Raw genomic sequence first — 121,896 nt, 5'->3', positions numbered from 1 at the left:
AGGATGTAATTCTTGCTTTCGAAGGAAAACTTGCTTGTGTTCAGTCATGTGATGTTTTCGGAGGTAAACTGAAATAAACAGTTTTTTTTTTTTTTTTTTAAACATATCTTCTCCAAATGTATTAACACATTCCTGAAACTTGGCTTTTCGTCTCTTTGCACTCAGACAGGATCCTGGATTCATCCACCCAGGTCTCATTCTGGAAACTGCGACTGTCACTCAACTGAATGTCTTGTAAAATTAATTGTGCGCAGTAATCTGTAAAAATGTACCATAAATGTTATTTCTGAGACGTCAAACCCTGTCCAGCCCCTGTCTTGACACATACCTGATACTACTCTACATCCGTCTGTGTTAAGAGCTTAGGCGTATCATTGGGAGACAGGAGGTTTCCATAATCCACCCTCCCTGAGAGGAACATCCATTCTTCATGACTGTCAGCTCCTCGTCCCCCGAGAGCCAATGCTTTGCTGCCGTGGAACTCCTGGACACATTTTTTGCTCGTCACCTGACCCTTCCTCCACAAACAAACACTGACACGGAGGAATTTTGTAAACATATCTGGAAGTGAACACCGAATTTGTCCTCCCTCCAAACTTCCAGTAGCTCGGCAGACTCATTAATCATGGGGTAGCTTCCCAGAGGTGACTGTCAGTCTTGGGGTAGGAATACTGATTCCTCATTGCTAAGTGAAAAAGCAAGCGGAGTGCAGACGGAAAGGATAAATCACCGGGGAAGTGAAGACAGGTAGCATTCAGCAGCTGGCCGACTGGCCCTTATCATGACCCAGACTGGCTGATTTTATTGCTTTTCATTGCTGTCGGTGGGCCCAAGAGGGATTCTCACAAACAACCTGTCAATCTGGCCTGAGATGATCATCCTCTGCTGGTTGTTTAAGTGATTACAACATGGATTTTAAACATCATGCCCCCGTAAGATGAATTGGCTTCCCTGGGGCACTTAACAGGAGTTTAAAGAGTCGTCAGACGGACACGGTGTACTATCACAATCAACAACGTTACATGGGACACAACATGCACCAAGATGCTCGTACATGTCAACACGGAAGTGTTAAAAATTATCTTTAATTGTTAAAAACCAGGGAGGCTGTGTAGTTTAATGGTTCGCACTGTCATCTCACAACCAAATGAAACTCGGTTTGATTCCGGGCTCTGGCCCGTCTGTGGTATTATGTGGTGCTGTGCAACCTACTCTCTCCAGCTCCTGCAAGTCTGAACTGAATGGAGCCAACGTGGGTCTGATCCATCCATCTCACAGATTTATCTTATAATTCTGATGGTTTCCAGGATAATTTAAAAATGATAACAATGGCCCCACTGTGTCAGATATGATCATGTTTTTCATGATGAACACAGACGATTAGCTCAGGTAAACTGACTGGACATTCTGTTGACATGGTTTGGAGGCACGCCTTTCAGAAAAAGGTAAATCAAACAAAGTTATGCTAAATTAATGTCGTGTGACAAAACACTGACAAGTTTGTTCTTTTTCCAGGAAGACGGTTTCTTCATGCTCTGGATCAGGTGTGACAAGCTCATTTGTATTCCAGGTGCCACATACAGTTTGATTCAAGGAAAATAAGGGCTTAAATTTTTTTTGATGAACAATATAAATGTTGAGGCCAAGCCAATGCTTTAAGCCCCCGTTTTGTGACACAAGGGACAGTCCAAGTCCTTAATTCCAAATGAAACACATTTCTACTATCAGTTTGTATCATGCTCATCTTTCCTTCCCTCCACACATGTGCCTACATTCAGTGGTCAATTCAGGGTACGTTTACACTATGGTCACGGCAGCCCCGATTGCCTGAAACGTAGAGCACCGTGGGATTTTGGGGAATTCTGAGGAAGGCGTGGCACGTTTTTCACGTTCTGTCAGGGCTTTCTACGGATGAAACGTGTAAGCACGTTTATGCCCCCAAAGGGCCACGACAAGTGAAGGCAATCATTGTATCCTGAGACTTTTGCTGGGTGCAGACATACCTCTTGATTTTATTTCGGTGTCATGGCTTTTAGAAGGTGTTCTGTCGTTAATTGCTCAGACTCGGATGAAACTCCCCTCCGGGCCCGGCTTCCTCCCAGACCGTGCGTGCCGCGGCAGACCGCAACGCGTCGGGTCCACACGCCGGGTCCACACGCCGGGATAAGCCGCGATGAAACGGGATGAAACGGCTACCATACACCGTAACTACGCCGTGAGAAGCGTGACGCAGCGCGGCGCGACGTGATAAAACGCGAAGCAACCGTTAAAAAAACGTGACAGAACGCGCAGTAAACGTCACTTCCTGTAAGCCTCCCGTCCCACTACGGACCGCCTCCAAGTTCCATTACGGCCAATTACGTGCTGCTACGTTTGGCGACGTAGGCTGTGACGGCCTACTAAGTTTCTCATCAAAATCTGGCACGGCAATCACGTCAAATCGTTTGCCTATCCCGTCCCCCTGCGTTGTCTCGAGTCCATCCCGTTTTGTCCACGGTGGCCTGAAACGGGGCTGCCGTGGCTGCCGGGAACATTGTGTAAACGTACCCTAGATCCTGGTGTGGCTTAACGCATTAAATTGGCCTCTACAATTAAAGTCAGAAACTCATTTCTCCTTCCAAGTGGAACGACGGCACAACAAAGAAAAGTCCCCCCATTTATAGTCCACCTGCCAATTACTTTCTGACACCATTACACTGTGTACACTTTGCTCTTACAATTAATATTTGTTTATTTTAAAAGGCACCTCTTTATACAAAATGCCTAAAAATGGCTACAAATGATCTGTCTATAGACATTTCTTCCCTCTAAAAACAAAATAAACAGCAATACTTATTTTGTTTCTGCCGCCGTCATCATGTATTTTTGTAATCTTTTTTGGTAAACGTACCCTCACAGCGGTTTTGACGCTCAGTCATTCGGAAAGGAAGAAGCCGACGCTGCTCCATCACTGATCTCACTGTTGTGTCACGTCCTCTGCTTTTAACTGTGACGCTCCACAAGGCAAATACCAAATTTAGACCTACTGTACCTTCACATAAAAATTTATTAGGTCATTGGCCCTCATGCCGTGCGTTCAAACTCCTACTTGAGGACTTTACAGTCTCCAGATTCACCTCGGGTGAAACAGAGTCAGTACCAAAGCTGGATCACCAACATCAACACAAAACGATTTTCAAGTTCCTTAAAAAAAGGTTTCTTTATGTACTTTATGTATGTTTCTTTATGTACAAACCATAACATGTACTCATACTGAGTACGTTATGGTTTGTAGGTATGTAAATTTGATTCTTTGTAAGAGACTGAGTAGAATAAATGAGTAATTTGAGATTTTCGTGCAGTGTTATTTTTTATGTAAGCCAATTAGTGGTTCTGTTCATTAGAATATGGTTTGGTACAAATGCGCATATGAATTCAAATGCAGTATTTTTGATTATCCTACATGAACGTCATGTGATGCAGCAGAAATAAACTCTTGTCGGAGCGAGACACTAATTATCGTCATCCATTCTTTCGCTCCATTGTGCTTCCTGGCCTATGCGATCGTTTGTGACCAGGTTCCAGGTTCTTCTCGGTCTGGTGCCGGGAAACAGACGCTTAAAGGAAAGATGAGTTCAAAAAGTCATCAAGATCAATGTTAAAGAAAAAATAACAAGCGCAGCCATTAGTGAAAACCAAGTGATGTAGCAGCAGTCCTCTGGCAGATAGTCATCACAAGAACACAAACTTTAATGCCGAGCGCTTCCTCTCACTACAGTGAAGCTTCCTGAAGAACCTCACACTCCTGATGAGCCGGCAGAAGAAGCTGGGGCCACAGCAACGTCGCCCGCAGGTATGCAAGAGAGCGAGCAAGAGGAGGCCAAAGCCAGTTCGTACAACACCAGCAACTTTAGTCACCAGAGACATTTGGACCAGCAGAGTTCTCCTGACATAACTCCGAGTCGTGCTACATGCTAAAGAGTACGTACTTTACATCTTACAACTGTCGGAGGTGATGTAGCGTCGACAGAGGCTGTGCTTAGGTGGTTTGCAACAATACGTAGCCTTCGAACATCGCTTGTGGACGGAGTATAGATGATGCTTTATGGCATTTAATAAGTACTCGTATCGCTATGCAGTATCCCAAGTCGCTACAGGTTAGTACTCGTCCTTTAGAGAAACTGGCGTCAGTGCATCCCGAGTCAGAACACATCTGTTAGTATGGGACAGTATGGAGACACTCTGTGAGGGGAAACCTTTAACTTATATTTGTCTCCTACACAGAAGACGTCTCTGGTCTAGATGTCAGCATACTCTAGAGATGCTGTGGAAATCACTTCCTACCATTTCAACAAGGGAATACCTTGAAAGAATTGCTTTCATACTTCTTGATCAGGGGCCACATGATTTCATCTTGAGTGGGCCGAATTGTTAAAATAGTGCCATCATAACCTTTAAATTCTAACAGTGAATTTTTTGTTGTTGTTGCAGATTATAGGTGATGAAATTATGATTTTCACAAAACTTACCAATTAGTAAGGAAAATTACAACAATCTCAAACTAAAGCCAATTGTAATGAGACCTGGTACAAAACACAGTGAAATAGCTTTGTGGCCCAACGAAAAGCTTGAAAAGAGAAGCTGTTGCTTTTTGTTCACCACCAGAAAGGATCACTGCTGTCAGCTTTGTTAAGGTTTATTTCATTTCTTATGGATGCTGCAGCCTCTTCATGGTTTGACAGCTCGACCTGTCATCCCTCTTGAACCGTGAAGCTGTCAAGGAAAACCTTCGTCGGCACAAACTCTTCCCCAGCTGTTGGGAGTTTGCACATCTGTTGAAGGATCCAGATGTTTTGTGATGCACCTGGCAAGCCTCTTTGCTCTCCACACTTCCATGGCCCGGTACCACGTCCAGGACGGAGCAACACCCTCCTTCGTCCAGATGGGATTTAATTCATGGGGCTTTCCTGCAGGAGGTCTGGAAATGTCACTGACAATGGTCAAAACCTTTATAATCTGCTCAAAACTGAACGTACTGGGAAACATTGTCAATATGTCATTACATTACGCCTCATAATCACATTATAATCAACTAAACTAGGAGGTTGGATAATTATATCTTAGGCATATTTCGTTTACTTCGACATTGTTTTGTACATCGTTCTCACATTATCAGATCCCAGGCTGGAACGATTTTAATTCTGATCCTGAAGGCTGCAAGTACTACTCCCCCCCCCCCCCCCCCCCCCCCATACATCCCCGATTCCACGAAAGGCCCCCAGAGACGACGACTTTCTTGAATGACAGCTATCATCTGTCAAGAGTCTTGACCTTTTCAAAAGACCTATTAGACTTTCCTAAAATAGACCAGATTCCCAGGTCGCCCGTGTTCTGCTTACTCATAGAAATGTGTAAATGAAGACTTTTACCATCAGGGGAGAAATCCTGTTGACACAAATACTCACTTGTGGTTCTTGTATAAGTAACGGTTATGTAAATGTCAGAACAGCTCGTCCATCCAGAAAATTAAGAAAACACACAGAAACTATAGTAACCCTATGATGGTCCAGTTCACAGAGGTCTGTGCCCTTTATGCCCAAAAGAGCCTTTTTTTATGATTTCCCACCAAATCAAATTTACCTGGAGCCACAAAACATCTTTAACCGTTAAAATGAGGCGAACATAGACATTTCTTTGAAGTCTTGCTCCACACAGAATACATAGAATGTTGAATATCAAATAATACAGGATAAAATCAAATCAAAGTAATTACCAACATTAATATTAAAAAGGCTTTACTATGACTTATACAGGAACATCTCCAAAAATTAGTATGATGAATATGATGAAAAGGTTCAATATTTTTTGTCACTCATTTCAGAAAGTGAAACTGTTATTTTATATAGATTCATTACACATAGATTGAAATATTTCAAGCTTTTATTTTTTGTAATTTTGATGGTTTTGGCTTACAGATAATGAAAACCTAAAATTCTGTGTCTCAGAAAATCTTAATATCACATAAAACCATTCAAATAAGGATGTTTTAAGCACAAATGTCAGGCTTCTGAAAAGTATGTTCATGTCCATGTACTAAATACTTGGTTGGGTTTCTTTTTCCAACGATTACTGCAGCCGTGTTGTGCGTGCGAGGTAGCGGTGTTTGAGGAAGGTTCCGTTTTCCAAAGTTTAAATTTAGACATAGTCAAGCTTTTCTTCACAAAGTTCAGTTTTCCCTTATTTCTATGGCGACGGAGTCGGTGTGTTTTCAAAAACTTGGGTTTTGTCTCGTTTCCACAGAGTCTTTTAAAAAAATATTCCACCTTGGGAGCAGTTTTCCAAACAGTGGCTGCGAGCGCCACAAAATCTTTTAATTTTCATTTGAAAACGTTGTGGCGTAAACGGGGTCTGAATTTTAATGACGTCCGCAAGCGTTGTCAACAGAGAGACAATTTGTGCAGAAATGCAACAATTTCTTTATAATTTGATTTAGTATTGTACTCATTGGTTCAAAGAGATCAAGAAAAATATTTACAAAACAATCAAACAAATTGCAATGAAGACAAATAAATGTTTTTGCATGATCAGATAAATCTGCTTCCTGCCATAAATATTGTTAGTAACGGTCTGAATCGCTTCATTTATTGTCATTACAGATGAACTTTGCAACTAATTATGAAAGTTATGACCCTGTTCTCTCAGTTTTCTGGTAAAATGCATGTGTATCTAAAAGTAAATGTACTTTTGAGTACAGGCCATTAATGCCCCAGGATGATTCTTCCAACTAAAAAATACCATGAAAGCTCCAGTGTGGATGAACCATGCAGAGAATCTATGACCAAGTCAAACTGTGGACAGTCCAAATAGAGGAAAGTTTAAACTGCAGTGGCTGCATGGTCTTAAATGAAGAGAGACCCTGTTTGCTCAACACTGCCCCCTACAGTGAGGCACAGGCACTGTCTCATTTCTTTCTTTGTTATTGTGGTTTGAAGTCAAATCAGCAGGACTAAATATTGCACCTTCACGTACGTTATTCGCCTTCAGGAAATGCATACTTATTCTCAGGAGAGTTGACTTGTAATGCTGTAAATATTAAATAGGAGACAAACATTGAAAAATCGTGCCCACCGAAGGGAAGCAGAGCTCTTGTCCTGGTTCTCCTCGCCGTTTGAAAACTACACAAATTTAGTGATATTGATAAAAAAAATCTTTATATTGATCCAACATGTCTATGAGAGGCTCCACGGTCTGCTGAACTGATGAAGAGTGAGATGTCTTCCTACACATATAGAGTTACCACGCATCCTGTTATTCAGTCTTGTTGGAACGCTGTGAAGTTCGGTTCGCGCGTTTACGTCGCCCGCGGGATTTGATTTCAGTATGAAAATTTCAGTTTGTCCAGCACTTTGGTTTTTGACCAAACACCTGCAGATTCAATGAGATTCCCGGCAGGTTCAGCTGCACTTTGCATCAACGCCAATTAGCCAGAAACGGGTGGAAAGTGCTGTGCGACGTTGGCACCGCCGTGGACATTGTTCCCGCTGGAGGACTGCATGTTAGCACGTTAGCATTCTGCTCACTGCTCTGCCAGAGCTCAGCTCTTCAGTAACGTGTCAACAAGTCTATATGTTTGCTGTTGACACTTGTGGAAATAGAGTGAGAAGTGAGTTTTGTTTTGTTTTATTTCAAATAAATCCAAAGCTATGTGCAGATTTCAAAATGTCTCCTTCTGTATGGCCCGATCACGCAGTTGGACGCAGGTATGTCGAGCATCATCAATGACGAGGATTCTACGTGGAAGACATGTTCTGTCCAGACGGTTTCTATTGACTTTACACAACAGGAATCCCGTCCAATAACGGCGTCTCCAGCTGCCTTGGACTACTCCTTCACCCCTTAACATCCTTCTTCCCGCTCTCTCACTCTCACTTCCTCACCTGTCAGAGGTGGAATGTCGCTGGCAGACGCAGTCCTCCAGGGTCCGGCTCCTGACAGATGTAACGATGCTCAGTCAAAGTGTTTCCCAGCTCCTGTTGGGGAGCCACAGGCCAAGGCGGCTCCTGCCGGAGTCCAGCTGCTGCTCCGCTCCCGACGCTCAGGTACTGCAGGTCAGAGGTGGAGCGAAGCGCCACGAACCGTCAATCCCATCAGCTCGCACTGCGGCAGGATGTGAACAAAGCTACTCAGCTTTTTAACATGTTTCACTCACCTACGTCGGGGACATCGTGGAAACGGAATACAAAGATGTGCATGCCATGCATCCATCTCCTGTACTGCTTCGCTTAACAGAGTCACGTGGAGCTGATTTCAGCTGATTGTGGATGAATTCTGGAGACAAGGAGAGACACGATTCCATTCTTCACGAGTCACCAACTGACTTCTAAACCAGGGGTGTCAAACACATTTGAGTTCAGGGGCCAATGTCATCTTGAGTGGGCCAGACTGGTAAAATAGTACCATGATGACCTCTAAATTTAACCTTTAAAGTTGTTTTTTTTTTTTTTTTGTCATGTCTCAGAAAATGTCTACGTTTTCACAAAAACCCAAGAATCATTACTGAAAATGACTATAATCTCAACATGAAGCCAATTTTAATGTAACGTCCTGGTGCAAAATACAGTGAATTGTCCAAAAACCTTGTGTAAGTGTTGCATTATGCATGTTTGTACAAACTCACCCTGACAGCTCGGCTTTGAGGCTAATGCTAGTTTGCGGTCCTTCATGGCAGCGTCACCCTTATCTCAGCTCGTTTCTCATCTTGTTCCCGCTACTCTTAAGAAACCTGTTAAAAAAATAACTCTATGTGTCGTGTTCCAGACCAAAATTAGGGCCGAAGTAAAAACGACTGGCATACGTGTATTTCTTTTTATTGGTAAGGCATGAACTTCCACTCCATTAACAAGCTCTTCTTCCTCTCTGCTGCAAACACGTTGCATACAACTACAGCGCCTCTAGCGGCCAGAGTTCAGAAACACTTATTATTCTTAAATACAATCATGAGCATGCTACATGCCATCTTTACTGTTTTCTTCAGACACCACACTATGTAAATCTACTTAGTCTTCCTAAGTAGAAAGTGGTAATCCGTACACTACTAATTGATTTATTAAAACAGATTAGTTGGATTGTGTTTGAGCAATAGACTTATAGACTTTGATTTTGACAATAGCAATAGTAAAAGCAATGATGTGCAGCAGATATAGTTTAAACCCTATGTTCAACTGGAATTAGAGCAAAGACGAGGTGGCACGAAGAAGAAGTGGTTAACTTGGTGGTTGGGTTAATTAATTGTGTGTTTGTTCACTCCTTCACCCAATAACCGCTGGTTTGATCTCCTCCTGGTTTCATGTCAAATGCTTTCAGTAGAGTTGCAGGTGGAGTCAGCATCCTGGTTATTTCACTACGGAGTCATGTTGTCACAACAGAATGTGTTTTAACATTGGGTTTTTTCTGGAACAAGAAAGTTGTGTTTTTAAAGAAGCGATGGTCTGAATCGCAGCATTTTGAATGATCAGATCATGGGACACTTTACAACCATCTTGAACAGATGGAGGAGTGTCAGGGCTACTCGTGAGAACAAAAAAAGAGTACAAAGTTGACTGCTTATACAAAATGCATTTCACCAATAACTGCTTAGATGAACTGTGTGTGATGCTGAACCACTGCAGTGAATCGTATCAAATTTAAACACTGAATATGGTTGTTTTCAGTTTGAGAGTTTTCTGAGAATTTTAGTGATGTTATTTGCTGTAGATATTGAAGTTCCCATTTTCTGTACTATCTGGTCCACTAGTTATTGCAAACTTTTGTGAAACTCTCTGAAATGCTCCTTCATGTTATCGACCCGGTGTTGTTTTTGCTTCAAACCTACAGCTTTCTCTCTAAAGCACTCGGCTTCAGGGCCTCACATGTTCTATCTTTCACTATTTACAAATAGAAATAGGATTAAAATGAGTTGCTCGGTTTCCCCACAGTGGACGTGGCCGTAAAGCCGGAGCGTTGGCTCTGGGGAATCCTGAAAGCAGGATTAACAGACATTTATGTATCTTTACACTCTTCTATAGTTCATTTTTTAAAAGTGTGCGTGATTATTGGCATTGTAAGAGTAAACAGTAGGAAACCGTTGAAGACTATTCGACTCATAAAAAGTTCCCGCTGGTGTCAAACTGCGGATGGAAAGAGTGCAGCACACATATTGTAAACAGCACTGACTGTAAATTGCTGCTGTCGGCCTCTGCTACATCTGTAATTATCAATGAGAATTAGATTTGGTATTTAATCGTCTGTCCTCAGGGGCGGATGGTAACTCACAGATCTTTCCCTCCGACTTTGTCCTGTGTGACTGAAAAACAGAGCAGGAGAGCAGAAGCTTGAGGGAAGAGAGCTTCAGTGGATCCACTCTGACCTTGTGGCACTTTTCCAGCTCTCAGCGGGGAAAGGAAGCGGCTCTCACGGGCAGCGCTCCGTTCCACCCTCTACCGGGCGGAAGTCAGGCCTCGGCGAGGCCGTCACGCTGTCAGAGCGCCCCGGAGATCACATCGCCTCATTAGACTGGAAACCGCAGCGTCAGGGGGAAACGGGTGCAAACGGCAGCGGCTTGTATAGTGGCGGGACTGTGCAGGTGTAGTCAGGTAGACTGAGCTGGAGTGTGTGCTGGTGTTCGTTTTCTGCACCTACACACACACACAAGCACACAAGCACACACACACACACTCACAAAGTGCCTGTGTCGCGTCTTGGTTTACACCATGTGCTGAAGACGTAAACATTCTCAGCTGCTGAGGTGTGAAGCGGGGCTGCGACCTCACAGGTCAACCTGTCGTCACGCTCAGGTTTGGATATGATCTGTGAGTCAGCACAACGCCGCTCGCAAGCACCTCCTCACACACACAAACACGGATCAAATCTACTGTAAGGCCACTCTGTGATCCATCCACGGCAGCGCAGCTTCGAGTTAGTAGAAGTAACCAGTTCACTGAGTGTGACGCACAAAGAAACAGAACTCAACAAACAAGCTAGAAACTTTATTCGTTAAAACAAGTATATAGAGTTGCTGTATTACATCTTTTATCTGGCTAGGTTGTGGTTTTTTTCTTTATACATTTACCAACAGTGGCTTAGAAAGGCAACTCCTAATGGAAACAATGGCATACAATACAAATTAGCAAACATATCAAAATCAGTTTTTACAACTTTTTTAGCAACCAATTCTTCCCATTGGTGTGCCATAGTGCAAACTGTGTGGTTTGTCAGACAGAGCTTCAGCGTAATGTCGACATTTTCCTTCTCTCCGTCTCAAACACATTTTCATTGGTAGGCTGCGTTCATCGTGCCTTCAGTTCAAGTCCTTCTGTCCAGTAAGGTGAATTTACAATCAGAATATTTCAAGTGTATCGGGCAGCTCAGGCTGTATTATGTTGGGTTGGCGAGGATTCGGCCGGAGCGCTGGAGCTCCAGCGTGTGTGTTATTGAATGGCAGAGTGTGTGGAGACCTGCAGTGGCACTTCACCCTGCTGGGACATTGAAATCTCATCAACATTAACAGAAAAAAAAATAACAACAAAAAACATAGGGAAAGTAAGTGTACAGATTAGTCGACGTGGTTATTCTCTTTTCTCCTACAATGTGTTGAAACAGTGTGAAGTATCACTCCAATGAGTCTCCAGCTGGGGCCTATTTTTTTATTTTATTTTTTTTTTACCAAGCCCTTTTTAAAAAAAAAAGTCCTTGAGGATTCCTGGTTTCACTCCGGAAACAGATCTCATGCAATGATTATCACAAATAGCAAAAAGTGTAATAGATAGTACGTTGGCTACGAGTGGAGTGGATGTGTGTGTATAAATGGACACTGAGAGAAAGAAAAAGTTTTACGTTTTTTTTGGGGGGGGGGGGGGTCTGTGTACATTCACGTATGTGTACGTATGTGTGTGTGTGTGTGTGTGTGTGTGTGTGTGTGTGTGTGTGTGTGTGTGTGTGTGTGTGTGTGTGTGTGTTGAGAAGGAAGAGCTCTGCAGGTTGTGGAGGCGCTGCCCTGCGGGACGATGGGACTGTTTGTGGCTTCTACTCTGCTTCTATTGCACTGTGTTCTGCAGGAAGGCGCTGGTGAACTGCTGGATGTCAAACAGTCTGAAGTCAGACGAGTGTGTGTGTGTGTGTGTGTGTGTGTGTGTGTGTGTGTGTGTGTGTGTGTGTGTGTGTTGGGTGCCGGACAGAGCCTCACCCCCTCTCTCTCATCGAGACGGGGATCTCCGTCCCGACTCAAGAGCATCCACACCGGTCTACCACCATGGAGGGGATCTTGCCGTAGATGATCTGCTCTTTGCGGTTAAAGTAGAGCATGTTGATGGGCGACATCTTGGTGGGGGTACAGCAGGGGCCCGCGGACCCTCTGGGGTTGGCCTTGTTCACCAGGTGGGTGTGCGGGTATTTCTGCAGGTGCATGTACTCGCATTCCCCGGAGCAGTAGTTGGCCTTGTAGCGCTTCGGGGCAATAATCCAGTCCCAGCCAAAGTCTTCAAAGTCCACCGTGAGCGGGTAGCGGCAGCACCGGGACTCTGGAGAGTTCTCATCGCAGTCCAGGCCCGAGTCTCTCCTGGTGCGCTTGGGCCCCTCAGAGATCTTCACCTCCATGAAGGGTTGCTGAAAAGACAGAGGGCGCGTGTGAACACCTTCAAACCTTCGAAAGGTTTTTTTTTGCCAGAGTTTGCAGCTTTTCTCCTTTTCTACCCGGCGCTCTGTGGCTGTCAGTTTTCAAACACGGCACGATAATATTATGAAACTTTGAGTTGTAGAGAAATTAAATCATCTGGTGGTTGGTTACACTCGGCTGTCAAGGTATTCTAATTGTCCCAGAGCCAAACATCTGAGCTGTGAGATGTGTGTCTGTGTGATAGCAGCAGTGTGTGTCCATGTGTGTTTGTGTGTGCAGGCAATTACTCTGATTTGCACAGTCACACAGAATACCGTTAGGAATGTGGAGCAGGTGAACTTTTATGTAATCCAGCAATAAGGTTTGAAGTTCTTGGGCACCGGGCATGGGTCCAAATGCAGGTGTGCGCCTACATGGAGTCTGTGTTGATTAACAGCCTTCAGAAGTCTTTTATATCTGCAAAGCAGGAATGTTTAACCACCTGCAGATTCTGCAAAGCCTCTGTACACAGTAAAACCTCTTAAAAGCTAAAAATCGAACACGTTGTACTGTACAGAGAATCCTCAGCAGTGGCACAGTTGGAGCTGTTGCTTTACAAGTTATTCACTGATACAGGAAATTCGTTGATTGTGAATAAAGAGGAAAATACTGAAGTACAAACATAAGTATATATACATTCACGTCTTGATTTAAACTGCTGCTTCATGTCTTGAAACGTGCAAGTTATCTGTTGATTGTAAAGTAAAGATGAAGCTCACCAGTCCGTCCTCTCCTGGCTCTGCGGAGGTCACGGCTAAGTCGTTTCCCCTCGAGTCGAAGGCGTTGATCTCGATGCCCCAGTTGGTCTCCGGCTGCCGCAGCCACACGCTCAGCACTTGTTTGACGTCTATACTCTGCCAGGAGCTGACGCCGGCGTTCACGTCGAGCTTCAGGGAGCGGATCCCCGTGTGCCTGCTGCCGTCCGTGACCGGCGTCAGGCGGGAGATCTGCAGGAACACGGTGGTCGCCTCGTCCGACGGGCGCAGATGCACCCAGAGCTGCGCGCGCACGATGCGGTTGGCTTGGAACTTTTGGGTGAAAGAGAAATAACAGCACTTTGGTTCCCCGTCCACACGGACGATGGCCTCGGCTGCAGAGAGAAGAGAGGAGAGGAGAAGGTGTTTACCGATCGCGTGGGACTAATAAAATCAAATGTACATAAACACGACTAAACGTGCGTAATGGCAAAAAAGGCGCACCGTCTCCCGCATTTGTATATTAACAAAAAAAAAACCACTACAGAAAATGTACGATGTTAATAGACTTCCACTTCAAACGTCACAATCTGATGGAAAAGATACAGATTTGTAATGTCAAATTTTAACTCCTTTATAACGTTTCTCATGCGCTCCGCTCCGTGCGTAAAAACACATCCACGGGCATGCCTGAGCTCGCGCTCACACACCTGCACACACATGAAGAAAAGTCAAACTTACGTTCCGTGGCCATCATCATGATTGTCTCCGTGGTGGCGTGCTCGTCGTCGTCCTCCATCACCACATCCTTGTTGTCATCTCCCAGCACGTCGTACTGGTCGAGAAGCTGCTGCAGCGGCGGCGCTTTGGGCATGAGCTGCTTCACCACGTCTCGGCTGATGTTGGGGGCTTCCTTCATCCGCAGCTTGCTCAGGATCTGTGACTTTATGGCGTTCAGTCGCATGGTTTTGATCTGCTGCCGGACCTCGCAGGTAGCGCACTGCTCCGTGTCCGCCGCGCTGGTGGCGGAGGGCTGCTGGTGCGTCTCATGGTCACTGAGTGCTCCTGGACCCAAAACTATCAGCAAGCTGAGATACAGCACGATCTGAGACACATGCATTGTCTCTCAGGTGTGTGGTTTGAGCTTTTACAAAAAATAGAGAAGAAGAAGAAGAATAAAGGAGGCGATCCCTTAGTGAGAGCTGGACCTGATGCGCGTCTGGACTGGGCTTGGATTAATGTCCCACACTGATAGGCATCATACTTTATTAGCGCGCACCTTTTTATACTCCAACTTTAGCCTCTTTTGTGTCGTCAAAAACTATGATTGGCTGGACCAGCAACAATGAATTTTGACCGACTGACATTCGAAGTTTTTTTTTCGCTGTCAAACCATATCTGGATGGAGGCTGTGGGCATGTGCTGAGCGCGTCCAGAGATGGATCAATTCTCTCCTCTGGGTGACTGCATGGGGCGCAGAGCAGTGAGGTGGTTATGCCCCCCCACTTCAGAAAAATAATCATTAGGCTGAAACCAGAAAATGAAGCTCAGCATATTTTAGACGTTTCTATTTTCTTTTTTTTTTAGAATAACGTGACAATCCATCAGCTGTGCTCTTAAGCTTTGAACTTTAATCAGTTTCACTCTCCTGGAAAAACAAAAGTTACAATCGATTTACAAATTCTGCATCAGCCTGTGAAAACATATTTCAACATTCCATTCCCTCGTAAAAAATACAGCCATGTCATCATACGCTGTAAATACAATCATATTAAAAAATATATATATATATACTGTATATATCTGTTGAAACTCCTTCACCCAGGAGCGTGGAATGAAAAGATGAGAGGATAGCGCCACCGCGTGGTAACACATCGGCGTCCACAGGAACGTAATATTTCTAATCCACGTCAGGTGGATTATTGATTGACACTTCATTCCACCAATCAAAACGTTCTTGTGTTGTACTTAATGAAGGAAAAGTACAAAAAGGGAGCAGTTGTTGAGCAAACATGAGCATTGAACTTTAACTTTTATTAAAAACGAAGCGATCCATAATTTACATTCAGGACAAAATCGTTGCATTGTTGTAAAGAATATAAATAAAGTATTTCTATGCTATTCTATTCTATTCATAGACTTAGATATAGACTATTAGTATCAATGGCTGACCAATGTAATGCAATGATAGAATATAACTCACCTGGGGACTGTTAACTATTTGTAGAGGTCTATTTAAAGCACATTATTTGAACTGTCTTTAAATCAAACTGAAAATGTGGTTTTATCAATCGATTTCAGACTTTTTTTTTCACCCTGTAAAGCCTAGAAGGAGACCAGTACATCCTGTTTAATATTATAAATTGTAAGGGGGATGTTTTCTTATCGATCTTCACAACACCGTTTCATTCTTCATCTGTAAATGAAAGTCTGAGATCGGACTCCCATGCTGACTTTAGTTTGGCACCCTTGCCAGTGACACTTTTAAGTAATAATGAAAGGAATAGAGCGGCCCATCTTTTAACATCTGCTTTGACTTGGTCAAGGACTGCTGGCGCTGGGATGGTTATAAAGGAGATGTATATATGTGATACATTTATTAGTAAAGCCCAATGACTTAGTAAATGAAAGAAGAAAAAAACACTTAATCCTGTGAAAAGTCTTTTCAATGTCTAAGGAGAAGGAAGCAGCAGGGTAATAATTATTTTGCGGGGCCCACCTGATTTTAATTTTAACAAGGACGATTATATTGCATATTGGAGAACGGACAGAATTAGGTAAGTTTTACCTCTTTCTACCCCTTTCAGGCATCTTATATATGACTTATGTATGTATGTGTGTATGTAAGTATAGGTGTGGGTATACTCGGATATAGTTTTCTTATATTGTCCAAATATATTTTCATAAAAGATAAATGTAATCATTTCTATAGCTCATCAACAAGAGTTTTATATATGGATATGTATGTGTGTGTATGTATATAGGTGTACTAGTGTGCATATGTGCTTGCAGAAGTTTTTGACATGTCTGAAATGAATTAAATAAAACAAAAACTAATTGTCTGATATAATCAACACAGCTGCGTCTTGGTTTTATTTATTACTTTTTAATTTCAAAATTTTGTTAAATTTTATTTTAATTCAAGAAATATGTTCTAGAATTAATTGTAGTTTTATTATTTATATTTTCAATCAGTTTTTTATTTTATCCTCTGGTGTTTCCGCATGTGACCGCCAGATGGCAGTGTTGCACCGGGTAGCAGCTCATCTTGTATCCGCCTCGGAACGTCGTGTTGCCGGGCTCAGACCTCCGTCGGTCTCTGCTCGTCTGTGACCGAGGAGGCAGCAGGCAGCAAGCAGTCCGCCGTCTCTCACTCCTCTTTCCCCCCTCGGAGGGGTCATTAAACCCCCACTCCTGGAATATTAATCGGGAGATCTGTAGAATTTGCAGCAACTTGGAGACATTTGTGTTTGTTGACGCGCTGCAGACAGAAAATCAAACCCTGAAGTTGGATCGTTCGGATGCTGTTTGAGGAGCAGGAGGAACTGGAACCGCACCAGATGATGTGCTGATTATTACTCACTTCAACGACCTTGGATTATTTCCCCTGTTGCTGGATTTTTATTACTGTATTTTGGGTTTTCCTGGAGGAATGGAGAGAAATCTTTGGCACTCTGTTGAAAGTATGTAGCTCAGGATCACAACACAATCTGTAAACGCTCAATTTAAGTGTCGTTCTTTTTTTTTTGCACAGATCTTTAACCTGAGCCTTCGCAGCAGGTGGTCATAGAAGTTCCTCCCATTGTGTTCAGATAATTCGGTTTTGTCAGGTGTGTGTGTGTGTGGCCCACTGACCGATGCTTTCACAGTTTGGGCTCACATCATGTCCAGACGAGCCTTTAAGCCCAATGATGTGATGTCAGGGGATTTGCTGTGTTGCTGCCTGCACCTCTAACTGCTGATTTGCTCCCCACTCGCTCTGGATGAATCATTCATGGCCCTGGTGTTTGTTTGGATTGGACCACGGCGTGAAGCTTTCTGAATGAAGCACATGTTCGGCCCCGGAGTCCCAGAAACAGGGAGCTGTCACGGCGAATCAGGCTGCCAGGCTCGGTTAGTGGGACAGATGGGAGACACGGGCTTACAACAGAACAGCATCAGTGCACTCAGGGCCGGGGACAGACGTTCCCGTGTCAAGCTATACAAAATAGGGCGCGGGATTGAGTCATAAAACACTGTGAGGTGGAGGGGAGGAGGGTGGCGGGGCGAGGGAGCAACACAGAGGATGTGCAGAGCAGCAGTGTGTGTTTAGAAATGACCCTGACGAGGTGAGGCTGAGGGGGGGACTCGACCTCCGAGACGCGGGTCACGTAGCCACCGTGAAAATCGTCCACAATCCTTTCCTCATTCCCTGCCATCTGGTATTTTTAACCCGCCTCTGAAAGAAAATAAATCACTGAAATCCTTTCTCTCTCTCTCTCTCTCTCTCTTTCTGGTTCCACTCCTCTTTCTCTCCACAGCTCAGGAGAGAAGGACTCGCGGTGGACCAGCGAGCAGGACCGTGTCGTGACCGCCACTGGGATGTCGTCTCCGGGTCCTGGACCAGCAGTCATGGCCGAGAGTGGGAGCGGATGACAGCCTGAAGTGAATCCATGCTACATCCTGCAGAGCATGGGGTGTGTCAAATCCAAGAGGGGTGACTCTGCCGGCCAAAATGCAAACTCCACGGAGAAGCTGGAGGGAAAGGGCAAGAGGGCGAGGGGCGAGAAGGCCTACTTGGTCCACTCGGAGACGGGCTCGGTGGAGAACTCCCCGCAGGTCAACCCGGTGCTGCTGGACTACGCCCAGAGGCTCTCCGAGGAGATTGTGGCCCGGGCCGTGCAGCAGTGGGTGGAGGTGGACCGCCGCTACGGTGACATTCCCTACATCGAGTGTGACGTGCCATGAGGCGGGGGAATCCCGGGACGAGCTGAGACTGCCGTGACCTTGAACAACCCGGGGGTTCAGGGTCTGGATCCCGGGCGAGTCACAGAGGTGTGTGTGAATGAGCCGGCAGTAATTCAGCGTTGACCTACTTTCCGATTGGATTAAACTTGGATTGAACCTAAAAAAAAAAAATAAAAAAAAAACCTCTTCCAATGTGAACCAAAGCAGTTCTTTGTGTGATTATTTGCATTGAGGCTGAAGACTCTTCAGACCGACATCCTCTACGCCCGTCTCCGTTCGCCCCGTCTCTCTCTCTCTCTCTCTCTCTCTCTCTCCCTCTCTCTCTGGCTCACAAGAAACCTGGTCACATATTGCCTGGAATCCCGATGCCACTGAAAGTCGATCCCGAGCACTGACGTTGTCCCGGCGCCAAAACTTTCTCCTCTGACGTTGGAACGTATTAATAGATCCCCTCGTTTGATGAAGGGGTCGCGTCAAAAACACTTTGGGGTCTGAGCAGGTCAGAAACGCACCCGGCTGTCTGACTCCTCCCGGCCTGACGAGAGGCTCCGGCGGGCTGAGGATCGCTTCTAATGGCCTCCCTGGAGACGCAGCAGCTACGCCATTAAGCAGCTCCGACCGCAAACCTCCGTCCAACAGCAACGTCCTCAAAGTGGATCCAGGAAATAATGTGTACAAACGAAGCACTTCCTGCCCTCCGGGATTAACGCTGCACGCTGGGCGCAGGTCTAGAACCCTGACAGGATCTCTTCACGGGGCCGTGGATGTTTCTGGACCACAGAGGAACCAGGCCACCAGAGTCAATACACGTACTTTCCCAAAAAAAAAAGGTTTCTCCCGTTGGCCGCATGAAAGACTGAAATGTTGCGTAGATCTCGTCAACACTGCTCCTGTACGACGAATCGGTTGAGAAACACTGCCATCGACACAGTCAAAAGCACAAACGTTCGAACCGCGAGCTTCTCTAAGGCTCCGTTACCGCGACAACATTCCAACATTGTTGTTTTTTTTTTTCCATTTCCTGAAAGGTTTTTGCAACGTTTTGAAAATGTCCGTTTACACGGAAACTCTCTGGTTTCGCGTGCCAGGCCACGAGTTTGTCCCGTTGTTTTTGTTCTCGTAACTCTCGCCCGGGGGTGCTCCGAAGGTTCTGCGTTCTCTCCCTTGAAAACGTTGTCGCGTAAACGGGGCCCCGGTGTTTGTGTCTTTGCTGTCTAACAGGAGACACTCCGACTCAGAGCAGGTTTGTTTGTCGGTTTCACATCAGTCTTAATGAAGATTTGTTCATTCCACACCGTATAGTTCTACGACCGGAGCTCGGTTTAGCTCCAGACCGTCAGTGATTTAGTGATTCACCCCCCCCAAAGAAAAAAAACTTCTCAATATCGTAGAGCGCCGCAGGAAGGAGTCGTAATGTAGTCGGATTTGATTCAGCAATTTACCATTTCTGATTCCATCATTGTGGAACCAACAGGTTTGTTTTGAAAGTTTTAAAGGCAGTAATGAGTTCTTATTCATATTTATGCACATGGTATCAAGTGAAAGCGTAAATTTCGGTTTTTCATGCTTTTATGCGCTTTTCAAAATCACTTGTTTCTTAAAGATTAAGTGTCGACATGGCTTAACATTTGCTAGGCCGCACAAAAATTGTTCTTGATTCTTATTTAGTTTTTTTAAACTAAAAACAATAAAGCAATTGTAAGGGTTGCTGAATTAGCATGAAGCTATAATTCTCTCTTTTTCACTCTCATATATTCTGCATTGGTCAGCTGAGTGACTTCCTGTATTCATTTGATTTCCGCCGGGTCGTCACCTTTTTTTCTGCAAAAACAAAACAAACACCCCGTTTGGCCTCCGGTTGAGGGAAACGGTTGCTAAACTTCCATGTCGCTCTGTGAATTGAGCATCGCGCCCGCAGCTCTCCGTGTACGAGGACTTGGTACTGCCACACATCAGCCTGCAGTGATACCTGCTCAGTTAGAAGTCAGAAAATAGCAGTAAAGTAGCTCTAAAGCCATAACAGGAAGAGGCAGGGTACCGTCACGTCACCGCTTGCCTTCTCAGTTTCCCAGCGTGGACAGAAAACTACACGCACAAGTCTGCGCAAAGCAGACGAGCCAAAACAGGCCGCCTCAGTGCTTTATTGAAGTCCAACGAGTTTATAGCGACTCAGAGCCACAGTTTACACGTCGTTCCGGGTTATGTAAACAAAGAAACGAGGGATCAGAGGGTTGCAGACTGAGAGAAATATACAAACTATCAAACCCACCACTCCCAGAATAAGCCCGTCGTTTGCCCCGACCCCAGTGGACAGATTAACCTCTGCAAACATGTTGTCAACACACACTGAAGATTAGAGATCACGCTGTTCCCTTTATGCTGTCTGTCTAATTCCTAATCGGATGCCATTTGTTTTTTGTTTTTTTTGTTGCTTCCAATAAAACGGGAGAAGCTAATCTCAGTGTTGAAAACATTTTTTCTGTGATCGTCTGGGTTTTCGTCTGCTTTTGTTGCAGGAAAGGTATAAAATAAAAGACAAATCTGCCGTCAAAGCCTGAAAGTGGTTTGTAATTAACTGAATGTTTTTGGGAATTTCAGGTTTTTTTCTCAGTTTTTCTTTGGGGGAAAAAAAAAGAAGATGAAAACTCAGTGGAGGTTGGCGGTGATCCTGATTAACTTCATGAAATAACTACCAGCTCAATTTAAAAGTCATGGAAAAGGGACAAAACACTAGAAAAACCAGAACTACACTCGGTAGAGCGCAGACCTTCACCAACGCCACTTTTGTTTGCGGAACCCTGTTAGCATCGCTAGCATGATAGCCGTTAGCTCATATCGATGCTAACTAGGTAGGTCAGGTAGCTACGTCACTGTGTGAAACACTGAGCGTCTCCATGGCAACAGACACTTGCACCATGTGTATTTCTATGACATCACAAGAGACTGCTTTAACTCTCAGGGTCTTATGATTGACTAAAACTATAGCAATAGGTTGGATTTCCCCTTTAGACGGCCAGAAGTGACCACAGATCCCACATTTGAACGCGTCCTGTCCCTGGTAGGGTTGGCAGGTCGGCTACGACTCAGGTGCTTCAGTAATGTGGGTCACGTAACGTTCTACAAGCACCACTGCTGATGACACATCCTTGTGATGGAGAGGACCAATTATCCCACACATGGTTAAAGAGATTCACAGTGTTGAGGCTGTAAAGCTGCACTGGAACCAAATAAACCCTGAGATAGATTCATTCTATTAATAATCTGTTAGACAAATAGCTCCCGTACTTTGAAGATTTCTGCTCACTTCACGTTTTGTGTTCACGAATAATTACTGCAGCTCCCCCAACACAGAGTACCTGCACTAAAAATTCGAGGACGATCATGACGTTGAAAGCTTTCCTTGTCCAGTCTTGTTTGCCTGAAACACTCCGAGTTGATGCCACAACGTACTGCATCAATCCCAGGTCAGTGTGGACTGAGGAGTTCTCTACTTTACCTCATAAAGTAAAACAAGTCGGTGAAATCTCACACTACGGGTCAAGAGTTCAGCAGCCGGGAAGAGGACAGACAAAAGGATTTAACACCGACAGCCGTCAGGGCGCCTGCTTGAAGAGCAAATGAGAGTCGTAAAATACCAGGGCTCGTATGTGAGGCCCGACAAGGGTTTATTGTCTTCATCGCCGCTCAATGAGCCACGCTGCCAGATCCAAAGAAGAGAATCCTGGACGGGACATCAAGCAGGCAGAGGAGAAACAAACACAACAGATGGAGCGGAATGACGTGGTTACGTAGAGAAAAACTGTTGTCTTCTAGACACTTTTGGAACAAAATTCTTTTTTCTTTTTATAGATGAAAAAGAAATAGTTGTTTGATTCTAGAATTCTAGAAACAAGACTCTCATTTTGGGTCTAATGTGAGGGACTCAGCCACTGGGTAGACCCTCCATCATGACGATGAGCCTAAAAACTCCACCAATCCAATCCAAGGAAGAATGGCTCAAAAACAGGACACAGCTAAATTGGCTTTGTGGATAAAAATTAACAGATCAGATGTTGTGAATAAGACCGTACATGCAAGAAGAAAGAAATTTAAAAAAAAATAGCAACCTCATGCACAGTAGAAGTTCTTTCTGCAAGAGAAAATTACATTTGTTGATGTTTTTAGATGTTTAAAAAGACACAGTTCCTTCTTGTTTGGTCACTGTCCAAAATACAGTTTTTAGATTTAATGCAGTTTCTGTGTCAAAGGACTATTTTCAAACCATTACCGAGTAAAGACACAAAAAAACCCAATGTGTTTTCACTTGAAACGGTTTTAGACGTCACTCAGCTTCAGCCCCATAGATCATAAAGATCAGAATGTTACTGGACACACTGGTCAGATTCAGACGTGTCGGGAGTGTGGACACATCTGGGTTTCTAATCTTCAAAACCTCACAAGCCACCGAAGCCAGAGCAGTGGATTGATGAACTCTTGGTAGACCTTCAAGTCTTAAGGCAAATAAAATGCACGTGTTTACTCGAGACGTCATACTGGACTCACAGCAGGGCGTGCTCATACTGATAAGGGCACTTTGGAACCGGATCTGTACTTTTACAACCCTTTAAAAGTGTTGACCTGAAAGGCTTGTTCTTTATAGCACAACATATCCTTTTTTCTCTTCGTGAAAACACAAGATTTGATGTTAATAAACTCTCTTTAAAGCCATCTGTTCTCTGATCTCACCTTCTGTTCCAGAGCGAGTGATTTCACTCCCTCCTCTGTCTCTCTGCTGGACATTTGATTGGTGAAGGGCTGCTGAGTCACACAAAATCACACCTGTCGGACTGGTGAAATCAGATTCGTGTTTTATAAAATCTCATCACGCAAATATACTTTGAACAGAAGCTGACTCACTACAATCTGCTGGGAGCGTCGCTTGGAAATGTCACTGTAAGAAGAAGAGGTTCAGTCGATCTTTATCAGCTGGTTGAGGAGGAGCGCTGTGTAGATCCAGAGGATGTAGATCTGTATCGCCTCCACAGAAACGCTGTGAAGCAGCGCTGAGGTCACTCTCATGTGCAAGTCATAAACAAAACGCTTCACCTCCTCTAAAGGGTCAAACATCCCTCCTCCTTCCGTTACTGTTTGTGATTTCAGATCTTTTTCCGATCCGCACCGCAGCGTTCTGCTCTATAATGCATATTGACAAGATATCCTACTGTACAACTATACAGAGCGATAAAGAACTAGGTCAGTATGTGTGTGTTTCTTATCAGATAACTGCGATCCACGGTGGTGGAGTCCTCCAAATGATGGATCAAAACCAGAATGTGTCCACAGGAGGCAGCAGGAAAGGCTTCGCGGTGTGTCTGAAGCAGCTGTTTGCTTACGGGACATCAGAACTTGAGATCTTTTTCCCCCAGCGAGGAGAAACACTGCTCCACGCTCTGGTCGGACACCTCCTCCAGCGTCGGCGGGTTCCACTTGGGACTCTGGTCTTTGTCAACCAGCACTGGAAAACAACACGGAGAACCGTGATGACGGTGTCAATAATCAGGCGACAGGAAGGAATCCACCACCTCTGCTGACCTTTGGTGGCCACATGTGAAGAAACTCATCAGCTAATCGCTGAGTCATAATCCGTTCAGCAGGTACTCAGATTACTGTCAAATTACATTTGAAGTGAGGACGCTTATATTCATTAAACCTGTGATCACATTTATGATTTTTAAACGTGTGAAGTAGCAGGTGAAATTCAATGCTTATGGTGATAGACTAAAGTAACTTACCTGCTCGTACACCCTCATAGAAATCACAGCCTCTCTGCAAAACAACACAAATATTACTCATAAGAGTAGAGTGCCACCAAAACATTACAGCTGAAGGCAAATTAATTGGATGTTACATACATGGATGCTTTTCTCCTATAAATAAATGTTTTGTACCAGAAGTGAATCTACGAATAATTCAAACTGTTACAAGAAACTTTGATAGGTGGTAATAACAAACATATAGTACATTTTTTTTATGCTGACATGTTACATGAGCACACAGCCGTGTTGAAAACGAGACCTTTTCAAGTGAAAATGTATAATCTTCATTGTGTTTTGGGTGTCCATTTACATGGAGCCACTGAAAATACAACTCTTAGTGGAACCTTTTTGAAAACGCTCCGACTCTGTAGCAACGGGGGTCAACAACTTGGTTGTCTGTCCATGTACTCCCATTGTTAATGTTTGTATTGTATTGCTCTCTGCATGCAAGTGTGTCTGATTTCATTACAAAAACAAACAACAGCACCAACTAGTGGACCAACATGCTAACTACATCAGTGTTTCTGTGCAAACCGGCATCGTATTCAAAACAATACAGGGTAAACGGGAAACCTTTCTGTAACAAAAACGCAAAAAAACTATCTGTTTTCACGTAAAATGGTTCTCAGACTCGTTATAGTTTAAGTTGAGTAAGGATTTAAAGGCGGTTTAACAGCTGGTGTAGCCGAGCTCTGAAGCTACTATGTAGTATAATTATCCATCCCAAGTATAAATATGGATTAAAAAAAAAAAAAAAAGTCCTTTGTGCATGTTGAATGCTCTATACAACAATATGTTAGGGATACATGCAGTTATGGTGGAAGGAGAATATGTACATATAGTTTTTGCATGTTGAATGAAACGAAAATCCAAATGTCACCTATCATGTCAAACATCCACAAACTACTGTGATGAAATACACCGTAGGGCAAGCGTGAAAGGTGGAGAACATTTGTTCAAGATCCAAAGAATGAACGTCAACAAATGTCCTAAAATAAAAACAGAGAATGGTTGTGCAGAATGTGACCCCGGCAGCCCTGTTTGTGCAGTGAAGCCGGGTGTTTGTACCATGCAGGCCTGGCTCAGCCGGTACTCCATCACCAAGACGTCCTGCAGGGTCAGAGCAGCGCCGGCCTGCTGCTGCTTGTGGGTGATCTTCAGGGACGTGGGAGACATTTTGGACAGGCTCTGCGGGAAGGGAGACCTTTGATCAGAGAGACTGGGATCAGCGTGGACGCGCTCCGGCTGCCTCCTGAATGATTTCACGGCCAAATCGTGGCGCGGGCAGAACAGAAGTGCAGCCGAGGACGTTTGTGAGTCAGTGGAGTGGAGTAACTGAGAAAGTGGGGCCCGGTAAATATTTGATGTCGGAGCTGGGCCCATTCTGACGTTCATTTCAGATTGCCAAAGCTTCAGAAGGGAGCTTGGAATGTAAACCCTCAAGTGTGGATCTGACTGGTGTTACGATAAACCGAGAGGTGGAGGAGTGAAGGAGGACAAAGTCTTCTACATTGGCACTCTTCCTCTTTGTCAGCCTACGTCTACTGGGTGTGTCAGAAAAGATTTAACCAGCAGCTGATATAGCTCTGCTTATCTCCACTTCCTGTCTTACCGAATTCCTCGCTGATATAAATGGCGCAGGATACGTGACAACACTGGGGAGGCAGAGCCTCACCCGTAATCATGGAGAATAATAACATTTATAATCAAACAAATAAATCAAACAGTTGGACTATAAAGTAATTTTACATTTCATAATCACAGTGAATTGCCTTGTTTACATCTTCTGTAATGTGAGCTGTATCGCAGTGTCGGGTTCTAAAACGCAGGCAGGCGTTAGAAAGGAAGGCGAAATCAAACTGGTCAACGCTACAACTCAGACTGCAGAGGTTTATTTTAAAGCAGAACTGCACCTCAACTGATTCTGCTAATTCAGACGGATTTGATTGACATAGGGAAACACACACACACACACACACACACACACACACACACACACACACACACACACACACACACACACACACACACACACACACACACACACACACACAAATAAATAAACTTTGAAGAACCTGATCTGCAGAAGCTCAATTATAAACACAGCCGAGCTCTAAAGGTAGAACAGTGCATGTTGATGAAAAATCAATCTTAGCCTGTGTCCTCCGAGACCTGTTTATTAGCATTAACTTAAAAAAAAAAAAAAAACTATTTGTAAGACATATAATATTATTATTATTAATATCTTATATCATAATCCATAGTGCACAGCCGTTATGTTCAGGTTTGGAGAGGCTGAAGAAGACGAGGTAAACGTGGTGAATGGAGCTCGTCTGGTTTTACGCTTTTCCTCAACCTGTGATTTCCTTCTTCGTGGATTTGGTCCAGGCAGCGAGAAATGAAACTAACCCCATTAAGTGCTTAGACTGAGGTAACCACTAATTCCTAGCGGGAGCCGAATGACACCCAGGAGCACTGTCTGTGGTGTTTATCCGAAGAGGGGATCACAGACTCCTCAGGTACGATCAGTGTGTGTTCTGTGATTTCACCGCTGCGGGACGAGGACCCCACCTCAGCTTGTTTCTTAGCGAAGTCTGACCCGTCGGCCTTCAGGTTCTGCACGATGCCCTCCACGCTGCCGGCGCTGAACAGCCTGCAGGGCGGGAGAGGAGGTGCAGGGTCAAGGGTCAAATCTGAAGCAAGGTTGAATCTGTTGTGATCCGAGTCGGGCACAACCCGGCGTAACGTGTCGAAAGAGACTTATATTGAACAAAAATCCATGGTAATCTGCACCAACGCATACAATAGTGACTGTGACTGACTCACTGCAGCTGTTTCCACCTTTTCAGGAAGCTTCTGATTAATCTGAGGCGTTTCACCCTTTCATGAAATCCTTTTGAATTTAATGGCAGAAATACAACTAGAAAGTTGAACACCTGGTTGTTGGGAGTTTTATTCATTTTTGAGAAATGTTGTCTTATTCTAATCTGATGCAGGATGTCAGCAGCTCCACAGTCCTGAACCTTCATTTCATCATGATGAACTTCATTACAATGAACTTTAAAACAGTTTTCAAAACTTTGTTGGAATTGTAATTGAGGAAACATTAATTAGAATTATATCATAAATAATATATTTTCTGATGTTTGTTCTAACACATAGGTGCTTGTTTTTTAATAGATATATATTTTGGCTTTTTTTTGGTCATCATTCATATTGTTCCACTTTTAGACTTCATCGACAGAAATGCAGCTTTTTGTTGATTTTGCTCTTAATTTTGAAAATGTCTGCGCCTTTTAAACAATAATGATTTTCTCTTTACAGGATCCTGATCCTGTTTCCTTTCCAGGTTTAAGCTCGTCTGTGTGAACTTTACATGTTCCCCCCCGTGTGTAAATGGGCTTTCTTAAGATATTCCAGCATCGCCTTAAAATTCAAAGGTGTCATTGCTGCACTCGGCTCATTCGGGCACAGGTTTTGCTCAGTATAGATCAAGAGAACAGTTTGAAGTCCTACCTGTCAATATCTGAAATGTGCTTTTCCAAGACAAAAGGCTTTTCAGAGTCCAGACCGCTCTGTGGGCGAGAAGCAGAGAGGATTGACGCTCTGGAGAAGAACACACCGTTAGCTGAAGCTGCTGTTTTCACGCCGGCCTGTCTAACCTGGTTCTGGTAGGAGTCCAGGACTCTGGAGACGTCTTCAGTGGAGGGAGACTTCAAGTCCACCAGCTGCTTCTCCAGCTCGGAGATCTATCAGTGGAGGTAAAAGAACCTAATTAAATGTGTGTGCAGGTCATTCTGTAATATTGTGAATGCAGGTGGGCTGAGAAAGGTTTGAGACGCTCACCCGACCTAACATTGTCTTCACTAAACAAACAACCAGACCTGCGATATTGAACCAGTGAGACCTGCGGTTCATCGGGCAGCGCTGAATGCTTTGCAGTTGCAGCATAAATAACAACAACAATAATAATAATAATAATTTGAAGATTTTTTTTTTTTTTAGGGAAACATTCCACCTCTGGAACCTGTGGTCAGTTTTTGGGATTTTTTTGTGGCACAAAGAAATGCACCCCAAATACAAATGTAAGAAGCACAGGGAATGAATGAATGAATGAATGAATGAATGAATGAATGAATGAATGAATGAATGAATAAAACCAACCAACCAACCAACCAAAAAAACATGGTACCCACTTGGTATGAAACTTATCAGAGTGACTTCTCACTGAGTATCTGATCTTCTCTAGCTTTAGAAAAGACATGGCGTCTTTGAATCACTGTTTCGGGTCCTTCTTAAACTTTGTTGTCCAAAAATGAATAAACTCCAGTGATCTGTCCTGATAAACATGGCGGCAGTCCTAAACGTCCTCTGCGAGCTCCTCTGACGTCACTCCCACAGCGAGACACCGGGCACAGGACCATCCACAAACCAACGTGAGGCACCTGGTGACTCATCGGCGGGCTTGTTACCCCGCGTGCGTCCCTGCAGCGTCAACACAACTCAACCTTGAACGGAGAACGCGGCTGACCTACACATCTGAAAGCTGCAGCGCTAATAACCCGGTTCACGGTACCTTCTTCGACTCCACAAAGTGCGTGGCGACTCCGGCTCTCTGCACGTCGCGGCCTTTCAGTCTGAAGCCCGTCAGGGCGAGGAACAGTCCCAGCTTCCCCTGGAGCCGAGGCAGGAAGTGACCTCCTCCAACGTCCGGGAAAAGTCCTGTTAGGAGAGAGAGACAGAGAAAAAAACTATGGTTTTAACAAATACACAGACCTCTTTCCTGAAGTGGGATAACCATCCATCACTTTCTCAACTTCCTCGTCTACCAAACAATTTACAAATCATAGAAACACCATCATCTGAATATTTAATGAATTATCAAATGTTACTGATTGACAGATGAACTTTGGGAGGCAACACATTTTAGACCGAGATACTACCACTAATCACATTTTGAGCTCATGGATCAATATATTATACTCTTCAAAACTCAAAAACAGGAAATAAATAAATAATAAAAAAATAATAATATATATATATATATACTGTGTATATAGCGGACCATGAGGAAGTTCTACATCTAACCCAGTATAATTAGTTTGGTTGTCAATACACGAGTTTCTGTCAGTCAGAAAGTTCAGGGTGTTCACATGGCACCAACAATGTGCCAATGAGGAGTTAGAACTTTGAAAAGCTGGAGATACATTTCAAAATGTTGTCATCACCCACCAAAGCCAGTCAGGGATTAATGTAGTAGGCTCAGGCAGAGTTGGTAGAGTGGGTGGTCTCTCAATGGAAACGCTGCAGGTTTGATCCCCCATCTGTCTATAACCTCTCTATTCTATTCAGCAAAGTGTTTTTGAGCAAGACACTGAAGTCCAACTTAATGCAAAGTGCTTTGAGGGCAGTAAAAAAAGTGATATAGAAATGACTTTAATGTAGACAGTAGTAGCCCAGACATTGAACAGTTTGCGGGTTCAAATCCCGATGCCCATAATGAGACCTCGGTTGGTAGAGCCTCCCAATCGGAAGGTTGCAGGTTCAATTCCCATCTCTGCCATCTCTGCCTGCCTACATGCCGAAGTGTCCTTGGGCAAGACACTGAACCCCAAACTGCCCCCATTGGAGTGACAGCGCCTTGCAGGGCTGCAGCCTCGAATGGTGTGTGAATGGGTGCATGTGGTGAGCTATGTGAAGTGCTTTGGGGCTGCTGTCAGCAAACAGGCGCTATAGAAGTAAGTCCATTTTATCATTTATTTACTCGTGCACATCAGCTTATCAGAATTATCCCACTTTATCGGTGAGGAGTTAGCAGTGTGGCCGTTTTCAGGTTGTTTCATGGCGTTATGTCACGTATATCCCGCAATAACATGTAAACTAACCAACGCAGGCAGCTGTAAACTAGCAGCTCTCATCTGCATTTAGCGGCTTTGAAGAGCCCCTATCATGAAAGTGTTTGAAACGCAGTGTGCACTTTAACTCGTGTGGTTAAACTGAGCTGAGCTGAAGTTCTCCGACATCTTTAAATTATTGCTCCACCTCACCCAGACACGGCTGATGCAGGATTCAGCGTGATTAGGTACAACCTTTAATAGGCAGGCAGCAGCTGACACAACAGGAGAAGCGAACAAGCGGGTTTACCAGTATTTGCACCTAATTTCATCATAATTCCTCAATCCTAATCTGTACGCAGTCCTGTTTGTATTTCCAGTAATGTCCTCCTCTGATTTCAATAATTCTGATGGGGAATGAGGTTGCTTTGGTTACAGCTGGTTTTTCTGACAGCCTCCCTGATCGGCTGGGGGGAAGAAAGCGGGATTACACGCGCTGACCTGATTCATGGCTGAAAATGTAATATCATAAATGTGGCAGATTATGGCTGTTGTTCGCCAGAGCTGGGTTAAATCTGTTAATCCTGCCACGGAGGCGGTTAACAATGACGCGTGAGTGTGTTTGTGTGTGACTGAGAAATAGAAAAGGGTGTCGAGGAGTAAACTGAGAAATTGTTCCTAAAATGACAGCACATGATTCACTTTGGGCGTTTGTGACTTCCTTGTTCGTGGTCCTACAATCCCATGAATAAAGTTCAAAGTTGATTATTGATTTTGTGTGTATTATATAATCTGTTACAAGAAGTTAGCTGATTGATAAACACCAACTTTGTAAAACTTCCCGACGTGGGTGTGAAGGGTAATTTAATTAAATACAAGCTAAAACTGTGCAAAAGCCATTAATAGTAGTGTTTTTGTTTTTGTTTTTTTGGGGGGAGGGGGTTCATAATAGGTGGATCATTTTACCACCAACACAACGATAGCTGACGAGTGCAAATCTCCGTAATTCTTTCATGTTTTTACGCCAAGATGATAATTCACCCCACACTGGATTTTTTTTAAACTGATGTATACCATAGTGGTCAAGAAGTTTCTACAGAGTTCACTCGATATGGGCATGTTTGGCAACTTTGATCACCACAAATATGTCATACTCTGTTTGTGTTTATCAACCCTCCGATTATTAAACATCGACATTTGCAGCTCCAAATTGAAGAGAATCTCCAGGAAGTGCAGAGTTTCCTCTGTGCTTCAGCTGGAGCAGCAGCAACGTCTGGCTGCTCTGAAGGAGACCAAGCAGACAGAGTGTGTAGGAGCCTAAATGCAATGCATTGATATTGGTTAAAAAGGTAAATAGTAATTTAAGTTTATCTAAAACAGCAGTAATTTAAGTTAATTGATTTAAAATGATTATTTACAGGTATTTTCAGTTCACATGTGCAATAATGTAAGAAGTTAATCATTTGAAATATTTGTGGTTAATTCAAGTGGATAAAAATGTAATTTATGTGATATTTGTACTGTTTGGAAATGGGTAACTGTTTGGTGTTTTCAGGTAGCTGTGTACCTTTAATTGCTTAATTGATGCTCCAGTGAGGAGGGGGTTTTGGGGTTTACCTGTCAGGCAGTCAGGCAGGCAGAGAGTAGAGCCACACGGTTTTTTGACCTCTCTTCCTCTTTTCTTCTCATTAGTGAGTCTTACCTGGATTTAACGGACTAATTTTATAACTTTGAACACCTTTGGACATCTTTTCTGTACCACCCTTTTGTTTGTGGGTATGTGTACTTAGTACTTAGGAGCCTAAGTACTAAGCTGTGGATTTTTTCGATGTGGATTAAGACGAGTGGAATCGATAGAACGTCAAGGTCAGGCTTCATTCAGAGGAAACCTACAGAGTGGGAACAGGACAAGTCCACTCTCTGATTCAGGCCTTTTGCCGATCTCAAGAAGATGCTCCAAGACCAGGAGCAGAAATAAATAAAAACTAGAAATAACCTCTGGATTGTTTATTAATCTGTTTTTACACACATGACACATAACCTTGAGACAATACAACAACAACAAAATTGAGAATTGTTTTACGAAGTTAATAGAGGAGAGTTTCCCCGCACTGTAAGAACCGATGTGATCTGATGCGACTTCATGGATGTATCATTTGAGTGAAATAGTTAAATGGGGAAAACAATGTACAGACTTCTTTGCAAGGCTGCGTTCAACACGCTTAAGACACGAGACAGAATAGGCAACATCTGAAGTGTGAAACTAAATTCAATTTAGTCCACATATTTCATAAAACATTACACAGAAAATCCGGTTATACAATATTTTGTATAAGCGACAGTTAAAAGTGGGATTTCACTGTGTGACTGCAGCTACGGTAAACAGAACGGGGTGAGAGAGGCTCCAGGGAGGATGGGACGCCGAGATGAGGCCTAAAATAAGCACACGGAGTCTGTAAAAACAGCTGCGCTCCAGTGGAACAGTTCTCCTCTAATGGAGGTGGCACTGAGTTAATTCCATGTTGGTGATGGTAGACAGGATGTGTTGACAATAGCGGCGCAGTGGCCTGTGAGTCAAGTGCCTCTAATGCAAACAACAGTGACATTGTTATGAAGGGAGCTGACTGAAAAGAGAGTTAGTCAAGATGCATCTCGCCAAAGTGAAAGGAAAGTTCCAGAGGCAGGAGGTTCGACACATTCTGGGACTCGTTCTACAATGTAGAGCTGGAAAATAGCCGTCGCCTTTCATTTTGAGTTTGTGCTTTTGTATGAAGGGGAGAAACGGATCGTCTGCAGGCTTTATTTCAATACAACAGCAAAAGTAGCAACCATCACTCTTAAAGGCAGAAAGCACTTTTTTATTGTATACAGCTTCTAGAGAAAGCAGAAAACAAGAATTCTGAAAATAATTTCAGATTTAGAAGTTTGGATTTTGATTTACAACGTGGCCTTCCTTCTGGCGTCTTATCTAATTTGATGGGGGTCGGTATGAACGGTGTCAAGGTGTATCAAAGTGGTGAATGGATCCAAACAAACACGTCACACATGGAGAGAGAAACATGATTAACTCCAAACTCGTCAAACAAAAGTCGTAGTGTTTGCTTGAATGTCAAGACTTCATGCTTTTTCGAATGAAAAGATATCAATGTCGGCCGAAGTCCATAATGAGAAGTTGTTGGTTCAAGGCTTTGGAGTTTGTAACAATCATGCAAGTCTCTATTTACAGGCTGCAACCATCACATCAGTAACGCTAATGGCCCTGCAATATGACTTACTTATAAAACAATTAGAATGTGTCTGCATTAAATTTAATATGATCATTTTCGTTGGAAAATGTGGATTTTGGGTCTTTGTGATTAAATTAAAAAAATATAGTTTTACCATCTAGTTTTAGTAGAAGGCCACAGAGCATGTGTGGATGGATGGATGGATGGACAGACGTAGCTGTGAAAAATTATAATGTTTCTTGTTGAAAAGACTTCGATGTGCCAGAAAAAGCTTTGATTTCATTAAGACTTTGTAAGTCAACATAATAATTTGCTTAAATAGAATAGAAAGTGGAGCAGAAACAACTGTGGAAAAATATAAAAGCAGATTTGAGTGTTTTTCTAGAATTATTGTTGGAGTTTCCTTTAATATCTTTAGCATGTTAGAGGGGATCGGCTCCATCTCTCTACGATTCTGAATTCAATTTAGTGTTTTAGAAGATGGATGAATGCAAATTGTACATATGAAGGAGTCCTTCAGTTTGAAGCTGAGATCAGAATGTTTGAAAAGATCTTTAGAGGTTTTGTGGTGAGGTGGGGCCAAAGGTTTCTCAAGCTCTCCGTGACACTTTAGAAAGCCTTGTCCTCCGTGGCGGCTTCACTGGAACGCACCATATGAGTAGAGTATGTATATCCATCTTTGTTCATGTCCAATCCTCAGCTTGTGCAATTGAATTACAGTCCCATTTCCTCCCACTCATCGGCGTGGCCCCTCATTTAAGAAAGTCGCACACAGTGATCAACCTCGGCCTATTTTACTTCCTGCTCCGCTCATTTCCTGACAACACGATCTTCATCCTCGCTGCCGACAATCAGCGTCTGAAGCACACCGCCTCACATCAGCTCAAGATTTATTATAAAGTCACAGCCCAGGATGCGTCAGAGGAGTGAGTGAGTGAGTGTGTGTGTGTGTGTGTGTGTATCGTAAATGAAGGATGACTCGGGTGTCCTTGGAAGTTTGCGAGTGTGAAAGAGTGCAGCAGGCAGTACATTCATCAAAAAATACAGATACACATGGGAAAAAGAAAAGAAAGAAAAAGACGGGATTTGCTCTGCGTCACCTGATTTAAGCTCAAACTGAATAAAACCGGGACAGAAAGTCTCCTGAGAACTTTTAAAGTTGTCATCAAAGGTGCCCGAGACATCTCAGAGTCCACTGTCTGCCTTTAAGTGCAGAGAGGACCGACAGGAAACATCAACTCTCGGCTCACAGACTAATTCACACCACAAACCCTCTGTGGGGAAAATGTTTCAGTAGCTCTGCAATCTGAAAATCATCTCTATACATTTATGTTCACAGAGCGGCTCGAGCTGAGATACAAACCATCTGGATTTAGGTGAAAACGGGCCAGTTTATGTCAGAGTGTCAGCTGTAATTTGTGAGTTGTTAAAGAGATTTGCTGCTAATCTCCTCAGCGCCTCAAGAGAAGGCCATCTGTCTGCAAGAGTCAATTAGCTAAAGAGCAAACTATGGCTTAGAGTCTCGGCATTGGCCATTCACACTCATGGAAGTGGCTCGGATGGGGGGGGGGGGACAAAGAACAACATCTTGATGATTATCGCAGGCGCCAAGCAATGTGAGCACTAATGCTGCTGGGAAGAAATGCATGTTTATGTCAGTGCGATCAGACGGTAAAAAGGCTTTCTAAAATTTATAATGAGCATATTCCGCCTTTCTTATAATGCTATTAAAGGGATTTCCTCTTCTCTCAAACATGAGCACATGTGGTTTAAGTAGATTACTGAAGTCAGGAGGTGGCGAAATTTTTCCAAGCAAATGAGATGGAAGTTTTAAACTAATGAGATTCGCAGTAGCTGTGTGTTGGAGGTCCGCCAATTCATCCATGAGGGTCACCGGAAACTGATCCATGTAGTTTAGCATCATTTAGTGGGTGTTTGTTTTTTAGTTTTTTTTTAAAGAGCTCTTAAGTGTCCAGCATGATAGCATTTCTTGAAATGATAAATTGGAGGCAACATGGTTTCTGACCATAGAAACACATTACATGCTGTTGCATAAAGGTTCAGGTGACGATGAACGTCTCCACTTTCCTGCAACTCCAACCACGTCCACCTTCACTGCATCCTCTCCACCTGCAACATCCTTTATCCAATATAATATAATTTTTTGACTCTTTTGTGCTTTTCTTTGTGAAATAGTAGGAAAAACATGTTTAGAACACATATTTGAGGCTCACTCCAGTAAAAAGACTCGACTTCACCTGTTTGGATTGGGTGAGATGAAAGAGTCTCATTCTACAAGTCTGTGAAACAAACTTTGGATACCAGCCAATGTGAAGGAGCTTAAAGTTGCTTGCCCGCAGCCTGCGCTCCCCTCCCACTTGAAGTGCCAGGAAAAGATGACAAAGGCAGAGGAAATGAGAAATCACATGTGGGAAAAGAGGAATCCTCATCTCAAGCTGCAGCACCAGTTAGTGCTGACAGCCGCACAGCTGGATCGCCTCTCTGAGGGCTCCATGGTTCCACGTTTGTCTTTTCTGCCACAGATACAGGATGTGGTGTCCATTGAGGCCAAACAATTACCGCTACTGCTGCAGCTTACCTTATGGAGATATAAATCTAACCTTGCATTTGAAAACGATTTTATTGTCGCCATCACACATTTCCCTTTCCTTATAGTTACTACACTTTCCCTTGGCTCTTTTTTCATTAAGCCCCATCGATCTTCACAGTTTGGTTTGATCTGCAGACAGTTATTGTGTTTATCAGCGCATAACAACTGGGTCCAGCTGGGTCTGCGGCTGAAATCATGGCTCCTTCATAATTAATGATCCAGACACCCGCCCGCACTGATGTTGCCTAGCCAGATTCCCCCGGCCCCCTCCTCCACCCCTCCCTCCAGGGTGACAGTAAGCGGAGCAGTTGGACTCTTACCAATGGCCGTCTCTGGCATAGCAAACAGCGTCTTCTCGGTGGCAACTCGAAACCGTCCGTGAACCGAGAGGCCGACGCCCTGCAGGGGGAGGAGAATGAACAAATTACAATCAATCGATGAATGTCAGTGATAGATTATGAGACTGGGGGAGGACACCGACGTCCCTGAGATGGAAACGGTGTTAAGAGTAAACAAGAACGGAAAAATGGCGAGGCCAGGAAAAAGTATTCCAGGCCGACCCCTTGTAAGCATGTGATTGATGCCTGTGGCTGCCAGCAGGGGAGGGAAGTGACGGCTAATCAGCAGCGTTAGTTCCTCAGAGGTTCATTTGGAAACATCACCTTACTTACATGTGCTGCACTGTACAGTATATGCATGCAACAAATGCAATTATGAGAGAAGAAATGCTTCAACTTCTTTGAAATATTTAAAATGTGGTGTCAGACATGTTCAAAATGTTGCCGTGTGACCTTTCCGAAACAAAAATACAAAATCGATGCGTTTTCAGTTGAAATCTTATTGTGTAAATGGGGCCTAAAACAAAAAAAAAAACCACAACAACACCCCTTTACATAGATTCGCTACAACTAACAAGATTATAAAAGAAGAAAGTCAACAACTTCAGCTTCTCGTTTTAATTTTCTCTGAGGCATTTAAAATGTTGTTTCACATATCAGGAGACAATATGGTCTGTCCTCGTGAACTTGAATCAAATGCTGCCAAAGACAAAACACACAGATCAGGATGTCGTCCTCATCTAAATATATATATATAAAAAAAAAACAACAACACCTTAATGGAGCAAGAAACTGAACACCCTCATTGAATATCTGCTAAAGATAGCGGCTGTACTGTTCCTCCAGCGTGTGCACAGCAGGAAGTGAGGCTTTTGGAAGTCTACAATATTTCTTATTAACCACAGCACCCTGTACCTGAAGGGAAACGTGGTGAGGCAGAACCCCTGGCTGTTCATCACCGCGGAATAAGGGAGGGAGGGGAAAAAAAAGAAAAAGAAAAGATAATTCAGTGACGGGTGGTGATTAATGACGGAGAAGGGCGATCAGGTAAATCCCCCACGGCTTCACCTCTACATGAAGCGAGGGATGGAAACCCACCGATGATTCATTTCCACTAATGAACTCGTATATCTGCTTTGTGTCAAGCTGCTTATACCTGCTCGTACGGCTCAATGTCAGGTCTCCAACGTGTGTCCGAGTCTGTGAGGCCACACAGATAATATATTAGTGCCTTTTTACTGTAAGTGGCCGTGTCCTTGAGTCTGTCGGCCTTTAAATTGGATGAAGACTCAACGTGTTTATTGGGTTTTTTTCAAGTCAGTCCTGCAGAAAAAAAAAAGGCTTCATTATAAAATAACCGGTAACAAACTGTCTCGTCTATGTCCTGAATTTTAATAGAAACTACAATTGCCAGCTTGTCTTCATCAAGTCCCACATTGTCTGAGTTAATCATCTGAATGTGGAAAGTTTTACTCATTCAGTTTGACTTATAGTCTCAGTTTCCTGGTTTTGCTAAATGACTGGCTTATCAGATACGTCCAATACAAACCAGATGAATATATCCTGCACTACAGGATGATTAGACACAAGCAAGATTGCACAACTCAGCAGAGGGGGGAGAAAAAAAAAACAACAACTTCCTGGAAGCAAGATTTGTGTCCACATGAAGTCACACAGCAGCGACAAAAGATGGAACGCATGGAGCGACAGTTAGAAATGTCTAACTGACAGGTAAAGATGGAGCACCGATGTTATCGCTCTATCATTTTCTGGTGTCAATTAACAATCTTGAAATGGACGCAGGGTGTAATCTTCAGTTGCCACTATGAGACTGTGAATATACAATTCTCCTGCCTGCACCTCATAACATCGTAATGTGAAACTTTATCGATCTGGATACTGGGAAATCAGGTGCTGCAGTTTCAGCAGGAGGATCGACAAGGTAAGATGAGAGCAAAATAAAAAACAGCTACAAATTCATCTGGGAAGGTTTGAAAGTTTCACGAGGGGCGAGCAAGGAGGAGTGAGCAGAGGTCAGTTCGAAGAGAGAAACGGCTTCTGACTAGTTTCTCAGATGTACAAGAACAGGAGCTGCGTTTTCCAGCAAGACTTTTTCCTACTTCGAATTTTTAGGGAAGAACTCATGATGAAAAGAAATAAGTGGAGTCTAAAGCTCCTTTAACACGACTTTGTTTAAAGTGAATATGCATCATTTTTTTTTGTTTCGGAAAAGGGTTACGGTGATAATTATAACCTCTCGATCATGTTCACTTGAAAACATCATTTGAACAGAACCTAACATGTTTTGGTTTCTTGTTTACATGACAAACTGAGTTTAAAGTTAAGGTTTTGACACATTGTGGGCCCGATAAGACGAAGAAAGACAGTTTAAAGGAATTCACTGTTTACGTCGTACGGTTCTCTGCACGCAAATGTGCATTGTTATATTACACAGACAGCGCTAACTAGTGGTCCGGTATGTTAATTACAACAATTGTCAATTGTAGAATGAGGCTTTTCCAAAACGAAAATAGAAATAAGTGTTGTTTGTCTTGTAAACAGGGTTTTGGGAGTTTGGTATAAGTAAAAATACCAAAATATATGGATGTGAAATTTTTGGGTTGGTTCATCAACAAACAACTGGTTTCTAATATTACACCTACATTTCCAGATACTTTTTTATACATTGTGTTTTGATTCTTCATCTTTATTAGGATTTTCTTTTATCATGAGTTTTATCCTTGTATATATTTAATATGATGGTGTCCCACCCTATGTAGGAAATGTTTATTTTTAGGTATCTAGTATGATCTGTTGGTCAAGCAGCATTAATCACTATGGGGGAGGAGAGACGTCGTCCCCCTCTGGGGACAAACAGCTAGAGGAAATAAATCACCAGAAGGAAGGAGTGGGGCAAATCTTTTCCAATCCTTGTGCACGTCACACGCTGTAATATTCAACCAATCAAACTTCATTTTAAAAGGTATCAAACTCAACTTGCATTTTGATGCATGGAGGACGGTTTGATTCCAGTGGACAGGACGCCTCCACCTGCGTGAGCATCAACAGGTTCCTGCTGCAGGACTGCGACACACCGATACGTTGGTTTGCTTTATAGCTGTGTGATGAATGACCTGAGAGGATTTAAAAATATCTGATCACTGGAGACTAAACAGGCCTCCTCCAAGAGAAGCTGCTCCTCTGACAGCGCCGCATTCCAGGACTGGAAAAACTCTGCATTTAAATCACAGCGACATGTTAACGTCATCAGAGCGACGCCTGATATCACTCAGTCTTTCACTCATTCTTCACTCCCTTTCCCTCGAAAAACATTCATTTTCCGCAGTAATTATTCGGTGAAAATATAGATATTTTCATCATTCTTCGGGTAAACCGACATTATTTTCCAAGCCGTGACTTTTCTGAAACGAAAACGCAATAACTGCAATTCAACTCTGCTGATTTTAACCATAGGTCTCATGGTGAAAGATTTAATTTACATGTTATTTAGTTTCTGTTACAGTTTAGCTGAACTCTACTTTAGTCTTAATAATGTTAAATGCTGCCGGTGGATCAATTCTTTTGTAACAAGGCAAAATATCTACAAATTCACCTCAGTAGTTCTGTAATTGTAAGATGTTGCCCAGTAATCTGGTCTTTCTGTATTTAATTGAAAACACATAGTCATAGGATGGAGAGAAATAATCCTCTTTCAGAATAATAGATTTTAGGTTTTCAAGAGGCATTGAATGATTTTAAAAATTGCATTTGACCACAATATCTTGTCTGCAGCTATTATTAGACACCGAATGCGTCACGCTTATTGGAGGGTCCTTGAAATATTCAATAAATGCTCCCTGTAAATCACAGCAGCCATTTCCTCTACGACCACTAGACTGGTGGGACGTGACAAAGAAGGCAGAACTGCATGCTTTTAGAAAAATTATCGTTTGAGGAGCACTTTGGTTCTCGTTTCGCCATAAAAGTAGTGGAAATATAAGCACTGACACAGAGCCAGAATGTGCCAGAGGACGTATCCAGATCCTGCAGTAAACAAGGTAAATTTGCAGAAGAGTGCAGCGAAGCATGTTTATGGCTCACGCTTACAAGCAGAAAGGGCTGCAAGATTTATGAGATGACGGGCAAAGCCAACACTGCCAGATAAGTGCTCCTAAAGCCGTCTGGATCGTTCCTTTTAAAACAAATATTAACAGAACTGGTGGAGTTAAGACACCTCTTGTGACTTTACATATTCAAAAATCAAGCGTTTAAACAGACAGTAGCTGTACGTTTGAACGCAGATGCTTTACTTTCCACGTCAGTCCCGGACAAAGTATTCCGAACGAGCTCTGTGCAGGCTCCGGGAGATGAAAAAGAAGACCTTAATGCAGGGCTCTAAATCTGCCCTGTTTGGCACACGCTGTCGTCTTCTCGTCAGGCGATGTGGACATTAAGCAAATAAGAACTGCGGTCTCCAATGGGACAGAGATTATGGTCGCACAGCTCAGGGCAGATACCCATCAAACAGGAAGCAGCTGCTTCTTGACCTCTGCAGTTTTAAATGTATTAAGTTGTGAAGGTGAAGCTCCTTTCTGTGCGAAGGTTTTCAATCTTAAATGTGAGATTGAATACAGAGGACGGTAAGCAGGGATTAATAACATCCAAGCATTCGCAGGCCTTAATTCTCCGGATTTTAAATTTGCACTGAATGATGTGCGTGAGATCCTTGTGTGTGCGTGTGCGTGTGTGTGATCTGTTCGTGACATGCCTCTCTTCCTCAGGTTTGCGATCTCTAATCTAAGACCACTCGCTCGACGTGGGAGTTCTGCCCCCGAGCTGGAAACGGGGGAACTCTGGTGCCTCGTGGACTTTCCCATATATAGAGACGGACTGTTTCTCCCTCCGTACGCACATTAAAACAGCCATCACCCCGAGGACCGTCCGCGTCAACACGAGTGTCCTCGCTGCACAGACGTGACAAAGACAAGAGGTTTTCTTCAGATCACTTGGCTGTCAGAGCCACGGGCTCAAAACTAAAATATATATATTGGAGAGTTAGTGCTCAGAATGTTCTGCAGCCATGTGTATGTAAGTGTTTAAGATAGACGGATGAAGTCAGGACTAAATGATGTACACCTTCTACCTTCTAATTTCAAGATGACACATCTCAATGTAACTAATGTGGAAAGATTTAATAAATACACCTGTATGTGTAACAAGACTATATATTTCGAAGGTGAAGCAGAGCTGCCAGATCGTACACGCTTCAACTAAAACTGGCTAGAAACTTTAAAATCACACAAAACAATAGTTTGTACTTTGAAAGTGGAAGGCATACATGTAGATCTTCATTTATAGGCAATCAACTGTCACACCTGTTTCATTCATGGTGGTTTATTGTAGTTAATCTTCATTTGAATGTTTTCTCAACATTTCATTTGTTTTCTATTGATTTTAAATTACTGTGATTGTCTTTTCCAGGAAGACTATATTTCTTGCTGTTTTAAATAATGGATCATGATAAAAAAAAAAAAAAAAGACAAATACTCCAGCTATGCATACACATATCTGTGTATATCATGCATGTACATAGAGACTTCTCATTCAAGGTTTTTCATTACTTTCAGCATCTCTGGGAACTGCTTCAAACCTGGTGGAAAACCATTTCATGTGACGACCTCATGAAGCTCAATGAGAGAAGGCCAAGGGTTTGCCTGGTAGTAGATGTAATCTTATATGTACGCGTCTGTTTGTTTGTGTACATGGTCACCAACAACTTTTAAATCTATAAAGTGAGATATATATAAATATACTACACAAGTGTATTACCACAGTATCACTCAGAAACTACACACTTTTTACATTATAACACATGATATATATATATAATATATCATGTGTTATACAATTAACTAAGTAACAAGTTATACACTCAACTGCTGTAAATAATTTTTAGTAGCGTGAGAAGACACAACGATAAATAAATCACTCAATCCAGACAGAAGGAACTAAAACAAAAGCTCTCGGTATGCAGACGGCCTGCGATGGAAATATGATGAAAGTCACATCAAAGCTCACATTTGCTCTTTCTGCCTCTTTCTGCAACTGTGCGTCAAAGATTTGACCTTCAATCCAAAATGAAAGCGCATGAATATGGACTCAAAATGCAGCAGACAGAGAAGAGAGCAGAAAATAGTAAATCGTGTCAGAAGTGCACAGCGCGCCCTGCTGGCCAGTGCCGACAGAGAGATCTTCACGCAGGGACACTTAAGGACAGACTTGATGAGTAAAGCGTGACTGTATGCGACCTTTGTGACACCACAGGAAATTAAAAAAAACTAAACAAAAACACTCTGAAGGTCACCAGCAGGATAAAAACAAACCAAACGTCCTCTCCAACCAGAGAAAGTACACAGTAATCAGGTATTACAGAGCACTCCGGGCTGAATCACTCCAGCCCGCCTGCTGAGGGGCAAAAGGACCAATTCAGACTCCAACCACATCTGACACCTGCGGGGAGACACCAGTGGCAGCAGCCATGCTTTGTCATTTTTCATTCATCCAATCAGAGGAGACCTTGCCTCTGGCTGCAGGGGGAGAGGTGGAAAGCTCTCTACTGACATCTACTGGCAGCGTTTAGCATCCCACCTGATCTCGTACAGAATCAACGTTTTAAACATCTGCAGATTATAAAGTTAAACATCTTTCTAAACACATATGATATTAATAAAGGAAATCAAACTCACCCCGCCCATTGTTATGCCATCAATAATGGCGATATAAGGCTTCCTGTAACTTCCTTGAAGAGAAAACAAAAAACTATTAGTGAACCTGTCATCCAGTTTGAGGAAGATGCATACTTTAAAATAAATGTAAACACAACAACAACAATGTCAAAGATGAATGTAAAAATCCAGAGGAAAAGAACCTGATTTTTTTGCTGGGATAACTCAGTTATCGCAACATCAACATGGCAGGATTTCTTTTCTTCCTTTGTTCGTTAAGGTCGTATTTGTACTAAAACGAACATTTCAGCCGCTTGTTTCAGTGTTATCCTTTTTTATTTTATTTGTTTTGAATTGATGTAAATATGAACACAACCACTGGGGTATAAAATGATTAATTGTTGAGGCAGAGAAGGCGTAGGAGTAAATACGCTGAGGCGTCATCTCACTGCTTTTCAGATACGGTTGGGCCTTATTCATTTAATTACTTATTTTTGGCTTTGCGCCGTTATATTTATTTGTTTTTATTTAATTTTGTTGTCATTGTTTTGAATAATATCATTTGTGCCCAAATGTCCGAAATAAACTTTTCAATCCATATGTCTCATTTAGAAAAACATAACAATCGACTGTGATGCAGAAAAAAAAAAAGGACCTTTTGATTTTCTACTTATTTTTTTTCCCCTGGAAAATAAACGGCGCCATATGAGACGGTCACTTTATGTTCATGTTACCAGTCTGTGGGGGTTTTTTGGGTCACATATAAATCTCAAGTTAATTTGTCTGTTTCCTTCCACCTTTTTAATCAAACTCTCTGGCATAGACAATATTCCACATTACAAAGTACTTACAAACATACCTATGATATTATTGAGGATGTATTCCTCTCTGAAGAAGTCTTCAGCCAACGAGCCTCCGACCTTCGCCGCTTCAGTGACCGCTGAGAGGAAGGAAAACAGGCAGGAATGAGCTGAAACGTCACGAATTCAAGAGAAAACAAACAGTGAAAACAGGAAACTCACCCCGGATGTCTCCACCGGCACAGAACGCTTTCCCTCCTGTTCCTTTGATAATCACAATGTCAGTCTCACTGTCGCTTTCCCATTTCTGTAGTCATGAAAAAAGACAATTAAACAAACTGGGAATGAAGAGATGCTTAAAGAAATCAGGAGATAAACTACTTTAAATACATAAACAAATGATTCCTGCTTACATACAGATTTACTGTTATACAAGTTTCAAAACCGGCAGGAAATGTTTAGTGTTTTCATCGTATATTATACTTAAATAGTGATACAAAGTACAACTGCTACTGTTACAAGGCTTTACAAGTACTGTTAAAAAAATTGGAGTAAAACTTTTTCTTTAAAAACTAGTCCATATTAGTTTTGAACTGTATCCAAATGCATTGTCAGAAGTTTGATTTAATTCGAAATTAATAATGTTTAGTCAAAATGAAAGTCTCATACAAACAATGTAATGTAGAACAATTATGTTTTGTGAAGGAATGTAGATATAAAGGAGCAGTTTTCTCTGTTTAAACAAGCAGATTTAAAGGCTTGAACATTAAAATTGTTACACCGTTGGCTGCAAGTGACATCTTATTATCAGAATTAGTCTAACTACAGTCCATGAAACACAGGTACCAGAGGAGGTTTGAGGATCTGTAACTAGTCTGAGTTTCTGAGCCGCTCCGTCTGGGTTACAACCAGCAGGATGTCCACACACCTTGAGCTGGGGGTAAATCTGCCGGATCATATTGAGGTTGAGCGCGTTCAGGACTTTGGGTCTGTTCATGGTGATCAGTCCGGCTCTGCCCACCTTCTCCAGGAGGACCTCGGCTTCCACGTGACTCGACATCTGCTGTGAAACAGGAAAACATCTGTAGAAATCGATGCAACACAACCGAGCATATTGTACCGAAAAAGTACCTCTCCGTTTCAACAGACGATGGGGATGATACCAGTTTCATTTATGGAATTCCCCTCTAGGATTAATAAAGCATTATCACTTTACACTGAGTACTGTTACAGATTGCAATTTATAGATGATTTGCTTGAGCAGCTGAATGTTTATAAGAGTCCGTTTCATTGTAAAAAGTACTGCTCTTTAAGCAGAAATAGTTAAATAACGTAACTTCTTATTGCTCAAATTCTAGCAATCCCAGAAATCTCAGTGTCCAGCGCCACTGTAATGAACTTATTATTTACATCTACTGGAAATATTCACTCACCATGTGTGCTTGGATCCGTTGTAGCCTATAGAGGGACCTCAGTCTGAAATAAACAGCGAGAAACAGGGTGGGTGTGTTAACGTCTACACCTGATGTATATAATAAATGAATACATTTATTAATTCATCTACTTGTGAAGTGACTTAAAAGCAAATATGAAGCAAAAAAAAAACTGAAGACATCTTAGATTATTCATATAAAGCACTGTAACATTGGATTTATTTATTTTTTATAACCAGGCATTGTCACGTTTCGTGAGGTGTGTGTGAGCGAGACGTAACTGAATTAAAACAAATGAAATGTATAGTTGAAGTAAAACATGCTGCAAACCTTACTGACATGTTTTAGGCTCATCAATAGAGTGTTTTTTATTCTTTTTTAATAAAATAAAAACATATATTGCAGTGGAACATTTTAGACATTAGAAAGGATAACTCTTGAATTCAAACTGTAATAAACAATGAGAAACCTTGAGAAGTGTTCACACACAAATAAACTAACATGGAACTTGCAACATGTCTCCCTTAAAGTTTATTTAACTCTTTTATATACGCTGTGTCCTCCACAATGTGACTTATAATACGGAGAGTCCAGAGGACAGGGGGGGGGGGGGGGGTCGTTTAGCTCCAACCTGCATCTACCTGCAGTTCACCTGTGTGCTAGAGACCTCCACCTGCCTCCAGCATGAATTATTCACACACCTCCAGCTACACCGCCACCAACCATCGGACACAGACACGAGAAGAGAGAGAAGTCAACCCCGGTGTGTGTCCTGTCAAGAGTCCCCCCGCCTCCAGCATGTCTTCACACGCAGCCACGCTGAAGCCCTGAGTCATAAAACAGCTTTCGAAAATGCAGCATACCTGTAGGACGACGTCAAGACCGTCAGCGACATTATTATTGTTGCTTTTGTTGTTGCTTCTGGAGACGTGTGTCTCTTTGCTCTCGCTCTCCTTGACTTCCTGACAGAGGAGACCAGCGCGGGAAGCTGATTGGTGGCTGCTGATGACGTAAGGGAAGCGTTCCCACCAACGAGGAAGAGTTGCGCGTGTACTGCGTTTTGTACAACACTGACCCCTGCTGTCTGTAGTGAGGAACGCAGCGTTTTCGTTTATGTATGTACTGTTTGTATATTTATTTATTTATTTATTTATTTATTTATTTATTTATTTATTTATATTGATTGATTTATTGATTGATTCTATGAATTGAAATGCTTTTCTTTAACTTGTTTAACTCTATCAAAACGTGAACAGCAGGGCACATTTATTTTTACAGCACCATTCAGACAAAAAGGTCAAACAGTTTTTTTGTTGTTTCTAAAACTTCCACAGTCTGGTTGACTGTCAGAGTTTAAGAACAAAAAGAATTGCCCGAAGTACTCCCATTCTGAATTTAAATATGAATACACATACTTGTGTGTGTTGTGTGCGTTGGTGTACATGTATTAGACGGACATTTGATCAGGACAGGGTTGGAGGCGTCGCACCTAATTTGATTATCTGGCTTCTCACCGGCAGCCAGCGACTTAGAATATGCACTGATTACCAATCTTGAACTTTGTAGCTGAGAGATTGTTGGAGCTGACCTGTTTTACTTCACTTTGTTATTCTATCAAGTCGCTGCTACTGATGTCCAGCACATTGTGTTATCCCTCCCTCTTGGATGTTTAAATATTATAGGCCATATTTGTGGGTTCTTTATGTTTTATGCTTCGCTGCAGCACTGATTTCCCAAAAATGTCCCCCGTCCCCGGGGACACGAATAAAACTGAAGTGAACATCTGAATGATATTATACAGCTTGAAGATTTGTTTCTGTAGTATTCTCTAATGAATATTCTGATGTCCATATTTGAAAGGAAACACAATAAAAAATCAACTGCAAGTCTTGTCAAATTGTTGGCACAAGTTTTCAAAATGAGATCATGCTTCCAGTTCTTCGGGATGATGACCTGTTTGAATAAAGGTGTGCCTGACTGTCTTCAGCTTGAGTAAATAAAGAGCCGATCTGATTTCAATGTTGAAAATCCTGATTAACCAGCAGGGGAATAAACGAACAGACAAGAAAGTACAAATGCAGGAACATTTCCTGACCATGTATAAAAATCAGTTTTATTTTTTTTTTTCCACAAATAATCCTTAAAAAGTGTCATGTACATGGACACTAAATTATCATTTAAGAAAGTCCTGAACACAAATGTACGGATATGTTTTTCTGTGAAGAGCCTTTGAGGTACGAAATAGTTCTCTTCTAGTCGGAGTCGCTGCTGCTGCAGGAGCTGCTGGAAGACTGTAACAGACAAGAAGACAGGAGATGAAAACAGGCTACAGATCGTCCATACCGGAGACATCAAGATGACTTTTCTAAATAAAACAATCAAATGAGGGTACGCTTCAGTTCTGGATTGAAATTTTACTAGTTTGACGTTTACTCGTGAAAAATCCAAAATTTTTGTGATTTCTTGATTTTGAAATGTTAATTATGGTGATTATTTTCGCAGGTCAGAAAGGTAAACACAGTCAATATGCGTCACAGTGTTTTGAGTAGAGTTTTACCCCGTGGCTCTTCTTTCCTTTCTTGTGACACTTGCCATGTTTGTGGCCGTGCTTATGCTTATTCTTGTGCTTCTTGTCACCATGTCCGTGTCCGTGTCCGTGTCCGTGTCCGTGTCCGTGTCCATGTCCATGTCCGTGTCCATGTCCTTGTCCGTGGGTCTGTCCAGGGCAGGGACCCTGGCCAGGTCCATAACCAGGTCCAGCTCCACAGCCAGGTCCACAGCCAGGTCCACAGCCAGGTCCTGGTACGTATCCAGGTCCTGGTCCATATCCAGGTCCAGGTCCATAGCCAGGTCCAGGTCCAGGTCCATAGCCAGGTCCAGGTCCAGGTCCGTAGCCAGGTCCAGGTCCGTACCCTGGCTGAGGAGGGCAGGTAGCTGGTGGGACAGCACCAGGAGGATATTGTGGGTGACCCCCCTGCTGGTTGGGATAACCAGGATACTGGTTTCCTGAAGAAGAGTCACAGAAACGAGTCAATAATAATCATGTTCGTATTGCCGCACAAGCATCGACCATAAAGACCGAGCTTACCTTGGTTGTGTCCGTACATATCGAAACACCAGAGGAACCTACAGATTCTACGAGAGAGAAAAATCTGTCAAACTTCAACTCGAACAACTACAAATTCAAACTTTGCGAGGTGGGCTTACTTTGTTCCGGAGCGAGACGCGGTGCAGGTGCAGCCGTCACCTGACGCTGCTTTTTATCAGCGGCTGCAACTCCACCCCCAGAAAACCATCCCCCTGGTCGTGACCAGGGGCAGCTCACCCAGCTCACTCTGTGACCCTCCTTTGGGTGTGTGTGCTTGTAATTATTAATATGCAGGCAGACATTTTCTCTGTTTCATGGAGACACACACCCACAGGACACGATTTGAAATATTGTTTTATGTGCTTGCTTTTCACAACCTTTGGCCCGATTTCTCCCACCTTGAGATAAGCTGGATCAATAGTAACTTCTTTTTTTTTTTCTCACAGGTGAAGATGTTTGAATGATTTGCAGCCTTGAGGCAAACTAAACATAGAATGAGTGGAGTCTTGTGTCACTGACCAATCTGCACGTGAGGTATTCAAACATACTTCCAGGCCGCACAAAATCCTTTTTTTTTTTTTACAGTCGGCATTAAACTAGAAAATTTTTCATAATTCCTCTCAGTTAAAAATAAATGAATGTAAATGTTGCAGGATTGAATCATAAATGTGAGCTCAACAATGTGATGCAGCTTGTTTTGAGTGTTGCTCAGGGAGATACAAGGTGTGGCACTGTTAGTAAAAAACACTGTGATACAAAGGTCCAAATTCAACCTGCCCTGTATGCAAAGAAACCTTATAGAACAAGTCGTCGTGTCTGTTCACCTATTTGAGTTTATTAGGGTTGCTAAAGCAAGTCCTTGCACCTTGCACTGTCGATCTGGCAGTTTGTTTATTTAGTTATTTTTATTTTATTAAAGGAGGATGTGCTTCAAACTGCGACTGGGAATCAGTCAAGTTTAACCCAGATCAAATGTAAATATAATGCTGCTGATTTAAAATCTAAGTTTGACATTTCAAGTGAAAACACGTGTTTTTTTACGTTTTTGTTTCCGAGAGGTTTCGCTTTTACACAGCAACGTTTCGGAATTAATGTCGGTTTATACTGACAATGATGTCGTTTTTATGTTGGGCCACTTCAGATGTTTGTTTTTGTGATGACGCTGCACACGCGCACAGAGAGGAATGCACTTTACTGTATATTGACTTTTTTATAGATTTAAAATTGTTGCTCAGCTCCTCTGCTATAATTCCTCTATGCTAAGGCAACGTCTATTCACAAAGTGCCAAGTAACATTCATAGACCTTGGGAATGTTTTTCTGCTTGGAAAGAGCACCCAGGGCCCCGTTTCCACGACAACGATTTCAAGTGGAAATATAAAACTTTCATTTAGTATCAAGGGACTGTTTTTAGGACAAAGTTTCTAAGAGCCTTTGAAAACACAACTTTTTTGAACTTTTCAAAAACACTGTCTCTGTGGAAATCTCTGCGCACGTATATAGTTTTATAACAAAAACAAACAACAGCACCCACTAGTGGCCCTACGTATAAACGCGAAACTTCCGAAATGAAAACGCAAAACCGATGCCTTTTCATTTGAGATGTTGACATGTAAACGAGACCTGAGACACTAATGCTAATGTCTCGCAGGTGGACTAACTCAGTAAAGCATTATTCTCCTCCACCAGTAGTTAGAAGCTTAGTGGCATAATAACAGAGCTGCTCTTCAGCTTAGGATAAATGAGTGATAACTCAGAGACAGCAGCTCTCAATACCACTTTCATAGCAAAATATGACAAGAACTCACTTAAATGTTGGTAATTGGAACTGTATCATTGATTTCAGTTTGAATAGCAGCGTCTGTGAAAGAGTTCATGCGACGGATCACGTGCCTTGAAACTGCTGAATTGATCAAATGAGCCATAAAAGCAAAGTCCATTTATTCCCAACTTTACATGAAGGACCTGCTGAGACACAAGAGCGCTGTTTGGAATCATATTACATTAGAAATAAAGATCCATAATTCCAAAATTGTGTTTCTTTTTAATAAACAAGATCTTTGTACAGCTCAGGGAGTTCCGTGGTTGTCGTTTAAAAACATTCACAAAGCAGTCCTGCTGTCCGTTCACAGTATTAAAAGCCCTCGCCACATCTACACGCTTAATTATAAAAGAAACAAACAGAAGGAAATCAGTCCACACATAGTTTTTCCCATTTGCCATTTGATTTGTTCATTAAACATTGAAATACAGTGTTAAAGTGTTAAATATCAGTGTTGTCAAGAAAATTATAAAAGTTACATGTGATGACCTGACAAATGGAAATAATAAATCTATTAGAAAGCTGGTGGATGAACTCCAACTGAACCAAGACGACAGGAGGGAGCTTCATCTTCTTTCTCCATTTAATCCGAGTCACTGCTGCAGGAGCTGCTGGAGGACTGCAGAGAAAGACACGTAAACAGTTCGATTACTTTCAGAAAAAGGTCAGTGGTTCGCTGTTGCATTAATAAAACACTAATTGATGCATTTTACTGATCTAACAGACGGTATTACAAAAAACCTGGCTTTCCCACACTTGCTTGGTCTGGTCCTAAATTAAAGACTGCATCATATAAATAATATTTTAATGCATAATAGTAATAATTCAGTCGCCCTATTGAAGTACAATGTTTGTTTTATTTTTGGTTGCTTATTTACATCATGATCAGTTCGAGGACAAATTTGTGAAAATGTGCACAGTGAAATCTGCAGAGATCCTCCAGCTCAATGCCATCCTATCATGTTTATCCTTTGGGAGTTGAAGTTTGTGTAATCTTAAAGGCACAGCGAGGAAAAAAGTTAATGCCAAAGTTATCATAATGTGTATTTCAACACTGTTTAACTATTTGGGGTACATCACTAATGTATTTTCACTATTGTTTCTTTGAAAAATAAATAGAGAATATTTACTATAACATGAACACATTTCTTAAATAACCTGTAAAACCACTGCTTCACTATATGTCTTTCGGGCATGGTTACTCAAAAATGGAGCAAAACCATCGCAAAGTCGAAATATCATCATTCAATATTCACATTTCCTACTATTTTAATGCAGGTCAGAGACTTAACATTACCTCGCACTAAAATCCCCCAGACATCAGCTGACTTTATTTATTTCCAATGGAGATCTTTAGCTACTAACCAACATAAACTCAAATGTGATAGTTCAGCTTTACAATAAACAGTGACAGACGGTTGAAGGAAGCTTTTGACTCTTACCCCATGGCACTTGTTTCCTTTCTTGTGACAGTGTCTGTGCTTGTGACCATATTTGTGCCTGTGCCCATGTCCATGTCCATGTCCATGTCCGCGTCCGTGTCCGTGTCCATGACCGTGACCGTGACCGTGACCGTGATCATGTCCATGTCCATGTCCATGCCCATGTCCATGATCATGCCCATGCCCATGCCCGTGTCCATGATCATGTCCGTGTCCATGTCCATGTCCATGTCCATGATCATGTCCATGCCCGTGTCCATGATCATGCCCATGCCCGTGCCCATGCCCATGTCCATGATCATGATCATGACTGTGACCATGACCGTGATCATGTCCATGTCCATGTCCATGTCCGGACCCGTAGTCAGACTCGCACTCACAGTCACAGCCTCCATGGCCATGTCCTCCACCCCCTCCACAAGGTGGAGCTACAGGATAACATGGAGGCTGAACAGCAGGCGGTGGGCAGGGCTGAGGGAAAAAGCCAGGTGCATATGGAGAGCACCCTCCTGCCCCAGGTGGGGGGTAATACCCAGGAGGGCCCTTGTTACCTGGTCAAACAAAAGAACCAAACTCATTTTCACTCTGACTTTGCTTACAGTGACTCCCAATGAGAGTATAAGAAACAGTGAAGAAGACGAAAGAGAGCCCAAGAACAAGTGGTTTACTTACCTTTGTTTTGTCCAAACATTTCCAGAAGGTTCAAGTTCAAACCCTGAAAATGGAAGAGCTTAATGAAAACACATGGACTCTTAACACAAGCAAGCACAATACCTTCCATAAACAAGAGACTACAACAGCGGAAAAAGGTTAGTGAGACATTGCCAAACAGAAGTCAGCGCCAGCTGTGCCCAGCTCTCATGTTATACTTCCCCCAACCACTCAAAGTCATGAGCACGTATCCTCTTTACTTACTGGGTGCTGGAGTGCAGATCCACAAACAAAAAACACAGCGATGCACTTGCCCTCTTTATACATGAAGCCACACCTTCAGCATGAATCAACTTCATCATCAGGGGCAGTGAAACCACCCCACACACTTAAATTGTGAGTCATCACCCGGATACACAGCAAACTGCAGCACGTGATCAATCCATGATGAAATATTTCCATCTGGATATTTGTGACGAACAACAGCCTTTGTAATTCATGTCTTGATGTATTTTCCCCATGACTGTTGCAAGGTAAGGCAATGTTATGAATAGAGCTCCATTTAGACGGAAGGCAAATCACAATGCTTTACAAGGAAATATATTTTAAAAAGTAGATTCGGAATCGTAACCTTGGGCGACTAAGACTATGAAATACATTAAAGCAAAGCAATTAAGAAAAGCATAATGGATAATAAACAACGTTTACTAAAGCTTTAAAGGTAATAAAATAAACATAATCGATTTTTTAATGGAAGGCGTGAGTAAAATAATAGTGTTTTAAGTCCTGATTCAAAAGGAGTGAGAGTGTCAGCAGCAAATTTGTTTCACAGATGAGGAGCGTATAGGAACTAAAAGTTGCTTCACCTTGTTTCTTCTGACTCTGGGAACACTGAGTCAACCTCTTCCTGAGGACCTCCGGGGTCTGGAGGTTTTCAGACTCTACAAGTCAATCTGAGATGTATTTAGGTCAAAGACATTCAAAGCTTACCAGGGACGATTTAAAAAAGTGGATTTTTGGACGAGTGCAGAGATTGAAACTCTAACCTAATGTGTCACTGTAAACGTTAAACAAAAGAGGCCCAGGGAAGGAGCCTTCAGGAGACCCACGAGTGATTTTCTTAAAACATTTTCATGATTGATTCTGTTAATTACAAAAACAGTGGTGAATAAATAGAACTAAAACAATGTAAAACAAATATAATGTCTAAGAGTTTTTTCAATGCAGTGGATGTTTGCGTTTCATTACCAAGAGAGAGAACAAATACGAAAAGTGACATTGCCAATAAGTTTAGTGTTCTTATAAACTTCCCTGATCGAACACCTGATGAGCTTGGGAAACAAGAAAAAAAAAACCTGACCAATCATATGACCTTTGAAGATGAATTGGCCTTAGTTGTGCAAGCACTGATTATGGAATTGAAAGATTTTCCAACTTGGACCAAATGCAAAATGACAACACTTGAATTTTTGTTTTTTTGTTCTGGAGGAGAAACGCCTAAAGGAAGTACATCCCAAAATGTAGATGGAATCGCTGTCAACACTCCATGGGCTGGAGCATCTGTCGAGAGAAGCTTCCCACCCGTCATTCTCCAACATCCAGTCTTTCTTCTCTCCTCCTAGGAATTCTGTACTATGGTCTCCGCCAGTCCCCTGCAGTTTACGGACTCATGTCCCAGTTCCTGACGCTGCCCGGGCGCTCATTTTAGAAAATATATTGAAATAAAAAGACCAAGCAGAATGGTAAAGATCATAAGCATCCCTATCTCATTGATAAAATACACATTTTAAAAATGTATTTGATTGTTCAAGTAATAGAGACACATTCGCACGATACAGTAAGGGTTAGTATTTATTGTAAGTACGTCAGTAATAGATAATCTATATACAGTAAAAACTTTAGCATCTAACTCAGGGGTGTCAAACACATTTTAGTCCAGTTCACACATTCTGCAGAATTATATCTTGAGTGGGTCTGACTGGTAAAATAGTGCCATGATAAGATTTAAAACTACACTTTGAAGTTTTTCTTTGTTGTGATTCAGAGTATACATGATGAAAATGTCTATTTCTTTTTCACAAAACCAAACAAGTACTTCCAAAAATGACTATGATATCAACAAAAAGCCCATTTTAATGAAACCGTCTGGTGCAAAATACAGTAAAATGTCCAATCAATCTTCTCCTATCGCTGTCACATTATGTTTTTTTTTTTTTTACAAATTCACCCTGACAGCATGGCTTTGAGGCTAATGCTAGTTTAGCTAGTTTTTCATGGCAGCAGCATCATTTCTCTGCTCAGGTGTTAGTGTGGTGTCGTGTCTGCTAGTCTAGAGATCTGTAAAAAAAAAAAAAAAAATTATGTTTTCTTTATAATTTTTATTGTTTGCCTGTCAGTCCAGATTAGAGTTTCTTCTGTTCCGGTTTAGGCCCACATGCCTTATGCTTGACACCCCTGATCTGACTTATATGAAAAGAGTGGTGCTTTTTAGAGAGCTTGGTCTTCTTAAAATTACTGCTTGATGTGAAACAAATCATAGGCGCTCTATCATAACCTTATTATATTTTAACCTTATTATAACCCCCTCAAGGATTTCCTTGAGGATTAAAGGAAAGAGGAATTTTACAGATGTCTGACACTTCAGGATTGAATAACAGAAAAAACGGACACACTTTTGTTTCTGCTTTGAATTTTATTACCTCAGAAAGTAACATATGGCCACATTTTAGGTGCAAATAAACAAAGTCTAATATATTCCATGAGGTACGATGAAGACCGTCTCCAGGTGGTGACTTGTGTGATCTCCATGTCCGTCAAGTCCGAGTCGCTGCTGCTGCTGCTGCTGCAAGAGCTGCTGTCAGACTGCCGGAGACACAGATATTAGTTTGTCTCACCTGATGGAGGTCCTGAACTGTGCTGTCTTACAGTACTGATGCTTCTTCTGCATACAGAGATCTTACCCCATGACAGTCCTTCCCCTTCTTGTGGCATTTAAGCTCTTTGGCAAGGCTTCTGCTGGTGTCCATGACAATGGTCCTGACCTCCATGGGAGCCGCCTTGACCATGACCTCCATGGCAACCGCCGTGCTCGTGCCCATTTCCTCCCGGGCAACCGCCGTGCTCGTGCCCATTTCCTGCCGGGCAACCGCCGGGCTTGTGCCCATTTCCTCCCGGGCAACCACCATGCTTGTGCCCATTTCCTCCCGGGCAACCACCATGCTCGTGCCCATTTCCTCCCGGGCAACCGCCGGGCTTGTGCCCATTTCCTCCCGGGCAACCTCCGTGCTCGTGCCCATTTCCTCCCGGGCAACCGCCGGGCTTGTGCCCATTTCCTCCCGGGCAACAACCATGCTCGTGCCCATTTCCTCCCGGGCAACCGCCGGGCTTGTGCCCATTTCCTCCCGGGCGACCACCGTGCTCATGCCCATTTCCTCCCGGGCAACCTCCGTGCTCGTGCCCATTTCCTCCCGGGCAACCTCCGTGCTCATGCCCATTTCCTCCATGGCAACCGCCGTGCTCATGCCCATTTCCTCCATGGGAACTGCCCTGATCCTGTCCTCCATGGCAACCATGTCCGCCATGTACGTCTCCACGTCCACCTTGTCCTGCTCCTGGAATCAATCAATCAATCAATCAATCAATCAATCAATCAATCAATCAATCAATCAATCAATCAATCAATCAATCAATCAATCAATCAATCAATCAATCAATCAATCAATAATCAATAATCAATCAATCAATCAATCAATCTTTTCATTTGGTTAATCAACAAAAAACTACAGTTTTAGTGTCAACAATGCAACCACACATCAGTGTAGCTGCTGCCATCCTTCATTCACAGCCATCACTCTGACCTACATCCCTCACCTCAGCTCCAAAACCACATCTGAACTTTTCCTTAGTACAATATTTATGCGGGAACCAGCAATCTGGATGAAAGATAGCTTTATTAAATCAAATTAGTGTAGTTCAGAGGTCTGCAGCCACACGTGACCCTTCACCCCTCTACAGTGGCTCCATGAAGCTTTCAGGATGTAAATAAACAATTTCATCGGATTTATTTTTGTGCATTTGCACATATAGCTATTTTTCAAAAGGAGTCTTAACTTCTGACTGAAAAAGTAAAAAAAAAATAAAAAAAATTAATTCATCAGTAAAATGCTAAAATTGCTTTAAAAACTAAAATGCCAAAAAAAAGACTTTAATAAAGAAAAATCAGCACAAAATGTTAAAAAGGAAACATAGCTGTAATTGCGAGAAACAACTAAAAAGGAAAAAGTTGATATTTCTGAGAGTTAAAGCAGCTAAAATGGTTTAAGTATGTAAAACAATTAATAGTTTAAATGCTTAAAAAGAAAAAAAGAAGTTAAACAGGTAAATTGGCAAAAAAAATCAAAAATTGTAAAAAAAAAACAGCTGTAAATCCATGGAAAAAAACACTGTTGAGACAAGAGTCAAACCAGCTAAATTCCACTAAAAATGACAAATAAAGAGGTGAAACAATTTCCACTATTTTAAACCATCATAAATGGTAAGCTCATCTTAAAGCTTGTGGGAAAATCCGGTCTTTTGTTCATAAAGGTTGCAGGCCTGTGGTGTAGTCTTTTGAATCTGTTGGAATAATCAATCCAAGCGATTTGTAATTTTCTACATTAAACAAATTGACAATCTAAAAAGGCACAAAGGGGAAGGAACAGGACTAGTAAAGTCAAATGTAAAGCCCCAAATAAGAAGAGAAATAAATGATTTACCTGCAAAGCGACCCATTTTAAAACTGGAGTTCTGCTGAAATTGCAAAATTCACGCTGATTCCCCCCTGTGGATACAAAGAAAAACAATCTGCTCACAAGAAATATGCAACTCTGAGATACGTTAAAACTTTGAAATAGCTGTAAAATATGGCAGGCAGTCATCACACACTTGAAAGCAATTTAGTTTTAAAGTGGACGAAGTTGATGATGAGCAGACTTCAGCGGTGAACTTACCGTGTGCTGGATGTGGATCCTCTGACACTGCTGTCAACCTGCTGCTCTTTTATACAGGATGACACTCCTCCACCTGATGCAGTGTGTGTGTGTGGTTCACTTCTTGAGAATTACGTTGGGAATCCTTAAGCAACAACTCTTCACCTGATTCTTTAGAAATCTGCCTCCTGTCACACACCAAAGCTCAGGTCAAGGGACAGGGAGTTTATTGGGATTATTAGAAATCCCCACATCGTGTCAGGTTAAGGTTTTAAAAAGTTGAAGTTGCCTATTTAAAGAGTTTAAAGTGACAGGGGTCGGCAACCTTCAACACTCAAAGAGCCATTTGGACCTGTCTCCCACTGAAAAGAACACACTGGGAGCTGCAAAACCCTTTTGACATATAAATGAAGAAAACACTGCGTATATCAAATTATACGTTTTTGCGAGCATAGAAAAACTTTAGTGAGCATCCACTGGGGGATAGCTGATCAAATTATACTAATAATAATTTACAAAACTGCTTCTTTAAAAGGAACTTAACATATTTACAACAATCTTTTTTATTAGTTGGAACCAAACCCCTGTGTCCTGCATGACCGGTGAGAATTCTACCACTGGACTCCAGCAACATACATGACATGGATTCTTACAGGTCATTCGTGACCGCGTCACTTGTTTTAATCTTTTCGATAAAAGTGAGTGGTGGGGCATTCGGTGTCACTCAGTGTACGTCCTGTTTATTCAATATCAGGGGAATAAAACCCACCGTCTGTGTCCGTTTTTTTTTTTTCTGTTATAAAGATTTTATTCTTGAAGATTCTATATAAGTAATGACGCAAGTCGAAGTTTAGTCACTGTCAATACATGTTAATGTATAGACTTGAAACGAGTCATGCATTGCCTCGAGCCTCAGTTCATGAGAATTCTGTTTGAAATCCTTAAGCAATAACTCCTCACCTGATACTTTGGAAAACTGTCTCTTGAAAAAAAAAGAAAAAAGCTGCTTATTTAAAGAGTTTAATATGAAGAGAAAACTTTAAAGCAGATGTGTCAAACACATTTCAGTTCAGGGGCCACATTCAGCAGAATCTCATCTTGAGTGGGCCAGACTGGTAAAATCGTGCTGTGATAACATTTAAAGTTAAATTTTAAAGTTTGTCTTTGTTGTGGCAGAGAGAACACCTGATAAAGAATTTCTATATTTTTACAAAACCAAAATATTACTATCACAAATGACTACAATCTCAAAATGAAGCTAATTCTAATGGATCATTGTGGTGCAAAATACAGTGAACTGTCCCCCCCCCCCCCCCCAAAAAAAAACCCCTCTCCTATCGCTGTTGCATTCTGGGAGTTTTTACAAACTCTACCTGACAGCATAGCTTTTATGCTAGTTTGTTAGCAACGAGGTAACTAGCTTTCATGGCAGCATCAGCGATGTCTTGTGTTGTGTGGTGTCCGCTACACTCCGACAATTTGTAAAAAAAAAATCTGTTTTCTTTGAAGTTTTTTTACTATTTGTTTGGTGGCTTTGTGGACCAGATTGAAGCCTCTTGAGAGACTTTTTTTTTTTCCCCCCCACATCATTTGTCCTTTATCAGCTGAATACCACGTGATTCCCGGTGGCATTTTTCCCAAAATGGCAGGAGTTGTCAGCAAAACAGATAAAAGAAAACGTTTTCTTTTGTTGGCTTAATGTATGACTAACAGGCTGGGGAAAACCGTGAAGAGGCGCCGGTTTGTCATGTGACTTTGGGTGTTGCTCCTATTGGTCCTGGAGCACTGCAAACAGCCAGGATCAATATGTTTTGGGGTCTGGATGTTTCATATTCTACAAGTACATCGGAGATGTATTTATGCCCGAGACCATTCAAAGCTTTATAGAGCAGAAGTCCGATTTTGAAATGGATCTTAGACACACAGGCAGCCAGTGCAGAGCTTGAAGGTGGAATGTGGCCCACACTATTATCTTGGTGAGGACTCTGGATGAGCTGCAGCCGTCTGACACATTTTTCACTGACATACTGAGATGTTTCACATCGAAAGCATCTAACTTAAGGGTGTGAAACACATTTTATTTGAAGGGCCACATTCAGCACAATTTCATTTCAGGCGTGTCATATTAACCTTTAAACTTAAACTTTGAAGTTTTTCATTGTAGTGGTGCGGCATATACGTGATTAAAATGTCAATTACAAGAGAAAATGAAGTCAATTTTAATGAAACCTCTGGTGCAAAATACAGTAAAACGTCCTAAAGGCTTTCCCTATAGCTTTTGCATTCTATATGTTTCCATTGACTCTCCCTGACAGCGAGGCTTTGAGGCTAGTTTGATAGCAACGAGGAAGCTGCATCACCAATATCTAAGCTTGGGTCTCAGTGTTGTGATGTGTTGTGTTGTGTTGTGTTGTGTTGTGTTGTGTTGTGTTGTGTTGTGTTGTGTTGTCTCCGCTGCTCTTGAGAAAGTCGTTGAAAAAAATCAATGCTTTATTTGGAATCGTTGCCATTTACCCGTTTGTCCAGATCGGAGCCTCCTTTGGGGCCAGTTTTGGTCCATGGACCATATGCTTGACACCACCACTGATGTGGATTATATGAAAAGAGCATTTGGACTCTTTAAAATTATTGCTGAGCTCATCATAAGCACTCTCTTATAAACTAATTACGGTTTAGGAATAAGACACACTGGCACGATGCAGTGGTTTAACCCAGAATGGCACTGTGGCAGACAGCAGTACACACCAGGTTACTCTCAGATCCAGCAAGGATTTCCTTGAGGATTAAAGTAATCTGAATGAATAACAGAGAACTGACACACTCTTTTGTTTCTACTTTGAATTTTATTACCTCAGAAAGTAACACAAGGCCCAAAATCAATCATCTTTTACACAAATGGTTGTTCAACACAAAAAACAACAAAAACATTTTAGGTTCAAAAGTAATCTCTATGATTGCAGTCAAATAAACTAAATGTAATAAATTCCATGAGGTACGATGAAGACCGTCTCCAGGTGGTGACTTGCGTCATCTCCATGTCCGCCTAGTCCGAGTCGCTGCTGCTGCTGCTGCAGGAGCTGCTGTCAGACTGCAGGAGACACAGATATTAGTTTGTCTCACCTGATGGAGGTCCTGAACTGTGCTGTCTTACAGTACTGATGCTTCTTCTGCATACAGAGATCTTACCCCATGACCGTCCTTCCCCTTCTTGTGGCATTTACGATGTTTGTGGCCACGCCTGTGCTTGCGCCTCCACTTGGGTCCATGACAATGTCCCTGCTGTCCTCCATGGCAACCGCCGTGCCCGTGACCTCCGTGGCAACCGCCGTGCCCGTGACCTCCATGGCAACCGCCGTGCCCCTGACCTCCGTGGCAACCGCCCTGCCCTCCATGGCCACCACCATGCCCATGTCCTTCATGACAACCACCGTGTCCATGACCATGTCCGTGTCCGCCATGACCATGACCATGACCATGACCATGTCCGTGTCCGTGTCCGCCACGCCCTCCTAATGGCACACACACATTTGCTTTGACTGCCAAAAAGTGCTTATATGTGGGGGAGGAATATTTCAAAATAGCAGCAGTCATTTCTTTAATTTGATTAATGCAACATTAACTACAGTTTTAGTATCAACAATGCAACTACAGCGATTGTAACTGCTGCCATCCTTACTTTAAATATTCTCCACACACTTCACAACCATCACTCCGACCTACATCCCCCCACCTCACCTCACCTCGGCTCAGGTGGAGGTCAGAGGTCTGCAACTTGCAGCTCTAGAGCAACATGTGACCCTTCAGCTTTCAAGATATGTCATGGAAATAAACTTTTTTTTATCTCATTTTTAGTTCATGTGCACATTGGACAGTTTTTCAAAAGTACTATCTTCTGGCCAGAAATATATAATATTTTATAATATCATGATAATAGTATAATAATCTAAAATCAGCCCAACAGGAAGAATAGCTATAATTACTAGAAACAACTTTAAAAAAGAAAAAAAGTCAACACTTCTGAGAGTCAAAGCAGCAGCAACGGATAAAATATGTAAAACACATAATTATCTTAAAAAGGTAAAATAAAATAGGGAAGATGGCCACAACATCTAAAATTGTTAAATGTTAAAAAAAAAAAAAAAAAAGCTTACAGATGAAAAAAGTACCTTAAAATGGATAAAGTAAAGACAAGAGTCAAACCAGCTAAAAATCCACTAAAAATGACAAATTAATAGGTGAAAGATTTGAAAATATTAAAAACATCTACAGGAGATAAGAAAGCAAGTTACATTTCCACAATCCTAAACTAATGAGACATCATCAATAGTAAGGTCATTTTCAAGCTTGTGGGAAAATCAGCTCTTTTGTTCATAAACATTGCAGACCTCTGGTGTAGTTAGATTATTTATTCCAACAGAATTTGTAATTTTATATCCACAACTGAACTATTAAGGTCAAACACAAAATAGGAAGAAAAGGAAGATATTTACCGCGACACGACATTTTAAAACGGGAGTTCTCCTGAAATTGCCAAATTCCCCCCCCGATTCCCCCCTGTGGAGACAAAGAAAAACAATCTGTTCATAAGAAATACGCAACTCTGAGATACGTTTAAAACTTTTAAATAGCTGTAAAATATGGCAGGCAGTCATCCCACACCGCAGTGAACTTACTGTGTGCTGGATGTGGATCCTCTGACACTGCGGTCACCTGCTGCTCTTTTATATGGGAAGACACTCCTCCACCTGATGCAGTGTGTGTGTGTGTGTGTGTGTGTGTGTGTGTGTGTGTGTGTGTGTGTGTGTGTGTGTGTGTGTGTGTGTGTGTGTACGCGTGTGTACGCGTGCGTGGTACAAACACAAGTCATCATTCTTCATTCAAATTGAATGAACTGGACCACGTGCTGCTTTCCAAAGCAGTCCTTGTGACACGCTCACAGATTGAATGTGATCTCCTCCTGCTCTTTCCTTCTCAGTACAGATTGTTTGCCGAGCCTGTTTGTTGACGGCTTCGCCTCACAACCAACTCGTGAGATGGAATCACTGAACAAAACCGGTATTTTCTCTTTCTGACATCAAAGAAGTCCTTGTGTTGGGCCTGTTGTGTTAAAGCTGGACCATTTAAAAAAAATAAATAAAATAAAATAAAATAAAAAAAAATCTAAAATTTAGACAACTGCACACCTTTAACATCTGAAACATTTCACATCAAGATAAGTAAGCTCTTCCATATGCATGCTGGAATATTGTGGTGAGTTTTTTTTTTTTAACCGGCTCGATTTTCACCAGCGGTACTCAAAATGTATAAAAGTGTGAAAACTATTGCGCTCGTAGAATCCATTTAGATTTCCACAGACTGTGAGGGTGATCCTGTGACAGCATGCCAAGACCACTGAAGTGCTCAAAGTGCATCACGCCTCTCATACATTCACGAGCAAGGAAAACTCTGATGAAGTGAAATGTCAGGACATCATACATTCAGATCAATTCGCAGTATTTGAATCTCACCATGCAAGAACAACGGACTTCATCCAAGTTCACTCCCCGAGCATACACAGTCACAAAGGATTAGAAGACGCTTACGTTCGTTTACTGCGTTATTGTGGGCCGTTTACAGGTGTACAGGGCGGCCATGGCGTTCAGGTGGGACACAGAGTGAAAGTCTGTCACTTCGCATGCCGACGTGAGCGACGTGAATTTAAAGCAGTTCTCTTATCAGCAAGTCGCCAGCCTCCCCGCTCGGCCCAAGGAGACAATACAAAACACTGGTTGTACTTGAACTGCATATTATATTACTGCACTGACCCAGAGAGTATCGCTGAGGCTCTGTTCACTGTGCACGCATCAATGATCTCAAATAAAGGACACCTCTGTGAAGAGGGGATACTCCCGAGAATAACATATACTCTGAACATTCTTTACACACCATTTATGTCTCAGGTATTTCAAAAACAACAGCAATGGCCACACCCGACAGTCACAACAGAGCCGGCCAAAGGGCAAGGCAACAAAGCTTTGTTAGCAGGCTTGCAGCTTTGATTGATAGCAGAGAGCACGGCCGGGCAGTCGCTGATCAAATATTGGTTACAGTGCAACTGAGCAACTCTGACAAGCCTCAGAGCTTGTGTGTGTGTGTGTGTGTGTAGAGGTGACACCTTGTTTTTAATGCACGCGTGCTTATTCTGAGCATTCAAGTTTATCAGAGCTTCGAGTACGCCGTGCTTCCTGATCAACTCCTGGACCGCAGCCAGGAACAACAGTGAAGCACTGAGGAATGACAATGCGTTGCAGAGCGTTGCTGGAAAACCTGAACGCTTTGGCAGCTTTCCGCTGGTGAACAAAGATTATACTGAAGACATTGCTTTCTGGTTCGATGGCGTTTATTTTGGCCGCAATGCTGCAGTCTTTCATTGTGTGCACTTTTATTCAAGTAAGAATTTCCGCGGAAGAAATATTTCTTTGTCACTCCAAAAATAAAAAAACAAGCGGTTACATCGTCGTTGAGTATCCAGGCAAAATGTAGATGTGGATCATTCGCACATTGTTTGGAAACGCCAGAAAATGGAAAACATTTGGATATGAACTCACCAAGAGTTGTTGATGTTTGTGAACTTCCCCGCAGAAACACAAGCAAGAATGCAATGATGAGAAATGGAGGTCAGGAAACACCGCCAACAAATGACAATGACTGAAAATCCTGGAGAAAATAATCTTTTTGGTGGAAAAACTAACACAAACTATTCCAAGGAGCACAACGGGGGGGAAAAAACGACAAATCTGTACTATTAATGCATAAATCTGCCTTTAGAGTTATGAATTCACATCCCAAGTGGAATTGAATCATGGGATTTGAGTTGCTAGACATAGCTGTATATGAAAAATATGTCTTCTAAATAAAGATTTGATATTGATTTGATCAACTTTCCTCTTTAACAACAGTTAATATATATTTTCTGCTCTCAGCCAATCAAATCCGTCTAATTCCAGCTCTTCTGCTGCCGTCTGTGGTTCACATGCTTTGACACTGAATCTGAGTCTACTCCAGTTTGTTGGCCGTTTTTCATCTGACCGTTCCCTCCAGCGCCTCCCTGCCGCTTGTGACCTTTTAGTGCCACACTTTGTCCTTCCAGTCTCTTCCACCTCTCGGCTTTCGGGGTTTCCCGGCAGCTGTCGACTCAGCACTATCCCCCGTAAATGCAGAAGTGTGAACTCAACCCGACCCACACGAATCTCTACGAAGAGCTAAAGACATTTCAGTTTACTGCGAGTACGACATGCAGGGTGGTGTAGTGGTTGGTACTGGAGGGGAGTCTGCATGTTTGCATGGCTTTTCTGTGGGTGCAAGAAATATAGCTTCATCCCAAAATGCACCAAATCCCAACAACTAAAAAGCTCAGTCAGAGTGAAATAACAATAGAAAAAGTATTTATTGTCAAACCTCGTGTGGAAATATAGGACAACAATGTGGTTCTGCACTTCACAAAAGCAAAGCAGTGGAGCAGCTGATAAATCACAGGGATTGAAGGGAGGAGCTCTGAGAGAGGAGCTCCGCTGGAATGTAAACACACAACGACATTCCAAGAGTGAGACGCTTCCATTTATCTGATGGGCTCCACCCGGCGAGCTGAAGTCATAATATGTCCGTGGTGCACGTTCACCGCGTTCTGACGCGTCTTCACAGTTTGAGCTTGCCAGTCAGCGGACTGCCGGGATAGAGCTTTGAGAAGCGGCCCAGGGTCCACACGGGGAAGACGTTTCTGTAGGACGTGTAGCTGATAGCGCAGCTCTTGTTGAACACGCCTGCAATATTCTCCTGGGGACGGACAGAGGGGGAGATATTAAAACCGCCACCGTGTCTCATACAGACACAGAAACATAATGTGAGGCGATGTGATGTAGATAATCCAAACGGATCGGCAGGATGATGTAGCTTTACAGTAAACTTTTAGAGATTCTGTTTTCTTCAGTTTTTAGTGCAACTCAAAGAAATCCAGCTGCCTTTTTGAAAGAAAAACAAAAGTGCTGAGGGTAGATTCAAATCCTGGCAGTTCAGTACCCTCTCCCCTCAGCCATTTGTTCCTGAGATGAAGTCAGCCATGTCCGTCCGAGCCGTGCTCAGCTTACTTTGCTATTGTAGGCAGCACAGTGCTGCTCACTTCCATGACTTAACTTTAATCTCGCCTCATTAACTGGATTTATGACAAAGTAAACTGAGTATGTAGCCTTTCTCTTGAGGCGAGTCGGGCTTTAAAGCACATAAGACCTGAGATTATCTCCTTGTGACACAACAAAGGTACACAAATCCAAACACAGGCTCCGACCTGCTGTTAAGTAAAAAAACAAAACAAAACAGAAAGCAGCGGGGGGGTTATGAAGTCACCTGTGGCCAGTCTCCGTTAGGCAGCTGCTTGTCAATGAGAAGCTGGATTCCTCTCTCGATGGCGTGTGTGTCAGGATGCCTGTCAACACACACACATACAAGGACTCCAACTTAACTGGTGCAAATCTTCATTTTAAATATATGTGGTGGGAATCACTTCTATTGAGGCTTTTTAAACCACAGATTAAAACCTCACCATGAATAGTACATTTTAAAGAAATATGTGACTGTAACCTGTCGCAGTAACGCTTTAAGAACCTGGTATTATGCAGTTGCAATTGTTCTTGTGGAGCTGCTGTCTCTCTGTCCTGCTCACTATCAAACCATCACACCTGGTTTGATTAGATCACAAGTGGCGAGCCCCGACACAGACTGTGTACACTTGTCTGTATCATGCGTTTCGGGCTAACCACTCAATCGGATAAAGTCAGCAGGCCCGGTGGTGTGGATGTGAGTGTGTGTTGGTGTGTTTGCCCTGTGACTCCGGCCCCGGTGCTTTACCTGACGGCCATGAGCGCCAACAGGGCCCAGCAGGTGTTGTGGATCTGGGCGTCGTTGCTCTGGATGTAACTTCGCTGCTCGCAGGACTCAAAGTCCTCCCCCCACCCACCGTCCGACATCTGCCGGTCCAACAGGAACTGACTGGCTCTCTGCACCTCCTCACATGCGCCTCTGCTCGGGAAAAATGCACAGGAGGAATTCAGTACGGAGTTCAACCAGTTGAGGACATTGCGTGAAGCGTCAGTCATCAGTTCGGTGTTCAGGGCTCTCTTACTCCTCCCTGTAGACGTGACCCATGCAAGCGAAGGCTTCCAGGCCGAACCAGACTCCGTACGTGAAGCAAACTCCCCACGACCTGAGCACAGGCAGAGCAAGACTGAGCACGACCTTCCCCGTGAGATCTGACGTCAGGGCCGAGATATCCGACATGAACTCACCCTTCCCAGGAGCCGTCGGGCCTCTGCACCCTCCTGCAGTACTCCAGGCCGTCTCTCAGAGTTGAGCTGGACAAAGTTAGTCTGAGCTTTAGTGTCGACTCGAGAACTGGGGTGTAGATTTCTCTACAGAGAACACAGAAGCAGCTCACCTTATCTCCTCTGCGCGGTGATGTGGATAAACCTTCTGGAAGTGCCTCAGAGCCTGCATTACCGCTGAGGTGCACTCCACGTAGGTGTAATCTATCATGATGTCACCTATTTGTGGTTGTGTGAAGCACAGAAAAGAGAAAAAAATAAAAATAAAACAGGAAGAGACCGACAGAGAGAGCACACAGATTAATATAGACAAAAGGTTTCAACACATCCTCTTTTTTTTCCCTCAGTGAACCAACGTTCAACTTTTCCTCCCCCAGCTCTGAAAAGGTTAATAGTATTGCCACATATCCAGGGCAAAATGGAAAACAGCTCCAAATGTAGTGTTGATATTTGTTTTGTAGTTACTGTCTTTCAACGTCGCTGCATATTTGGAGGCCGAGTCACTCAGCATTTCTGACTCCTCTGTGATATGTGAGTAAATGCAGGGCCTCCTACGTCTCGCCTACTGATTAAAACTGCCGTTTTTCTTGCACAGCAGAAGAATGAAGGAATGGGTGAAGCCTCACCGAACACCTCGGAGGGGTTGAGCAGCTCCAGGAGTTTCCCTCCTCTCTTTGTCTCATATGTGGCAAATCCTCCGTCTGGGTTCCTCATGCTCAGCAGCTGCAGACAACGTGAAAAACTTAAAAACTGCAACGTAACTGCAGAACAAATGCGCCTTCATGTGACAAGGTCACGAAATATTGCAGCAGGATTCATGTGAGCCTCCGAATTATGAGTCACTACACATTTTATTTTTTAGGAAGCTTCTTGTGGTTATTAAAACCAGCTGACGTCTTTCCCCTCATCCGTTTTCTCATCTTCACTTATTTTCTTTGTACTCTTTCATTCCTTCACTGATGTTTTCTTATCTTTGCCCTCCTCTCTGGCATCGGAACATCCGACATGTGATCATGCCCAATTGGAACAAGATAGGGCTGCATCGGGAAGCACATCTGATGTCAAACTGTAACCTGTGGATCTCATGATCCACTGTGGCGATGCAGGAGGGGGGGCAGCCGAAACACCGTCACAAGACCAAAGTGAATAACTGAACGTTATGTTATGTTAAAAGGTGAATTAAATCTGCTATACTCTCCGTTCACTGGTTTGACCACTGGCGCTCCGTGTGACTGGGTGAGATCCGGAGTCTCTCCTGGACACTCACCACGTTGACGGCATCGTACAGGCGCTCGGAGGAGACCGGCTGCCTGATGGAGGGACAGAGCTCCTGCAGCAGCATCACAGACTTCAGACCCTCAGCAGTGCAGTCGGCCACGATCCAGCCACAGTCACGGGTACTGAAGGGGAAACCTCCCTGACAAACACAGTCACACGTTCACAGCGCCGTCAAAAGCCCTGGAAGACATCACGGCTGACTTTAGCTGTACCTTGTTCATCTGTCTGTAGTATTTCTGGTAGTCAGGAGGATTCTCAGGGATCTGTTGGGCAGAAACACTTCACGGTTTAGTAGCTACAATTGTGAAGTTGTTTTGTTCCCACTGCGGGGCGGAGAGCCGGCTCGCTGTACCTGTGTGACGTTGAGAAACTGATGGGCTTCATGGAGACACTGGGCGATTCGGGGGTCGTCCTGGGCTCCTGCCTGGAACAATCATTCAAAACAATCATCTTCTACAGGCTGAATTTCATTTCAGTGCTGGAAAAACTTCAAATTTATCCACGATCCAGACGCAGGTCATTACACATCACAGGTAGAAACTCTGGGTTTAACGCCAGTTTTAATGAATATATCATTATTAGTCTATAACAGGAAAACATTCTGCGTGATTTGTGGTAATAGATATTTGGATACTTTTAAGACGTGGTATTTAAAATGACATGTACGTTTGACAGAATTCAATACAAGACTGCAATCACAGCAGCAGCAGACGAGTTTCACCTCCGATATTTATCACCGTCTAAGTTTACTTTACTGATTACTGCAAATAGAAGTAAATAGTAAACTGAAGAAAAAAAAACAAAAAACTAGTGCATTACCTTTAATAAGCTACTTTGAATAAATGCTGTTATAGACACATCTTAACAGCATAATTCTCGACCAGACATAACGAGACATCTTTAGATGAACTAGTTTCACTACACGTCTCAAAGAAACTGCGTGAGAAAATATAGGAAAGGATTCACAAAGAAACTCGGAGAGAAAAGAGTGTCATTTATCGAGATCAGGGTTCTGCAACCTGAAAAACTGTAATGATGAGTGTAACTATGCGAGTTACCTCGAGAAAAGCTTGTACAGCAAAGCAGGTGTCCCAGAGCTGAGATCCATTCGTCCCCTGAGAGGAACGAGAGGGAAAGAGACAGCTGAGGAAATAACTCTTTAACCTTCAATTACACAGTACGACACTCACAAACAGACTTTCATCCATACAAAGAAGAATCCAAGTTAAAAGACTGAAATCTGTCGTGTTCTTTCATATATCTCAAAATAATGAAGTGGATTAGATTATTGAAGAGCCACATCGATGAGGATGAACAGAGACACGTTACACCGAGTACTTTTACTAACATTGATCAGAAATGACAGATTTGAAGATATTTTTGGGTCAAAGGTTGAAAAAGAACGTCTACACAAAAAAAAAAAAAACTGGACTTAAAGAGTGAAGTTTCATTTGAACACTGTCTCAACTCTATTGTGGTTTCAGAAGTATAAGTCACACTTTTTTCAGCTTTTCATGTCATTTATATATCAAATACCATCTGGGACCACTAGATGTCACTGCATGACAACAGAAAGCTGCTACAGTTCCACAGATAAATCTCCATCACTACGGTTTTTAAATGTCAGAGCAAGAGAAATGCTGTCAAACATATCAAAGAAAACTACACATCACAATTGAACCTAAAAATGACATGAAGTGAGATACTTTAATTTATTTATTTTTAGCTGTTAGATATTTGTTCTGGCTCATGTTTGATTTTTGCAGATTGCCAGAAAATGAAAGCGCGTCTATGTTTTTAACGCCTTTAACAGAATACTGTCAACAGATTATTGAAATAAACTTTATTTCTATCTGTTCTCGTTAAATAAATGGTAGAAAAATAAAGGCATTTTATACAATAGTGTGAGTTATAAATGTTTTTATGTTATAAAATAAAAAATTTTTTTGATACTCTGCGCCATTTAGACGACAACGCATCATTTTTGCTTTTGATGTCATAAAAGTTTTGCGTTTACACAGCAAAGTTGGTTCACACAGAAATGGCAGAAACACTGAAAACGACGTACTTTTCATGTTGGTCCACTAGTGGGTGCTGTTGTTTGTTTATGCATCGATATCACACACAATACAATATGAACATTAACAATTTTCAGTAGCTCTAGTTGTCATGTAATTGGACTTCCAAAATGGTTGGAAAACTTTAAATTTTTACTTGAAATCGTTGCTGTGTAAACAGGCCTTTACAGTCAAGAAAATACAATAATTTTACATACTACATAATATGGTTAAGAACATAATTTATTTGAGGTGTGCCAGACTCCGAGCAGAGATTTATAACAGCTTTAAGCAGCTAAACGACGTCTTCTGGAGGTAGTAAGTTAAGATTGAGGTACATTTTAAACAGTGTTTATACTCTAAGCTGATTGCTGCTCAGGCTTAAAGTGTGAAAACAAATTCTCACCTGCATTTTCATTCCATCCAAACCCAACCTGGAGCCGAAAAAAAGCTTGTTAGTATATTACTCACACACCGTCTCAGAAATCTTGAAGAAGATGGACGTTTTTCTGGTTAAATGGTGGTGACACTTTTCGAAGGCTTTATTTGAAATCAGAGAGAGTGTGTGTTTAGTTGATTAAGTGTTTTTTTCAGGGACAGGCCGACTGACCACAGGTAGTCTGGGATTCTGGACACGTGCTCCTGAAAGGCCGGAGAGGACGGACCCTCCACATACCAGCGAACCAGCATGTTTATGGTCTTGGAGATCTGAGGAGAGTCACAAGAACTGGATGTTCATATTCTCTCTATTCCTTTTATTCCAACCAACATCCTCTTCCTCTGTGTGTGTGTGTGTGTGTTTTACCGGGCCGATGCTGATACATTTGGTAAAGCGGTCGTCGGCCTCGATGTGCTCGTACAGCTCTTTGACGGCTCTTCCTCTCAGCGCGGCGCTGTGGTGGGCTTCGTACACGTTCAGCACCACTGCGGGGCAACAGGAACCGAGTCACACGGTTAAATCTATTTGGGGGGGGGGGGGGGTGTTCCACTGATCTAATAGCCTCTAGTCATGGAAACGCCCACTTCTTTTTCCATTAAGGGTCCCGTACTGGTATTTTGAAAGCAATGCTGTTGTGCAACCTCTGAAATTCTTGCGTATCTTCCATCTTTAGTGCCGATTGTGAGCAATATTCTCCAGAAAAAAAAAAAAGGTGCGTGTGGAAACATGAGTCTTCACTAGAAGACACCTGCTCCATACCTGCCCGTCACTGCTGAGTAATTGCACAGGCGAGCTGTGAATACTTACTGTATGCGAGGGACAGCAGCGTGCTGTGAGGGGTGTACAGGTCACACGCCGCCACATTGCTCCTCTGAGCAGGCCAGTTGATGGTCGCATAGTCCTGGACATAAAGCTCCTAGACAGGAAAGAATATACAAAGAAGTAAAACATGTGTCAATCAAATGGCAAGTGGGATAAAACCGGGCCGCAGAGACACAGTCGAGTGTCGAAAACTACTAAAGGAGACAAAAAATTGTTAGTGGTGCAGCACAGAAGTCTGTTTCAGAGTATCATTGCGTATATAGCATCCGCTGTCTCTGAAACTAAAGCTGTGTGATAGACACATTGAATTTTCTGTGTATTGGATTATTTTGACTGTTCGTGAACTCAAAGATGAATCCTATGTCTGACTGCTGTGACACCGATGTACAAAAACAAGAGAGATGAATGAAAGACCTGTCAGATTGATGACTCAGATTGAAGGGAGACATTTCCACAGGACTCACTGTGGAAGTTCAATATTTCAGTTCCATGAATCACAACTGTCACAAGATCAACGCCTACACCAACGTAAACATATCTGAAAGGAAGGAGTGGAAAATTACAAAGAGTAAAGTAAGGGTTTGTTCACCCATCCCCATGACCCCACGTGGGCTTGATGGATGGATGGTTAGTGATGCAGCACTCAAAACTCAATATGAAAAAAAAAAACCCTCATCCACATTAAGAGTAAATATCTGAGAAAAAAAGCGAATGGCTGCCGTAATTCTGTGTACTGAGAAGCATCAGACTTTTACAAACACGAGTTACGAGTATTTACAGGTCAGTAAACCTTCATTCTCCTCCTCATCTGGATCAATAGAAATAAATCTATTTGTATGTGGCGCCTGAACTAAAATGACTTGTGCACCCTTGTTAGTGAGTCGGAATCAGATCAGGGAAACTGGTCTGCAGCTTTATTGGAGTCAATGTGGATTCACTCCAGACAAGAAAATGTTAATTCGGCAAATCCTTGTGGACTAAAATGTGGGACGAACATGAACTCCCAGAATTGATGGGACTTATCTTCACACAACTCCTGACAGTTAAAGTCAGTACTTACAGTTAGCAGTAACTCCTGAACATCACATATTTCTTTAGTCCTACTGGGAAAGTTTTGCATGACAATATTAAACATTTTTATTCAAGTTTTAGATATTTCTATATTTTGTATTTACTGTTTGAATGTTGCACAGATGTTAAACCATCTACCTATTTGTCTTGATAGCTTTGACACACTGTCATACTTTAGTTCAATGAAGCAACTTTGATAAAGTATTTAGAAGGTCCCTAAAATAAAAAAAAGCCAATTATTTACCAGTGTGAGCTTTTTCAACGACAAACGTATGTTTTTGTTCTGCGTTTCCATCTCTGTGGAATTAATATTTTCAAGCAGGAGCCTCAGATTGTGTACAAAAACTGAGGGAATTCAGACTTTACATTTCAGTCAAAGGTGAAATAAATCTCCACTTGCAGTTTTGTCCCAAAAAATGAATCAGATCATGCACACAGCTCCACGAGGTATAGTGGCTGCAGCGTACAGCATGGCGCCCCCTTGTGGAGGAGTAAGGATTCAGCACCTGTCTGAGGCTGAGGACCAGGGTGTCTTCCTCTGCGGCCAGCCTGACGGCGTAGCAGTAGCTCATGGGGAGGTAGACCTGGCGGCAGTGGCACCACAGGGTGGAGGGGTGGGCCGGCATCCAGGTGGGAAACAGCCTGAAACAAACACAAATCCCCGTCAAGCGGAGAGAAGCTGTGGCTCCGACCATGAGCAGGTATTCAACTCGTTACAAATCGAGGTTTCTATTGCTCAAGTTGTGTTTCTACAATAACTTTATATGCTTCAGGATTTCCCAGTGATGCTCTGAGGGCTGGTCATCCAGAGCTCAAAGGTCACATATGGCCCCCCGGCCTTTTGGTGCTCAGGTCTGTATCAGATAGAATGTGCTTTGTCAAGAATCGGCTAAAAACTTGAAGTTGTCTTCGTGCAATCGCATGCAGGAGCAATTAAATCCAGCAGTTATGTGCAGGATGTTTTCATAGTGTTGTACAATAAATGCACCACAACAACTCCAAGGAAACGTCACTATTGGATCAATTTTTGTGATTAAAAATGTTGAGGCCCCATTTACACGACAACGTTTCAAGAGAAAATGCTTCGTTTTTGAGTTTTCATTTCAGAAAAGTTTCTAGTTCACACGGCGACGTTTTGAAAACGAAGTCCGATTCCACAGAAACGACAAACGCTGAAAGCGATGTAGTTTTGATGTTGGGCCACTAGTGGGCGCTGCTTGTTTAAGCAACACATGCGTGCAGCGAACAGAACGCTATAAACTCTAACAAGTTCAACGACAACAGTTGGACTTGTTATCACCTTCGACACACGGCTATTAAACTACCAAGTCCCAGGAGAAGATGGACTGGGGGTCCCGACACTCTGGAGGAAAATATAGTTGCTCACCACATCTCTGGTAGGAGTGTGTTCATTCCCTCCCAGCTGTACACGTTCAAGATGGCCAACCAGAATTTACCCCAAGAGGGAATCCCGACTGCCCCGCCTGCACCGAGGGGAAAGAACAGAACGCTGCAAGTCACATCACAGGGTGACACTTCATGTGGTGCTTTTTTTTTTTTTTTATTAAAACACAAAACATAAATATTCTTGAAATCAGTGTTTTTCTCACATACTGGAAACATCGAACTCAATAAAACGAAACGTTCTCAGTTTTCTAGTCTTTGGCCACCGGGAGCAAAAGTTTTCTTGTTTTTGTTATGAAGATCACCTTATCATCGTGTTCAGGGGTCAGTACAGGCAACAGGATTTGAAAGTCTTATATTTCTCGGTATTTGTAGTCAAGTAGCCCTTCGTTTTAATTGGCAACCTTGAAGAAATTCTCCTTTCAAAAAGGTTGATGACACCAAGACATTATAACGGCACTGAAAACTAAACTAAATTATCTGTGGAGACAATTTGGATCCTTCTGATTTAAACCTTTTGGATGACATTTATATACAGCTGTGAGACTAATAGAAACACTTACTAAATACTGCAGTTGTGTTTTACTCCCACCTTTACTGTGCAGGTTGTTCCTGGCACGAACCAGATCCGGATCTTCGGGATCCACTCCCAGAATCCTCAGAGAGGTGTAACTCAGCGCCGTGCCAAAGACCGTGGATTTATCTTCGATGTGCCTGCAGAAGAAAACACACACACACACACACAGAGGTGCTTTTAAACCAGATCCCCAGACTCCCAGACTGACTAGACTCTTATGTGAAACCAGTAGACCTACAGGCCCCAGCCTCCATCAGGCAGCTGAACAGAGCGCAGGTATCGCACCATCTCCTGCTTCCAGGCCTCGGCCAGAGGGATTTTAGCCACGTGGCACGTGATCAGGAGACCTGGGAGGCCAAACAAGCCGACAGGGAGACACAGGAAGATGCAGCAGCGGTCCCAGCAGGAGGTCATGAAGAAGCAGGAGGTCGTGGTTTACCTGGGAGCAGGAAGAGAGGTCCTCCATAATCTCCTGCCCAGTGTCCGTCCTCGGCCTGCAGGTGACTGTAGAAGAGCATTCCCTTCAGGGCGGCGTCCACAGCAGTGAGGGCGGCCGGGGAGTCGCACACAAACTTACTCTGTTGGAAGATTTATTGATAAACTGACTGAGCGAGAGAGAGAACTTCAACAATCGTGACTGTGTCCATCCGTTATATTGTTTTATTTGAACGTGATGGGAATGAAACCGTGACGTGTGTTAACTCCCACCGTGTCCAGGCCGAGTGCGTGGGCTTCCAGCATGGTCTGCCCTCTGTCTCCGGACTCCTGGTCCTCCACGTACCTCCAGGTCTGCCGGCCCTCCACGTTGGCCAGCCTCCATCGGCTCATGTCTGTGACGGGCTCCGTCCTGTACGGGCCCCCTCGCCTCCGCAGCTGCCTGGGACACAGAGCCGTTGATTCAGCGATTCCACTGAGTTCCACTCGACGTGTTGGGATGTGATTCGGATTTTAGTCGGCAAACTATTGAACGATTTATTAACTGTCACATTTGTGACATGTATAACCAACATCTAACCCCATATACCCGCGGGTATACGGAGAAGTAGGCAATAATATATTCCGAATTTCCTCTTCTACTAAAATACAGTGTGAACATATCAAATCAAAACATCTGAGAATTTGTTTGCTTCTGAGCACGAGAGGGAACGAGGGAGTGGTGAGAGTTTCCCGCACTCAGCGCGCTTTAAAGTGTGCAGCAGGCGATGTAAAGAGACCATGTACAACACTCACAAAAAGCTTGGTTTATTTGGCTTTTGGGTGAGATTACAGGATGAACCTAAAATGCACCCGAACCTTTCCAGGTGAACTTAAATGTGACCTTTTGATTGTCCAACTGTTCAGTGTTTCACTACATTTTGCTGTTCAACAACCAAGGACCAAGAACCAACCACTAAATGTCCTTTTTCAATTAGAAGTGGTATTTAAACAGTCCTCCTCATCAAGCCGTTCACATGTTGACGTCATGAGACCCGAGACCACACCTAAACGTTTAATCAACAGGACCTCGACATTGAAGCTTCAAACAGGATGTCCTGAGACGGAAGTGTCCACCGAGCTCAGAGCGTCATCAGCAGGTTGAACAGAGCGACTGGACGAGTCTCAGAAAGACAGAGACGTGGCCGTCCTTTGTCCACATTCCACACCGATGACCGCTCCACTGTGAACAGTGGAACTGTATGATGAATGCTTCAGGCACACCAAGAGAGACACCAAGGGTCACGTCAGACCATTAGAAACGTTTAAAATCAGCCGAGTCTGCGTGCTGCACCACCACAGGCCTCAGCATCTTCATGGAAAAGGGACCAGCGGGCCTCAGTACTGTTCTCTGATCAAAGTCCACTCAGGTTGAGTAGAAATGATGTTGGAGACGCGAAGGAGAGCGTTATGCATCAGCCACTGTCGTCACCAGGACGAGAATTTGGTGGTGGAGGTGTGACAGTGTTGAGTGTCTCGTCAATACAGAACTGTCCTGTACTTTGTGACTGACCCAGTGGCAAGCCCACACCACCTGAAGAACATCACTAATCCAGTCATTGTGTACCTGCACGAGCAAGACAGGACGACAAAGCGCCAGCTCATCCAGGCGGTATCAATAGTGAACGTCTGCTGGAGACTGGGGTACCGCAGAAGGAGTGACCTGCACTTCCTCCAGATCTGAATCCCACAGAAAAACCTCTGGGATGAGTCGAGTCTCTGCCTAGAGGCTCGAAACTCTGAACCCAGAACCTCAACGACCTTAGGGACCTTTAAGAACCGTGGGTGGGATGCCTCAGCAAACAATAAGTCCATTCGTAAACAGTGTGAGATGTTGTTGTCAAGCTGGAATTGATGCTCAAGGACACATAAGAACTTATTGAAACATGTACATGTTTTGTTGTGGTTTACCTCCACTGTAGTTTAGGCTTTTGTTTCAATAAGTTGTTTGCAATGAGGAAATCACCATTGCATGCTTCTAATTTCACTGGAGCATGAACTTTTTAAGTTTGCCGTAAATTTCACTCAAACGCCAAAATACGTTTTTGCGAGTAGTGTATATAGAGTTTTAGCTGCAAATTAGTGACAAAAACACTAAAATAAGTGAAATTACAAATAATATTCTGTGTGTTAAAAGCTCCATTAGTAGAAGCTAATCTGGAAAAAAAAAGATGAAGATGACACTGGCTGGGTGAGGCAAGTTTTTACAAAGCAAATTAGAATAGAATAGTTTATTAATCCCAGGGGGAAATTTTTTAAATTAGATTACTTAAGTTTTCTAATTTCTTGAATTCAAAGTATGTCACAATGAAGACAACATAAATAAAACCTTACTGATTTCTGTTTTATGATAAATTGGACTGCATTCTATTTTTTTTTTTATAACTCTCTGTATTTATGTATTTTCTATTGAAGTTGCAAAAGGAAAACAGACATTAAAGTCTCTGTTCTTTTATACATCAATTAACATAAAATAATAATGATAAAAATCACTGAAAAGTCAAAAGAAGACACGTTTGTCTTTACCGAACAGGAACCAACTTATCAATATTTATGAAGAATAACATGGAGAGACATTAGTTTGAGCTGCATTTTGTGTTATTTGTAAAGAATTGTACTTACGTCCCCTCAGTCATCGCTGCTGTTTGACGAAGTTAATGAGTTAAAAACCTCTCCTGAACAATTGAATGACTTTTCAGGTCCTCGCGTCGTTCCGCCTCTCTTTTCCTTCACGCGGGAAATGTAGTCTTTAAGAGCGACAAGAGGCGTTTTGTCAACCGTAACAAGGACTACATTCCCCAGGAGACGTAGCGGTGCCGTCCGAGTACCTCGATACATGGAGAGACATGACCAGAGTACGCGCTGTCCAATGACAAACCGAGTAGGCGGGGAAGGAGGCGGGGCTTTAAATAGATCCTCCAATCACAGCGCTGTATCAATCGACACTACACACGTGCGAAAACAAGCCACTAACAAGCCTGAGAGTCAGTTATTAAACGAAAAAAGACTTTCTCTTTTTTTTCCCCCAATTATTTTGAGTCTTATAATCCGTATTAGCTGAGACTGTTAGTAACGAGCAGTGAGTTATTTAAGTTTCTCACTGAGAAGAAGTGTTCGAACAAAGATGAAGAGAGTGTGCGCCTCAGTCAGTGAGGGAGGGTTTGGAATAAACTAAGTCATAAACTAAAACAACGTCAAAGCATGAAACTGAAGTACAAGGATGAAGCTCTGTGGTGAATTTATATGGATGTCTATGCATGTCAACATTATTAATAGGATGACACATTGGAGCATTTGTCTATATTTTGTGAAGTTTTGATGTACTCCATTTCATTATAATACATAGGATTCTGGAAGAATTTATGAAATGTAGTTATTGCATATTGGGGAAGAGGTACGATTAAGTCAGTTTGACTTCTTCCCCTTTTCATAAATGTTGAATTAGGTGTTATGTGTGTATGTCTATAACAAGTATTTCTAATTTGGAATTTTTGTTGTGCATGTGGCATTTTCATAAAATGTATATTTATTTGTATAATTATTTACAAGGGGTTCATATATTCATATACACGTATATATACATATACACACATATAGAAATTAAAATTTGAATATTTTTCTTTGTATTTTTGTTTTGACATGTCTAATGTCTAGACATAAAACTAAAGAAATTAAACCCATGTTCATGTATATTGGTCACTGGTAAGCCCTGTACATACTTACTTTTTATTTTGATTAATTTGATATTCCAACATTCTACTCTGTTCTGAAACAATCACATCACATGCACAACAAATCTAATCACAAATGTGCAAAACCCAACAAGAAATTTATTCTTTATTAGTTCAAGTACACACTCCTTATATATACTGTACATACAGAGTCAGAAGTTAAAAAAATTAAACCAAGTTCAGAAATCTTGGTTTTGTCCTTTTCTTATACAAAACTAGACTTTTAAATCATTTCCAATATAAGAAACGCACTTTCAGTCAAACAATCCAGCAACATCACAGAAACAGAGAAAAGCTCATTCGGTTGTTTGTTGAGCAGAGTAATTGATATGAAAAGGCTTTCAGTCGTCCACAATGCTCATGAGACTGCTGAGTTTCAGTCTGCAGGCCCGTTCTTCCTCTTGGCTGCTCAGAATCTGTTGCTGGAGCTCCTTCAGGCGCCTCGAGATCGATACAGGATGTGTGGTCGGGCAGGCAGCGCCCTGCGACAGCTCCTCCGGCTCCGGCTCCTGGAGAGTGAAGCGAAAGATAAAGGGTGAATCCTCCATTGCAGGATGTCGTACACCATCACTTCATTTTGTCTGCATGAGAAAGGCGCCCCACCAGTGTCTCGGGGGTCTCTCTGGTCCTGGCCGTCGGGGGGGTTCTTATGGTGAGGGGCATGCACAGGATGTTGGAGGATGGAATGAGAAGCGGCGTGGACAATTGGTCGACGGGTTCTCCGTGGAACCAGCGCTGCAGCTGCTCCATGGTCCTGTGGGCAGAGGGAGAAGTGTGTGAAAGGTTAAAGGTCAACCCTGGAGGAAGTTGTTGCAAGTCAGCTACGTGACCAAACGTACAAAGGATCTATTTGAGTCTTTCCAGTCAGGTTTTAGAGCTCACCATAGCACAGAGACACTCTTAATGGTCTCCTGATGGCCTCAGACAAAGAACTGGTCTCAGTTCTGGTGCTGTTAGATCTCAGTGCTGCATTTGATATTATTGATCATAACATCTTACTACAGAGACTAGAACATTTTTCTCTGTAAAAGTGCCTTGAAATGATGTGTTGTATTCGGAACTATAGAAACAAAATTGAATTAATTGTGTCTTTTAGCGACAGAAAGTTAGAAACACCTCTGAGTACAATGTGGTCTCGTCCTGTGATGAGTTCAAGCATGTCTGTTGTACAATGGAATGTATTGCTCCGTGTGTTTTCGATGAATGAGTCTCTCACCTGTTGCTCTGGGCCTTCTCCTCCTCCAGACCTTTGAGGAGTTGGTGTGCCAGCAGCTCCTGTGGCGTGGCGGAGTGTGTGATGTCCAGTGGGGCTGCTGATGCTGCCTCCTGCGGCTGCACGTCACTGTGGAACAGCCTCTGTCTGAGCAGCTTGCTGCTGGGGGCGTAGGGAGCAGCTGCATTCGTCCTGAGGAGAAAGATCTCTGACTGTTCAACCTACTGATGATGATGATGATGATGGCTGAATCTCCTCAAAGTGATGAATGTGAGCTCCTTACCCATCCTCCTGCTGCTTCTCTCTGTGAGTTCGTTTGACAGCCTGGATCCACTCCTCAGGTGGCTGGAAGTCCTTCAACACGTCTGTGAGGAAGTAGACCAGGATCTCCCCGTCGTCCGTCAAAGCATCTGAAACGGGAAAAACAAGCTTTTAATCAATGAATGCATGCGGTCATCTATTGGAGAAAACAGACAAACTCCACACAGAAAGATCTTCTTCCTGTAGAATGAGAGAACTAACCACTATACCTTTCTGCATATTGCATTACTGCAGGTGGAAAATGAAAGTCCTCACCCTCACAGGCAGGCGGTCCGGGTGGTTGCCAGTCTTTCAGCTTGCAGTCCATGAAAATCCCCACCACACTCTCCCATGGGACCATCCTGTAGGCCCCGCCCACTCTGTGCACTTCATTACACTGCCAGCCGGCTGCCTTTGGTTTGGAGGTTTCGATCTTCCAGGCCTTCATTTGGACCCTTTGCAGCAGATTTTCCAGGTGTGAGATGAGCAGCGGCCGACTGCCAGCTGAGACGTTCATCTGACCCACGTAGTTAGAGATGGAAGAGCGGACCTCGGACCAAGAGGCTGAAGAGAGAGGGGATGAAATGTGATGAGCTATAAACACGAGGAAACCTCAGCGCGTCCCGTCAGTCACGTACCCGCCTCAGGCAGCGGTTCCCACGCTGGCAGCTGCAGGCTGAGGATGGTTTCCTGAAGCCAGGCCAGCTGCTCCGTCGAGTTCCAGCCCAGCGGAGGGACGAATCCGACACTTTCAGCCGTGTAGAACTCCGCCGGCGGCCAGGACAGTTTGTAGAGTTCCTCGGATGATACCTGCTGGGCAATGTGAGCCAGCAGCGAGTTGTAGAACTGGATGATGGGTGCTGGGTCCTGGGAGGGAAGCGATGCCTCGACCCGATCCTGGCAGTGAGCGGCGACCCGGGGTATGAAGACGTGCATCAAACAGCCCTCCACCAGCTGCAGCAGGGTTTGGCAGGAGATTGGGGAGGGCGGCGGGGCTCGGGCCAGCAGCCAGCCCAGGGCCTGGCTCAGCTGGAGACACGCGGGGGGGCGGGAAGGAGAGACAAGGGACAAGGTCAACCAGTGGAAAGCTTGTGAGGAAGGACATGAGAGAGAAAATAAAGAAAAAGAAGAAACCAAAGGAATAACAGCAGCGAACTATCCACAGTCTCCGTCTCTATCAATGATAAACCTTGATAACTCGCAAATGAAGACACTGATTCCAACACTTCTTGACAAGTTCAGTCACTTTGAGATGACTCAGATGCTCAGAGTTGACGGTTTGAGAGTAAATAAACTGCAACTTAGAGTAATTAATCTATATTTTATCTAGTATACGGCAAAGTCAAATCCTACAATGAAATACAGTAAACAAAACATCAGATTTGCCATGAGTACAGACAAGTGAGAAGGGAGGAAAAAAGCAAATGTACCAAAGTGTGAGTGTGCTTCAAGTTTTAAATACATTTGGAAATCAGAGTGTTTTATTCGAGCTTCCACCCAAAACAACATTTTAACTGTTGAAGAGAATAAATACGAGAAGTTTGGACTGTTTGCACACAGATTCTCCTCCATTAAATAGAAGTGACCAGAATAAACGAGCAACCTATTTATCTGCGTGTTGAAAGTGTTCAATGGTTTCTGTGCTTCCGTGTACCTGTTTGGTTCCCTGCAGGTCACTTGTGGTCTCTGGTATGAAGAAGAAGGTAAACTCCGATATCAGACCTTCCTTCACCAGCGTTTCCAGCTTCAGGGCTGAAAGAAGCATCACAACAACAACTCCACTTTACACGCTTTCACTAGAGTTCCAGACTTACTGTACAACTTTAGCCACATCAGATTTGATGTTCCGAACAAGAAAAGTTCCTCGAGTGTTATTCTAGTTCTTCACCTTCTTCCAGGTTGTTTGTCTCAGCGGCGCCGCCTTCTGGCCCGGGCACCAGGATGACGAGGGGCAGAGGGAGGTGCCCGGCGCCGGCCTGCTGGAGCTGTTTGAGCTGCAGGAGAGCCGACAGCAGCGGGACGTCTTGCTCATCCTGGCCCGGCTCCACGGCGGGCAGAGCGGGCAGCAGCATGACCAGGGCTCCGGCCCCCTGCAGCTCGCAGCCCTCCTCCACCTTGGAGAGTCCGTCTGCTGTCAGCGGGCCGCGACACGCCTGGGGGACAAAAACCAGCTCTTTAAATCACCAAATTACTGAATTTTACACTTTCCTCTATGTACGTTTATTATTGAGTCAGTGGTCTGCACCTCCACCGGGAGCGCTCTGTTCTCAGTGAAATTGGATCGTTTCTTAGTTAACACGATAAACACGTGAGGACAGATTTTGGTTAACAGATAACAAACCAAGGAAGAAATGATTTGAGATTTATGTTATGGAAAAAATATCCTTTTTCCTCAAGGCAGAAAATGACAACTTTTACATGAGTTGGACCAAATACCGACAGTACGCGTGTTCTTTGTGAGAACAACATAAACTCTATGAAATAGTTTGAAGCGCTCCTCTTATGTTCTTATCCATCCATCTATCCAATTTATTGGTTGGTTTGTTTTTAGCTGGTTATTATAACCAAAGAATAAGTAATCTAATCACCGCCTGGATCATAGTCACTCGGAGTGCTTCTTGTTTTTAAGGAGCAGCTTGAACTGCACGGGTAACACTTATGAATTCAATATTTTTTTAAATGAACAAGACAATACGGACAATAATACTTGTTTGAATGAAATAAAAGCAAACAGGCAGGAAAAGCTATCTTATCAGGTCTTAGGGCTCGGAAAAAAATCCATTTACTCCACTGCAGTTTGCTCTGACCTTGACGCTGACGTGGACTTGGTGTGTGCGCTGTGCGTGCTCCTGCAGGCTGCTGCTGACACACAGAGTCTGCATGACGCCGTCCACCTGCTGCTTCCTCTCAGCGCCGAACTTCACCTCCAGCCAGTCCGACAAGATCCTGGGGAGGAACACGAGATTGTTTGATGGATCAAAGTGAAGAGGTTTTTATTTCCTGCTACGTACAGAGCGTGACGAGGAGTCATCGGATTGGTCAATCTCAAAGGCAGGAGTGAGCCGAATTGTAGATTTCTGAACAAGTTTTTTGTGGGCTATAATTCATATTTAATTGATAAGAATGCATACAACTTGCATAAACTTGCACATTTATTAAACTAGAGACAATACAATGCAAAAAAAAAAGTTCCACCTTTAATATTGAGAGCACTAAAATTATTAAGGATAGAATTGAAAGATAATCCAAGCTATGCTGAGCTACCACCACCGAATTCACACAGAGAAGGCAAAACTGCTTGTTTGACACTAGATGTAGCACCCCGGCTCGTTTTTGTCTCAGATGTGGAGAATGTAGTGGTTTTTGGAAGAAAGTTTACACCTCATAGAAATACAGCCCGAACAAAAAAATAGCACAATCGAATGGAAGTGAAACATAAAAGCAAGTAAAATATATGCAAGAAAAACACAAATCCAAAATATATACTAACAAAGATGCCACTTCTTTTTTTTTTTTTTTTTTCAAAATGATGTGTTTGATGACCCCTCCTCTTTGAATCCCCTCACCTGTCGGCCAGGCTGGCCACGCTCTCGTGGTCGCTGGGCAGGAGGAGAACGACCTTCCAGAAGATTCTCTCGGGCGGGTCGGGGATGTGTTGGGTCAGCAGGGAGGGCAGATGGAGGGGCGCCCACACCGTCTCTCTGAGGACAACAAACAGGTCAAACAGCTGCTGCGAGACGGGGAACTGCTGCGTGAATGTACACCATGAAGACTTACTCCACAAGCTGCTGGTAGAAGTAGTGGACTCTCATCTGGTGCATCGCTGCTTGTCTGTTCTTTAACAATCTTAAAAAAAAGAAGAAAAATAAAGATGAGGGTAATTCTAGAATGCCGCAAAAATCTAACCTAACATTCCTTTATGTGGAAGAATAGAAATGGGGTACATTTATCCATAGAACTCTCCTACAATGTGACTTAAACAGCTTGTATCACAAGAGTAATAATCCAAATCAGAACTTTGTTGTGGAAATATGTTTTACATCGAGGTGTAAACAGACTGGATCTGAATATCTGTATTCATATTGTAAAGTTTACAAATTACTGAATGCCTTTTCAGTAATTTATCAAGATCCCGTTAAAATATTTGCACAATTATTTACATATCTATGGTCCGATATACTAACATGTTAAAATATTTACGGAAGTATTCTTACAAGTTAAATCAGCTGATTAAATCTGCCACTATGAGTATCAGATTTAAGTTTAACTCAGATAAAAGCTTTCTAACTCTTCGTTGGGCAGCTTGGACATGTGACTGATGAAGAGGAGATGTGATCGAGAAGTGTGGTAGAGAAGTGCAGATTGTAGTAAAAACACTAATAATAATAATAACAATAATACTTTATATCTGGAGGTGCCTTTCAGGTCACTCAAGGGAAGGAGTGTATTCATGGAGGAGGTTGCAGAGGTAAGTAGGGCCTAGACTGTGAAAAGCTTTGTAGGTGAGGAGAAGGTTTTTGTGGTGGATGCGATAATGAACAGGGAGCCAGTGGAGTTGGATGAGAACAGGGGTGATGTGGTCCAATGATTTAGGCCGAGTTCTGAATGATTTGTCGTTTATTGATGAGTCCGCTGAGGAGTCAATGTGGGATGTGACAAATGAGTGAACGAGGATTTCCGTGCCGTGTTGGGACAGTGATTGACAATGATATGTTGTGAATCTTCCGTTTGTTCTTTGTGGAAAATGACTCTTCCTATCAAATCTACCATATCTAGTTCTTTGTGTGGTGTTGAAATGAGCTAAACAAAAAAAAATAAATAAATAAAAATCGTTCCTTGTTTAATCTGATCTCCATTAAAAGAGGAGGTACAGTCACAGACAGCCGGCTTCACTGTACCTGGTGCTTGACAGAGATAAGACGCCGGCGTTCCCCAGATTGACGAGCCCGCGGGCCAGATCGGCCATGGAGGGGTGTGCGGGGGCGCTGGGGGCCAAGGCTTTAAGTTTGAATCGAGGGTCCACACAGCAGGGGGCCGCAGGAAAGCCCCTCATCTGTCTCTTCAGCTGACGACGAACCGCAACCACGTCGCGCCACCTGGAAGTGGAGCCAACAATTACGGATTAGTGAACAAACATTTTGGAGTTTTCCTTGGCGTTCGTGTTCTGCCAAAGCACCTTTTGATGTACTTGCAGATACGCTGCAGCTCGGCTTCGAGGATGTCTTCCACCAGCACAGCAATTTCCGCATTCAGGGTTTCCTCCACGAGGCTGCGGCAGACCTGCTCTGTGCACTTCGCCACACACGCTGCTTTCTCACTCACTGCCCGCCTGCAAACACCACAGAGAAAGCTTTCAATGTATTGGTAATGGATCAGCCTGTGGAATCAGGAAAGCTCATTTTCAGGTAAAAAAACAAACAAAAAAAAAACTGTGTTCGATGTCGGATACTTCACTTAAAAAAAAGAAATATATACTTTTCGTAAATCATGAGATAAATAAACAGTTAACTTAAAGACACACTCAACTCCCAGTGGCTATTTGCCTTCATTTTAAATGGCTTGTAAAAGACTTACTGAATCTCAGAGGAGGCGGTCTCCTGCACGCTCTCATTTACAACTTCATCAACGAGCTTTGTGCAGAGAGAGAAGCTGAACTCAGTCAGGAAGGCCTCGTGCTCCTTCCTCCTCCTACAGAGAACAGGAGTTCAGTCTGCATGTTTTTAAGATGGTGATGCTTTGGAGTGAAGAATGATTGATGTTCTCTGAAGCACTGACGGGCTGAAATCAGCCGTCAGCAGACTCACCTGGCTTCTTCAAGCTTCCGCTTCTCCTCAGCTACACGCTCTTGCTCCAGTTTGATCTCGGTGGAGGAAACCTCCTGCACCATCTTCCCCAAAACGTCCTCCAGCACGGACCCCGCCTGCACGCTGCTCTCCCTGCACAGCGAGACACATCGCTCATGAAGCATCGAGCCTCCGGCACCTCCTGCTTACCATCAAGAAATACATCCAGGAGGTTTGAATTATAATCCACAGCTGAGCTTACATGAGGGCTGCAGCGGTGTAGCTGGCTCCGGCTTCAGCTACCTCCCTCACTGCTGCATCCACCACCTCTCCAACCACAACGTCCAGCACTGCCAGGATCTCCTGCAGGAGGAGAAAACAGATGAACCGACTGCAAACTCAGCAACGGCCAGCTTTTCTTTGAGTTTGTTCTATTCAAGGCCGTTAAAAGGAAACGCAAGAAGGTTTTTCAGAAGAGAAGGAACGTTAGGAGAATATAGTTTGCCACCCCTGATAGTACAACACCTACAAACACATTTCAGTTCAGTAGCCATGAGTGGGCCAACTGGCAAAATAGTGCCACGATAACCTTTAAATTTAAACATTGAAGTTTTTATTTGTTGTGGAGCATAGTTCATGTGATGTAAATGTCTATATTTTCACACAATCAAACAATTATAATCAAATATGACTACAATCTCCACATATTAATGACACCATCTGATGCTAAACACAGAGAAAAGTGGACATTTGTCCACAAGCTGTTCTATTATGCATGATTTTACAAACTCACCCTGACAGCATTGCTCTGAGGCTAATGCTAGCTCGCTAGCTTTCAGGTCACCGATATCTCAGCTCGAGTCTCAGTGTTGTCAAAACTTGTTTTGACTAGCTTAAAAAAAAGCAGCGTTTTGCAACTTGTGTTCTGCAAGTTGTTAGACAATCAATAGACTTCAATCGATAATTTAATCTTTTCATAAATACACAATGTTGTATGTTAACTACAGTGGAAGGAATCAGTGACAATAGTGGAGTTTAAACAGTATAATGGCATTAAGTCCTCACCTCGTCAGTGTACACAGGCTTGGGTTTGGGTGGGGGTGATGGTGGTTTGACGGGTGGAGGTTGGGAAATGGGCTGGAACAGCTGCTGGGGGTCTCCAGGCGGGGCTCGGTCCTGATAGGGTTTGGCGGGCTCTCCGGTCTCCTCTGTAATAGCTGGCGGCGGGCGATACGCAGGGGGGGGCTCCAGAGGTTCGACAGGCACCACCTGCTGCTGCATCTCCATGCTGGGGGGCTCTTTAACCTCCACCCTGTCAGCGATGGCTGAAACGACGGAGGAATGTTTTACTCACCGGAGTCGTACTCCTTGACACCAACAGCATTTAATTCTAACGGTTTATTAGTAGAAAACTGAAGGGGGGGGGGGGGGGGGGCTCTACCTCTGAAGTAGGATGGAGCGGGCTCAGCGACAGGCACTTCTCCATGAAATCTGTTCTGGGAGTCGAAGCTGCAGACGGGGACGTGGTGCGGTGGGTTTGGGAGTGGACCTCCATTCACCACCTCTCCAATCAACACCGCCTTTTTCACGAGGATGACCTCCGACTTCTTCTGGGACAGAGGCAGCTCCGGCCCCTGGTAGGACAGCCGGCTCAACTCCACCATGCTGGAAACAAAGTTTAAAGAAGTAGATGGGGTGATTAAAGCTGCTATTGATTAGCATGGTCATGTTTTCAAGGCGCAACTATCGACACTCACTCATCGTTGACGTTGAGGCCGTACTGCTGGATGAAGTCGGCTGCTTCTGCAGCGTCACGAAACATCAACATCCGAACTATATCCTCAACTGGGAACGCGGTGGATCGAGGACCCACCGTGTGGGCAATGTTCAGGGTCTTCAGCGCCTTCGCTCTGACCTGCAGGCACACACATATATTTAAATAAAAGACATTTCTAATAACTCCAAACACATTATGGTTAGGACATGGGTCCCAAAATATTTCCAAAACAAAAAAATGACACTCACAAATAAGACTTTTAATACAAGGTACAAAATCTGTTTTATTCTGTGTTTATAAGGTTTTGTCATCAGAATAAAAAAGTATTTAGTTTGTGTTTGTGTTTAGTCGACGATTCAAGACAAATGTAGTTAGGTTAAGAAAACACTTCCATTATAAATATTTTTGTTTTAAAATGTCCATGCTGATTTAAAATCTCTCTCTTTTTGATTTTGCTGCCGAAGCTAAATTCCAGACTTTTCCGGTGGGACTTGATGCATCCTCAAACAGATTTTTAGATATCGAGTCTATTTCACTGTGAACTGGGTTTTTTCAAAAACAGAAGTCTCACAATCTAATATGCTCCTGAACACCGCACAAAATTTATGAAAACACAGATTACCCACAATCTGAACCGTCCTTAAACACATCTCTAAAATAGTAAAACTTTCCAGATGAACAGATCAGAAACCCTTCATTCACCAACACTTATAAAGGAAAACTTGGTGCTTTATCAAGCAGCTGCTTTCAGCCATGTTCCTGACCTGGTTGAAGTATCTGTGCAGCAGACAGCTTGCGAGGTAGGACGCTCTCTTCACCAGCTTGAAGAAGCGCACAAAGTTGTTGCTGTTGACTGCAGCGAACGCCTGGACCGCAAACTTCACCTCGGGGGATTTTCGCACCTCGTCACGAAACTGCTGCACCTCCCTGTGTGGACAAATCTGTTTCAGCGTGCCGCGTTCGGCGAGATATTTAAGCATTTCCTATTCTTTCTGTGTTTCTCGACTCACCGCAGGATGTCGCCCTCATTGAGCTTCAGCAGCACGTTGTACTGGCGGAACTCGGCCTCTCGGGGGCAGAAGACTTGACGCATGGTTAGGTCCTCGTACATCTCCTTCAGGCTCTGCAGGCACTTCGTCATGTTCTCGTTGTTGATTTTGGCGTCGAACGACGACATGTGCTCCTCGCAGAGGTGGTGGGCGCAGTGCACGTGGAAGCGTGTGCACTTCTCAATCAGAGACACCGTCATTGGACAGCAGAGGCGCTGCTGAGTGATGTCCTGCGTGGGAAGGGTGTCAGAAACAAAGTATGTTTATTTAAATTTACAGCTGCACTCAAAATGACTCTAGTCCGATTACTGATCAGAATTAATGGAACATTTTACAAACACAAGATAAAGAAAAGTCACTTTTAATCAAAACTGCAGTCAAGTGACATCAGAACATCAGACACAGGGAGCTGAATAACAGGACTGCAACTGTATAAATGATTCGATGTAAAAAACCTTTATCACAATGTTAACTGAAATAAAAAAGATGATATCGGTTTGTGGTGATCAGAACATATAAATGACTTGTATGGAAGTGGAGCAGCTCCTTTAGAAGTAGGGTCTCACCTTGCGGATGCCACGGGTCCTGTTCCAGACAAAGTCATACCAGTCTCTGTAGTTCTCTTTGCCCTGGTCCATGATCTCAGTCACCAGGTAGTCCATGGTCATGCACAGCACTGGCAGGGGCCGCAGGTCATGGGGGAGGGGCTCCTCCTGGTCAGCAGAGGAGCGGCTGTACTCCTTGATGGCTGTTGCATGGGCCACCTACATGGAAGCAGGAGATGACCGTTTTGATCAAATATGGAAATCATGACGGTGCAATTATGTCATTGTGTGTTTAGATAAGGATCGTGATGCAATAAGATCGTTGAGACACTATAGTGCGATTGCGGCAAATCGATTGCGGTGGTGAAATTTTAATTGCTGTAATTGGCTCCGCTCATTCCAGCCTAAGCTCACTTATTACAGAGAGATTCAATCATTATTATTTCAAACATCTGTGTGTTCCGACTCCACCTTGTTGTACCTATATATTTTTCCAACCTTCTGCAGGATGAAGCTGTTTGTGTGTTTCACCGACACCAGCCTGCCACAGGTGATGTTTGTTCACTTGAGTATAATTTTTCCCTCAAATCAGCAGACGAACACAATAAACTACTATAGTAAGATTTAAGTTTATTTCGCTCACCCAACCAGGCATGCTGCAAAACTTCAGATTTACCGACATATTCATGTCTTTTGGTGTGCTTTAAAGAAATACTGACCACAAAATAGACTTTGAAAACCTTCTCAAAGAAACCGACATCAACTAGTGTCATCAATGTTGTCCTGAGAGACAAACCTAACTTTTCTACCTCTGCACAAATGTGAAACGTTACCATCTCTGTGCTGGGGATGACTTCATAGATGCTGAGCTGGTTCCGGGTTTCCCTCATGTACCTCTCCTTCTCTGGACACATGTCAGGACACGTCCCGACAAACACCTTCGACATGTCCAGGTCTGTGCGTTTGGGCCGACCTGCGTGGATTCACACACACACAGACATGCGCCCACACACATACAGTTATGCTGCCGGTCACACTTTTAGAGGTGGTTGCGACTTTTCAGCAGCGTGGTGTGAGAGCGCAGAATCACCTTGACGCAGGACCTTGTCCCTCTGCTCCAGGAGGCGATACTTGTCCTCTGCGGTCTCAGCCAACTGCCCAACGAGATGATGGAGCGAGGAAGGGATGGGACGCTCTAAACTCTCGGGTTCTGTGCCACTGTCTCTCGGAGGCTCGCTGTCAAACTGCAGAGACTTCACCAGGGACGACTTCTTCACCGGAGAGCTGGAACACGATACGGGACGTGTTATCATCACAGAGCTTCACTGGTTTAGCTTTGGCTAAATGGAAACGTTTCCACTGAGGTGCAGTGGTACCTGCGACTGAAGGCCCCCGGGTTGTCCAGTAAAGAGGGTCTGAGTGGTGGAGGTCTTTTGAGAGGCGAGGAAGCAGCCTTGGACTCTGTGTCCTCCTGGCTCTCTTCCTCTGCTTTCACCTTTTCTTCTGGAAACTTCTGATCTTTTTGCCCAGAACCTAAACCACAAAAATAAAAAATCCATTGATCAGGTTTCTGCAAGCTTTGGTTTACCATGTTTGTCTCCCTAAACCAAAGGTTCCCAAATTTTTATAGTAGAACCTCCAATTTGCTACAAAGAGGAAAGAGGAGTAGATAAAACCGTATTTGATGTCCTGATGTCTGGAAACATGAATGTGAAGCCAAATGTTGGCAGACACAACCAATCTCAGCATATCTGAACAGTTTGACACGTGAGAATCTAATCTTTATCTTTTCCTCCCCGCCCGTGAAGCCAGGCTGGGAACTGCTGTCCATGCTGGTTAGTGGATACAGGCCAACATCTCCTTCAGCTTTCATAATAAAAACACAGGACTCACTCTGCTTCTTTCTTTGCCAGAGGAGGAAGAGCTCCTGCTTGTGCAGCACTTTGCCTTTCTTCTTGGCCTTTGCTGCAGATGCCTGGGAAACAGAAAACATTTTCTCTGTCTAAGCAAAGCTATGTCATCTTTGCAAAAATGAGCATTTAAGAGTAAGTGATGATGTTATATTGGCACAAAAGTAGGCGTGGACCCACGTGGTCATTGAAGTGAACTATGGCCAGGTTCTTGGAGGGCCGAGAGATGACTCTGCGGACTTTGCCGAATTGGCCGAAGTGCTTCTCGATGATCTCTCTCTTGTTGAGCGCTGGGGGCACGTTCCTGCACTGGAGGGTGGTGCAGTCGGAGGGAGACATGCCGCCCAGGCTCTCCAAGCTTTCGCTGCGCACAGCTCGCCGTTCAGGAGTTGCAACTTCAGCCTGTGGCTCCGGGGCACCGGGTGGCTCTGCATCGGGAGAACAGGCAGATTACACGATGAGAATATGGCATGTATTCTTGGGCCATTTTATGTTCATGTTCATGCAGTATGATGTGTGTTTCATAGTGTAGGGTAATTAAAGTGCAGTTTAAAGCTGCAGAAACGAGGGGACACTGTTGATACATAATGTTCAAGTCACCATGCAATATGAATTAATCTCGAGTATTATAATAACAATACAACGTTTAAAAATAAAATATTCTTGAAATAAAAAGTGCCATAATTTCAGTATGCTCAGATTTATGCAGCAGCAGCAGCAGCAGCAGCAGCAGCATTATGCTTCTATAAGCTGTTTTAATGTTGGGCGTAATCACAGGTTAAAAAAAGGTTTTAGACAGGACTGCTGTGGGGACGAGGCTGAAGCCAGTTGAGTCTAGAGGATGCTGTGGAGACACACCAGTGTGACTGGAACACTTTAAGTTTTTGATACTGATGCACGTTTCTGTGAGTAAATGCTCATATTTCTTTGTGAAAAGGAAGGCTAGACTGTATGGCCACACTAAAGAAATTACGCAAACAGTTCAACAGCCAGTTGTAATAAAACGTAATTTTGCGTGATAGTTTTATGTCACAATTCAGGTGAAGTTGTTTATACCAGTGGATCAGCGATTCCAAACAAATATGTTCTCTTCTTTATAAGACAGCACAGAGTGGAAGAGAATTTTTTTGTTGTGCCTGAATAAAGTTAAAATAAGTTCTGACATCATTCTGAGAAGAAATTTGATTTTATAGGTGAGTTTTATACTAATTCTGTCAAAGCAAAGCATCTTCTAATGAAGCTTTTAGCTTTAGACAACTTAGTTGCTACTATGATATATAATAAGTATATTCACAATATTGAAACAGCAATGCAAGTTTCGTATCAGGAAAGGATCGGTATTGGCCTTTACGCAAATCTGAAAACTCAGATCAGTATTGGGGGCCAAAAAGTGTGATTGGGACATCCCTAATAGCCTTTACCTATGTATACGTGATAAAAATGTCTATATTTTGACAAAAAAATTAAAAATAAAGCAAAAAAAAAACAACAAAACCCAATTAGGATGGAAAATGTGTTGAGAGTATAAATAAAACCTTCTGCTGCAAAATCCAGTAAAATGTCCAACAAACTTCTGGTCTAGTACGTGTCTCACTTAATGTACTGCGATAACACCTTGAGAAGTGGTCTCCTGCCATTTGAAAGCAATTAGTATAGAGCATTTATTTTCCCCTACAAAAACTAATCTTGCTGCAAACCCCAGAAAACACAGTGTGATTCCAAGTCCTCACCTGATTCCTCAACCTTCTCCTCTGGCTCCTTGTTAGCCATCTGCACTGTAGGCGGTGTGGCGGTCACTTCCTCATCTTGAACTTGGACATTTTCCCTTTCTGGTTCCTCCCGCTGCATCTCCTTCATTGCCTCTCTCCTCACGGGGTTCATTCCGTCTTTGCGAATGCCGCTGAGCGCCCTCCCAAACAAGCCTCCAGGCGGGCCTCGGGATCTCATTAATGGCCTCTTTGCGGGTTGTTTTGTTGAATCTGCCCCAGGTGGAAGGTCCTCCTCAACAGGAGGCCTCTCTGAGCCCGGGACTGCCGGTTCGTTCTTCCTCTTGGGGGCCTTAGTAAGTCGTGCAAACACATTTGTGTCGGCCAGGCCAGCATGGCTGCTTCCTTTGTCAACTGTGCCAGCATCCGCTTTGGCTTTGGTGTCACCAAACACAGGCTGAGAAAAAGTGTTTCCTCCAAATAGTGGAGCGGGCTGGGCCGGCACGATTTTGGAAGTGAAGCTGAAAGATGATGGGGTGGTGGGCTCCTTTGTGGAGTCCTTAGTGCCGGAGCTGGATGGGGCTGCGGGCTGGGAAAAGGTGAACTGCAGAGTGTTATTGGGAGCGCTGGTGTCACTGGCCGTCAGTGGATTGCTTTGAGAAGAGATTGAAGGGGCGGCAGCAGGCTGGGAGAAGCTAAAGCCCAGTGGGCCGGACTTAGCCCCGGCCAGCACGGAGAAGCTGGTGGTGGAGGTGGTGCTGCTGCTGCTTATGATGCTGGCGCTCGTCTGGGACCCTGGCCCAAACGGTGAGCTGGTCTGTGGGTTGGTGGGCTCTGGGCTAGCACTGAAGATAGGTTTGAAAACTGCCTCGGTGGCCGGCTTGAAACTGAACTCCGACGTTCCGAAGCCTCTACTCTGGGTCACCGTCTGAGCTGCACCAAACATACCAGTGGAGACAGCAGTGGATGATGGCTGTCCGAACGCAGGCTGCCCAAAAGGGAGAGGGCGAGGCTGTCCTAAAGCCTGGGTGGAGCTGGAGGTCATCTGGGTGCTCCCGAACCCTGAAGGCTGCTGACCAAATGCTGGCGGCTGCTTACCAAACACTGGAGCCTGCTGGGTGAATCCTGAAGTTTGTCCAAAAGCAGAAGGCTGACCCATTGCAGGTGTCTGCCCAAAGGCAGAACTCTGGTTCGAGGCTCCCGTCTGTCCAAAGGCTATACTCTGGTTCGAGGCGCCCGTCTGTCCAAAGGCTGAACTCTGGTTCGAGGCGCCCGTCTGTCCAAAGGCTGAACTCTGGTTCGAGGCGCCCGTCTGTCCAAAGGCTGAACTCTGGTTCGAGGCGCCCGTCTGTCCAAAGGCTGTACTCTGGTTCGAGGCGCCCGTCTGTCCAAAGGCTGAACTCTGGTTCGAGGCGCCCGTCTGTCCAAAGGCTGAACTCTGGTTCGAGGCGCCCGTCTGTCCAAAGGCTGAACTCTGGTTCGAGGCGCCCGTCTGTCCAAAGGCTGAACTCTGGTTCGAGGCGCCCGTCTGTCCAAAGGCTGAACTCTGGTTCGAGGCGCCCGTCTGTCCAAAGGCTGAACTCTGGTTCGAGGCGCCCGTCTGTCCAAAAACGGAACTCTGGTTCGAGGCTCCTGTCTGGCCAAAAACTGAACTCTGGTTCGAGGCTCCTGTCTGTCCAAACATAGGTTTTGTACTGGTCCCAAAGCCTGAACTACTCATTCCTAGTGATGTCTGTCCAAAAGCTGGAGGCTGAGCTGAAGACTGTCCGAAGGCTGGGGCTTGTCCAAACATGTTAGATCCAATAGGTGCGGGTTGGTTCATGACAGACGGCTGTCCGAAGGCCGATGGTTGGAAGAAACCCAGACTTTGACTCTGACTAGGGCCACTTTGCTGCCCAAAAGACTGAAAGAGGCCAGTCTTCATGGAGCCGCTCGGAGCCTGGAAAGCTCCCCCTTGAGGACTGCCAAACGGGTTGGGAGGATTCATTCTGCAGATATTTGACGTCAATAGCGATGTTCATAACCTGGAATTATTAATAACAAAACGTTAGTAGGAACCAACGAACAGCTAACATAGCTCCACTGTTAGCATCGCCCCAAACACTTAGATAAGCTTAGCCGGCAATCATTGCTTTAAATTTTTTCATTAAATATACACTTTCCGAATAATAAAGCTAATCTTTACCTTAAAAGCATGAACGTAATCCCGCCTTTGACGACTTTCTCACTTCATTTGACACAGCAAGAAAAAAAACCGTCAATTCCGATTCCGGTGTTTCGGATTAACTGGTTTCCGTGTTAGCTGATGACCGATTTGATTTAGCGGCGGTTTTATAAAAGCAGTTGTTTAAAAACCCGGAGAGAAAACCGAACGTGTCCACAGTAAAAGTTTCAAAGTGTCGCACCTTTTGTAAGTCTGTGTTTAACGTCTGTATTCACACGCAGCAACGGAGGAAGTAAGTCACCAGTTATCAGGGAAACGAGTTGATCTTAAACACCGGTCCGACACTTTTCTCGGTCCCCTGTCACGATAAAATAATCAGTTCCTCTGCTGTCAGCGCCACAACTGCAGGTCCCGATAAGGCAAGCGAGTATCCGCCATAAATACCAGAATATGTTATTTTTATGCCGACTGTATAACCGCATACACACATCTCGGAAAAGGTGAAATATCGTTTGTTTCGTGAAACGATGTGTGTCACCTTGAATTCCGCCTGCTCTGAATGATTGAACCTCGCAGCCCCGGGAACCAGCAACACCGTTATCCGGGCATCGCGAACATCCGTGGAGTAATCTGGACTGGATTTGTGGTGTAATCTATAATCCATGCCACGACACCACCGGGACGGCCCGCTCGAGTGTCTTTAACGTGGAGTTTTGCTATGGGAGTCGTGCTGCGGAACCTCCAGAAGGTGGTGCCGCTGCGCCGCGCCAGGCTGCGCAAAGACATTGACACGCTGCGACACATCCTGGGCGTCCAGAAGTTCGACCTGGGCATCGTCTGCGTGGACAATCGCAAGATCCAGCAGATCAATAACACCTATAGGAAAAAGAACGTGCCCACGGATGTCCTGTCGTTTCCATTCTACGAGGTAAACACGCTTTTTAATGGTTAGACAGAGGCTGACAGAGTCCACGTGCTGCTGTGTTAATGCACACAGTACACACTTAAGGTTTTGCACAATTTAAATGTATAAAGTTTATAGATTGACTTTTCAGTTATCTATTTATTTGTAATTTGTCTGATCTTGCAGTGTTTGAACCATCAACCGAGTTAACCACCAATCTGCCACTGGCGATACACAATTGTGTGAAGGCGTGAATGTGTGTGGGCTGGATGGATAGGGAAGCCTTATATGATGGGTTATTATTGGCTTCTTAATTCTTGGAGTGGTTCAGTCTGACTGCAAGTGAAACAAGAGGCAGATCACACTACTCACAAAATATATGTACAGCATGTGTTTGGATCATGATTCTACTGACGTCTCATCTTGAGAAATTGCAAAATATCGCCATGCTGTGATGCATAAATTGAAAACCCTGTCTTCTGCCTTCTTATAATTCATGTCGACAGATTATTACCCAAAATTCTTAATCTTGCAATCGACGTTCTTGAAAAAAAAATAAATACATTTTAACTAGAAATAATTTTATAAGTTAAGATGGGATAACCTTTTATTTCCCAAACAATTGGGAAAATTTGCATTGTTGCAGCAGCAAGTGGTCGTTGATAAGTCATCATAACAATAATCATATTCACAGCATTATTAAAACTAAATAATTTTACATTCTTGCATGATAATGTTGGTAATGATTAGAAATATACTAAATCGTCATTGCACAGAATAGATGAATAATATGTTACACACAAGAGAAGAGGAAAATAAATGTATTGCTATCGCTGTGCTTAAATTAGTTCTCAGAGCTTTGTGTTATCATTCATCTATTGTATGTGCTTTATATGTACTCTGTGTATTTTGAGGTGAGGTTATCTTTTCAACTTTATTGCTTTCTTCTTGTCTCCAGGATTTGAGGCCCGGGAAGCTGCCGTGTCCGCTCCACAGAGACGAACTGAACCTCGGGGACATCTTTCTCGGCGTGGAGTTTGTGATGAAGCAGTGTCAGGAGCAGAAGCTGGACCTGCACGGTGCTCTCACTGTGAGCAGCTGCAGTATAAACACATCAGCTTTTCTTCATTCAGATGCAGATCGGGGGATGAGACAGTTTGATGAGGATGAGCTCCCACATCAAGTCATCCTCATGTATAAGACACGTTTCTTTTTCCATGTCCAGTCGTAACTTCTCTCCTGGTTTCAGGTCGTCACTGCACACGGAATCTGCCACCTGCTGGGATACAGGCACGAGACAGAGGAAGAGTGGACCGAGGTTTGTGACACCTTTGCATGACTAAATGGGAAAGCTTACTCGGTGAGAATATTGTCTCTCGTTTAATTTACTTCCCTCTGCATTGAAGTTTTCATTTTAGCCGATCCCTTTCATATGGTGGCCCAGAAGGTTCAACGTCACAACACAACAAAAGGCTGACGGACTAGTTTTTATGAAAATATCACGGTGACAAACGATATTAATCATTATCCTCAATCAGCAGCGTTTTACTTATGCTCCATTAAAGTCTAGCAATCAAAATAGTCCGTCTGAAAATATTGTCCCTCGGAAACCAAGCCTGTTTTTCCGCCCGCTGCGCATTTGCGAGGACCCTTCTGGGCCGCCATAGTTTCAACTCACTCACGAGAAGATGGAACAATTGCAATATTAAAGGGGACATATCATGCTAAATCCACTTTTTTAGCCCTTAAATGCATGTTGTTGTATATTTAGAGTGTTTAGAAGTACAGAAAAGTTCAAAGTAGTCTCTTCAGGTGCTCCGTTGATATCTTTATATTCTGTTTTGGTCATATTTTGCGATCCGTTTCGATTTTTCTATTCTCTATTACGTTTTTTGAACAATGACGTCATAGTATTCCCGGCGGAACTGCCAAATTAGGACATCGACACTTCGAGCAATCCGCCATTTTTGTTTCTCGCTGCGATTTTGTAGTCCAACCTAAGGGTGCCGAAGTTACGAGAGGATAAGTCGAAATGTTCGGTTGTTGGATGTAGTAACCCACAAGCTTCGTTACACCGTCTCCCAGCATCAGAACCTTTTCGAAGTGCCTGGTTGAGTTTTATTTTTCACAGAAATGTACCCACATCTGTGGGTAAGGTCATTTTTGTGTGCGCGAAGCACTTTAAGGACGACTGCTTCAGCAACCTCCGCCAGTATAAAGAAGGATTTGCCGAAAGACTTGGTCTGATTGAGCGGTCAGTTCCTTCTATCTATGGAGACGACGAACAGAGCACTTCGGTAAGCTGTATATAACGCTAAAAAGTGTGATGATAAGACGTCCCTGTCATTGTTTTGTTAGCATTAGCAGTTGCACCGTCTTCATATGTTAGCGCTGTGTGCTCGTTTTAGATTATAATGTAACTTCTGTGGTAAATAGTCGTTGTAATACAGGCAGTATTGTAGTAGTGGGCATGGATGGAGAAGTTAGTGTAAATATAGTAACACACCATTGCGTTACATCCATATGAAGACGTTGTTCTGCAGGTGCATCATCGTCATTTTCATCTCGCTCCGCCGGGTCCGACTCTGGCTCCAACATGTATGGCTGGATGGACAAATCTTCCGTTGTTGACATTTTGTAAATAATGTGAGAATATAAAGTTTCTGCGCCGCTAGATAATTGTATCTGTTCTATCAAACTACAAAGATGGCCGAACAGGGTGGCGTTGAACCGAGTGTCACCTCTGCAACCTGGAGAGGAGGAGGGGTATGAAGTGTCTCATTTGCATTTGAAGAGACCGCCCCAAAACGAGTTGCTCTCAGAAGCACATCAGAAAAGGGGTAGAAAAGGGGCCCGTGGAGCTCTAATAATGAGGAATTCAGACCCAAGCATTGCAGTTCCGCTTTATATAGACCACAACTGTATGATTTATATGTAAAAAGGAAGGATTTAAAAGCATGATATGTCTCCTTTAAGGCAGGACGTCGTATTGATGGGCACAAAGTCTGCATGCATTTCAATAAATACAGTTTATAGTAACTTTTGGTTGTCATGAATTTCAAGTAAGCCGGCCCACGAGTTTGACACGTGACATAAAAGATCTTTAAAGTCCTTATTGCGAGTTATCGTTGCTGCCTCGGATGACCTCACCATGTTTGACTTTGCTGCAGATGCTGCAGCGGGAGAACTACATCCTGAGTGAGTACAACCGACTGACGGGACGACACCTGGAGCCTCTGATGAAGAAGTGCAGTCAGGACAGGTGACACGGACAGAACCACAACTTCCCCTGTGACGCTTGAAGCTGCGCGAGCACCTTGGAGCCCCTTCGGCTCGGCGCCGTGGATCACGCGACGGAGCCCGCGGGCTGCACCAACTCAGCACTTTGGAGGGGCTTTAGATCAGCTGCGGACACTGGCGCAAAGTGTTTGTGATTCAAATAAAGAAGAAAAAGCTCGTTTCACTGTAGTATTTTTTATTAAAATTTGCTTTAGGAAGAGTCAAGTTGTGTATGAAGGGTAGAAAAAGCCATTCGTTCTCACGTCACATGAACATCTCTACCCTCTCGACACTGCACTCGGGACAGGATGCTTCTCGGGAGAAAGCGCAGCACTTGGGAAACTCGCTAAGTGATCGCGGACGTTAAGAAGAGGAACAACGTGTCGGCGAGGAACCGTTGACGGAGCCAACTGGCGCGGACTCCCATCTCTAGAAGCAAAATGTCTCGCGGAGGTCTAAATACTGTATACTGGCCTTAAGACGGTGAAAGAAGAAGAAAAAAAAAAAAAAAGGCAAAACGTTGAGCTTTCGTGGTGATCTAGTCACTATCAACCCAATGCTGCAATAAATAGAAAAATCTGTTGGCTTTTATAAGGGAGATTCTAACTTACACAAAACATAAAAAAAAAAAAACCAACAAGGTTGTGCGACTTTTAAAGTAAAGCTTGTATACACATTTATAAAAGTTTTTTTTTTTTTTTTTTTTAATCTTTTGGGAGGCACGCCGTCAAAAATCCCAAACTCATAGCGAGACTTTAAGAAAGCTCAGGAACTTTTTTTTTTTTGTTTGTTTTGCGTTCAAACACACGCACAAGAGGCAGGTGGAGCACAGAAAGCGACGTCGAAGAGTCTGCTCTGCACCGCAACACAAACATATTGCACCAAATGTACCCGCTAAATACAACAACCCTCTAACTCTAGAATAGCTTATATTCCAACGTAGAATATTTCTTTATTTAGTCCATATGGGTGAAATAAAGGGTATGCAAACATACAATCCACGGAGCTCCAGTGTCTCCTGGCGAAGGTTTGTTTCAAAGAAGTGGATCAAGGAACCAAAGGACAGAAGAAACTTTACAAAACGGCTGATTAAAATCATGACAAAAACAAAAGGAATAGTTGAGCCTCGACAGGCGGAGGAGACTCTTTAGTTTGCCTCTTAGTGACTCGAAGAGGAGAAACGAGCACGACGGGACGGTGGTCAGTAGTTGACGGGAAGGCTCAGAGCGGCTGCAGGACGTTCCTCGCTGCATCCGAGGCGCCGCTGGCCCCCGATCGCTCCATCTCCGACAGCTGCTCGAACACGTCCCTGAAAGAAAGAAAGAAAGAAAGACAGAGAGAGAGAGAGAGACTCAGACTCCGCTCAGGATTCACCAGAAGCTCCGACTTCACTCCGTTTGCTCGGCAGACTCACGTGTGCATGTAGAAGAAGATGTAGCCGCTGCGGTCGCGGTCCCTCTGCACGGTCGCTTCCTGCGTGCGGGACACGTCCAGGTCGTTGAACGTCAGCCACGACTGCTTCTTCATGTCGAACACGTCGCTGATGTAATGTCCTGGAGGTCACACAGTCCAGTAAATACAGGCGCAAGGCGACCCAACACTGCGACCCAAACCTGCGGCTCAGCTCCTCTGGAGTGGCTCCATGACATTTTCAGAAAATGATTTTTAACGGTTGGCTTACCGGTACATTTTTATTCTATTTGTATACCACAAATTAAGCAGGTAAAAAAAAAAAAAAAAACAGTAACAATAGTTTAACCAAAATGATTAAATCTGCTATAACGGAGAGGGTTTCTCCCCCCCGAGGAAAAGAAAAGAGAAAAATAGAAAGAAAAGCTAAAAGACAAAAAGAATAAACTACAAGCGGAAAAATAAGACAAAAGGAAAAAATGGAAAAATAAGTAAAGGAGGAGAGGAAAAAAAAGGTCTTATGAACCTAAAACTGTTTTCACCAGGAGGAAATGCACAGCAGCTATAAATAGTTAAATAGCTAAAGCAGCTGAAATATAATCAAGATGCAGAAAATTGTTGGAGTGGGAAAATCTATGAAAAAAACTTTAAATAAATAAATAAATAAATAAATAAAGCTGAAAGACCTAAAAATATAATAATATATCTAAATTGTACACAGGACACTTTTTTGAAGCCAAAATCTTTGTATTGCAAATTTTTAAAGAATTTACATGTTTTGTGTTTCAGACAAATTTTATTTAGTGGAAAATTGCGAAAATGGCTCTTTTGGTCATAAAGGTTTTAATCAGACTCCTGGTCCCTTCAAATCTACTGTAAATACATTTATTTCAACATGAGAGAAGTCTCCAGTTTGTTCGTTGTTCTCTTATTTGTTTAATTATCAACATATAAAAGAATAATTTCATTAGATTGAATGAAGTGCTGACCAGAGGAGGAGCTGCTCCCGATGTGACTGACCACGCTGATGAGCCTGAAGGAGTTGGGCAGGTCTCCGGTCTGGGGATGAAGAGAACATCAAAGGTCAAACCTTCACAGAACAAAACAAGACGACTGAAAATGCTGAACATCATAAATCTTGGTAGTAATGTGGATAACACGACTTTTCGTGTGGTTCAAACAAAACCAGTCAGGTTTAAGTGTGAATCTGTTGCTACCACTGCAGACTTTTTACAAATACACCGAGTTCAAGGTTCGTGAGACTCTACTTTGTGTGTCTGGTTCCAGACGTTCACTGAAGGATTTCCAGGGTTGAGAAACGCTCATGAAAACCAGAAACATGACAAAGTACCTCGGCGTTCCTCTTCAGGTTCTCCGCCTCGGTGTCAGTGTACTCCATGTCCAGCACGTCTTCGCACGTTCCCGAGTCGTCGTCGGAGCACAGCAGCTCGGGCAGAGAGTTGTTAAACTCTGTAAAGGGATAAATATTTATTTATGATTAGCGAGAAACAGCAGAGAATCGGTACGCCAACATCTCCAGAAGCCCAGATCACACTGAAGTAAACCGTTTGGGTTTTTCCTCCCAGTCTCAGGGCTTCAGACGTCAGTGTTACCTTGCAGGCTGAGCTCAGTGGCTCTCTTCAGATCATCGTCCTCTCTCATCTCCTGGGCTTCCTGAGCAGGGTGAGATAAAGGCAACAGATCACCACCTGCAGCTGGACGTCCCGCTTAAGTGGCATTTGATCGTTCTTAAGACGACTGCAGGGAACCACTGATGTTTGTGGCCTTACATGCTCCTGCAGGCTCTGGGCCAGCGCCTGCTGCAGCTCCTGATCTTCTCTCTCCTTGTCCAGACTGTACTGCTGCATCCATTCCAGCTCCCCTTGCTGCTGCGAACCCTCCGGAGTCTGGTTCTCCTTGTTCTCATCCATCGTCAACTCCAGGGAATTCAGTACATCTGCAGGGAAAAAGAAAACAACCTTTATTTTCCTGCCATTAACCTGAACGACTGCTATCAGTGGTCAAACCGTCAGAGTGAAACAAGGTCAGGAAGACGTTTCATCTGCATCTGCTCACTCCACAACTTTGAAGGCTTACCATCAAGTATCAGATTGTCTTTCCGTCATTTTTTTTGACTTTTTATCACTTCAAATATGCAGTTAACCCACAGAAATGTAAAAGAATTACATTTCCCACTACTGCATTGCTTCTAACAAACAATCCTCCCTTTAGCTGCTTTAATGATGGATATCACAGGGAAGGAGTAGCCTTCTGAAAAATCTACATAAATTGCAAAGTTGCATTCTGCAGTTTCAAATCACAATCCAAGAGAACTAAAGAAAAGGAAAAAAATCTACATAAATCCCCCAAAAACCCACATCTACTTTTATATCAGTTCCCTGTTAACTAGAGACGCAACAATATCACCTTATTAAAGTACAAGTACTAACCTTTAGCTATTGGCCTATACAAGCACTTGTATCTGGGATCTTTTACAGTATCAGACCCAATACTTGATACTGGTATAGATGCATCCCTACTGCAAACCTCCAACAGTACCCCACATTTTCTAAGAAATACATGTACTTGCACCGTTGGGCCACTAGGTGGCAGTGCTGCAAACCTAACTGGAGAAGAGGAGAGTGAGCCGAAGTAGATCTAGTAGCACACGTGATTCATGTAGTAGTTTTCATCTCATTGTCGAACAATACTTTTACAATATTGTGTTCTCTGACACCTTTATAAATACCTATATTTCTCAAAAAATTCTCACTGTTAGTCTCCATTTCCAACATAGGAAAGCCTTTAAATGCCATTTAAAATTCTCCCATCTGATGTGTTCACCCCGTGAAGCCGGCTCACCTGCAGGCTGCTTGCTGTCCGTTTCAATCAGATCTGCGTGATAAGCCAGGTCGTGATCTGCATCGACGAAGCCCGTGTCGGGACTGCAGGTGGACTCGTCCTCCGGCCGGGACGACGACAGCATCCCGGCTTCCTGACGGCTCATCTCCAGCACGGCCGCCAGCATCTCGTCATCGTTTATGCCTCCAAAGTCCGATGAATTAATAGTCGCTGCCCTCTGTGAACACGGAGAAAACCATCACAACGGCGGCAGAAAACCGAGGCAGGCCTCAGAAATTTACCGCGCACTCAGAATCTCACCTCTTCTGGTCGGTCGTCGTCATCGGGCAGGCAGGTGCTGAGGCGTCGCTTGCGGCTCACGTTGACCTTCCGGTAAGGCTCCTCTTCACAGTCCGAGTCGACGAGGATCGAGGTGGAGCTGAAGTTGGCGACTTTTCCGCCGATCCTTCTGCGCACAGTCATCAAAGAGGGTGAGGGGAAAAACAGGAAGCAGGAAGTTGAAGCATCCTCAAGAAAAACTTTGGCAAACATGAAGATAAGAATGAACGGGACTCACCGAAGTGGTGCGGCGGAGGAGTTGACAGAATGTGATGTTTTTAGTGTTCGGGACCTTTGAGACAAACCAAGAAAACCATTGGAAGTCTGAGTTTCAGCAGATCCTCATAAATCATCACTTCTTGAAAGCAATAGACCAGGGGGGTCAAACATAAGGCTCGTGGACCAAAACCACCAACAAATTGTAAACATTTTAGAGAAAACATGGATTTAAAAAAAAATTATTTTTTAAACAAATTTCTTAAGAGTAGCAGACGCCACACAAAACTGAGCCCCAAGCTGAGATATCAGTGATGCAGCCATGAAGGTTTGTAAACTCAGTCTCAAAGCCATGCTGTCTGGGCGAGTTTGTAAAATCACCCATAATGCAACAGCTATGGGAGCAGTTTCCTTTTGTTTGTTTTTTTACATTTCACTGTATTTTGCACCAGAAGGTTTCATTAAAATTGGTTTTATGTTGAGATTGCAGTCATTTCCTGTGCCGGTTGTTTGGTTTAATGAAAATATAGACATTGTCATCACGCTTACTCTGCGGCACAACAAAGAAAATCTTTAAAATTAAAGGTTATCGAGGCCCTATTCCACCAGTCCGGCCCACTAAAATTAAATTGTTCTGTATGTGGGCCCTGAACTGAAATGAGTTTGACACCCCAGATCTAGACAGTTCAGATTATGTGTAAATCAGCACAAAGAGAAAGAAATAAAGCTTCAGTATTTCTGTTAAGACTGCTGCTCATCCCACAAATGAATGTGGCTCAGTTTAAATAGACAGACTTGAGTAAGTGGGTTGTATCCATCATAAATTAATCAAATCTTTTGATTGTGTTATTTGTCAATATTCCACTGAGTTTACGAGCTTTCAGTGGCGTGGCGTTTGGGGTTGGTTGAGATTGCTTACGCAGATGCTTGGGAGCTCCAGCCGAGGCCGATGGGGTTTCGTGTGGATTCGGTGCAGTGGGATAGCAGGGTGAGGTATCGGGGGATCACCACCTGCTGGCCCAGCTTGCTGTTCAGAGACAGCTGAGCGTTAAAACTGTAGCGCTTCAGGTGGAGGATGAGAACTCTGCAGGGAGAGGAGAGAAGAAGCATAACAGTCAAGACTATATATATATATATATATATGTATGAAAATGCAATGCAAGCCTGCATCTGTAACTTCCATCATCTTTGTTACGCATGAACTTTATCCGTGCAGATACCTGGGTAACTTGCTGAATTTATGCGTAACAGTTGCTGCTTTCCCACAACATTTTTCACATGAATATTCGATCTCTTCCATCTGCAAAAGAAAGTAAGTCCCTGTAGTCACACTGGAATCCAGACGGTCCGAGGCTGATGATGACTGGAAAAGACTTACCCGAAAAAAGAGATCTAGAGAATCCTGGATGGAGCGAAGTGGCAGAGTTTTCTTCCTACGCGGCAGGTCGATGGACAGGTCATTGAACTGCTCCCGCTTCGTCACGACCTCCCCACAGCTGAAACGCCACACTGGATCACAACACTGTGCTTTCCTCCCGCTACCCATAGATTCAAAGTCTGAAGAAAAGCCTCACCCTTTGCATGTGATCGTGTGCTGCACCTCGAACTCCATGTTGACGGCCACGGGGCAGGTGTAGATGCGAGTGGTGTCCACCTCTTCCCCGGGCTCGACCTTTCCTGCCGACGACGTGGGTCCGTCCTGACTGCTCTCGCAGGAAGCGGCGTCGTTCGCCCAGCTTTTGTTGATCTTCTCCACGTCGTCCTTCAGCTGGTCCAAACACTGACTCAGGAACTCGTGAGCGTCCTGGAAAACAAGTTTGAATGAAAATTACTTATTTACTTAAAAATTCGTCAACAGAACAACAATTAATATGTGGAAGTAACTAAATTAGAAAAAGTTAATATTGTCCAAGTGGCTTTGGTTGTTATATGAAAACTGGTTTTCCAAACAAAGATTTTGGTGGAAAATTAAAGTTTGGCGTCAGCCTTCAGAGAGCTGATCTTTCAGTAAGTATCCTAGAATCTGATGCCATTATAGTTAATTTACCGGTGAAAACTCACACGCTGTGCCATTAATTTTTTCAGCGCAAGCTTTTAACGCAATAAAGCGAGAGGAAAGACAGCAGATACATGAGTTTAAGTTATTTTAGATTTCACTGATGAGTGACGCTCCATTAGACATAAAAAAAAAAAAAAAAAAGTAAATCTTTAACTTTAAGCAGCATATTGGGAAAGGAGAACTCACATTCTGCATGTTCCCAGAGAAGCGCTCAGCTGTGGAGGAGATGGCACTCTTGACTTTTCTCAAAAGGTCCTTTTTAGTTTCTGGACAGCCGACGTCCTTCTTGGCCATGAGGTGAGCGAAGCGCCTGCATAACACAATCGACATGCAAAGAGTAATTTAAATGACCATCATCACACCATGACTTAGGAAACCAATAAAGTATACTTTTTATTTTAGGGAAATGGCTCTGAAGTTGTCACATCTGCCTCTGACCCTGAAGCAGCACTGGATTTGAGCGTGTGCTTGGTTGACGACGTTAACTCTGTGATGTGAAATCTGGTCACTGCTTCACTTGTCCAATGTCAGCTGGTCAGATTTAAGCCTCCTTGACTTTACACTGGATCAGTGATGTACTGAATGAATGAAAGGAGTGTCTTGATGGACTGCTGTTGTTACTGCGGCCTAATTTTACAAAGATTTCTTTAAAACACCAGGATCGTGTTGCAAAAGAGGCATCTATCGGACAAAAGGGTATTCTGTCTTTTTGTGCCATTTCCTGTTCTTTCTGGGCAATTCTATTTTATTTATAATGAAGCTGACTTGTGGAGAAGAATACATTTTCGTGGAGGATAACAAATGATAACTCTTTGTACATGCCATGCAGCATGGTGCTTCCCTTTGCATCTGTGTTGACCAAGCAACAATAAGTACCTGAGCAGAGCGTTGATGGGGACCTTCTTCCAGGGGAAGCTCTGCTTCAGCATGTCGTTGGAGAAGGAAGGGAGGCTGAAGAGCGACTGCAGGATTGCATTCATGTAGCACGTGTTACCCAGGTTGGAGAATCTGCACGTTTCGGAGGGAAAAACGTGGCAGATGAGCGGTTTGACTAAAATACATGCGACCATGTTTACTGTGGTCTGTTGGACTTCTTACCCTTGCAGAGGAGCCTGGGGCTGCACCAGAGTCGACGGTCTCTGTTTGTTCCAGCCTCCGTAGTCCAGAGAGGGCCGCACCTTCTTGAAGGGAGTGGAGTGGTTGGGGAGCATGAGGCTTCTCTTGGCTGTGGGCGTCTGCGCAGAGGACGGCCTGGAGGGAAAGATACATGGTCGCTCACCACAGGATGAACAGTGTTGCATTTCTTTCTTAACCCATCAAGGCCTCACACACTCACCTGTCCAGGAAAGAGTGGCTCTGACCGTAGTCTTTAGTCACAGATCGGCTGCCGTAAAACGAGGATGGCTGCAGTGGAGTCGAACCCAGAGGAGCTGCACACGGGCCGAAAGGAACAGTAAGTTGAAGCATGAAACGCTGTGTGTGTGTATAAACAAACCACGGATGGTGCCGCGACTGAGGTGTGATGTCCAAGATTACCTGAGGTCCTGTTCTCCTCCGTCTGCTTCAGCTTTTCTTTGCAGCTCAACAGAAACTTCCTGGAAGGGTCTGAAGTGGCCTTGTTGTTACTGAAAAAAAGGAATGGATGCTAGTGGTTACCTGACAGAGGAAACCAGCACACTAAAACTAATACAAAAACACAAAAACAATACGTTTTATCATGAAACGTTGTCATGTAAACCAGTAACGAGTGTATCCATCAGTGTAATGTTTTGGTAAATAGATCTGCGAGGGGGTCCGTAACCCTTCTCAGAGGCCATTAGGTGGTGCTTCAAAAAAACACATGCATACATCTTAAAATGCACCATCTAATTCATCTTACAATGAAGTAGTAAACAATGTACAACATAGATAACCACTGATTCCATTGTAAGTTCACAAGACTGTGTGGAGCGCTGTTACCTCGAGGAGTCATTTTCTTTGGGGTAGTCCTCAGCCAGGTCACTTTCAGAGTTGAGCCGTCTTTTTCTCTTCTCGCTCCTGAAATAAAACAAGAATGAACCCTTCAGAAGCCACCCGCTGGCCAAAATTGTAGGAAAGGCGCTGTGCTCAACATGCTCCCAACCTGTTTTCAGAGAGTCCAGAGCGAGTCGGGGTGGAGGCTGCTCTGCTCGGGCTGCCCAGCGGCTTCCGTGGGGTTGATTCCTCGCGGCCTTCTGCACTCTGCCGCCGCGGTGTCGTCTGGAACACGTTGGAAGTCTGAAAATTTGAGAGGAGAAAGTGAAGAGCACCGTCGCCTGAATGTGTGAAGAGTTCATCTCGTTTTGGTTTCCAGTTCCTTCTCACCTGCCTCTCTCCGGATGGGCTGCTCTCGTTTTTCACAGGGCGGCTACCAAGAACACTGAGGTTTGCACTTCCATGCGACTTCAAAACTGGAAAAATAAAAAAAATTAAAAAATAAAGAATGAACGACAAAGGAATAACAAAGAGGTTAACAACAAGTTTAAAAAAAAAAAAAAAAAAAAAGCACAGCTGTTGCATGCTGCCAGCAAACAGCTCATAGCGTCGTTCTTCTGATCTGTCAGTCTGACCTCAAAGGAGGACACACAAAACAATTGTTTTATCCAATTATTTATTTACGATAAGAAACATTGAAGTGAAGATAATTGTGTATCAGACCAGCACAAGCTGGACGATGATAAAAGTAAATGTAATAAATGTTGGTTTGTTTAAAACTCATGGTTGTTGTTGTTGTTCAGCTGGAGGAGAATCAACTGTAAAGAGAAACCAACATTTTCTAAATAAATATATCATCCCTTAAGGGAACATAAGCTGGATTTCTTAGTGACTGAATGCTGCCACAATCTTTATCATAAATATGCATTTGAGCTGTTCCTATTTGAGTCGAGTTGAGTTTTCAACTTTGATCTTAAAATGTCTGTAGCGAACACTTCCTACTATTGCTAACTTGAGCTGCTGCCACACGTCTATTAAAGGCGTAGTGTCATAACAGAGCACTGTTATACTGTGATGGTAGCGTGACGCAGTGTCACATGGCCAATACAAACATAGGACAAACAGCCAAGCATCTATTGGTTCTACCTACCTGGAAGCCACTTCTTCCTTTAAAAAAACGAGAATTGTTGCGACAATAAATTTGTTATCAATTAAAAATGAACAGACTCAACATGTAGAGAGGGACTGCTCCCCGACCGTCAACATGACGTCAAAACAGGCAGTAGTTTGCATAGTCAAATAAAAAGCTTGATGGCCTTTTTTCAGAGAGATAAACAAGAGAAGTGCCACCCAAGCTTTTGTCTTTCCATCTAATGACAACTCCCGATTCAAGGTTAGAAGTAACTCTTCAGTTTGAAAGCGCAACACAATATAATGATTAGTATTATTTGGTTTCATAATATCAAGTAGAAAATAAATCCACAAAATAGACAAACAACCACGGCCTGGCCTCGTTTCAGTCCCGACTCCAATTACCTTTTTTTGGCTTTCACTGTTCCCCACTGTGCATATTTTAATGTGTATGTTACATAAGACATAAAATATAATAGTGTGGTATTAGGTTAAGCACTTTGTGCCTGTATATGTTTGTGCCGTTGTCACAAAGTCGGTCGGATCACATTTATTCACAAATTAATGCTGAAAAACAAATTCCTGAAGTTTTACACTTTTGCACAACATTTAAACTCCAAACATATTGAAATATCTATTCATTCACATGGTGATGTTCTTAATGAGCACTGTGTTTGCACTGAGGGAATCGATAAGTCAAAGTAGTGTGAGACCCTGCCGGCTGTGACCTACGGCCTGCAGCAGCTCAACTCAGAAAATGAATCAGGATGATCCAAGTGAGTGGACATAAAGGTTCTCTTGTTTTTCCGTGAACTGAGAAGCTGTGCACACACCTGCTTTTCCCTGCTTGAGCTTCTCCAGGTATTCCTTGGTCTTCTGTGTGAGAGGCGGATTCATCTTATCCAAGATGATCACACTGTTGTCCTTCAGCGTCAGAATGATCCGGTTTGGATACTGGGTGATGTTCTTCACATTCTGGTTCAGCTGAAGGCAACAAAACAAGCCGTTATCGTCACAAAGTTTGTCGTCTTTGGTTTTTTTTCACGTCTAACATTTCCATACAGTGAATTCTGATTATGGTGTTTTACCCCTAGTGGCAATATACTGTATGAAATAATAATACACACAAAGTGGGACTGCTAATAAAATTCAATATTAGAAACTTTAAGTCTTCAATTAAACACATTTGTTTAAATGAAACAAATACAACTTTAGCTTTTAAAGAAGTTACAAACATTTTTCAAAACTATTGAATTCAATAAGATTGCTAGAATCAACATAACTAATGTTAGGTGAATGGGCTGAACATGTAAACCAGTGTTTCTCAAAGTTTTGATAGCTGAGAGGAAATTTAGAAGCCCAACATTGGAGTGAGGGCCGCCGAAGAAAAAAAAAGATGTAAAAAAACTGGCCAAAAAATCCCATCTGTAATTAATTTTAATGACCAACTTGTATCTCTACAACTTACATTTATTGGTCTGCAGTGAGTAATCTGCAATAAATACATTTTAATGAATATGAGACTAAACCTGGCAAAACTTGAGAAAACCTTGAGAAACCTTGTGATGTACACAAACTCCAAAATGGGGTTTTCTGCCCTCTACAAGTAAAATTTAGGATAAAACAGTCCTGTGTGCAGTATGTAAACAGGGCCTTGAATGCCATACTTCTCAGACATTCATGTTTTGATACACAAGAATAATTCCTTAGTTAATCTGTGCTGTAGACTTCGTCTCTCCTGATGGAGATGGATCTGACTAGCACCTGCCTTTGGCTGACCCATCGGAGGATTTTTAATTCTTTAGTTCCTCCAAGAACAAGCCTACAAGTTAATACAGTAAATCATGATTAATGAGCCAACTCTTCTACCTGCTAAGCTTACTTACCTATATAAAATGGTGCCAAATTAGGACACAACACTTGAGTCAAAAAAGTAGTCACACAATAGTTTACTACGAAAGTGTGAACAAAATATATACATACAAGCACAAAGTACCTGGAAAGTTTTAGCGGATCCCCCACAGTTGAACCTAATACACAGGTTGACTTTGTTGTCTTTCTCCAAAATCTCAAAAGTCCCCTCTTTCCACCGGGTGGTGCCCAGGTCTATGCTGGTGAGACGGATCCTCACAGTGCCTCCGCTGGACAGTTTGGGCACTACGGTCGCCATGGCTTTCTTTCCAGTCAGTGCAATGCGGAAAGGCTGGGACTTGTGATCAAACAAATCCTAAACAGGAAAAAAAATAATTTGTCAACAGACTGCAATCACAGTTTTATGAAAAGTAAATATAGAGCACTATATCTAATGTGCTGTCAATGAAACACTCTGTAAATGAAATCGCAATGTGGTTACTGTCACTTTCATTTTGGCAAAGTGAACTTTGTCAATTCTTCTGTAAATACAAGGCACAGTGTAATAGAAATTTGGTCTCACTTGCCATACTACGGTGTCAACATATGTACCCCAGAAAAAAAGAGAGAGAGAGAGAGAGAGAGAGAGAGAGAGAGAGAGAGAGAGAGATAAAATACTAAACAGACAAAATATATCACCCGCAATAGAATAAAAACAGGAAAATAGAGAATGCAGGCAAGAAACACTGCAACAAGATTTTGAAAGAAGTTAAACAACTGAAATGTGCAATAGCCAACACAATATTCCCCCAAAATGTGCAATGCATTAAACACCTGAAATGTGCAACATAGCTTTGAAATGTGCAATATGTAATACAATTGACACTGAAATGTGCAATATATAATAAAACTTACACCTGAAATGCGCACTACACCCCTTTAATGTGCAATACATATTACAATTCACCCCTGAAATTTACAATATACCCCTTAAATGTGCACTATAGCTATAAAATGTGCAATATATAATACAATTTACCCCTGAAATGTGCAGTATCATACAATTTACCCATGGAACGTCCACTATCCCCCTAAAATGTGCAATACATAATATAGTGCAGCCTCAGAATAGCTGTGATTGTCCTTGTATGACAGGTGCATAAAACCTCAGTGAGGTCAGATGGTCAGTGGGACTTGAAGCGGTGTCCACTGCAGACATCTTCCAATCGTGGCCGGTGTCAGTATCGTATACAATATTGTAACCGCGTTTAATGAATATATGGGAAGTCGTGAGAAAAAGAAAACACAGTAAAAATCGACCTTCCACACAGTTTGGGTTGATGGTTTGCGCCAACACGCTGCACACAGTCGTCATGCCATTAAAAGTCACAACAAACTTCCAAGTTCGACAGAAACCCGACGAGACGCGAGTTGGCGCAGCAGCCAGCAGCACGAGAGGCTCAACACAACCGGGTTAACGTTTATTAAACTTCCAAAACTAAGCGATCAGTTGGCTAACGGTACCACTGACAGTCGGTGTTTGCTAACTAGCCTGATGGGGGACTCAGTGGCCGCAGCAGCACAGATGATGCAGAGGCGCGCAAGCACACTGACAACCAGCCGCTCGTCGGGAGCTGCGAGCTTGAAGTTCACGGCACCCGAGAGAGACGAGACGGTCGCACAGACGTCCAGAACCGGAGAAGTTGGGAGGCGAGTTTGAGCGGACGCGCAGGACGCGGGTAACGTCGTCTCCTCCTCTGAATGGACGCAGGAGGCCGACGTTAGCATCTCGGCTAGCGGGGCTAGCGGGAGCGAGCTAACAGGCTAATTTGCCTGATTGTAATTTGGGGGATGAAAAACATGCCGCGGCTTGATTTTCAGCGCGCGCCTCCTCACCTGTCCGTGACACGAGCCGATCTTCGGACTCCTAACAGAGCTCACAGCTTGTGTAGGTCCTCCGGGGACAGAACGTCAGCTTTGCCGGCATCCAGACGCTCTCCGGTATTTATGTTGTTGACAGGAGCCGCACACGACGCCTCGCGACGCTGCGCGATGATGGCGGGAATGTGAAAATTTACCACGGAAATGACGGGCGAGACTTCACGGCCCACTTCTCGCGACGTTTACCGCGAGCGCGTATATAAGCTAGCACCGTTGCCCGTCAATCAGAAAGTCGCTCGGAGACCCTCCGCTTTTAAAGAATGCTTCGCACGGTTGTTCGCTTAGAGATGAGATAGACGACTTATTTCTCTGCTCGTTTCGTGGACTGTGTTCTCTTAGTCGCTTCATTGTCGTTGCAGTTGATTACCTTGCGTCCAGGATTGAATTTGTGTCTTAAGTGGCTAACTCGGGTTAGCTTCCTGTGCCGTGTGTGTGTGTTTGTTTTGCTCACTTGGTTATACCGCCGGCCAGTTAGTTCACTCCTTCAAACTGTAGTTGGTTCAAGTAGTTTTTGTTTTTTTTTGTTTGTTTTTTAACAACACGCGGACAACGAGAAAGAGCTCCGGATAATGCTGGCCACGGGAGCGGTGAGTAAATGATACCAGTAAATGCTGCTCCGACCTTTCCAGCCGTCTTCACTTGCAGTCCCCGCTTTGTGTCCGTTTAGCGACTCTGGCTAAGTGAAGACGTTTGTGTTGCAGATTTAATGGTTCTTTTCAGTTTAGAGAAGATTCATGATTCAAATCTTCTCCCTACATTCATCTCGACTTGTTTTGATCACCGCAGCCTTGATGAGTTTGTACCTGAACTACACACCTCCCAGTCATTTGATGAAGTCACTTTCTGAAGGTGCACGCAGCTCTGGTAGTCTCTGGTCATCTGGAAGGATCCAGGGAATCACGGCAACCCAACCGTGAAACGTCAGGTCGTTAAAAGACCCAGATGGCTTTCCAGACGTCTGTAGACGTGAACTCCATTGGTTGTACAGGAGCAAACCATCTATATCCAGACAACCTTGGTTGTGCTGGAGCCATTCTCACCTCACTATGGCTGAGGGCAGGATACACCCTGGACAGGTCACCAATCCGTCACAGGACAAACACTGAGATAGACTTCAGCATTCACACCTAGGAGCAATTTAGAGTCACAAATTAACCTCTCGTGCATGTTTTTGGAAACTGCAATAATGGGAGGGAACCCAAACACACGAGAACATGCAAACTCCACACACAAAGGCCTCTGCTGGTATTTGAGCCCAGACCTTGTTGCTGTCTGGCCCAAGTGCTATTAACATGAGTATGCTAACTGTACTGAAGGCTCCAATGGCTGCAAAGTTACTCTAACAATGCCATCTACTCAGGACCGCAATCCCACATATTGGTCTGCTACTCACCCACTTATCAGACTGTTCTCGGAGGCTTGAATCAGATGTGCTTGGCACGCAAACAAAGGCCAGAATAAAGTAATCACTGAACGCTCAAAAGTATGCTCTGTATCACAGCGTTGTGCTTGGCAACTACCAGAAGATTCTTATTTGCACATGTGACATTGGTGTGTTTGTAGATGCTGGTTTGAGCTTGTTTAGTTTTTTTCTCCATTGATGAATTTTCCAGGGCTTCTCTTTGGAGTTCAACAACTTGTGGTACTGTTGAATAAAAAGGGGAATTCCTACTTCTGATTGAAACTATTCACTTCATGGGGTTTCTCTTTGGGTTTCCTCATATTCCATTTAAATAAGTTGCCCTAAAGTATCACAATCTATACATATGACAATGTGAATAAGATGAACTGTTCCATCTTTGCCACAGCAGTTGTCGTGAACCTTGTATGTTGTATGAATGCACACTTTGTGAAAGCATTATCACAAACTGATAGAGTTCTACTTTGAACAGTACGATTTGATCAACTTCTTTGTGAACTAATCTCATACGACCACATCCAGGACATTGGTTGACTGAAATGTTCATTTTCTAGGCTGTAAGTAACGTCACAGCTCTGGCCCAAGTAGACCGGGAGAAGATCTATCAATGGATCAACGAGTTGTCCAGTCCAGAAACCAGAGAAAATGCCCTGTTGGAGCTGAGCAAAAAACGCGAATCTGTGCCGGACCTGGCTCCGATGCTCTGGCACTCCTGCGGCACCATCGCTGCTCTTTTACAGGTTCGTTCTTTCCTCCGCCCCCCTTGATCCTGTGGGTCCTTGTGCTTTTAACTGATTACTTTCTTGTTTATTTTAGGAAATAGTCAACATCTACCCCTCTATAAACCCACCTACACTCACAGCTCACCAGTCTAACAGAGTGTGTAATGCTCTGGCGCTCCTGCAATGCGTCGCCTCCCACCCGGAGACCAGGTACAGCTGGAAGTTTACAGAACAGTTTGAAATGGTTCTTATTAAATTTGACTTTGATGTACTAACCCGTGAATTTCTCACGTCAACCTCTCTCCTCACCAGGTCTGCTTTCCTCGCAGCGCACATCCCTCTCTTCCTTTACCCCTTCCTGCACACTGTGAGCAAAACGCGCCCCTTCGAGTACCTGCGCCTCACCAGCCTCGGAGTCATCGGTGAACAATTCAGCTGGTTTAACATTTTGCCTGAGCATCGTTTCCAAAGTGTGTTTTGTCTTCATGGATCTCGTCTTTGCTCCAGGTGCCTTGGTCAAAACTGATGAGCAGGAAGTGATTAACTTCCTCCTCACCACTGAAATCATCCCGCTGTGTCTGCGAATCATGGAGTCCGGCAGTGAACTCTCAAAGACGGTACTTTTTTGATCTGTATCTATAAATTAGGTTTTCAGATCACAGGGAGGCTGACGTCACAAAAATTGTGTTTTTTGATTCTGCCTTTTAGATTGGGACAAATTACTCGATGACCTGCGTAATAAGAAATATTCATTTATATTCTGGCACGATACACAGGATGAGCATACTGATGGATATATTCAGTCTTTAGTTTATTATTAGTTTGTATTGTCAGGTAAAATGTTTGAGAACCAGTTCTCATTTACAGACCCGACTGTCTTGCTGTTTTGTTTAACACATTGAGAAGACTTGGAATCCTTCATTGTAGCTAATGAAATGAAACTCGCCACTCCTAAAGACAACCCTAACAGAAACAGACTCCTCTTTACAGGTCATGCATATATATATTTTTTTTTGAATTAAATGTACTCAAACTTGATAAGTGTCACCTTTTTTATCTTCTTAATCAACTTGGGGCCCAGTTGGTGTCCAGGAATAGAAAAGACCAGACGTCCCCGATCAGTTTTCCTCCTTCCAGATTGTTGTAATTGAATCTTGGCTGTTCTGACCAAGAGATGAATTCACTATCCCGATGAAATGCTCGATCCACACCTGAGCCTGGTTCCACTGGAATGGCTAAACTTCTCAGCTTATGAGTGAGGCCTCTGGCCCAGAAAAGGATACTAAATTTGGCCTTGACTATTTTAGAGTAGGGAGATAGGCTTCCCGGTAAAATGAACTTTGTCTTGGTGTTCGGCTCCCTCGTCACCAGGAGTTTGTCGCGGGGTTGCTGCTCGTTGCTTCGCCCCGCAGCCAACCTCTTGAACCTTCTCTCGTTAGTCAGAATAGAAACTCTTAACCTGCTAAAAGACATTGACTTGTTCTTTTAAATCAGGACTTAAAACAATATTTGCACAGACTTTTGAGTAAACATTGGCTTAAGTTATTTAATTTTATCTTTACAACATTCTTCACTTATTTATTCCCCTGTTTATGCCGTTTTTAATCCCTTTGACTCAAATTTGGAACAGTGATGGGTTTAAAAATGGCTATTCACTCAATGGAGCCAATCTGCTCCATACTTCCTCACTTCTACCAGTCGACATTTAATCAACAGCTTGAAATTCAAATTTACTCAAAGGGAACTTAAGTTAAACCAGCAGTTTCTTTTTAGACTTAATCCCAACCCCACTGTACACCGTGTCATGACTCGTACTGTGTGCCTTAACGTTCTCCTGTTTTTTTCAGGTTGCTACTTTCATCTTGCAGAAGATCCTGCTGGACGACACAGGACTGGCCTACATCTGTCAGACTTATGAGCGATTCTCCCACGTGGCCATGATCCTCGTAAGTGTCCCTCAGTTGATCCGCCGATCGGTTACGGAGTCTCCCGCTTCACTGACGTGCTCGTCTTTCACCCCGCAGGGTAAAATGGTGCTGCAGCTCTCCAAAGAACCTTCAGCTCGTCTGCTCAAGCACGTCGTTCGCTGCTACCTTCGCCTGTCGGACAACCTCAGGTAGGGCGCAGGGAAGGACTGAGTTGACTGGAAGGAGCCCTTGCCACTAGGGGGAGCTGTGACATCAATCAACCAGATTGCATTCATTGAAAACTTTGTAGCCTGGAGGATTTGAGTTTTTAAATGATGAATAAGCTGTACTTTGAAACAATCCTGAGCTGTGACACCGATCTTTTATTTCTCGTTTTGTCCAGTCAAAATAAAATCACATTTTCAACACTACTATCCGTTCAAAACTCAACCAAATTCTTTTATTTTTAAAGCTAATTAAGTTTGTATTGCTGTACATTTAATGTCATTTATTCTAGTTTCTTTCAAACTCATAATAACTTGATCACTAACGGAAGACAAAAGTTGTGACCTCTTGAATCGGTGCTACTTGTGAAGGATTTTTAGGTTTTGTATAAATTTCTTTTTAAAATTTATTTACAGAACGTTTCGCTTCTTCGACTTTGAAAGTCACTCGTTCCTCCCTTTATAGATACTATTTAGGAAATGTGATTTTAAAATGTGAACTGTGACAGGATGATTAGTTTATTAGAATTGATTACTCTGAGCCTTTTTAGTGAAACTTTATAAGTAACTCTGAACAGCAGTTGTACCTAATGAGAGTTTATAACTTCTTACTGAATGTTTTTCTTTATTAAATCAAATTTAACTTGCAAGAATCTGACCAAAATGTAGGTTTAAAATTTCCCACAACTTAAATTATCAATAGATTGAACACGCTAGGTTTTTTTTATTTTTTTTATTTTTTTATAAAAGGTATCTGGTAGAATTGTTAACCCATGAAATACTCTTCAAAAAGTATTTTTGACTGCCTGTTTGTGAAGAGATCAATTACCCAAGGAATCACCGTTTTATAGATTCTCACCATAACAAAGTGTCGTCAATAATCAGAAAGCATGTTGTTGAAAGGCGCTTGCACTCTCAACTGCGCTTGGAGTGAGTGGAGGAGGAGATCCTCTGTAATCGACAATAGTAACTCTTCTGTGAAAGCTTCTTCCTGTATATTGATGGGCCATAATGCGTTTCTTAGTAGTGGACCCAACGCTGAGATTTCAGTGATGCTGCCATAAAAGATGGCAAACTAGCATTTGCCTCAGAGCCATGCGGTCAGGGTGATTTATTTTATTTTTTTTAACAGTAATGCAACAGCTATGAGAATTTTTATATATATATTTTTTTAAACATGTCATTGTACATTGCACCAGAAGATTCCATTAAAAATGGCTTCATGCTGAGGTTGTAGGCATTTTCAGTAGCAATTGTTTGGTTTTGTGATGATCTCTACATTTTATTACGCATACGCAGCGTCGCAACAAAGAAAAGCTTTATAGGTTATTGTGGCTCTTTCACCTGTGTCGTCCACTCAAGATAAAGTTGGACTGCGTGTGGCGTCTGAATTGAAATGGTGCAGTCGCTGTACAGGGTGACAAGTCTTTGGCACACAGCTTCCTGACCTGTGTTGGTCTCTCCCTCAGAGCTCGTGAGGCGCTGCGTCAGTGTCTGCCTGACCAGCTGAAGGACAGCACCTTCGCCCAGGTGCTGAAGGACGACACCACCACCAAGCGCTGGCTGGCTCAGCTGGTGAAGAACCTGCAGGAGGGGCAGGTCACCGACGCTCGAGGCATCCCGCTGGCTCCTCAGTGACCACAGAATGAAACGGGCTCACCGGCTGCAAGTTCTCCATGGCCAAACGTGGCGCTAAGACTGTCCGCCGACTCTAAATTCAAGGAGGATCGTTTAGTTTTTGTTTTTTTGTTGTTGTTTTTGTCTTTTTTTTTTTTTTTTTTTTTTAGGTTCATTTCTTGGAATTTTCTGGGAATCTTCTGTTCTTTTAAGAGCTGAGACTCCAGGTTTTCAAAGCTTAGGCTGATATTCACTGTAGACAAGAACTCTCCCTCCTCAAACCTGGTAAAAGATTTTATGAAGGACGTGTCATGGTTTACTATCAGAATGCCAGTAATTTTTAAACTGTAAGCAATCAGGAGCAAATAGGTTTTTTTGGAATTTTTTTTTATTTTTATTTTGAACCTATGAAATGTGTGTTGCCACAGTTGAGAACATTTGTAACTCGAATCCAAACCAGAACCGCCTGTCGATATCAGCCCTTTGAAAATCTGCCTGTGCTCTGATCTCTGCTCCCTCCCTCTCTCTTTCTGCAACATTCCAGCAGACACGGACACTTCTGATGCTTCTGGCTTCACACATTTCACACTTTTTAATCTTTATTTTTCCAGGTGTCTGTGCACTGATCTTCTGCAGTTACATGCGACGGTGCGTTTCTCTGGATTCTTGCATATTTCACTGGCATAGTTTTTGTTTTGTTTTTTCTTTGGATATTTGTACAAAAACAAAAGTTTGTTCTGGGTTCAATCTCAGGAGCTGGGCTGGAGTTGTTTGAAGTGTTTCACAAATAAACTGTTTTCCACTCAACTCATTGGATTTATTGACCAATACCAAACGTAGTTGACTGGCGTTTCTGTTTAGTTGTGGGGCCTCATTTGAATACGTCGATGGTAACGTACAACTCTTAAGCTGGCGGGTTTCTTTTTTTGAGACTTGGGTACTGAATTTTGCTTTCATCTTGTCTGTCTGGCGGCTGCAGACGGACTGATAAAAAGTACTTTGCAAACGTTTCCTTCAATGTCTCGTAGCTGGAAACGGTTGTGTGGCCTCATCCTGTGAACTCGCACGATGTAATCGGTTTTCTTACAACGGAAAGCTAAGCTACAATCTATTGCGCATATATTATAAGATGAGCATGTAGTCGGCTGCACGTGTGTACGCACAAGTATGACGATGATCCTTTTAATCTCATTTGGATAAAACTTTAGCGATACCCTGTGAGTTTCAGAATACGACACTTTGTCAGATAAGGACTATTTAGAAAATATTCTATCTCCTGCAGAGGTGGGAAAACCTCATTTCCATTATCCCAGTACTTGTGCTTAGTAACCTATCACTGAGCTGACTGGCCCAAACTTGATTGCTAATGGTTACTATTTAACCAGCCTCCTGTTTTCTGAAAAGGCTCACTGATCCTGAATTAACCGAGGTCACGTTAACTCGTACCCAGGGAATTACAAAACGGACATATTTCTCTGCGTTTGGACCTTTCATTTATACATAAACGCAGCTATGAGTCACCACCAACGATTTCTGAAAACTCCGGCCACAGTGAAGATTTAGAAAAACTGTCTTGTCATCTAAAGACGAGCGGATGGAGATTTTGTCCAGTGAAAGCTGCTTGTTCTCGTTCTTGTGCTTTGCTTTATATTCTAACGCCACATTCAAGAGGAGATCGCTTGAGTTTTTCTAAATCTCCACTGCAGCCGGAGCTTTCAGAAATCATTCATGGTGAATCGGAACGTTTATGTGTAAATGCAAGGTCCAAACGCAGAGAAATAGCACCGTTTTTTTTAAATACATGGGTATGTGCAAACGTGGTCTTAAGCAACTTTAAACAAGAGCAATCAGAGATTTCTGACCTCTGCCAAGGGAAGACATGGGCACAGGGAAATGACACATATTCCAGATCAACTCCTTTTATTTATTTATTTATTTAGTTTGGTGATCACATGACTTTATTTCATAATTTGAAAGAGCACAAGACAAAATATTGCAAACTGAGAATTTTCTTTTGTAAGAAATATCTTCTGGATCACCACCAAAATTTTTATTGGTTCTTTCTTTGATGAAAATGCACCGGTATACCAATTTTTATGAAGATCAGCCTATTAGTTTTTGCGATATCTTGTTAACAAATCAACTCAGATGATTATATAACCTCCTTGGCAGAGGTAATTTTATATTTGAATTTTATTGCAACTGTTTTGCTGCTTCCTAGTTCACGAATTTCTGATTATTCAGATTCTGATTATTGTCACACATTTAAGAGTAGCGGACACGACACGACACAAGCCCTCCTCTAACTCACTGACGTAACTTTACTTGAACCTGAATGACTCGGTCATACTGACGGGTCACAAATAAAAAAGCTGTTTGCAGAATATTAGAGAATCTTAACTAAGGAAGATGAGTAAGGCAAGAGTGATTCACCAAGTAAGCTTTTATTTAAACAACTGAAGAAACTCCACAAGTTTTTAAAGAAGTGAATTGTAACTGTACTCGACACTCAATATCTCCTCTCATACACCTGTTTACATGTCGCACATCCAGAATCTGACTCGATGAATCATTTGGCCCCTTCATGAGTGCAACACTTGTTTCCTGATTTTCTTCTACCGGTCGGCAGTCTCCTGTAATATGTGATGTAAAGAAGTCTGGAGAGAGAGATCGATGCCAGTCGCAACGGTTTCGTGGAGTCATGTAATCGCAGCGTGGTAATTTGAGTTCGTAATGCCTTGTGGGGTTGCCTACGGGAAAGTGTATCCACTGCAGTCTCTACAGGTTTCCTGGAAGCCCTTCCTCGTCAATTAAATATTCATTTTTCATCACACTTGTTCGGTGCAGACGTATTTAAGACAAAACCTCTCTGAAGAATGTCCGTGAGGTGTTGTGCCACTCTAGAATGAAACCGAACCTCCTTCTTCTGAAGCGGGTTCACTCATTCGGCGATTTATTTCTTTAAAGGCTGAAGTTTCCCATCGAGATTCAACCGAGTCAACGTGTTAAAACTATGAAGTTTCATGGCTGATTGACGATGTTTCAAGTTATTTAACTGTTCAGGGTTTTCTTGTGCTCAAGGAAAGAAGCAACTCTCCTGAAATGTTTTGTAGTCACTGCTGAATGGAATTCTTAAGTTATGTGAAGTTATAGACCCAAAAACTGCAGGGTCATTATGCAACAATTCAATATCTTTTTCTGCGTCCAAATATGAGTATTTTGGTAATTAATGTAAAACTGCAAAATCTATGATATATTAAAAAAATAAATCTTTACTTGACGATGGTGGACTAATTGTGCCAAAATTAAATAAATAATGTAAATGAATAGTATGTCTGGATAGGTGTGTGTATACTTGGATATTGATCGTTTTTTTTTGTTTATATGT

At 43.2% G+C, this 121,896-nt stretch overlaps 12 protein-coding genes across 16 annotated transcripts; 3 read left to right on the top strand and 9 right to left on the bottom strand.

The window, feature by feature from the left end:
* Positions 1–10,986: 10,986 nt before the first annotated feature.
* On the bottom strand, positions 10,987–14,619 carry mstnb (myostatin b). 2 transcript variants are annotated; one of them, XM_080477855.1, is made up of 4 exons: positions 14,104–14,619; positions 13,387–13,757; positions 12,200–12,618; positions 10,987–11,489 (listed from the first exon to the last, which is right to left on the bottom strand). In XM_080477855.1, the coding sequence occupies exons 1-3, from the start codon at positions 14,480–14,482 to the stop codon at positions 12,238–12,240; spliced, it is 1,131 nt and encodes a 376-aa protein (XP_080333981.1). In that variant the 5' UTR covers positions 14,483–14,619; the 3' UTR covers positions 10,987–11,489; positions 12,200–12,237. The 2 variants fall into 2 exon arrangements, with proteins under 2 accessions (XP_080333981.1, XP_080333982.1); XM_080477856.1 differs by having other exon boundaries at positions 10,989–11,492.
* A 2,046-nt stretch (positions 14,620–16,665) lies between these two features.
* Positions 16,666–19,128, top strand: akap19 (A-kinase anchoring protein 19). The gene is made up of 2 exons (XM_080478876.1): positions 16,666–17,045; positions 17,883–19,128. The coding sequence occupies exon 2, from the start codon at positions 18,034–18,036 to the stop codon at positions 18,307–18,309; it is 276 nt and encodes a 91-aa protein (XP_080335002.1). The 5' UTR covers positions 16,666–17,045; positions 17,883–18,033; the 3' UTR covers positions 18,310–19,128.
* Positions 19,129–23,133: 4,005 nt separating this feature from the next.
* hibch (3-hydroxyisobutyryl-CoA hydrolase) lies at positions 23,134–46,053 on the bottom strand. Of its 4 annotated transcripts, none has more exons than XM_080478875.1 (15): positions 45,936–46,053; positions 45,073–45,115; positions 44,568–44,699; positions 43,862–43,946; positions 43,699–43,779; positions 42,861–42,913; positions 36,097–36,175; positions 28,681–28,826; positions 27,767–27,853; positions 27,621–27,679; positions 26,676–26,757; positions 25,173–25,292; positions 24,081–24,114; positions 23,682–23,803; positions 23,134–23,338 (listed from the first exon to the last, which is right to left on the bottom strand). In XM_080478875.1, the coding sequence occupies exons 1-14, from the start codon at positions 45,965–45,967 to the stop codon at positions 23,688–23,690; spliced, it is 1,149 nt and encodes a 382-aa protein (XP_080335001.1). In that variant the 5' UTR covers positions 45,968–46,053; the 3' UTR covers positions 23,134–23,338; positions 23,682–23,687. The 4 variants fall into 4 exon arrangements, with proteins under 4 accessions (XP_080335001.1, XP_080334999.1, XP_080334998.1 ...); XM_080478873.1 differs by having other exon boundaries at positions 44,568–44,702; positions 45,936–46,048; XM_080478872.1 differs by having other exon boundaries at positions 23,134–23,803; positions 44,568–44,702.
* A 1,090-nt stretch (positions 46,054–47,143) lies between these two features.
* Positions 47,144–48,413, bottom strand: LOC308119310 (uncharacterized protein). The gene is made up of 4 exons (XM_080479244.1): positions 48,280–48,413; positions 48,161–48,207; positions 47,630–48,078; positions 47,144–47,363 (listed from the first exon to the last, which is right to left on the bottom strand). The coding sequence occupies exons 3-4, from the start codon at positions 47,938–47,940 to the stop codon at positions 47,246–47,248; spliced, it is 429 nt and encodes a 142-aa protein (XP_080335370.1). The 5' UTR covers positions 47,941–48,078; positions 48,161–48,207; positions 48,280–48,413; the 3' UTR covers positions 47,144–47,245.
* A 1,670-nt stretch (positions 48,414–50,083) lies between these two features.
* On the bottom strand, positions 50,084–52,490 carry LOC308119080 (uncharacterized protein). The gene is made up of 4 exons (XM_080478912.1): positions 52,339–52,490; positions 52,096–52,138; positions 51,424–51,974; positions 50,084–50,600 (listed from the first exon to the last, which is right to left on the bottom strand). The coding sequence occupies exons 3-4, from the start codon at positions 51,822–51,824 to the stop codon at positions 50,423–50,425; spliced, it is 579 nt and encodes a 192-aa protein (XP_080335038.1). The 5' UTR covers positions 51,825–51,974; positions 52,096–52,138; positions 52,339–52,490; the 3' UTR covers positions 50,084–50,422.
* Positions 52,491–54,754: 2,264 nt separating this feature from the next.
* Positions 54,755–57,079, bottom strand: LOC308119009 (uncharacterized protein). The gene is made up of 4 exons (XM_080478774.1): positions 57,063–57,079; positions 56,829–56,893; positions 55,035–55,685; positions 54,755–54,936 (listed from the first exon to the last, which is right to left on the bottom strand). Exons 3-4 carry the CDS (start codon positions 55,653–55,655, stop codon positions 54,775–54,777), a joined length of 783 nt encoding a protein of 260 aa, XP_080334900.1. The 5' UTR covers positions 55,656–55,685; positions 56,829–56,893; positions 57,063–57,079; the 3' UTR covers positions 54,755–54,774.
* A 2,789-nt stretch (positions 57,080–59,868) lies between these two features.
* On the bottom strand, positions 59,869–61,731 carry LOC308118993 (uncharacterized protein). Its single transcript, XM_080478743.1, has 4 exons — positions 61,715–61,731; positions 61,532–61,595; positions 60,228–60,550; positions 59,869–60,129 (listed from the first exon to the last, which is right to left on the bottom strand). Exons 2-4 carry the CDS (start codon positions 61,542–61,544, stop codon positions 60,085–60,087), a joined length of 381 nt encoding a protein of 126 aa, XP_080334869.1. The 5' UTR covers positions 61,545–61,595; positions 61,715–61,731; the 3' UTR covers positions 59,869–60,084.
* A 1,674-nt stretch (positions 61,732–63,405) lies between these two features.
* lss (lanosterol synthase (2,3-oxidosqualene-lanosterol cyclase)) lies at positions 63,406–77,221 on the bottom strand. The gene is made up of 22 exons (XM_080479110.1): positions 77,139–77,221; positions 74,751–74,919; positions 74,482–74,620; positions 74,281–74,389; positions 74,058–74,179; positions 73,449–73,545; positions 72,568–72,703; positions 70,976–71,084; positions 70,535–70,653; positions 70,340–70,437; positions 70,136–70,163; positions 68,731–68,787; positions 68,025–68,096; positions 67,885–67,935; positions 67,662–67,811; positions 67,021–67,117; positions 66,508–66,613; positions 66,359–66,424; positions 66,196–66,276; positions 65,922–66,092; positions 65,421–65,499; positions 63,406–64,853 (listed from the first exon to the last, which is right to left on the bottom strand). The coding sequence occupies exons 1-22, from the start codon at positions 77,150–77,152 to the stop codon at positions 64,716–64,718; spliced, it is 2,208 nt and encodes a 735-aa protein (XP_080335236.1). The 5' UTR covers positions 77,153–77,221; the 3' UTR covers positions 63,406–64,715.
* A 1,104-nt stretch (positions 77,222–78,325) lies between these two features.
* mcm3ap (minichromosome maintenance complex component 3 associated protein) lies at positions 78,326–94,793 on the bottom strand. Its single transcript, XM_080478949.1, has 29 exons — positions 94,716–94,793; positions 92,555–94,554; positions 91,005–91,252; positions 90,808–90,889; positions 90,291–90,447; positions 90,005–90,198; positions 89,748–89,887; positions 88,936–89,133; positions 88,331–88,599; positions 88,085–88,247; positions 87,301–87,458; positions 86,985–87,208; positions 86,609–86,868; positions 85,806–85,906; positions 85,565–85,696; positions 85,335–85,448; positions 84,937–85,089; positions 84,659–84,856; positions 83,538–83,606; positions 83,327–83,461; positions 82,568–82,706; positions 81,649–81,913; positions 81,415–81,512; positions 80,399–80,789; positions 80,037–80,324; positions 79,744–79,870; positions 79,464–79,652; positions 78,851–79,001; positions 78,326–78,756 (listed from the first exon to the last, which is right to left on the bottom strand). The coding sequence occupies exons 2-29, from the start codon at positions 94,515–94,517 to the stop codon at positions 78,589–78,591; spliced, it is 6,774 nt and encodes a 2,257-aa protein (XP_080335075.1). The 5' UTR covers positions 94,518–94,554; positions 94,716–94,793; the 3' UTR covers positions 78,326–78,588.
* Positions 94,794–95,046: 253 nt separating this feature from the next.
* On the top strand, positions 95,047–99,058 carry ybey (ybeY metalloendoribonuclease). Its single transcript, XM_080478251.1, has 4 exons — positions 95,047–95,622; positions 96,557–96,688; positions 96,848–96,916; positions 98,769–99,058. Exons 1-4 carry the CDS (start codon positions 95,413–95,415, stop codon positions 98,862–98,864), a joined length of 507 nt encoding a protein of 168 aa, XP_080334377.1. The 5' UTR covers positions 95,047–95,412; the 3' UTR covers positions 98,865–99,058.
* A 525-nt stretch (positions 99,059–99,583) lies between these two features.
* On the bottom strand, positions 99,584–112,724 carry usp37 (ubiquitin specific peptidase 37). The gene is made up of 24 exons (XM_080478249.1): positions 112,574–112,724; positions 110,823–111,053; positions 109,660–109,810; positions 108,086–108,171; positions 107,865–107,998; positions 107,702–107,779; positions 107,279–107,367; positions 107,079–107,172; positions 106,841–106,993; positions 106,619–106,750; positions 105,929–106,052; positions 105,258–105,487; positions 105,062–105,179; positions 104,904–104,983; positions 104,603–104,767; positions 103,706–103,759; positions 103,450–103,597; positions 103,150–103,366; positions 102,078–102,244; positions 101,901–101,961; positions 101,639–101,757; positions 101,277–101,346; positions 100,292–100,430; positions 99,584–100,186 (listed from the first exon to the last, which is right to left on the bottom strand). Exons 2-24 carry the CDS (start codon positions 110,994–110,996, stop codon positions 100,099–100,101), a joined length of 2,871 nt encoding a protein of 956 aa, XP_080334375.1. The 5' UTR covers positions 110,997–111,053; positions 112,574–112,724; the 3' UTR covers positions 99,584–100,098.
* Positions 112,071–119,313, top strand: cnot9 (CCR4-NOT transcription complex subunit 9). The gene is made up of 8 exons (XM_080478250.1): positions 112,071–113,205; positions 114,593–114,778; positions 114,855–114,970; positions 115,073–115,182; positions 115,268–115,377; positions 116,608–116,706; positions 116,785–116,876; positions 118,361–119,313. The coding sequence occupies exons 1-8, from the start codon at positions 113,188–113,190 to the stop codon at positions 118,527–118,529; spliced, it is 900 nt and encodes a 299-aa protein (XP_080334376.1). The 5' UTR covers positions 112,071–113,187; the 3' UTR covers positions 118,530–119,313.
* Positions 119,314–121,896: the final 2,583 nt, after the last annotated feature.

This window comes from Lipophrys pholis, assembly GCF_963383615.2.
Source record: "Lipophrys pholis genome assembly, chromosome: 13".
Lineage (NCBI taxonomy): Eukaryota > Metazoa > Chordata > Actinopteri > Blenniiformes > Blenniidae > Lipophrys > Lipophrys pholis.
Note: the sequence above shows the minus strand (reverse complement) of the source record. Positions and strands in the feature narration are given on the sequence as shown.

Excerpts from the sequence above, each read along its gene's own strand:
- LOC308119310 (XM_080479244.1), bottom strand. The coding sequence starts at position 47,940 with ATGGACCTGGACCTGGACCTGGCTATGGACCTGGACCTGGATATGGAC. Across the intron at positions 47,364-47,629 it reads AAGGAAAGAAGAGCCACGGG|TCTTCCAGCAGCTCCTGCAG; the intron begins GTAAAACTCTAC and ends TGTCTGTTACAG.
- lss (XM_080479110.1), bottom strand. Across the intron at positions 74,390-74,481 it reads ACCTCTCTTCCTGCTCCCAG|GTCTCCTGATCACGTGCCAC; the intron begins GTAAACCACGAC and ends TTGGCCTCCCAG. Across the intron at positions 67,118-67,661 it reads TGTACGATGCCGTCAACGTG|CTGCTGAGCATGAGGAACCC; the intron begins GTGAGTGTCCAG and ends CGTTGTCTGCAG.
- cnot9 (XM_080478250.1), top strand. Across the intron at positions 114,971-115,072 it reads GCCTCCCACCCGGAGACCAG|GTCTGCTTTCCTCGCAGCGC; the intron begins GTACAGCTGGAA and ends TCTCCTCACCAG. Across the intron at positions 115,183-115,267 it reads CACCAGCCTCGGAGTCATCG|GTGCCTTGGTCAAAACTGAT; the intron begins GTGAACAATTCA and ends TCTTTGCTCCAG.
- mcm3ap (XM_080478949.1), bottom strand. The coding sequence starts at position 94,517 with ATGAATCCTCCCAACCCGTTTGGCAGTCCTCAAGGGGGAGCTTTCCAG. Across the intron at positions 82,707-83,326 it reads GTGGCCAGCCTGGCCGACAG|GATCTTGTCGGACTGGCTGG; the intron begins GTGAGGGGATTC and ends GTTCCTCCCCAG. Across the intron at positions 81,513-81,648 it reads GACAAACAACCTGGAAGAAG|CCCTGAAGCTGGAAACGCTG; the intron begins GTGAAGAACTAG and ends TGCTTCTTTCAG.
- LOC308118993 (XM_080478743.1), bottom strand. Across the intron at positions 60,130-60,227 it reads AGGGGAAGGACGGTCATGGG|TCTGACAGCAGCTCCTGCAG; the intron begins GTAAGATCTCTG and ends TGTCTCCTGCAG.
- mstnb (XM_080477855.1), bottom strand. The coding sequence starts at position 14,482 with ATGCATGTGTCTCAGATCGTGCTGTATCTCAGCTTGCTGATAGTTTTG. Across the intron at positions 13,758-14,103 it reads CATGATGATGGCCACGGAAC|CCGAGGCCATCGTCCGTGTG; the intron begins GTAAGTTTGACT and ends TTCTCTCTGCAG. Across the intron at positions 12,619-13,386 it reads AGCCAGGAGAGGACGGACTG|CAACCCTTCATGGAGGTGAA; the intron begins GTGAGCTTCATC and ends CTGTCTTTTCAG.
- usp37 (XM_080478249.1), bottom strand. The coding sequence starts at position 110,996 with ATGGCGACCGTAGTGCCCAAACTGTCCAGCGGAGGCACTGTGAGGATC. Across the intron at positions 103,760-104,602 it reads TGGAGCTCCCAAGCATCTGC|GTCCCGAACACTAAAAACAT; the intron begins GTAAGCAATCTC and ends TTTGTCTCAAAG. Across the intron at positions 101,758-101,900 it reads CACTGAGCTCAGCCTGCAAG|AGTTTAACAACTCTCTGCCC; the intron begins GTAACACTGACG and ends ATCCCTTTACAG.
- LOC308119080 (XM_080478912.1), bottom strand. The coding sequence starts at position 51,824 with ATGGCCATGGAGGCTGTGACTGTGAGTGCGAGTCTGACTACGGGTCCG. Across the intron at positions 50,601-51,423 it reads AAGGAAACAAGTGCCATGGG|TCCTCCAGCAGCTCCTGCAG; the intron begins GTAAGAGTCAAA and ends CTTTCTCTGCAG.
- ybey (XM_080478251.1), top strand. The coding sequence starts at position 95,413 with ATGGGAGTCGTGCTGCGGAACCTCCAGAAGGTGGTGCCGCTGCGCCGC. Across the intron at positions 95,623-96,556 it reads TGTCGTTTCCATTCTACGAG|GATTTGAGGCCCGGGAAGCT; the intron begins GTAAACACGCTT and ends TCTTGTCTCCAG. Across the intron at positions 96,689-96,847 it reads ACCTGCACGGTGCTCTCACT|GTCGTCACTGCACACGGAAT; the intron begins GTGAGCAGCTGC and ends TCCTGGTTTCAG.
- hibch (XM_080478872.1), bottom strand. The coding sequence starts at position 45,967 with ATGTCGCTGACGGTCTTGACGTCGTCCTACAG. Across the intron at positions 43,780-43,861 it reads TGCCGGTGGAGACATCCGGG|CGGTCACTGAAGCGGCGAAG; the intron begins GTGAGTTTCCTG and ends CCTTCCTCTCAG. Across the intron at positions 24,115-25,172 it reads GGCTGAGCCAGGCCTGCATG|AGAGGCTGTGATTTCTATGA; the intron begins GTACAAACACCC and ends GTTGTTTTGCAG.
- LOC308119009 (XM_080478774.1), bottom strand. The coding sequence starts at position 55,655 with ATGGCGGACATGGTTGCCATGGAGGACAGGATCAGGGCAGTTCCCATG. Across the intron at positions 54,937-55,034 it reads AGGGGAAGGACTGTCATGGG|TCTGACAGCAGCTCTTGCAG; the intron begins GTAAGATCTCTG and ends TGTCTCCGGCAG.
- akap19 (XM_080478876.1), top strand. The coding sequence starts at position 18,034 with ATGGGGTGTGTCAAATCCAAGAGGGGTGACTCTGCCGGCCAAAATGCA.